Consider the following 144,179-nt stretch of genomic DNA (forward strand, 5'->3'; position numbering starts at 1 on the left):
TTCTGTAGAAGGCAAACTGTCGGTTTCTTTAGAATCCACTCGTTCGTGCCCAGCAGGAGACCATGCCCTAAATAGGGACAGAAAGCTTGCCTTAATAAACTCAATATTTCATAGAAGCCAAAGATGAGATTATTTCATTTAGCAGGAAACCAGCGTTACAAGAATATAGAAAAGTAAAGTAGCACAGCCTGCAATGTTGAGGGTGGCACCGCTCATCTTACTGAACAGAATTCTGGACCATGTCACACAGGTCAGCCTGAAACAACAGTGGCATAATTTTGAAACTGATACACCGCAGAAGATGCTACTGCATGGGGAGTCTTACCCAGGTTAATTTCATCTGTCCCTATGGGTTCTTATCTTTCTCTCTTATCTGCAAATGCAATAAGGATTGACAGAAGTTGATTTACTAGCATTTGTGAGTAATCTGTATAATACCAATCAAGTAAATAAATCCACCAAAGTTGCTGATTTGGGTAATTTAGGAAGAGAGATAGGAGCTGTAATATCAGGGTATCACGAGTATAGATGTGAATTCAACGCTACTCCATTTTGCCTGAAGAGTGAATAATGTATTTCTTATGATTATTAAGAAATAACCTATTTTTAAGTGACATTCTGCTTTAAAAGCCCACGTTTTGTAAAGTTGCAATATGAATTTAAAAATACGGGCACATAGGAATAGCCAGAAACAGAAAGTGTTTTTTCACATCTATAATTTCAGGAAAATGGACATACTTCAGTCTTTGTTAGTAAATTAGCATCAAGATTCTGCAAGGCAGAAGATAGTAGTAGAAAAACAATACTGCCAGGCAGAGGAGGGCAATGGTAACACATACAAGATGCTTTATAAAAACTCTCTCTAGGGGCGCCTGGGTGGCTCAGTCAGTTAGGCAACGGATGACCTATTCTTGATTTCGACTCAGGTCATGATCCCAGGGTCATGGGATCAAGCCCTACGTTAAAAAACAAAACAAAACAAAACACACACAAAAACCAAAAACCGTCTCCCAGAAGTCTTCCTGGATCAACTCTAACTTATGTTAATTTTTCTAGCATTCTCTCAACATTGATATATTTGTCTATAAAAGCTGTGATTATAGCAAAATGTTTAAATCTATGCTTTATTTCTTTCTGATGGAAAAGGCAAGATTTTGACATAAGAGACATCAGAGCTTGAACCCTGGTTTCCCTATCATAATCTGTGTGATACTGAATGACTGACTTTTCTGAGGTTCAGTTTTCCCATCTGTAAACAAGGATAATAATGCCTGTCTCAAGGCTCGTTGCATGGCTTATTTGTGATAACATGAAAATACTCTAGAGGTTGCTAGAAAATGAATACTCCGTAAATGATAGTTCCCTCCTGTTTCCCCTCAGGGTAGGGATCAAGGTTTCTGTAACTTCTCTGATTCCTCTGCAACGTAAAGAATTCTAGATATAATGGACACTCAGTAATTGCCCAATGATGACATCAAAATATCGCAGCAACACTGTGAATATGCAGGTTCTAATCAGCACTATCTCCATGTAAACTGGATTTCTACAACATGAGTATAACTATAGATCTACAAAAAGAATTAATGATCAAATTAAAGACCAATAGATATTTACGTTAAAGTAAATCTTAATGGTTCTAGAGAAAAATCTTTGAACTGGTTATATAAGATCAAGAGCTTCTCCTCCTCTTTTATCTAAGTTAAATAATGCCCAAATATACAAGCACACAAGTAGACTAACAATAGAATTCAATATTGATTTGTGTGTTCAGAACACACAAAAAACCAAATCTTATGGAGAGCTTTATGATATTAATAGTTTGCCTAATCACATCATTTGGAATACAACACTTTCTCTATTTTAAAATGAGTATAAAAAAATCAATACCCTCTCCCTGCACTATCTGCATGCTGCCACCACATGACACACTCATAATTTTCTAAGAGTAATTTCAAATCAAAATTGCATCAAAGCGCCACCTACATTGGCTTCATTCGGACCTGCCGTGAGATTGTTGTTCCAGTATGGACTACATTTGCATACATTAAAATACAGCAGAAAAAGTAGCCACTGTGCATGCTAAATAGTTGTTTTTCCAAAACTTAAACATCTCAGGTGGCTCTCTTGTATTCCCCAAGCCCCTAAGGGCATTTTTCTACATTAAAAATTGCCTGCATCCAGGCAATTATTTGCAAGAACTCGAATCAACAATACTTTTGCTTATTTGTCATATCGTCTCTATTTTTCTATGTCTATTTTCAAGCTGCAGGCCCGCCATGAAAGCTGAATCTTTAGGAGTTCGTATTCTCCTGCTGTTTCCCTCTCACCTCAAGTCAGCCTCCCCTGTTGCAAGGGGCATGTGCTAATGATCCGAGTCACAAGTGAGTATATGAAAGAAAAAATGAAAAGGCTATAATCACTTGAATGAAATGAACAAGGGAGGTTTTCGGTCGACAGTTTACAAGGCGTTGAGTAGTAGTAGCCCATTACCATTTGCACCACCTTTTCTGCTGCTTACCTATGCCAGCCTCCTACCTGCAGCCTGCTTGATCCAGGACCCTAAGCTTACAGATGCTGCTAGCATGAGATGTCACCAAAACCCACGTGTGGCAATTGTTATTCATTAAATACACAGTTCTATTTTAAACCACCCTTCTGACCTTCTGACTGCAGGCCGGTGTTTGCCCGAAGGAAGGTAGGTCATTGAGAGTCAATGCAAATGAAGGCAGTTCCCCGGCAGGGGAAAAAATTAACTTAGGCAACTTTGTGGGCATAGGTCTTTCTCAAAGCAACACCAATGGTGCTGTTTATGATGTAGCCCCATCACCCGGGTGCTGAGCCAAGGCCTCCAGACTGATTACTGAGAGTGAAGATTCTCCCAGCAGACTGCTCACATGGTGCCTTTCACTGACTCTGGGCTGCCATCATTGTAAATGAAAGTAACGAGGGTTGCAGTGAGAGACACAGGCTGTACTGAACAATATGGAATTTCATCACTAGTCCCTCACCCATCTGGAGTAACATTCACTAGAAACTGTCAAAAACAAATCACTACCCCTAACTACCCTACCTTATGAGCACTTGAAAGTCATGGAAAATACAGAGTTGAACGCTTGCGTCTCTGGGAAACCTGGGTCTTAAGTTCCATAAAGAATATAACCTCCTTTTTCTAGTCTCTGTGGCTTCCACCTAAATAGACTGCTCTTGCTCCCAAACTCCAACTTGAAATTGGAGATTGAAAAAAAGGAGGGTCCTTCTGGAGGAAGGCAGACCACTGCCTGGATGTTGACCACTGGTTCTCAAAGTTGACTGCACACTTGGAATCACGTGGAGCATTTTCAAAAATGCCGAGGCCTTGGGTTCCACCTTTAGATATCTGATTTACTTGGTATGAGCTGTTAGGACAAAGTCTTACTAGATGATTCCGGTGTACAGAAACGTTCAAACACCACTGCCCTAGACCCGTGGTTCTCAAAATGTAAGGTGCCTGTGAATCACCTGAGGGTCCTGTTAAAATGCAGATTTGAGTCATTGGGTCTTGGTAGGGGTCTGAAATTCCACTTTTCTGACAAGTTCCCAAACGTTGCCAGTGCTCTTGATCTGTAGACCAAGCTTTCAGTAGCAAGGCTTTACAACAAATTAGTAATGCAGGCAATGAGATAATAAATCCCCTTTATCGATAACCAGAATCCTTACTTTTAATCACAGTCGTAACCAGTTCTGGCAAATGTATAATGGTGTATGCAAATGACATATATTTACATTTGCATGTAGTTGAAAAAGCTACTGAATTATAATTGCCAGCCTCTAAGTCTAGCACTGGAGTATCATCTGACGCCACATACGATTCTGTTCGACATCCAACCTAACATACAAAAACATTTTTACATCAAGCAGATGTTTTACATTATAGGTCTACCGCACCAAAACCTTAGGCTGAATCTAAAAAAATGCTACTGTCCCATATTCAAAGGTATTAGTTAGGTGGTAGCTTATCTATCATAGTATCTTTTGGATTCATCCTATTGTGCTTACATCTATGACAAGTTCAGTAGAATTACCAAACCCATTTTATTTTTAATCCTCATTACTTTATCCCCACATTACAAGATTACAAGCAGGTTTTTTAATGACGTCTGCCTATGGGACTCTAATAGCCTCTCCTACCTTAATACTAAAATACATCCAGGATATTTTACATCTATTAAAATGTATTAAGTAATTTTTAAAACATAAAAATTCACACCACTACTAAGAGCTAAAAGTGGCAGTTTATTTTAGTAATTGGGGAGATTTTTCTGCTAACTAAAAGGTCAAAGGAGTTGGATTGAGAACAGTAGGTAGAGGGCTATCATGTTTCACCTGAATAATGATAGCTTACTATTCGCTATGCATTTGTTTTAAACCTTATATATCTGCTTATCTACATATCAATAGATACAGAGAGATAAACACACTAAACTCTGAAAGGAATCCTACAAGATAGATACCTTTATTTTCCCCCATTTTATATCTGAAAAGACTGAGATACAGAGAAGTTAAGTAACTTACACAAGATCAAAGAGTTAAAAGTATTGGAGCCAGGATTCAAATCCAGATTCTCAGGATCCAGATCTTTGCCTTTACCCGTTCTATTCTAATGCAAACCCCTTTGTCTGAAAGAAGATTGGAAGATACCCCAATCACTCCTCCACCCTTCACCCCTTGCTCAGTAAAGCAGATTCCGTAATTTCCAGAATGCCGAGAGGTTATCTCTCTAGGTACAAGGGATGCTTTTGGAGATGATCAAGTGGCTTACCTGCTTCTCCACCTCCAGTTTTTCTAATTCCCTTACAAAACTTCAGTTCTAAGTGGACAGGAATCAGAAAGCGTTCAGTTGGCCACAGGATTCCTAAAAATAGTGGAACCAGCAGGTCTAGATAGACTGGGAGTGGGCAGAGGAGTGTCCCTTGTCCCTGAGAAGCAGAAGACAGGAATGGTTGCTCTGAGGGACTCCTAATCCAAGAGAAGAGAATAAAAAGAGGAGTATTTGTTCCTCAGGAGTTCTGGCAAATGATGGAAATAGTAGAAGCATCTGATAACCAAGGGGCTTCGTTTTCTCTGGAGCTTCTGCTGAAAGTAGAGCTTTCAGAAGCTAAAGTCTGGATTGATTTTTATGGTCTGGATATACTGTGGAAGAGTGCAAAATTACCACAGAGAGATGCCAAGTTAATGGCTGCTGCCAGAAAGAATTCTAAGACATGCTTAGGAAGCTAAACTGATGGTTCAAAGCCCCATCCTGGTATGCAGGTGCTGAGAATGTCAAAGATCCATAGTATCCCACGGAAATCAGGAATCAGTCATTGCTGGGAATAACTCGTTGTAACCTAGATAGAGAAACCATCCTCACTGCTACAAGTTTATTTTAAGAGCTAGTGATAAAGATCATTCTAAATGGTAAAACACTAGACCCCCGATAATTAGAGACAAAAACAAGAGATGCTCACTATCACTGCTATCTTAACCAGTGTTCTGGAAATCTTACCCAGTGCAAAAAGACAAGAATAAGAAACAACATGTGCATACATATTATAAAGGTAAGGAATGGGAAAGAGAAAATTGTCCTTTTTTGAAGATAAGATGACCAGAAGGAATCTTTATAAATCAATAGAATAACTATTAAACCTATTAAAGTATTTCAGTGAATTAATATATTTCAATATATAATAATTTAAACCTCTGTATGCTGCAAACTACAATAAAACGACAAACTGGGGGAAACACAGAAAAAGTATTACAAGCCTTATTGCATGGAAAGCTTTTACAAACAACATAAACAAGAGCATGTCGATAGCATAGGCAAAGTCAACAAACATAAACAGTTCAATTGAGTACTTAAGAATCTCCTAAAAAGAGGGGCGCCTGGTGGCTCAGTCGATTAAGCAGCTGACTTCAGCTCAGGTCAAGATCTCAACATTCATGAGTTCAAGCCCTGTGTCAGGCTCTGGAGCTTGCTTTAGATTCTGTGTCTCCCTCTTTCTCTGCCCCTCCCCCCTCTTCGCGCGCGCGCGCGCGCGCGCTCTCTCTCTCTCTCTCAAAAATAAATAAACACTTAAAAAATTAAAAAAAAAAATCTCCTAAAAAGAAAATCTAAATTTTAAAATGGAAGACAGCAATACCAATTTGATAAAAGTATTTTAAAAGATAATAACATTTGCCAAAACCCATAGAACGTACAACACTAAGAATAAACCCTAATGTAATGGAATTAGGGTGATAATGTGTGTCAGTATACAGTCATCCAGTTTAACAGCTGTACCACTATGGTGCAGTCTGTTGATGGGGAGGAAGTTGTGCATGTGTGAGGACAAGAGGTACTATATGGAAACTCCGCTTTCTGTTCAGTTTTGGTGTGAATCCAAAACTGCTCTAAAAAACAGTTTATTAATTTTGAAAAAGAGAGAATGACCGAAACACTCTTGTACACGGCTATTTAAAAGTAATGTGGGGGGCACCTGGGTGGCTCAGTCGGTGAAGTGTGCAACTCTTGATTTTGGTTCAGGTCATGATCTCGCAGTTTGTGAGACTGAGCCCCCGTATCGGGCTCTGCACTGACAGCGGGCGCCTGCCTGGGATTCTCTCTCTCCTTCTCTCTCTCTGCCCCTCCCCTCCACTCGCTTTCATTCTCTCTCTCAAAATAAATAAATAAACATTAAAAAAAATAAAAGTAATTTAGGGGCGCTTGGGTGGCTCAGTCAGTTGAGCGACCGACTCTTGATTTCAGCTCAGGTCATGATCTTCCTGTTTGTGGGATTGAGCCCACATCTGGCTCTGTGTTGACAGCTTGGAGCCTGCTTGGGATTCTGTCTCTCCCCGTCTCTCTACCCCACCCCTACTCTCTCTGTTTCTCAAAATAAATAAATAAACATTTAAAAAAATTATTTTAAAAAATTTGGCATTAAGAATGTTAAAGACACTGGGGCGCCTGGGTGGCTCAGTCGGCTGAGCGTCCGACTTCAGCTCAGGTCACGATCTCATGGTCCGTGAGTTCGAGCCCCGCGTCGGGCTCTGTGCTGACAGCTCAGAGCCTGGAGCCTGTTTCAGATTCTGTGTCTCCCTCTCTCTCTGCCCCTCCCCCGTTCATGCTCTGTCTCTCTCTGTCTCAAAAATAAATAAACGTTAAAAAAATTAAAAAAAAAAAAAAAAGAATGTTAAAGATACTGACACACAAAGAGTCTATAATTTTGCTTCTAGAAATGAATTTAATTTGTTAAGAATTAGCAAAGATTTATATATGCAGACGTTTGGTCCTACTTCATAAGGATAACAAACAGCAAACAAGCAGAACGGAACCTAAGTGTCAATAAGGATTCCAGATTAAAGGAAGCACACAGTCGCTGAGGCAAAAGCAGGCCTGGAGCATTTAACAATTTTAAATGCTAAAGATAAAATGTCACATAAACAAAGGAAGATGTACATAGTATACTTACACGGTTTTACTGTTAACTCTGTAGAAATACAAATACATAAGTGCTTCTTCAAAGCTATATGGAAGCTTGATAATACATTAGCAATATTATCTGTGGGTGGTGAAATTTTGGGTAATTTTTATTTACTTTTTTCTTTTTCTATTTGCTGGATGTTCTTCAACAAGCATATCTTATATATAGAATTTAAATAAAATAAATATTATTTAAGAAAATAATTACTCAAGGCTAGCTCAATACTCAAAAACCAATCAATATAATTACAGCCTTTTAAAAAAGCACCTATGGGGGTGCCTGCGTGGCTCAGTCAAACATCCAACTCTTGATTTTGGCTCAGGTCAAGATCTCACAGTTCGTGAGTTCAAGCCCCACATCGGGCTCTGCGTTGACAGCATGGAGCCTGCTTGGGATTCTCTCTCACCCTCTCTGTCTGCCCCTCCCCTGTTTGTGCTCTCTCTCTCTCTCTCTCTCTCTCTCTCAATAACTAAACATTAAAAAATAACTATGTGCTAGTATCAATTCATGCAGAAAATGTATCTGCAGAAATTCAGGATCTCTTCACAATAAAAACTCTCAACAAACTATGTATAAAAGGGAACTTCCTCAATTTGATAGGACACATTTACAAAAAAAAAACAAAAAAGCAAAACAAACAAACAAAAACTGCAACAAACATCACATTCAGGGTGAAAGACTGAATTCTTTCCCCTCAATTCAGGAGGAAGGCAACTTAAGATTTCTACCGTATTTGTTAACAAGAGGAAGTCTCATACCTCGCTCCTCCACCTGTGGTCCAGGGACCACTAGCATGGGCAGCAGCCGGGAGCATGGTAGGAGTGCAGAGTTTCAGGCCATGTCTGAGACCCCTGTGCCCGAGCCTGCCGTTTCACAAGGTCTCGGTGCATATGCACACCACAGGTGGAGAGCCCTTGCTTTGGAACTAGACAGCCTTGAGTTTCAGTCTCATCTCCCCTACTATGTGGCTGTGGGCAAGTCAGTAGCCTTTCAAGGGTCTCTGATTCCTCATCTACAAAATATAAAAAATGATGCCTCCTTTGCCAAGTGCTCATAAACATAAAGACAAGGGACTTGGTAAAACCATGCTCCAAAATGTGCTAATGCTAAGAACTATTCTTCCAAGAAGCCTGAGACATATCTGCCCTTTTCTTTATAATAATCATAGCTTGCTAGTGAGTAACAAAGTAAATGCAAAGGCGTAAAGGTACAGAGAGAAAGCGAACATTCCCAAAAATTATAGAGGAAAAGCAAAAGCAAGACCTCAGGTCTCCTGCGTGCCAGACAATCACATACTGCGTTTCACTCTGCTGGGCCCGTATCACAAAGCTCGTATTCCTTCCCACCCTGAAACCGTTTCCTGAATTGCTGAGTTCTACATTCCTGGACACACTATCACAGCCATAGGTCACATTAGTCTATGCATATGTAGACACAGTATTGCTGTCATTCCTAAAGGCCAAAGTGAGACCTAGGTAGGACATCTCCCTCCTCCATCTACTTTATTTGTCTTTACAAACTTTAAAAAGGAGATTCTTTATTTCAGTCTCATAGATAGCTATTGGTTTGCAAATTGCTCCCCTTCTGGGCCCCCCTACACAGAGGGCAAGGAGAGACTGAAAAATGAGGCAGACCATTCTAGACTGGTAGGTGGTCGTTTACATGAGCAAGCGAACTTACCTTTGGGGCTTGTCTTGGGCGGCTGCAAGATGAGTAGATCTCCACACCCTCCTGCCAGAATCTTGAAAGTTTACATAGAGGCCTGAATGGGTCAGTCCCATTCAGAATGGGGTCATGTCACGTAAACAGTTCAGAAAGTCTCAACAACACCTTACTCTCTCGAGGCTGTCCTCAAAACAGCTCCTGGTGTGGAAACAGTGGGCGGGACATATATTCTAAGGATGGGGAGGAGGTGAGGAGCCTCCGATTGCCCCCTGTCCACCTCCAGGTCAACCTGTGGTCATGTCCTCTCAGTGACCTCCTCCAACAATAGCTCTGAAAAGAAATGTACAAATATTTCATCACAATGAAAAAGGCAAAGTGGCAAATGGGAAAGACCTGTCCTAGAACTCATTTCAGCTGTAAACAGAAATGAGAGGATCAAAAAAAAAAAAAAAAAAAAAAAGAATTCCATCGTTCATATTGATCAACAGCTAAGAATTAATGAGGCTAAGGAGTTGGAACAGGACTTCTTACTCTTAATTCCAGTATTTCAGGAACCTTGCAGTCATCATGTGCTCTGTATATCTGATTTATGACCTTCCTGCTGCTATTTTAGCCAATGTCCCTTTTTTGTCCTTAATGAGGACATAGGATATTTGGTCACCAGTCATCTCTGCACAAAGTTCTCACGTCCTTATTCAATAATACCTCACCTTTGTCCTCCACAGCTTTGCTAAATTTTTATCTCATGAATAAGCCATTTATCCTGTTGCCTTTCACTCAAATAAGACACTAAATGCATCCCTTTCTCTTTGTATTTGCCTTAAATCCCTTTCATCCTTTGTCAAGACTTTGCTCTGGGGTTTCTGAAAATGGTGTTTCTAGAAAGAGCCATATAGCTCTCAGCTGCCACTCTGATCTCTTGTCACTCTTCACAACATTGGGGGATGGCCTCCTGTAGGGCCTCCTACCAGATGCTGAGCACTGCCAACAGGTGCCAGGACCCTCGCCACCACTCAGTCCTCAGTGCTCCCCCACACCTATCCCCGACCCATGCCCTTCAGACACCATCTATAGTGACAGGGCACCACAGTGAGTTTTTATAGAACTGCATTTATTTCCATGGAAACAGTTGCTCTGTGTACTGAGATTACGTCTTTCTTACTTCCATTTTTTCAAATATTTTGTCTTTTTGTTGGAATAGTGTAATAACTTCTCCCCCACCTCCCTGCCACTAAACGGTCTTTGCAAAACTAAAATGCTGACAATTCTCAGTCCGTTTCTTTATCTTTGTTACTGTTTCCTTTTCACCGCTCTGTGAAATCTCAGCATCTAAGTGTAGCAGTTAAGAGCATACACCTTGACCTCCGTGGCCAGGGATGGACAGGGTAAGATTCCCTACTCTGCTGTCAACTGAGGAAGTAACAAGAGACAGGTTGTCAAACCTCTCTAAGCTTTTGGTATATTCATATCACAGTGGAGATGACAGAACCTACTTTGTCAAAAAAGAAATAAATAAGATAATATATGCCAAGTGCATCACATAGTACTTGGCACAGAGTAATGAATCAATAAATAGTAATTCTGATTATTATTATACTTCCTTGAGAGTTATTTGGCCAAACATTTAAGACAAGCTGCCATCTGTTGTCAAGGTCCCACTTTGTTTTCAGGAGAGGAAGGCCAGCATCCGGTCAATTTCAAGATTTCATCTTTAGTTGCAGGTCAGTCCTACAAGACAGGCTTTTCAGATTGAAGGAGGGCCAGTGCATTCATCATGTTTTTAATTTTCTATATTTTCTGATTCTTCGGCATTTTGGGGGCCCTGTGGACCAGGGGAGGGACTGCTCCTCCAGGGGTGGCTAATTCCTAGAGATAGCAAAACAATTTGCCTGGGAGTTTGCTTTCGATACGCAAAACAAAACCCATTACCCCAATCGCCTCCTTAAACAAACTCTCAAACGCCATGCCAGTATTTACCCTATCCTGTATCACCTCAGGGCCAGGTATCAGGCAATTAGAAACCACCCATTTAATCCAGAGCTCACTGAAATTATTCAAACTATTCAGTCCTAAACTGTTTACCCTGTCCTGCCTCGCCTTTCTTGCAGAAACTCAGTAAAGGCTGGTGGTCATGTTTCCCCATTGTCCCTTGTGCCTCCTGACCTACCGGGTATGGATTACTTCCCATAGGGCCTTCCCATATGGCCCTATGGGCCATGCCTATTTCTAGGGACCTATGAGTTAGTTCCTTGATGGCGGTTGCCTCCTGATCTGTTGGCATCACCATCACCTGATTAAAACGAATCTAGGGTACATTTTAATGCAGTCAGCAAAGCAAATCTGTCCCAGATAGGTTTTTTTTTTTTTTTTTTTGGCTGAATACCCCCTTAAGTTTCCATAAACCAAATGTCATCATCAGAGAACAAATGTATTCCTTAACAATAAACCCCTCCCCACTTCCACTCCAAATCTACTTGGTACGAGACACGAATGTCCAGAATTACTAGAGAATTGATTGGGCTTCCCAAAGATAACTTCCAGGATTGAATATCATCTACCTGGAGAGTTGGGCGAAGTTTACACCCACTTTTGAACTGCTGTGAGAGGGTATCCACTTCAGAGAATTTTTGAAACCCTGGCCTCAATTATCTTACAATTATCCCTTTATTTTCCTGCAGTTAGTCAATAACAATGCAGAACAAACAGCATACAAAGAGTTAAGAGGAAGCCTGGCCAGTGCTTTAAATATAGGCCACAATGGAGCAAAAAATCATGTTTTGTTTTGGTTTTTTTCTGGGAGGAAACTCTTTTCTTATTAATTTATTTTGTGTGTTTTGGTGATGTTCAAGGTTCCTTTCAGTTTTTAAGTTATATGATTTGATGTCTATTACCATCATTTTATTTTCTCACTACTTATCATAGTTTGGTGAATTACCATTAGGAGGTATGAACTTACAGATGGCACTCAGCAAAATACGTGTATTTGTTATGGACAAGAAATAACTTTGTGAAGTGCAAAAACTTAGGGCTTCGTTTCTTCCTATATCACTGGCTCCCCTAGAAGAGGTCTTCCTGACCAAAATAAAATTTCGTTGCAACCACCTAAGAAATTGGTTACCCTCCAGAGTCTCCCCATTGCCCCACAGCCATCGAGGATGGTAAAACGGAGAACACAACTCTAGTCACTCTGAATTCTTCTCTTTCTTGATTCATTCTGGACATTGACCAGAATAACCTGCTAGGAGACCCCAATAAAAAGACTGCCTTTACAAACACCTTGCCTTTCCCTTCATTTATAATTGAGGTTGCACTTGTCAATAAAGCTTTCCAAAGGCCATTCACCACAATACTCTCAGACAAGTATTTACATTCTTTCCTCCTCCCCTAGCAAAAGCAAGACGACTTTTGTTACCTTAAAAAATGAATAGGAGTGGAAGCAGACCTTAGCTTTTCGATCCTGCTATGGTTTTAAAAGATACCTGCTCTAACAGAAATACATCGTGGACAATGAGAACTTGTCCCATTTTTTTCCTCCTACTGTAGCTCTTGTGATGTGGTCTAAAAGAATTTCTAAATTGGGGTTCTGAAGTCCTTTTGCTCCTGGCTTCCCCTGCTGTGACTATTCTGTTGAGCATTTCATGTTTTTGTTTGTTTGTTTGTTTGTTTGTAACAAAATGAGAAATTCCTGGACTTGGGCTCGGTCCCCGTCCGCCCCCCCCGCACATCCATTGTTCTTCTTGGATTCCTGAGCTGAAGTTGGCATTTTATGAAAATGATCCTTTGTGGACTTACGTTTTAGAAGGTAGTGTGAGGCAACTACACTAGCGAACGCGTTCCTGGTCCTCATCTTGGTGGTCACCATCACTGTTTCCCACCGCGTGCACAATCGCCAAATACCGAAAGTAGCTCTTTTCCATACTGGCAATATTTACTTTATTTTTCCTCAGAACTTATGCAAATAAAGATTAATTGCACCCAGACTACGTAGATCATTTTTTAATTAGCAGAGTTCACTGTGCTTAGAGAATATGATGATTAAAGAGGACAGCAAAACGGCCAATCCGTCATAAAATTTATAAGTTCCTCACCCCCAAAATTTCAACTTCAGATGCCTTTATTCATTGGAACAATTCAGCCTTGCAGTAAAAGACAAGAAGGCAACTAATGTGAGCTAAAGCCCCCATATTTGCATTAGCATCAGTCAATGGAAGAAAACAACATAACCTATTTTTAATTACATTCAAGGTGTTCATCCTATTAATCTGAAAATTAAACATGCGAAAATGAATTCCACGGATGAAATATTACTTTCTAGCGTATTAGAAAAGGAAATAAAATCACTCTGGATATAAAGCAACGTGCGATGGGTGAACCTTCTTACAAACTTGCATGGTGGTTTCCCGGGAAACCAAAACTCTGCAGATGTACAAACTAAAATGCAGATGTGTGCATTTGAAAGAACTATATCCAGCTTTCATTCCTAATGAAGCCAATTCATTTTCAGAGTTATACATAGAATACCATGTCCCTCTTAATTGGAATGAAAATCTGATCTCCTAACCGTGAAGGTTGATGTTATTCAGAAATTAACATTTATTCAATCAAATTTGATTTTTAAACCCAAATAATATATGATGTTCATAGACTGGCAACTAGTGAACCACTAGGTAACCTTGTTCTCCGGTATCTCACCAGGGGCCCTGCTGAATCATCGCCTTACAGGTTGTGCGCCAACTCTGGAACAGACACAAATGTATATTTCCTTTCCAAATGCCCCACTTCTGCCAGGAAACTAACAGATGCACCAACAAATGTTGCAAGTCTGCCTATTAAACATGAAGCTCATTGAATTTCTATTGCATTTCTCCAGCACAAGTGCATTTGGAGCAAAGAAAGAAATTAAAATGAAGTCAGGTGTCATTCAAGAAAATTACAGTCCCACGGAGGACAGTTTTGAGTTGCAGCTTTGAGTTGCCATGCTGTGCCTTTCACAGCTGCCTACAGTTCTTGTCATTAATAATCAGTAAATAAGATCTGCAGGTGGGCCTGGAAGGCACCCCGAGCCAAGAAGATGGCAGTTAGGGCTTCTGTCTCTAAGATGGGTGGCCAGGCTCATTTGCACAACCCAGCTTATGTTTCCACACAAAAGTGCAACCCTACTTAGCATAGCTTCGGGGAAGCTGCCACAATATAGGGAATGCTAATTACTGTAACCAACTGGCAACGATGCATCCAAAATTAAATGGCCTGTGACTGAGCAGATGAACAATTTTTATGGCCCAAAGATCAGGGAACAGGGATAGTTTGTTAAATTAACTGACAGCCTCTTTGGTCTAAGTAGGTGAGTTGAAGTCATTTGAAAGCCATGTTTGCGTGCAGTTACATACCAGAGTCTCTCCTGCGTAAGTACAGTTCCCCCTGCAGTTTTATGTGGGAGTATGGCTACATTTAGTACATAAAATTCAAAAAGTTCCCCAGTTCAGTTCATAAATGACCAGGAGAAGCTATTCTGAATCCCCGTGGGATTGATTTTTCACACACAAAGATTCGATATTTAATATTCACCTGAAACTAATTCAAATAGTTGCGTAGAGAGTTTTTTAGTAAACCTACAGAACCCTGCATGAACAAAAGCTTTTAACTTCTAATTTCCAACATTGATCACACTTAGAAACCAAGCCATTTCACTAGCATATCACAAGTTGCTACTATTGTAAGTTCATTCCCATCTGTGAATGCAAATCTAAAAGTCTTCCTGAAAGACAAATAATATAGAGTTGAGAGCATAGCGTCTAAAATTTCCAAAGCATTGCTTTTAGCAAACATTTTTCATATCACAATATGAAAACCAGAATTTCTCAGCTTCTGCACTATATTGACATGCTGAACTGGATAATTCCTGGGGTTGGGGAAGGGTGTGGGGTGGGGGGGGTGAGGGGGGACAAGAGACTGTACCGTGCATTGTAAGATGTTTATCAGCATCCCCAGCCTCTACCGACTAGATGCCAGTAGCAACACTAACCACCCCCACATTGTGACAATCAAAAATATCTTCAGATGCTGCCAAATAAACTCTGGAGAATAAAATCACCCTCCCCCCAGTGGAGAATAACGGGCCAACAGTTCAACAAACATTTATGGCATGTCTATGATATTATACCAGACTCTGTATGAGGGGTGGGAGATGGGTAACAGGTTGAGAAATAACCTGTGTCAAAACATGACACAGTTATGACCTGGAGGGGTGGAGTTTAACCAGGGAGACCGCCACATGAACAGAATATTTCCACAGTATATGATAGGGTGAAAATAGAAGTGTGGACAGGTTGCTCTGGAAACGTAGCAGAAAAGCAACGTAACTCTTAAGGGTTCAGATCAGATTTCCTAGAGGAGACTCTGAGCTGAGGCCTGAAGAACATTATAAAGTTGGCCAAATAAAGATAAAGCGTTCCAGAGGGCACTCACTTTCTGAACAAAGACACAGAGGTGTGAAACAGTAGGGTATATGCAAGGTACTATATCCAATTCTAAGCAGTTCTATTCATTGATATTACAGTTTTAAAAGCACATAGGAAGGAAGGAAGGAAGGAAGGAAGGAAGGAAGGAAGGAAGGAAGGAAGGAAAACAGAAAGAAAGAAAAAGAATGCTGAGAGGTAAGAGTAGGGTATATCATGTTTTTTGGTGTCGTAAAAAGATCCATTCTAATCATCAATTCAACAAATATGAATTCACTGTCAACTATGAATTTAAAGATATACACAAGATTCCTTGCCACCTAGATGCTCACCATCTGGTGAGATAGGAGAAGTACAGGTATGATTCAGATATGTTCTAAATGGCAGATTAGAACATAGCTCTGTGTGTGTGTGTGTGTGTGTGTGTGTGTGTGTGTGTGTGTGTGTGTTACTCTAGCCTCTAGAATCTTCTCTTTGTATTGAATTTCACCAGGAAACATTAGAATTGCTAGATTTCTATGACAGTCTTATGGAGGAACATGAAGAAGCTGAAGACATATAGCCTACAAGAAACTTAAATTTGGTTGGAAAGATAAAACTCATGAAAAGATAATAAATCATACAAATCATGAAAAATGATACAGATACAGATCTGTACAGAGATAGAGATTCTTATAATAGCAGAGGAGGCAGAAATAATGATCGACTTCCATGGTCAAGCAAAAATTTGAGAAAGGTGTGGGATTTATTCTGATCAAAAATATGAGTTGTATTAAAAGAGCAGAGAGGGGGAAAAACATTTCAGACGTTGGGGAAAATACGGCAAGTGCACTGAAACAGATCCTGTGCCTGGCACTATAAGAACAGTGAGAAGACTTAATCTGGGCAAGGCAATGACCTCCTGTCAGAAGGAAGAGTTGAAAGTATATAGCAGCAAGATGTGGAGGATGGGGGGGGGGGGTGAGGGGGGGGGGGCGTGGGTAGGGCGGGACTACAGTCGGGTGGTACTTGGCATTTAAGTCTATCCTTGGAAAATGGATAGAATGTTGATAAGTGTTAAGAGAAAATACATACACAGTCATGAGGAAGTGGGAAAGTACAGTGTATATCCAATATATGGAAAGCTCTATTATTGGCTTTGGATGGTCTCACATCGTGGATAAATGGGATGTCATACTTGTCTGAAGCTTTTTGTATTTCATGATAAACACCATTTCTTTTTTAGCATTACAAGAAGGTTTGTATTTTGTTAGGAAAGAAAATAAAAAGCCATTCTTTGACATGTATTATACCTCTGCAGCCAAATGCCAAACCTCTAGGAAATGACTTCTGCCATTCTCCACTCCTTCTGACTTCAATAAAATGACATCCACTTTTCTCAGCCCCACAGAATAGGCAGTAAATAATGCCTCCCAACCACGGATGCCTCTGCCCCACACCCCTTAGGGACTCTGTTGCCTGCAGCCAATAGACTTAGGTGCATTCCTGCCTAGAGCAGGTAATAATCCAGTCCTGCTAGTTAGCATCCTGCAACTTAACCCCTTCTGCCCCAGGGGTCGGTGTGGGATTCTCATCCTGCTTTCCTACACCGTCTCTAGAAGTACACAATTTTGATTATAAAAAGCATGAAATTGGTTATAAAGTCTGCCTTCCTGTGATCCTTTTGCCCCAGCACAAAGGCCAGCATTCACATTGTATAACTGATCAAACACACAAGAAAAGCCATTTCTCCCTAATTTCTAAAGTGTGGATGTACAGAAGAATCACAGGGAGACCCGCAGACTAGATGTTCTGATTCAGTAAGTACGGGGCTGGAAACAACTATCTGTTCTGGTATAGGAACACATTTTTAGAAACAGTTTTTAGAGGATCATGAAATACAGTTTTTAAAGAATATTCCAGATATTTTTCCGGAAATTAAGACTAGCTGTTCTTAGCCTTGACTTTCTATCCCTCTAAATAAATAAATAAATTTATTAACAAGAAGCAACTTTGCCTCTGAAGGGTTTGGAGAATGACTCAAATATCAGGAGTAGTCAATACTTTGAAGTCACTTGAAGTGGCCTTCAAGGAAATCTACCACCCTAAGTCACAAGGCTCAGACTCAAATCTTCCCTTCCTACGTAAGTCACATTTTGCACCAGATCCAAATGTCCAAAAAGACAATTGTCAAGGAATCTGCTTTTAATGAATATAAGAGAAACTTCCTCAAAATCCTTTGGAATGGGTTGAGTGCTAATCTTGGGCAAACTGAAGATCTGATGAGAGTTCCCACAAAACCTTCACCTTCCATGGTCCTCTTTCACTCAATTCCTGTACTCTTTGCCACAAAAACTATGGAATCACAAACATATAAGGGGGAATGCCTGAACTAAACTCAGGTGCAACTTGACCCAGCATGGCCCTGTTCAAACATCAGCCACGGTGAGCCAACAGAATCTGCCTTGTTTTTGGATCGGAAAGAATCAGAGAGATGGGGGAAGGAGAAAGCAAAAACTTCATCAAAATTACAAAGCTTCTGCTCTTAAAAGATACTGTTAAGAAAATAAAAAGAGAAGCCAAAAACTGGGAAAAAATATTTGCAAAGTATAGGTCTGATCACAGACTTGTATCTAAAATATACGAGGAATCTTTAGAACTAAAAAGAAGGCAAGCATCCAATTTTTAAAACGGTAAAACGGGCAAAAGATTTGAGGAGACACCTCATCGAAGAAGGTATATGATGGCAAGTAAGCACATGAGAAGATCCTTTAGGGAAATGAGAATTAACACAATGATAGATACCACTATTAGAATGACTAACCCTTTAAAGCCTAACCAACCATACCAACCGTTGGAAAGGATGGTACCATACACTGCTGGTAGGAATGTAAAATGATGAATCAGCCCGACAACATCCTGGCAATTTCGTAAACACAAACACACTAACACATTAAAGTCTGTCAGTTGCAGGAGGCTTGCTGTGTAGACAACAATGACATATAAGACCTAAGAAACTCAAAATGGAGGTTCCTGGTCTCCTTTTGAAGCAAGAAAGATAATCTGCTGGCATTTTTCCTCCCTGGGCAAGTGAAATACAGTAAGTCAACCAGCAGAAAGAGGCCTCCTAATGTGTGTCTCAGGTTTGGCCTGGAAGGTCTGATGCCCAGTGCTTCGCGTTGCAGGTTTCATGTCACTTCTCCGGGTGCTGAGCACGCCTGTCGCTGGCAGTAGCTTGCCAGCAGGGGCTGTTGGCTGCAGCTGTTTCCCAGCTGTTCCTAGCAGAGCTACATTGCTTCAGGCTGAGCTTCTGAGTCTTGTCCAGCCACCTGGTCTAATCTTGTCCATCCATCCTCTATAAATCTAGTGATGACTGTTTAAGTTTTGATGCGATTGGGAATACCATAAAGCCTCACATTCTCCTTAAGAGTCAAATTCCTGTCTCGGGGCCTCAACTCGCCCCAGGATTAGGTCATGCAGCCCCAGAGGCATCTCTGGCCCCTGACTCTACTTCCTTGGTTGATTCCAGAGCTTTCTGAACCCTCAGATTCACTCTGGGGGGCCCTTCTGTTTATTCATTTTGCTCTTCAAAGGGCGTATGTCTTTTTATTCCTAAAACGACCACGGTCCTGATGAGAATGAATGCTAGAAGGATGAATGCTCATCCTCATCCACCAAGACCTCTCCCTAGCAGATCTGGCCATTCTTCGAAGTCCAGACCAAGTTATCCCTGCTCTAGCAAAATCCTTCAGTATTCCAGTCTATATAGATCCACCTCTCTTATTCCTGGCACCATGGAGCATGCACAACACTCTGCCTTTTTATTCCATAATCCAATCCATTTTATACACTGTTGATGGTTTGGATCTCCTGAAGCACAACTCTGATCATACACTCCCTTGCTCAAAATGTCCTTTGGCTCCTAAGAGCTTACAAAGCAAAGTCCAATTCCTGGGGACCTTCACCAGTGGCCTCAAGCCCGTCTCACCGGCCTTTCTACTGCTACCCTTACACAGCTTATGCTCCGGCTAAACTGAATTCTGAGTTGTTTCTTAATCCTTTCCTATTTCCATAACTTACCTTAGGCTATCACTTAGAATACCCCCCCCCCCACACACACACACACACTCCATATGTTCATATATGACAAGCTTAAATGGTGTTTTTCTATCTAATCTTTTTTTATGCCCACTTAAAATAATTTATCCTACCAACCAATTCGCATTGCCACATATTTTAATCTTCCTTAAGACTCTTACCATTTTATTCCTTTTTAGAAGTTTTTATGTATAAGTGTTTCCCCTACTGCTGAACTACAAGTGCTACAAAGTAGAGTCCGTATTCCATTTATCTTTGTTCACAGTATCTTGAATACACTAAAAGATTAATAATTCTTTCCAAGACAAGCTCAGTTTTACCTTCCAAATAGAGACAGAGCTGGGCCAGAATTTGTGAGAAGACAGGATTTTTTAAAGCTTATTCATTTATTTTGAGAGAGACAGAGAGAGAGAGAGAGAGAGAGAGAGAGAGAGAGAGAGAGCAGGGGAGGGGCAGACAGAGGAAGAGAGAATCCCAAGCAGGCTCTGCACTGAGAGCATGGAGCCTCATGTGGGGCTTGAACTCACAAACCATGAGATCATGACCTGAGCTGAAATCAAGAGTTGGATGCTTAACTTACTGAGCCACCCAGGCACCCCCAGGAAGAGAGGAACTTGAGTCTTTGTCCCAATGTTTGTCCCTTCTGTGTCCTAGGGCAAGCCACTTCACCTCAGTTTTCACAAATGTAAAACTGAAATAATAGCATCTTTCCAATCTTTCTAATTATTAATCCAAAGCTTAATAATAAACTTTCAAACTACATAATCCTACAGAAGGTTTACATTCCTCAAAGTCAGCATCTACAAATGTTTCTGGAGTACATATATTTTTATAGACTGTATCTAAAGGTTTTAGGCACAAAGAACCATTACAAAAGTAGAGTAACTCAGTGATACCTCATCTAGTACCCATACAGTCAGAGAAGCTTGGGAACTTGCCCAAAGACACATCGTGAGGATGTCTGACTCTCAGTCTTAGGCTGTTCCCACTGAGCATGCACAGTAGACACTCAGAAACCCTCGCTGAGCCAAATAGATTCTGTGACATTTTGGCTTAGAGTTCAAAAGGCACTCTAGCTTGAGGTTCCCAAGTTCTCAAAACCTTTTTGGAGGCTACAGCAAATGTAGACTCTAAGAAGGCGGGAACTCTGTGTCTATTTTACTCTTTGCTAGGCCCAAACCTAGACTGGTGCCTGGCAGATAGTATGTGTTACATATGCACTTGCTAAATGAACGAATGAACCACAGTTTTCTCAAAAGTAAAACAGTAACAATCTCACAGGGTTGTACTGTGAATTAAATGAGCAGAAGCACTTAAAGCTCTTAAGACTGACTGAAATCCAGTAAGTGGAATCCAGTAAGCAGCTGGCCATTATTACTATCCTGAAAACAAACCTCTTATCATTCCTTCAAATTGGAGCTAGTTTAGAGGAGAGGGCTCCAAAAGGATGGGTTCCCTGACTTGAACACCCTACCTTGGTTATTATGGTCTGCAAACTTAGAATTAGAAAGCACATTCTGCCAAATGTTGATTGTTCCGAGACGTGTCTTTGGTATTATCACCAAAGATCAAACTTGGAACTAAAGAGATAAACAGAGCTAAAGAGCATAAGCTAGAGAACAGAATAGTAAACCAGACAGTGACCAGGGCTCACTGATGCCATATGCTAACATTATATCTTGATTTTTTTGTAAACCAAAAAAAAAACCCCACCTTTTTCCTGCCAAATGCCTCAAAAAGGTAATGTAGAAGAAAATATATATATAAGACAGTAATAGTGCATCTAGGTTATATTCTTTTCATATTAGTGGGATGTTTTATCAAATGCCACATTTACACTCACAGCTGAAGATCAGTTATGAAATCAAATGTGCATGTTAATGTACTTTTTTCACAAAATTTACACACAGCAAATTAAAACATAGTTAATTAGCTATCAGGTCAAAGGAGGGTAACAATGTATAGCACAGAAGGATAACCAATGTTCAAATAATATAATAAAACATAATTAACACTAATATGGACCTTGACATAATTTAATAATACAGCCTTGAGGATCCCAGAGGCATGGCAAGATCCTTCAGAGTCACAGAATCATCATTAAGAATTCCAATTATATTTGTGTAGTATTGATACTGGTTATCTGAGATCTCTGGTCGTTTGAATTCTGCATAACAGATATTTGCTTTATAGTTGCATATGAAGGCAGTATGTGGAGAGGAAGTATGTCGATACACATACAGCAGGAACACAGTGTGTATACATTTCCTTCCTGCCTTGCTTTCCTTTTCTAAAATATTACCTCCATTTGTTCTCTAAAAAGCACAGCATACTCTATTTTCACCAGTTTACAAAAGGGCTTGGGGCACCTGGGTGGCTCAGTTGGTTAAATGCCCAACTCCTGATTTCAGCTCAGGTCATGATCTCACAGTTATGAGATTGAGCCGCATGTTGTGCTCTGCGCTGAGCGTGAAGCCTGCTTGGGATTCTCTCTCCTCCTCTCTCTCTGCCCAGTATGCTCTCTCTCTCTCTTTCTCTCTCTCTCTCTCTCTCTCAAAATAAATAAACATTAAAAATATAATAGAAAAATAATGAAAAGGGCTTTAGTCAGTAATTGAATTTTTTTTTCCCATTTAGCACATGTTTTGACTGCTACAGACTTATACTTTTATTTAACGTTTGTTTTTGAGAGAGAGAGAGAGAGAGAGAGAGAGAGTGCACGCGCGCGAGCATGCGGGGGAAGGGCAGAGACAGCGGGAATGAAGGATCCCAAGCGGGCCCTGCACTGACAGCAGAGAGTCCAATGCAGAGCTTGAACTCAGGAACCATGACATCATGACCTGAGTTGGTCGGACACCTAACCGACTGAGCCACCCAGGCGTCCTCCAGATTTATACTTTCATACTCATGAAAACTTATTTTTAGGTGAGCTTGGCTAGCTCAGTCGGTGGAGCATGTGAGTCTTAATCTCAGGGTTGTGAGTTCGAGCCCCACTTTGGATGTAGAGATTGCTTAAAAAGGAAATCTTTGAAGTAAATAAAAATTTATTTCTACATAATGGTGTTATATCCCTTGTAGATCCACCCAAATAATGACTAACATAACAAAGTAATGACAGAGCTATTCAAGCGTCATTGAATACAAATTTTATTTTCAACTGTATCCTGTTTTCATTCAACAAGACTGCATCTTCTGGTAATTACCTGTCCATTGTCCACCTATTGCATTGGTTTCTTATATTTATATAAACATTTTAAAACTGAGTTCTCTTATTTCCTCAATCTTTTAGCTATAGAATTTAAATCAAGAGACAAGAGCCCTCCATGGAAAAGTTTGCATATTGAAGTATCCCAAGATGTATTCTTCTTTTCCAAATAAATTCTGCAAAGCCAGTCACAACAAAAAAACCTGACTTTAACCAGCTTTTCCTACAACCTAGTCATTTATGACAAATACAAACCTAACAGTTTAGAACGTGCTAATTCTTCTGGACAGTGAATATCCATTTTAAGATCCCAACACTGAATCTTAAACAAACTTCTCAAGTTCAGTAATTGCCTCCATCCTACCTCCCACCTTGGTGTCCAAGTAGAAATTCTGGAATATTCCTGATTTCCTTTCCCTACTGCATAGCCAAAGTCGTGCATGCATCCTGGTAACAGAAGGCTCTCTGTCACCCAGCCATTTCCTCTGCACACACAGTTCCCACTGTTCTGAGGGCCCGTGCTGTCTCCTCTGGCTACTGGACATTCCAACTATCCTTTCCCAGGAATGCAAAAGCTTACCTGATCCCTACCCTGAAAGAGACTTTCTTCTCACGGTCTCCACAGCACTGTGTAGACGCCACACCTGCCCCCAGAATAAGTGCTCTATAAGTGGTAGCTGTTATGGCTATATTATCTTACTATATTTTGATTGAGTTTTAAAGGTACTTTTAGTACCAGAGTGATTAAGCTCCTTGAAGGCAGACACCATGTCTCTCTCAGTGCAATATCCTTCAGGCCTAACACATATTTTCCAGAACATAGCGCATCCTTGACAAATTATTGTTGAATAAACAGCCATTGGAATACAAGTCAGAAAATCTATTTATGGCATTTAATACCTATGTGGTTTTGTTACCTCTCTGAACGTCAATTTTCTAACTATACAACAGGAAGAATGGCAAGCTATTTACCAGTACGTCCACCAGAAAGATCTGCGGGACTGAACCACCATTCTCACTGAGTTACCGTTAGCCGCTCTGCTAGGGTTATGTGTCTGAGAAAGAAATTGCAATAAAAGACCCTTTCCTTTTGCTTCTCCGCAGTTTTTGTAAAGTCACAGCAATGAGGTTTAGACTATTCCTTGAAACCATATAACGTGTAACTTTATGCTTCGGTGAAGGAGTAAGAAGAACAGGCAACGGGGGCAAAGAAGCCTCTTTTGGAAGAGGACTAGAAGATTCTTTTGCCCCAAGTCTTACCTTTATCAGCTGACTCAAAATTTGACTTTTAACATCATCTCAAAAAGAATATAGGGGCGCCTGGGTGGCTCAGTCGGTTAAACATTGACTTCGGCTCAGGTCATGATCTCACAGTTTGTGACTTTGAGCCCCGTGTCGGGCTCTGTGCTGTCAGCTCAGAGCCTGGAGCCTACTTCGGATTCTGTGTCTCCTCCTCTCTGTGCCCTTCCCCCACTCGCACTCTCTCTCTGTCTCTCTCTCAAAAATAAATGAAACATTTTAAAAAATTAAAAAAAAAAGAATATGAATACTCCATCATAGAGGCACACAGATGATATTAAAAGGAGACATCCAACACTCAGCCCAAATATATACATTAAGATACTAGTTCTCAAACATTTTAATACATGCCTCGGTAAGAAATCTACTTTACATCACCACCCAGAACAAATAATACTTTAACCATTACCACATGCAATGTAGCATGTATTTATGTTCCATTGCGTGCAACTGGAAGGTTTTTAAAGTGTTGGTTGCAATCAGGACAGATGGAGGTGAAGGAGAAGGCCTGGGAAGAGTGGAGAAAGTCGGGATAAATTAGGAGACTGCATCAGCTAGAAGGGGACAGTCACAAATCCCACATAAAAATTTTCAGTTAGTTCACCTTGGCTGGAGGGACAGGGGGTGAAGGAGTTTTTTCCACTTTGGTTGCCCTGTTTTTCACCCACTAATTGATTTCATGGCCCGCTGAGGGGGATGTGACCCATGGATTGAAAACAAACAAAAACAAACCCAAACGTGTACAAGACAGTACTACCTGTAGTGCCAGGAGTTCATAGTCTATGATAAATCCTATAATTATTTTGGTCAATGTGAAAGTAATTACACTGCCTTGTATTTTGGGCTAAAGGAATGAATCTGTTAAATGTAAATATTCAGCATACGCCACACAATTTGTGACACTCGGCATTTTTTCAGTTTTTAATATACCGAAGAATCTAAAAATAAATAAAACACAAAAATTAAAGTGGCCCAGCCTCTTGACCTCTGAATGGTCCTTCTTATTCCCAACAACTTTAAACAAAGAAACGAGGTCACACTCTGCCAGTTTTACTCGCACATTTGTCATACCTGCTAGAGGAAGGTAGACAGTCTCCAAGGCCCACAGGAGCAGAGGTTGGCTGCAGCTAATTAGTAATAATGGCATATTTATGAACAAATGGGTCACCAAAGGAGGAAAGTGGGGGAGACAACGAGGCACAGAGACCCACTGGCAGCATATGTGTGTATACACACACACACACACACACACACACACACACACACTCACTTCTCTCATTTTCTTTAAAGGTAGGCATGTTGGGGGCAGACTGGGTTCTCTGGGAAGAAGACTCTGAAACAGCTGAATGTGCAAAAGGTTTGTTAGGAAGTGCCCTTGCGGTCGACACCTGTGGATGAGAAGCGAAGGAAGTAGGATTGGGCAAAGGAAGGATCCAGGCTGGGGTGCGGGCCCACCCACACCTGACAGATTTCACAGGGGGCTCTAGAGCTGAATGACCCCACAGAGCTATCCTTCATTGGCCGGACGTTTACACCCCTACCTCCCTCGGCTGCCAGATGTGGGCCAGCCTAGGAAGGATATGACGTTGGTAGAGATGGTTCTCTGCAGCTGAGGCAGACCCTGAAGGACTGAGAACTGAAGGACGTTTGCTGACAATACCCTCAACTGCTGCAGCACCAAGATTCCCCTAAAGGGAGAACAGAGTGCTTTATGTCTGTGTCTGTCACACATGTTGTCCCAAGGAAAAGCTAGCCTGTGCCATGTGTACAGACACAGACGACACACACCGAGTCTCACACAGCGTGCCCAACATTGTATAGGTGAGGATGGGCTAGGATGTGTAGCTGTTAAAAAAGAAACGCTCCAAAATCGCGGTGGCTTATAACAACAGACTTCCCAGCTCATGTTCCAAGCCTACTGGACTTGGCCTGAGGCTCTGCCCTCTGTTGTCTTCCCTGTGACCTAGGCATAGGGAGCGATTGCCAGTACCCAGAGCGAGGGGGAGAGGAGTGAGGAAGAAAGCACGGGCTCTTAGAGCTTTGGGTTGAAAGAGATCTATGTCGCTTCTGCTCACATTTCATTGGCCCCACTCTGGTGGAACTCTACAATCTAATCCTCGTCCAGGAAGTGGAGCGGAAGCCAATTTTGGTGAACGGTCATACGATTTATCACAGTTACCTCCATCTCAGGGAACACTCGAGGAAGACTGAGAACGATGCCACACCACAAATCACCGTTTCAGTTCGTGAAGTACAGAAATGGTTTGTGTTATCATTAAAAGTCTGTATCTGCAGAAAGAGAGGTAGGAGATTGGTGTGAGGCTCTTCGGGAGAGCGGCCACGAGAGCTGTGGCTTTCAACACATTTCTATGAAATTGAATTGAATTTTGGTTTTCCTTTGAATTTAGTTCATTGTAAAGATAACCTGGGTGGCACATCTACTAAAATACGTGGCATAACGATGCATGCTTTGAAGGAATTTTCTTTAAGTGTTAAATCTTTTATAATTATAAAACTAATATTTTTCATAGATTAGAAAAAGCACAAGAAAAAATTATGAGAGTCTAAATAAGTATAAGTAGGAAAACATACAAATCAATATAAGTAAGGAAAAAAAGTGACTTCGTCAGCTCAGGTTGCCCTAACAAAATACCACAGATGGGGTGGCTTAAGTGGCGGACATTTGTTTTCTCACAGTTCAGAGACTGAAAGTCCCAGATCAGAATGCCACAGGAGTGGTCGGGTTCTGAGGAGAGTTCTCCTCCTGGCTTGCAGACGGCCTTGGTCTTCATGTGTCCCTAAGTGGGGGAGGGGAGTGGGGAGAAAGAGAGAAATGAAAATTCAGAAAGAAATAAAAATAGGGAGATGGGAAAGAGAGAGAGAGAGAGAGAAAGAGAAGGAGAGATCTTTCTCTTATTACAAGGCCACAGTCCAATGGGATTATGGTCCCACCTTCATGATCTCTGTTAGCCTTAATTACCCACTGAAGACCCTATTTCCAGATACAGTCACATTGAGAGTGTAGGCTTCCTCATATAAATTCTGGGGAGACACAATTCAGCCCTTAGCAAAATACAAACAAATCATATTCCTCAAAGTTATTGTAACAGGAAAGACTAGGTTATGATATAGTAACACAACTTAGTCACTTATAATAATAAAGGTTCAGTTTTCTTTCAGGCTATTTGCAGATCAAGAGTCAAAGCTCGTTCCATGTTGCTTCCGGTATATGTTCCATCTTACATGCTATTGGTCACCACAGCAGAGGGAAAGAGAGCTCTCAGCAACCTCAAACAGACAACGAAATGCTCCAGCCAAGAAGTAACCACATTACCTCTACTTGTATCTTATTTGCTAAACTAGACCCAGGCTCCCACCACAGACAGGAGGGCAAGGCCTAGCAGACCAACCATGTGCCCTGAAGGTAGGGAGTTGGACATCATTTTAAATAGTGTTCACAGATACTGTTACAAGTTGAGTTGTGCACCCCCCCATTCATATTTTGAAGCCTTAAGCCCATTATGTCAGAATGTGACCCTCTTTGGAAAGAAGGTCATCACAGATATAACTAATTAAGCAAGATGAGGTGGTAATGAAGTAGGGCGGGCCCTTAATCCATGCTGCCAACCTTATAAAAAGGGGAAATTAGAACACAGACATGCACACAGGGAGAAAGCCACATAAAGATGAAGGTAGGCATCTTAGTGATGCTTCTACAAGCAAGGAACACCAAAGAATGCCAGAAAACCGCCAGAAGCTGGGAGCCAGGCATGGAACAGATTCGTCTTCATCGCCCTCGGAAGGCAGCAAGCCTGTGACACCTTGATCTCAGACTTCCAGCCAGACTTTCAGCTTTTTAGCTTTAGCGTTTGTCATTGTGCTTGAGCCATAGTAGGTGTTCAATAGGGGCTTGGAGAATACATTCATGAGGTACAAAATTGGTTGATATAGATTAGAAGTGATACAGAATTTGAAAGGCAAGAGGGTTATGAGGTGGCTCGGGCATGCAAGAAAAGCCTCATGAAAGAGACAAAAGTTGAGACTTGTCGTAGCGAGTGGTGTGGGGAGAAAAAGAAGTAAAAATCACAGATCAGAGAGGTGAAGATGGTGATATGGGGAAATAGAGCCATATCTTTTTTTTTTTTTTTTAATTTTTCTTTTTTCAACGTTTATTTATTTTTGGGACAGAGAGAGACAGAGCATGAACGGGGGAGGGGCAGAGAGAGAGGGAGACACAGAATCGGAAACAGGCTCCAGGCTCTGAGCCATCAGCCCAGAGCCCGACGCGGGGCTCGAACTCACGGACCGCGAGATCGTGACCTGGCTGAAGTCGGACGCTTAACCGACTGCGCCACCCAGGCGCCCCTAGAGCCATATCTTAAATAACACTTGTAATAAATGACTCAGCTGCTAAAATAATGACGGGGAGTGCTGAGTGTGTAAAGGAGGTGTTGATGCTTTACCTAAAGCAACTTGGCAAGGCTGCAGCCAGCCGCTGATGACTCCATGGCCAAGTGCAGGATGCCTTTGTAAGAGAGGTGTCCTCAGATGGAGTGCCATTATTTATAGGGCTTAAGTAAATAACTTGAAAACAAGGGCCTGGCTTTAAGTTCTTATGGGAGGATCTTACCTTGGAAGTTCTGCTAACTCCTAAACAAAGGGCAAAAAGAAAAAGAAGTGCTCTGCGGGCAATTTAAAGACAAAAGCAGTCAGGATCTCAGAACTGGGTTCCCGATTCTGCTACTGTGGCAAATCCCACTGCTTTTCTGTCTCCTGGTTCCTGTTAAAATCTGATACAATATTCCCAGAGATAACATTTCCTTTATTTATTCTCTAGCATTCAACAAACATTTGTGAAGTACCACTTAGCCTTAGGTGGAACTAAAATATTCTTTTAAAAATTACCTAATTTAAAACAATCACCCAATTTGCAACATTTTAAAATATTTAAAACGATAACTTGCTGTGTCACAATGCCAGAGGCTAACTGACAATAAGCACATCCGGAAGAGAAATTACTGTAGGAATAGGCATTTTTATGGTAGAATAGAAGAGCCGGGCTCAGTGGTTCCATTTATAAAGTGGCTCATTAATAGCACAGTGGCTGGCATGTCAATGGTAGTCAGTGAAGTGGTTGTTGAATGAATAAAAGTAGGCAGGCATTCACAGCTGTACACCCAGCTTTTAGACCAGTGCCTGGCATATAAAAAAAAAATTAGGGGTGCCTGGGTGGCTCAGTCGGTTAAGCGTCCGACTTCGGCTCAGGTCACGATCTCACAGCTTGTGGATTTGGGCCCCACATCGGGGTCTGTGCTGACGGCTCGGAGCCTGGAGCCTGCTTCTGATTCTGTTGTCTCCCTCTCTCTCTGACCCTCCCCCACTCACACACACACACACACACACTCTCTCTCTCTCTCTCTCTCTCTCTCTCTCAAAATTAAATAAACATTTTTAAAAAGCCATTTAAAATTTTTAAATATTGATGGAACAACAGATAACTAATTTTATTTATTTATTTATTCATTCATTCATTCATTCATTTATTTACTCATTTCGCAATCACTTATATTGTGATTTACATATAAACTTGATATGCAAATTCAGCATTAAAACCTCAACTGCTACTCAAGAGGCAAAGATTTGGCTCCAAGCCAATGCAGTAGAACCTTCCCCACTAGAATGAAAGCTCCATGAGGCAGAACATTGTCTGAATTAGTTGTTCCTTAATGTTTTTAATAGAAGTACATTAAATGAATGCAGGCTAACTTTTAGTAGTCTTTTCTTTACAAAAACAAAAACAAAAACAAAAACCTTGCAAGAAAAACCCAAGTTCTTTTGCTATAGTAGTAACAAGCATCTTTCATGCCACTATCTTGAGACATTTTAGTTCAGAATTTGCAGCCTGTGAGAAGGCAGTACCATTCTTGACGTCCATGAGGGTGGGCCAGCACCTATGCTTAAATTAATCTAACTTTTATGAGTTTCCTCAGTGTTAACCACAATCCAAGTGGGGGAGTATAAATTTAAAACAAACAACAACAAAAAAGATTGTCTTTCAGGAATGAAAAATAAATATAATCTGAAATCAATATTTATGAAGTTGTGATTAATTGACTGATGACCAAATGATTACAAAATGTCTGTCTGAAACATCTACTCAAATTTATTAGCTTTGACCAAAAAAAATTAAAAAACAATCTGAACTGGGTCAATGAAAGAATAATGCATGCCTAATCAATTTTTAATAGCACTTAAGATTTTATATTTTTTTAAACTTGCTTTTAAATAATTTATCATAAAAATGAATCTGATTTAAACAAGGGGTAAAAGGTGTTCCATAGCTATTTGATGGTTTTCTTAGCAAAGAAATTCAATTATAACTGACTTTTTATTACTGAACTACTTTATTAATAATAATACATCTTGCACTTACACTAAGGCATGGGGCCAACAATCTCAGAGAATCCAAGTGAGATCTAGGATTTAGTTCCAAATCTACCATTTCCTGGTGGTTTATCTCTCTAGGTCTCAATATCTTCATCTCTGAAAGGAGAAACCTGCTAAAAAAAAAAACACCCTAGATTCTTTCTAGTTGTAAAAGTTTATAATTCTAAGAATTTAGGGGGCTTTAGCCCATCTCAGATGTTCTATCTGACAGAATTCCTTGGGTCACAGGACTCTCCATAAGGCTACTAGGAAGTCCAGAAAGAGATTAAGCAGGAAGTCAATGAGCCAAGTTATCTTTGTTTTTCTATTAGAGTTATAGCATTAATTTAACAAAATTGGCCAAATAACATCTATTTAGAACATGATTTGTCAACAAAAGGAAATGCTGTTCATAGAGCAGAAGGAAAGGATAGTTCCTAGCCTTAAACCATTTGCATTATCAAAAGCAAAGCCTGGGAATTGGCATGCAATCAGTTTGGGCCTAGAGGGAGTCGTAATCAACCTGTATTGCTAACAGTATTATTTAGATATGTACGTGTGTGTACCTATCCACCAAACATTAATTAAAAAAAAAAAAGCAGGTACGTTATGGTATGATCCTATTTGTGGTTATACACATATACATGACTTAAAATGTTTGGATATGTTCTAGAATTTAACAGTGATTACCACACAGGATAGAAAAGTGAGGCGTTAGTACCAAAGAAATTTGGCTTATTATTTTATTTTATTATTATTTCAATATTTATTTATTTTTGAGAGAGAGAGAGTGAGCAGGGGAGGGGCAGAGAGAGAAAGAGAGAGAGAGAGAGAGAGAGAGAGAGAGAGAGAGACAGAGGATCTGAAGCAGGCTCTGCGCTGTCAGTACAGATCCCAATGTGGGGCTTGCACTCAGAAACCATGAAATCATGACCTGAGCTGAAGTCAGATGCTTAACTGACTGAGCCACCCAGGGCACCCCTGCTTATTATTTTATATATTTAAAAATGGCTTACTTTTCTTAAGATGAGCCTTATTATTTTTATAATTAGCAAAAAGCTAATTTTTTAAATTATAATTTAATTTTTAATTTTAAATTAAGTTTATAATTAGCAAAAATCAAATTTTTAAAAAGTCTTCCATTTTGAAGTGAAAAACAAGTAAAGGCAATTTTTACAGCAGCCTGTGTCTGTAGCTAAAGAAAATATTACCTTTTGTGGAACAGTCACCGAGTACCAGATACTAGATATCATACACAATCTCTGACCTCAAGAAACAGTCTATTGTGGGGGCAAACACATAACCAAATATAATACAACGTGATCAACACAGAAATAACTATGTGGACAAAGCACTAAGCACCAAGAAGCTGTGACAATGACAGTGAATGTGGAAAGAGATGTTGGGAAGAGTCTAGGTTTTGACATTTTACCTAAAAGGTAGGGTATGATTTTTTAAACTCAGCTTTGTGACTGAGTATTAACACCAATCATTGAGGTGATTAACAAGAAATGAATTTGCCCCAATAACTAAAAAAACAACCACAAAAAAATGTCTTCAACATGTCTCCCTGCTGCAGTTTCTAGGGATGGATGTGAAAGGCAAAACATTCTCAGTCCTACATCCCACTCAAAGGGTGGGAATGACAGGTCCTAACATACCATCTTAGCTATCAGTGAGGTGAGAATAGGAAGAACACAGCAGGCTGGGGACAAGGTGAAACTTGAATGACAGTGGGTATCGACCTGGAGCTGTCTCATTCTGAAGCCTAACATCTACACTCCTGGCCAGGAATGATGCATTAGGAAAATATGTGAATTCCAGACTCCATAAAAATATGACTTCAAAAAGCCAAAAAATAGCCAAACCAAGTGACTTTATGCCAGGCATTTTGAAAAAGTGGCCAATAACCAGGCAGTTTTCCCTAGTTCTCCAATTCCAAACGCATGATGGCCTCCAATTCCCAGGAAATGAAGTTATTGAGATGTTTCAAAGAATTTTCACTGTCACCTGTGAGCAGATTTTGAACTGGACTTAGGCTTCTTCAGGCTGGTCCAGTCTCATTATTGTCTGTTTCTTTGAGACATGATAGTAAACATACATTGACCTCTTTTAATGCACACGCACACACACATGCGCGCGCGCGCGCACACACACACACACACACACACACACACACACACACACACACACACTTTACCAAGAAGGAAGCTAAGAAGCAGAAAGGTCAAATACATTATCTGAAGCCAGTAGAGCCAGAAAGTTGTTGGGACAGTGATTTCTACCGTCCCGTACAGATCCAGAAACCCTTTCCTTTGACCACATGCTGCTTCTAATTATACTGTCTCTGTGTCATTTTCCCAAAGATCGGTAGAAGTAGTTCCATTGGTTTTGTTTTTAATCTCTCTACTCACAAATTGTATTTGTTTGCATAAATTAATCACATTGGCCCTCACTTAAAGTAAGTTGCAATTAAATTCCAAATCTGTTACATTCACGATTCATGAAGGAACTTTTAGAGTTTTTCTTTTTCACTAGTAGGAAATGCTAACTTAGAACCTCACACATTCTCCTTCCGAGTTCTACAGCCCAATGTTACCTAGCTTATCTAAACCACGCACCTGAAATGAAGGCTTCACAGGCATGTTCAAGTGCTTTCCAGAGGATGGACGGCTGGCACTGTTTGCAGCTTTCTCACTTGGACATGTAAATCAGAGTTCGTGGCTCTGAGCCTTTAGTCTCCGTTAGAAACCACAGAAGGGCCAACGAAAAGCAAGCCTTCAGGGAAACCTGCGATTAAATGTATCCAAATCGTCTCAGAGAGATCAAGAGACAATCACTGTTGTTTTTAAGGAACATCGCATCATTTCAGAATGGAAAAAGATCTGAGAGCGGCAGAAAGGTTTTTTTTTTTTTTTTTTTTTAAATTAAAATGTATACATAACATTTTATCTCTTCCTGTTTTGACTGCGCCGTGCGTTTGCAGACTGTGTGGGGTTTAATTTTTAGGCAGAAAACTTCCATCCACCCTCCGGGAAAGAGTAAGGCATTTAAAATCGCTTTCCCCATCTTCCTCTCTGCTCTGCACTGTTACTCTTTCATTTAAACTTTCAAGATCCTCCATCGATGCCTATAGTAAACCGCCTTCCTCCTCATTCTCAAGAATCTTGCAGCTTCCGAACCCGGGGCCTTTTTTTTTTTTTTTTTTTTTTTTTTTTTGAATGAAAGTAAGAAAGGGAGGAAAGGAAGGAAGCTCCGGAGGGAGGGAGGGAGGAAGGAAGGAAAGGAAAAGCCGTGGCGGCCGCACGTTTCAAAAGCGCGTTTTCGTTTCCTCTCCCGGCGGGCTGTGGCCCTGCCAGGCTGCCGTAGCCGGCCTCGCGCGGCCCCAGTCGTGGCTAGGAGCCGCCGTCGGCGGGACTTCCGTGTTGGCGGGATTCTGAACGCTGCCATGGCTCAGACCGTGCAGAACGTTACATTGTCGCTCACTCTGCCCATCACGTGCCACATTTGCTTGGGGAAGGTAATGGGTGATTCTGGGCACTTCTCGAAACAGGGTCGGGTATGAAGTCGCCCTCCGGAGCCGAGGGCGGTCTCCGTGTGTGGCGGGGACGGGGAGATGGGTGCAGACGCTTACCCGCGTTCTCCTCAGGCGCTGGGAGGCCGCGTCCTGGGGGACGAAGGGAACGCGTCGTGGTTGCTGGGTTCATCCTCTGCGCGTTTTGGAGGGGGATGACAGCGACCTGGGGTCTGAAGGAAGGGCGGCCAGGCGGCTCTGTTAGCTCCGCCGGCCTCACCCGGCCGGCCGACTCCGACGTCGAAGGAGGCCTCTTCAGTAAGGAATCGCAACAGTATTTTACGCCCCTTTGCCACCTGTGTGGCTTGTATGAAGCCCGTTAAAGCACGTTTCCTGGGAGTCTTGCCCAAGATTCCTTCGTCCTCTACACAAGTGGAATGTTCTTGTCCTTGGGCCTGCTCGCTGTGCTAATTGGAGAGTCTTTTCCATTTCCAACATCCTTTCCTTTGCTTAACCCTGCCTTTAGAATGTCCTTTGCTCTGGGTTCAAAATTTGAAAGGTAAATAGTACCCACCCCTGAGTAGTATTAAGAATGAGAGGCATGGTCTTTTGGAACCATTCAGCGATGAGATGGAATCCCCGCTCTTTGTGTTGCAAGAGGTGTCTAACGTGTTTGTGAAGCTAGATAAAGTAGTTCTGAATTAGAAACGGAATTTTGAAGAGTCTGATGCATTCGTCTCTTCTTTCATTTCCGTTTGTGCCTCCCATTTGGTTTTTAAAAGAGCGTTTCTTTAACGCATAGATCAAGAAAGAAGATCCTATGGATGAGCAGTCAGACATTTTTCCCACCCCGAATTGTTTTTACATTTGTGATGTGTCTGTTTACCCTCGAGTGCAGACTGAAACTACAGCCTCCTGCATGGAATTGAGACCTAGAAACTTCATAGAGCAAACATTGGAGTGCCAGCCAGTATGATCATCTGCCTTAGGTGTTTGGGGTTCTGTGTGAATTTAAGAGTTCAAGCAGTAGTAGGAAGTCAGGCTTGGAAGCAACTGATAACTCTTGGTATCAGTCAGAATGAAATGCCAAGGAAATAGCAAATGTGCTGTGAGATCATACAGGGGATGGCTTGATCAATTCTGACTGGAGAGATCAAGGATGGTGGCGTAGAGGGTGGTATTTGAGCTGGTATTTGCTGCCACTGCCTACATACAGAGCTGGGAGGAGGGGGAGATGATGTTTATATTTGCTAGTCTACATTTGGTTTCTGACATGAAGTTGCCACAAGTACGGGTTAAGTTCTGAGTGCATTTACTCTCAACAGTAGCATTAAAAGCTGATAAAAATACCTTGGGAAATAATTTTCCTTTGGTCTTAGTTGTACACATTATGTCTAGTTTCCATTAGTTAATAGGCTCTTTTGCAGTTGTGTTGACAATGTGTTCTGCCTGGTTGATTTTCCATACCTGTGCTTTTTGTGTTTAACAAAAAAGGATACCTAGTAGAATACAGTGATTTGCAGTTTACAGAATGCTCTTGTATGCATTTAATTACTTCATTTACTCATTTCACCAGTGCTATGAAATAGATAGGGCTGGTTGCCCCATTTTTTTGACAGAAGAAAGCTAAGGCTTAGAGTCTCTGGCTTGAACCTCTGTTATCATTTGTCTCTTCAGTAAATTACTTCCTAAAAACTCACGTGAGCTCATCTGTGATAGCAGACACTCTTGTAGTGTGCCTCCTCCCCTCATCCCTTTCTCTCTTTTTTTCCTGTATTGCTTAGCTGTGTTCTAAAATGAAATCTAATAAAAGATTAATGGTTTGTAAACAGGCATCTTCTTCTGTCTACTGTGGAAGGATAAATGTATTGAAGGCCTGAGTTCTGTGTTCAGACTATGAGTTTTAGCTTCTTCCATTTGCTAATTCTGTGACCTTACACAAGTTACTTAACCTGTCTCAGAACAGTTTCCTTATCTGTGAGATGGGAATGGTGATAGAAGCAACACTCTTTCTTGCATTCTGGGCACAATTAAATGAAGTAATTCAATTGTAGTGTTTAGCATAAGGTCTGGGGCATAATAATATTCAATAAATATTAAACTTTAGTGTGGGCACTGAGACAGGCCCTCAAATGAGGAAACCAGCCTTTCTAGTAACTGTTCTTCCCAGTTGCTTCCTGAGGAAGTGCACTCATTCTATGAGGATTTGCTTTCCCAATGGAGTGGGACCTGTTTGTTCTAGAAATTGCCACAGTACATCCAGGTTTTAACTGGTTCCATATAACTGCTGCCTTTTGTACAGTTAAAGGAAATCTGATCTGTTTGGGCCACTTAACCCTCACCACATAACGGTAATTGTGGAGTACTGGAGATAGCATGACCTGGGGTAGTACCATGTTTCCAATGCCGCATCCACCTCCCTGACACACACCTCTGGCCACCTCTGACATCTGCCTTAAGGTCCTTTTTGACTAGCCCTCTCTCAGATAACCATTCTTTTGCTGCCCTCATTATTTGTCCAAAAATCTCACCATTAGCAAGATTCTTTTCTTTTGATTGTTCAACAGAATTAGGAGCCATTATCCCTGAGAGGTCACTGTTAAAAAAAAAAAAGAAAAGGAAAGAAAAAAAAGTGCATATTACCTTAAAGGAAGAGTTGGGGGTGGGAGAGACCTTAAATATGAATAGATAATATAGATGCTGACAGGGATGGGGAAGAATAGAGACGTAAGAGTAGTGGAGATAGCCTAAGTATGCACACTGTCAATACTTTGTCTTTTGGATACAAATGTACTTAAAATTGGACAGTTTAGACATTTTGCATTTTCTGCCTTTCTCTGCCTTAGCCTTAAAGGTGGATTCTTTCTGCTTAATAATGTTTAGCAACCTTGCCAATATCTCAAGAGCTCTATGTGTTTGAAGAAGTTAGATACACATCCTGTGGGATGAGTTATGTGTAATATATTTTCTTGCCTATTCCTCCTTAATTTTTTCCTTTTGCCTAGAACTAGTGGGCCAGCAAGCAGAAATAAAGGTTCAGGATATCAGTTAAGTGACATTTAGGTCCTGGTACCAGATTGCTACAGACCAGTTTATCTCTAGATAATTCCAGTCATTTTTCTCATCAATTAGGATTCCAACTGCAAAATCAAATTATTGTTGCATGTTTTTGACTAAGTCTGCATTTTTCCGTGAGTAACATGTCTCCCAATGTAGACTATAGTTAGTTTAATGAAAGGTGAAGGAGGTTTTGAAGTGAAGCGACAAGCAACTAGACTTCTGGTGCTCTTCAACGTTAGTATATCATATTCAGTTATTCGTCACTTGAGTATAAGTCCAGTTTGAGACTTCAATATAAAAAAACTAGAGTATTTTGAAATTTAGAAAGGAGTTGAAATTGAGGTTCAAATATGTGGAATGGAATTGTGTTGGAATGAATGGACATAATAGCAAATCTTTAAATACAGACTATTTTTCATTTGGAAGGGAATCAAGCTTTGTGTAGCTCTACAGTATTAAGATTTGTACTTATGTAAGGGCAAGCCCTGTGGCTGAAATAATCCAAAATGAAATCACCTTCCTTAGGATATGGGGTATGTGTCTCTTGCAGTGTCCAAAGTAGGGTGGACTGTTTCAAGCTAAGAATGCTACAGGAAGAATCCCTTCTTTGAGGGAGGCCTTGCTTTCCACCCATATTGTTGATTAAAACTGTTGACAAGGTAAGGCTAGGTAAGAAGCCTTATGCAACTAAATAATTAATCAGTGTTCATCAGGGGCTGTTGATTGGCCAGCATGTTCTCGACCTCAGTACATTGAGCCCACGTTTGATTCCTGATTGACTCTTCAGTTCCCAAGAGTGGATTGTACATAATTGTCACAAGTAATTTACTTTGACAAAAGCCATATGGACTACATTTTTTTCCTTTCCAAATTAAGTTTGAAGAATGCAGACACTTTCAAAAAATACAGTATTATGTTTCTATGTACTTAGGGCATAATTTAAAAATTACTAAAAAAAAAAGTATTGATGTATCCTAATAATTTTAAGATTGGTATGTAAGAGCTGACATATTTACTAAAGAAATATGATTCTTGAAAGCATTCTAGGTAGTGATGAAGGTGGGGGAGGCAAGATATATTATTTTTTCTTTTACCCAGAAAGAAATGGAGACCTAAACCAATAGGTATTAAGCAACTTAGTTCTCAGGATCACATAGTTTTAAAGTTCTAGGACCTAAGTTTTGGCCCAGAGCCAAAGATTTCTTGAAACATAGCAAGAACAATCCAGAAATTTCATTTTGAAAAGTTTCCAAAATCCCCAAATTGAGGCAGAGGAGTTATTATTACCCATCATTTTTATACCTCAGCCTTCTTTTTCAGTCTTTCTAGGTCTTCCCTAGTGAAACCCATAAAATTTTGACATAGGTGCAAGAAAGAATATTATTTGAAGAAAAATGAACTCGAGTCTCTAGCAAAGATGATAAAAGGCACAGGAACTGACTTTAAGTGTAATTGCCAGGCCAGTTAAGTTGCTTTTCCTTCCCATCACTTCTCTCAGTGGCCTTTTTCTACAGCCCCTATTGACCCCAAAGTCTTGTTCCAAATTTCTTGCTTCTTTCAGGCATGTGCTCTCTATTTCTTACTCCCAGATTATTGTTCACTAACTCTGTACTAAGGAAGAAAAAACTATTTCTTAGTTGAAAGAGCACTCACTTTGCAGTTGGATCACATTGAATGATGGTTAAATACTGGTTCTGCCACTTATAACCTGTGTTATTTTTTCCTTGAGTCTCAGTTTCCACAGCTGATAATGAATTTGATACTACCAACCCCATTAGGTTGTTAGGGAAATATGTGAATAGTTTACACCAGTGGTTCTGAAAGGGTTGGGAGTGGATTTCATCCTGCAGGGACATTTGGCAGTGCCTAGAGACGCCTCTGTCTCCAGCGGTGTGCTACTTGCATCTACTGGGTAGAGCCCAGGGATGTTGCTAGCTAAACATCCTACAATATACAGGACAGATCCCTATATCAAAAAGTTCTTCAGTCCAGGGGCCCCTGGGTAGCTCAGTTGGTTGAGCGTCAGACTCTTGGTTTTGGCTTGGGTCATGATCTCATGGTTTGGTTTGTGGGTTTGAGCCCCTGGTCCGGCTGACAGTGTGGTGCCTGCTTGGCCCTCTCTCCCTCTCTCTCTGCCCCTCCCTCACTTGCATGCACACTCTCAAAATAAATAAACTTAAAAAAAAAAAAGTTCTTCAGTCCAGAATGTCAGTAGTGCTGAATTTGGGAAACCTTGTCCTAAACCAGTGTATAATAACTCCTAGTGGGTGAGTCCAGGATGATATGGATATTAATGAATAACTGATTTTGACATGACTTCTCTCAGGTACATCTATTTTTTAAGAAAGGAGCTTTGGTGGTAGAGTGGTCTCTTAAAATTGAAACATCTTCAAATAAAAGAAATGAAAACTGTGTAGTAGAATTACAGATTTAGGGTTAATCTTCTCTGCATCTAGGATTGCCCTCTCAGGCCCATTTTAGTGATAAGAGCCCACTTTTTTTTTTTTTAATTTTTTTAATGTTTATTTATTTTAGAGAGAGAGACAGACAGAGTGCAAGTAGGGGAGAAGCAGAGAGACGGAGACACAAAATCTGAAGCAGGCTCCATGCTCTGAACTGTCGGCACAGAGCCCGACGTGGGGCTCGAACTCACAAGCAGTGAGATCATGACCTGAGCTGAAGTCAGATGCTCAACCGACTGAGCCACCCAGGTGCCCTAAAGAGTCCACTTTTCATACCTTGCTTTCTCTTCCATTCCTCCTCCTCCTCACCACCCTCAGGGTGCATTATCCTAGACTATCATTTCAACATCCTTACTCTAGATGAGTTTGGAATTGTACATGTCACTTGCCATTGTTGACTTGCATTTTTATTTCATAAGAATACTGTTTTACTGCCACAGATCTCATTTGAGAGTAAATTGGATGGAAAGTTTAATAATATAGGCAAATTATGACTATTTCTTTATCTCAGAAAGTTTTTATTGAAGAAAATTATATGCATATTTTGATACTGTATATACCAGGATCTTGGTAGAGGAAGATGGGTGGACAGGAATTGTGGGAGGGCTAGATGCTTTGTATTTTGCTCTTATAGGTTACAGTCAAATAAATAACAAGTAATTTGTTTTAGTAGTTCTTTCTTATTTATAGGTTTCTATTCTCCTAAGGTAAAATTTAAACCATTGTTTAGAAATAATCATCTGATAAGTACTTAGTCCAAAGAAGTGAATTAGTCAATGTTTCAAAACTCCAACCCAATGAGAGTGACAATACCGGGTATCAAACAGTGAAAATAATTCTCCTGTGGTGGCATTGCCAGTGGCTCTTAGCAGACAGACTCAAGTCGTCTGCCTGTGGTTGTTCTTCTATATAATTTGGTGTATTAAATGGAAAGGTTAAACTTTTGCTGTTTCACAGTTTGGCAGTGGCCATTGACCTTTTGCTTCTTGAGACACTTAAAGGAACATTATCTCAGCCTTTCATTTTAATACATCAAAATTCACTTGTATTAATCTTAGAGTGTGCCAGGCATTATAGCAAGTGCTATAGGTGGATACAAAGATGAGCATGCCCCTCTCCTGCCCCCAAGGAGCCTGAAATCTAACAGGGAGAACAGAATGTAAACAATTTTCTAAGTAAAGCACAATGCAGATAGAAGTGAACATTAAATCAATGCATAAGGAGTACCCTTAGGAAAATCAGACAAAGACCCGGTTAATTCTAAAAAGGATTAATGAAGGGCTTGCAGAAGAGGTAGCAGTTGATCTTCATCTTAAAAGCTGGAAGGGAGTCTATTTTCATTGGGGAAGCTGGAGGCCAGCAGGATATATCAAGCTAAGAAATGAGAGCACAATAAACAGGGAGCTTCCAATGTGCCTATTAATTTGGTGAACATCAAGTAGATCTGTGTGCTTGAAGTGCAGGTTATATCAAGTATTGAAATAGAAGATCAGTATCGAAATAGACGAAATGGCTACTTAAGAACCAGATTATGTTGTTCTTTGAATGCTATACTTAAAACTGTGAACAGGGAAAAATCATTGCTGTTTTGCAGGAGAGCAGTGAAAGCTACTGATCCTTATTTTAGAAAGGTAGCTCTGGCATCAGTATGAAAGGTGGACAGAACTGAATATTTGGAAGCCAGGAAGCTTGTGAGGAGGTAGGTCATTGCAGTAGATCCAAGGGTAAAGGAATGAGAACCTGAACTCATTGAAGTGAAGATGGAAAAGAAGGGATACATGATAGGTAAAAATAAAACAAAACAAAAAACATTTGGAGGTGTTTGCCATATTTTGACATTCTGGGATAGACTTTTTTCACATTATAACTGAAAAAAAATTTTTGTAATGTTTATTTTGAGGGAGAGAGAGACAGAGTGCGAGCGGGGAGGGCAGAGAGAGAGGGAGACATAGAATCCGAAGCAGGCTCCAGGCTCTGAGCTGTCAGCACACAACTTGACGCGGGGCTCGAACCCACAAACCATGAGATTGTGACCTGAGCCGAAGTCGGACACTTAACCGACTGAGCCACCCACGCGCCCCTTCACATCATAACTTTTTGAAACCTGGCTGTATCTTACAAGTGATGGCATATTACAGTTGTATTTGGCAGCATTTTCCATTCTGTTTTCTTAGTGGCACATAAAATATTGGTGCATCTTAAAGTCTCTGGCTTCTTAGACTTGATACATGATACCAGAATTTGGTGAAAGATTGGATGGTGAGCGTAAGTGAGTCAGAGATAGCTCTGAGTGCTTTAGCCCAAGTAATGAGGCAGTACTGCCATGAACTTAGATGAGGAATGCAGCAGGAGGAGCAAATGTGCGGAGGAGGCCAAGTTCAGTTTTGAACATGCTGTGGTTGAGGCAGCTACAAGATCCTTCCATGGTGTTAGCTCCTAAGCATACGGAGATAGTAATGTTATTACCTTTTCTTTTCTTTTCTTTTTTCTTTCTTTCTCTCTTTTTTTTTAGGATTGTTTTGTGGTATTCTCTGTATTTACATCTTTACATTTCTAAATCTTAATGCCTGAATGAAAAGTACACTGAGTTAAACCACTGTTTTCAGAGGCAGAAGCTCATTGTCACTAAAGGGCTTGCCCAAGATCGAACAGCTCAAATGGCAGAGCTGGAGTTGGCCCCAGGTTTATCTCTCAAAGCCTAAGCTCTGCCACTTACTGAGGTCCAGTTACAGAGGGTTCTCAGGAGTTGTCATAGGAAAGATGTTAACATCATGTGATACATGAGATTAAGAGAGGAAATAGAACTATGCCAGATAAGATGGCCCAGGAAAAAACATTAGAGAAAGCAGCTCTACCACCTCCGGTATTTTGATTAGAAGCAACTTACCCTCTGATCCTCTTTTCATTGTGACTCCTCTCCAGCATTACTTCAGCCTTATCAAGACCAGTTCATTGGCTCTATGAACATCGCTTTTTCACCGTCATCATTACCATTCATACACTCATGTCCCTTGTTAGCTGTGGACATTTATGGTCATCATTCCCTTGTCTCTCTCTTTCTCCTTGGCAAAAATCCAACTCTGAGTAAACTGTACTACTCATTTGCTTCCTGCCTGAAACTGAACAGGTAAAAATCGGTAAGAAAAATACACATCTATGTTCAATTGGTCTTAGTTTATAGTCAAAACCACAGATCTCAAATAGGAACTCAACAATGTTTGGCAATCCTGCCAAAATTACTAGTAAGTTTACTTTTTCACTTTTTAAAATAACTGCTTTTATACTATTTTCTCAAGTTGATATCCCTACCCAGCTTCTCACTCTCAATTGGTAACCTCACCTTGTATTTAATGATAAAATATAGGCATTTGGAACAGTTAGATATGAGTTCTCTCATTTCCATCAGCAGATCTTCCAACCTTTGCATTTGTTCTCACACCCTGAGTCTTCCCTTTTGTTACAATGAAAGACAGATCCTCAATCCCATAAAAGCCAAACCTCTGCTTTGTGCTTTGGATTTCATTACCTCTTGACTTCTTAGGGACTTTGCTGCCTATGGCTCTGATCCCTGCTTTTCTTTCTTCATCATTAATATTCCCTCCTTACCATAACATTCCCATTGGCATTTCTTATCATGGTCTTATTTTTATGCTCACTCCTTTACAGCAAAACATGAAAGAATTGTCTATATTCTGTCATCACTTCACCTTCTCTGTCTCTCAGACTTCAATTAAGTTTCCACCCCTATCATTCACTGAAACAGTGCTTGTCAGTGACACATCACAATGACTTCCATGTAATTAAATCCCATAGTCATTTCTCTGTCCATATCAAGCTCATTTTCTTCTTATTTGACATGCTTGGCTACTGTCTTCCTCTTGAAAAACTTTTCTTGGCTTCTGTAAGACTAGTTCCCTTTGCTGTTGCTCCTTTTTTTCCTTCCTCTGCTTCCTGGAATGCCTTGTCTCCAGCTACTCTGCCCATGGAAGGGATCTCCTCCAGTCCTGTAGCTTTAATTTTTTATGCCAGTGATTCTCAGATTCTGCGTTGTCCATTTAAAAGTCACCCTGGCATCACAGATTTAATATAGCCAAAACAGAGTTCTTGATTTCCACCACCTATAAGACTCCTCTTCCTCCACTTTTCTCACCTTAGTTAATGATAGTACCAACCATTGTGATGTCCAAAACCTTTTTTTAGATTGGAGAGGTATTTAACCTTAGTTGTGGGAGCAGTTACAGAGAAAATACTGATTGCTTTTATGGGGTGCCTGGGTGGCACAGTCGGTTGAGCGTTTGACTCTTGATTTGGGCTTAGGTTATGATCCCAGGATTGTGGGATGGAGCCCCGCATCAGGCTGCGCACTGAGTGTGGCATCTGCTTAAAATTCTCTTTCCCTCTCTCCCCACCCCTCCTCTTTCTCTCTCTCTCTCTCTGTCCCCCTCCCTCCCTGTACCCCTCTCCCCTGCTCATGTTCTATCTCTACAATAAAAAAAAAAAAATACTGATGGCCTTTAAATGAGCTTCTAATGAGGGAAGCCTGTAGTGAGTAGGAGACCATCTTGAATCTCCTTAAATGTGCACAGTTTTATGTTTTGACCATTGGCTTTCATCCATTTTATATGAGTTCATGACTTAAAAAAAAAAAAAAAAAGACATTAAATCGCTGCTTTAAAAGCCCAAGAAGATAAGTTTTCTTTCATTAGCTGAGTTTCTTAATTTAGGGGTATATGTACTTCTAGGAGTATTGCAGGAATGTGGTGTGTGTGTATGTGTGTGTGTGTTGCAGGAAGCTACAGGCTAGATAAGGCAATATCTTTTTGGTATGTAGTTTGAGAAATTTTTTCTTCTTAAAACATTTCATGACTTAAAGATGAAATTAAAACACCCAAAAATATATAATGGTCTGGACTCGGATGCATCACTTGACTTTTTAGGAAAAAACAGAACCTGCAAAGGAAGTTCCAACTTGTCTGCCTCTTGAGACTCTGACCAAGAATACGTCCTAGATAAACATTCACTCCTTGCTCTGTAGGTAGGCTCACTTTAGAAGAAGAGTTTGAGAAGCTGTCCTTCATGGTCTCATTCATTCATTCAGATCAGTCCTGTCCAATCATTTGAACTGAATGAATTAGAATTGGTTTCTCTAAAAGGAAGTCTAAATGCATGCTGAATTATCTTCTCTTATTTAGTTTTCGTATGTTAGTGTTCATAATCCAGGGAGCATCTAAACGTTTGGAAAGCCAGACAAAGACCAGAGAGTGAGTGAGTGAGTCCGTCCTTCCTTCCTTCCTTCCTTCCTTCCTTCCTTCCTTCCTTCCTTCCTTCCTTCCTTCCTTCTTTCCTTCTTTCAGGTTTATTTTTTTTATTTTGAGAGAGAGTGTGTGTGAGCTGGGGAGGGGCAGAGAGAAAAGGAAAGAGAGAATCCCAAGTAGGCTTCATGCTGTCAGCGCAAAGCCCGATGTGGGGCTTGAGCTCAAGAATTGTGAGATCATGGCCTGAGCCGAAACCAAGAGTCTGACACTTAACCAGCTGAGCCACCCAGGCACCCCAACCAGAGAGTTCTTCACAGTGAGACTGAAAATGATTAGCTGCCTATCTTGAACTGCCGTACACCTGTGATTTCTCTGAGGGCGGAGACCCCTTTCAAATGAACGAATACTCATAGTGTCTTTCTGAGGCAGATATAGGACAGCACAAGCGTTTCCTCTGCAGAAAGTGTTTTGTGGTGGTTCTGTCTCTTCCTTATCTCTCTACTTCCTCTGCTTTCTCTTGATCTTCTGGTCTCTAGTGCAGGACTCTCAAATGGTATTTTTATGATTAGAACAGGAAAATATTGAAAATGCTGTAAAGTGTTTTGAGTCCCACAGTAACATTTCTTTGTAAATCAAGTGAAAGCCTAAGCATTTCGGTGTTATTTTGGTTTCTATTTTAAAATTTTTGCTGGTTGAAGAATATTAAGTCATTATTCCCTCCGGCAAGTTCCCTACCTAATTAATGTTAAATACTGTCTTAATAGCAGTTACTTAATCTGACACATTTTTTTGAGTACCTACTGTGTATTAGGCTGCCTTCTAGGCATCAGGGATTTAGGCATGAATGAGACGAAGGAAGTTCTTGCTCTCATGCAGCTTCCTTTCTAATGGAAGAGATAGACAATAAATACATAAACAAACTAGTATCAGGTAGAAAACTGAAGTAATTTCTCTCTTCTATTTTCTGTCTTATAAAACAACTACACACAGTCAAAACACATAGTTAATCCTGACTGAGCCACCTAATTGCTTCACACTTTGGTTACCTTATTTGTGATGTATGTTTCCTGTGTTTACTTCACAGGATTATTTAAAACAAAACAAAAACAGAGAAAGTGCATGTGAAAGCCCTTTGTAAAATATAAGACGACATAAATGTAAAGTATTAGTATTTGTGCTTGTTTAAATGGAGTCAGAGATTTGTGTGTTTAGTGTATGTCCGTATTTCCATCAGCACTGTTTGCTGTTTAAATTATAAACCAATGTTTTTTATAAATGCTAGATAATTTCCTTTTAAAACACCTACTCTACTGTATTCTAGAGAAGCAATTTTTTTTGCCCTAAACTAAACCTATTGGGATTCTAGTTATGACTGTTGCCCTGTACTAAAAGTAATGTTTCTGTTTTCAAAGGTACGCCAGCCTGTCATATGCATCAACAACCATGTATTTTGTTCAATTTGTATCGATTTGTGGTTGAAGAATAATAGCCAGTGTCCAGCTTGCAGAGTCCCCATCACTCCTGAAAATCCTTGCAAAGAGATTATCGGTAAGGGCCTATTTTATAAACATATAGAAACAGATTTGAAACAATCTCTAAATAGTGTATATTTGGAGGAAGACGAAAATAGACAGTTTTCACTGATGTCATTTTGCCATTATCGAAGTACTAGTAGGACTTGGAACTAAGAAATCTGAAGAAGAATCAGAGATTGTTCCAAGGTTACTTTCTTGGGTACCTGGGTAAAATCTAGTAGAGGAGTATTTTTCTGCTGTGAACTTTGTTGATGAAAATAATTTGAATGTATTTCCCCAGCTTCTCTTCACGTCCCTCTCCTGCCTTTGTTCATTCTTATATAAGTGATACTTCATAAATTCTCTCAAGTAAAATAGTTCAGGCATCCTTGTATTTGGATAGAATGTCCTGAAAAACAACATCTGTAAGATGCCTTTGCTATCATGATACTAAGAAGTACAAAGAAAATAACCATAGCATAAGTAAAGAGCTCTCAGGAAGAATTCATTTTGAGTGTACTTGTATTGAGTTATGCGCATACAGTTAATGCTGTTATTCATAATCCATTGTAACTGGGTTATTAGATTCAGTAAAAAGACACATTAATCTTTTTATTTGTGTTACCAGTAACTAGGTATGTTTGAATACATTGGTTATAATAATATTTATATCCTATATGATTATATATGATGTATATAGGTAAACATTTGATAATTGTATGAAATTTAAATTGGTAATATGGATAATATATTAATATAATCATTGGTTATATTGTATCATTGATAATTGTATGAAATTTAAATTGGTAATATGGATAATATATTAATATAATCATTGGTTAAATATAAATATAACCATTGGATTTATATTATTTAACATTTGTCTTGTATTCAAATTTTGCAGTAGTACAAATGTGACAACAAAATATAGCCTTTGCTTTCATTGAATTTAATAAGATACACAGGTAAGTAAACACACATGATATTTTATTGAAGGTATTTCTTGTGGCATTATTTGATATTTATCTTTTCTCAAGATCAAGATAGAGAAAAGGCCTAAGTGACAGCCCCAAGTATGAAGAAATTAAGCTGGAGAACCATATAAAACAATAAGAAAAAAGTTTATCTTTGTTTTCATACTGTTTAAATCACAAAGAAAGTTACTTTTTTTTTTTTTGTCCTGTAGGAGGGACAAGTGAAAGTGAACCTATGCTAAGCCATACAGTCAGGAAGCACCTTCGGAAAACTAGACTTGAGTTACTCCACAAAGAATATGAGGTAAATAATACTTACAATTTAAAATGAGGACAGCATTGAATTCAAGGTAAAACTGAGCTGTCTCAGTCTCTGGACTTCTTAGAGTAAACATCCAATGAAATCTTATTTTATCTTATTTTTTAATGTTTATTTCTGAGAGAGAGAGAGAGAGAGAGAGACAGAGCATGAGCAGGGGAGGGGCAGAGAGAGAGGAAGACACAGAATCTGAAGCAGGCTCTAGGCTCCGAGCTGTCAGCACAGAGCCCAACGTGGAGCTAGAACCCACAAACTGTGAGATTATGACCTGAGCTGAAGTCAGACACTTAACTAACTGAGCCACCCAGGTGCCTGAAATCTTATTTTAGATGCCAATTTAAATATATATTATTTGAGGGGCGCCTGACTGCCTCAGTCAGTAAGGCATGCGACTCTTGATCTCAGGGTTGTAAGTTCAAGCCCCATGTTGGGTAGGGAGCCTACCAAAAAAAAAATACCTTATTTGATGAACTTTTTTTCTTTTTTCCTTTTCTATTTCAAATAGAAGACAGCAACAAATACAAGCATTTCTTTTTTCCTTTCTTTAATTTCAAATTTGTCAACAGACATCATTTTATAAGTATTTGCTCCCTCAAGAAGTTGGGAAACAAAGGAAACTCACTTGTTAAAGTCAGTCTTCCAGCCCCCACAAGGCATTATGAATGCTCTGGTAAACAGTGACTATAACCTTCATTCCATTTGGTTTGTCTATTAACTCACTGATAATTTATGCTCGTTAGTTTTGGTAAAGTAAATATACTTATGTCAGCTACCAGCAAAGAGATTTTGGTGTGAAATATGCTATTTTCTATTTTTTTTTTTTTTTTTTGCACGTTAACCGTGATTTTTTTTTAATAAAAATTGCATGTATTTAAGGGGCACAACATGATGTTTTGATATACATATCCATTGTGAATGATTGCATTAGTCAAGTTAATAAACATAGCCATCTCATCATATGCTTTTTTATTTTTGTGCTGTGAACATCTGAAATATGCCCTGCTAGCAAATTTCTAGTATTCAGTACTACAATATTCTGATATTCAGCCTACAGTATTAACTGTAGTTCTCATGCTGTACATTAGATCTCTAGACTTACTCATCCTACAACTTTGTATATATTGACCCATCTTGTTTCTTCCACCTCCCCATCTGCCCTACCTCCCTACCCTAGATAACCACTGTTTAACTGTCTGCTTGTATGTATTCAGCATTTTTAGATACCACATATAAGTAGCATCATGCGGTAGTTTTCTTTCTTGTGAAGGTGATTTGACATGGGAATGGAAATTTTCCAAATTAGTTTCATGCTTATGGCATATGTATGTTTTTGAATAGTAACCATTAAGCCCAGTTGTTATTTTATGTTGACTAAGGAGGGGATATTATTAATCTCTTATTTTGACACAGAATATTTTTTTAAATTATTGTTATTTTTTTTAATGTTTATTTAAAAAATTTTTTTTTAACATTTATTTATTTTTGAGAGACAGAGCACGAGCAGGAGAGGGGCAGAGAGAGAGAGGGAGACACAGAATCCGAAGCAGGCTCTAGGCTCTGCGCTGTCAGCACAGAGCCCGATGCAGGGCTCAAACCCGTGAACCATGAGATCATGACCTGAGCCGAAGTCGGATGCTTAACCTACTGGGCCACCCAGGCGCCCCTTGACACAAAATATTTTGAAGTATATGCATGGAAACTGCTTCAGTTGCCTCAAAAACGTTTGAAATAAAGTGGGGCATAAATAAATGACTGTATAAATGTTGATTCATATATGTTTTCCTATTCTTATTTGTTTATTCATTAATATATTAATTCCAACAAATAAAGTGATTTTCTTATAATGCAATAGTACTATCTATATTAATTCTAAAATGTATTCTTAAATACTTAATATTTATCATACTTAGGTCCTAATCAGATTAATCCTTTAAGAGTTCTGGCTTATTGAGCTACTTGCCAGTTTATTTTCTAACAACAGAATTTCTAACAGTCTTAGTTTAAGATGAAATATCTATTATAGATTAATAAATGGTATCACAAAAAAGAGTTCTAGATCAAATGTTTAGTAAGTGGGTTTAAGATAATAAGCAGTTCCAGATGGGGAAAACTAATACTTGAAATAGTCATAGTGGTAATGGAAGAACCAGAATGTAGAAAAGTTAAAAGTAAAACTAAAAATGACACAAATTATTCTGAAATGGAAAGTGGAAGGAAATGGGTTCCTTGTTGAATTCATGTGACTTGTCTTGTTTTCTGGATATCTTCAATAAAATCAAAGATTTGACATTTTTATTTTTTTAACCACAAACTATCACTGAATTAAAATGAAAGCAGTGGAAATGCCAGTTTTATTTTGAGAATTTCAACTGTACGTGACTTTCTGCCTACAGAACTATTCTGATGCGTAACTAATCTGTGTATCTACAGAATTTTGAGTATAAAATTTAAAAACACATTGATCTCTGTTTAGCATACATATGTGTTCAGTATCTGTGTCTATCTAATGGATGCGCACTTCTTTATCAGGATGAAATAGATTGTCTGCAGAAAGAGGTAGAAGACCTTAAGAGTAAAAATCTCAGCTTGGAGTCACAAATCAAGACTATTCTGGATCCTTTAACCTTGATGCAAAGCAGCCAAACTGAAGACAAACATCCAATTGCAGACAATCCAAGTAAAATTGACCCAGAAACTGTAGCAGAGTGGAAGAAAAAACTTAGAACAGCAAATGAAATCTATGAAAAAGTGAAAGATGACGTGGATAAGTTAAAGGAAGTAAGTTGTGGTTTTAAAAAATTCTATTACAGTTGTTTTTAAAATTATTATAAGTACCTTCAAAAGTATGAATAGGCATATTATCTTGACTCATTAGAAGATGGTGGGAGAAGGACAAAAATGTCTGGATGAGCATTTATAAGCAACAGGAAAACTCTTTCCTCCTTAAATGTCATTAGCTGCCAAGAAATATCAGGCGGTTCCATTTGTGACTATAATTGGAGACTCTGTAGTGCTTCTATATGAGTTTGCATCTTCTTGTAGACAAGTGACATCAGTTTAAAGGATGTGTTTCTATTTCCCCTCTTCGTGGTTTGGCTTAATTTTTCTTAAGCTTATGTCAGTGACTGGCCTGTATGCATAAAAACAAACATGTATCCATTTCCCTACCTATAAAAAGAAAAGTTTGGACTATATATTTTCTAGTACTACCATCCTCTGATTTTCAAGATTGTTAGTAGTTAGGCTTAATGACTAATTCCAAGGAAGCTGTGAGTAGCTGCTTTAGAATACTCCATGCAGAGGAGTATTAAAGCTTATGATGTGGGTTCATTTTTCTTCAGTTATTCTTCCGTTCATCCAACGAGATAAAGAACAGGTGAAAAAGGCAAACCTCTAGGAAAGGAGATGAGATCCATGCCATTAGTACAAGAGGTTATAATTGAGTGCTGTAGAGTTGTTGGCCAAAGGGACCAGCCTTTGACTTTGATTTCAAGTATATCCACAGTGGAGTTTTGTTGGGCTGAATGGAGATGGTTTTGTGGTATCCATGTCTACAACCACCCATTTAACCTATCTGCATTCCCTTAAAATATTGTTACTGTGCCGAATTACTGAATCCTGCCTCCTTGAAATCATTAATGAGCTCCATATGATATTTTTAAAAAGTACCATCACCTACTACCCTCAGATCCTCAGCGAAGTTAAGTAGCATTGAAGTCTGCAACTTAGTGTAAATACTAAACCATCTTCACATACCCATGTATAAAATAAATGTTGTTTGGGCTCAACAAAGGCCAAAATGAGAGAAAAAAGGGAACTTAGTGCTTTTAGAGAAAAAATAAACTACAGATACAATGGTACTGAGTTTGTTACAAATTTAGGGAAAGTGTGTAGTTTCTTTAGATATTGAAGGGCAACATTAGCCTGTTGGTTTGTGTAAGAAGAGGATATGAAAAGGAAAGACAGCTGGAAAGTTATAGTATTTATCAATCTACCATGTCCCTTTTAACTTCCCTTTATCTTCTTGAGCCATAATTAGGTTCTACATGGTCTCCTTTATAGTTATTAAGTTTCATTTAAATTTTCATTTCAATAAATGCTTCTTTGAAGATGAAGATCTATATGAAAACATTACTCATAAGAGTGGTGTAGGGAGTCTATATGAAAAAAAGAGTTCCATAAAACACAGTTTTTCTTTGTTCTTTTAAAGGTCACATGTTGGGGCGCCTGGGTGGCGCAGTCGGTTAAGCGTCCGACTTCAGCCAGGTCACGATCTCATGGTCCGTGAGTTCGAGCCCCGCGTCAGGCTCTGGGCTGATGGCTCGGAGCCTGGAGCCTGTTTCCGATTCTGTGTCTCCCTCTCTCTCTGCCCCTCCCCTGTTCATGCTCTGTCTCTCTCTGTCCCAAAAAAAATAAATAAAACGTTGAAAAAAAAAAAAAGTTTAAAGGTCACATGTTAAATTCAATACCCAAAGCTACATTGAAACCTCAGAATTATTTGGGATATTTAATAAGCTAATTTTGGATGCCTAGTGGTGGTATTAGAGAGTATGAGGCAATAAACTGGGACACAAATGAATTAAAACACATGGAAGCAAAATTTGGATGTGAAGTACAAAATAAAAACATACTATAAATCAAATATAGGAGTAAATTTTGGATGTGAAACACAAAATAATAACATACTATAAATCAAATATAGGAGTACAGAAGATTCAGTCTACTTAGAATGAGTGACATGGACTTGTTTTCTGATGTTTCCAGGACTAAGTGAGTTTTGAAACCATTATGAGGCCAGTATCATTACCCGGTCAGTGTTGCAAATGTAAAATAGTTAGCCAAAGTCCTCATTACTCTTCTGGTGCAACAAATAGGCAGAACTTTGCCCTTTGTAATCTTCACTCACCTGAACCTCCTGAACTTGAAAATACCTCTGATAGTTGAAGAACCAGCCAGCCCATAATGAGAATATTAGCCACAAGACTGGGGAAAGACCTTGAAATGTAGCGATACAGATGAAGGAATGGGGGAAAGAAATCAAATGAGCTTCAGTTTTAAGCTTGTCATCATCATCAAAAAGCATTCACTAGGTGCCTCCTCTTATGGTGCTATCCTTGAGAGCTTCATTCTCTGTGTTTGAGGAAGTAAATGACTTTCCTTATATCTTCAGAGGGGGCAGTAGTGTTTGTCAGTCACTTAAAGAATTAACCCTCCACAGTTCTGGTTGGTTTGTGACAGTGAAGGGAAGGAGCTGCTCAGAGTCCAGAGAGAACCTCAGTGAACCTAAGTAAAAGAGCTAGGCTTTGTACCTAGAAGAATGTTTTTTGCCCTTCTTACCTCGTCATCCTCTTGGGGCATTTGTGTGTGGATGGACAAGTAAATATAGTCAGAAGTTCTAGAAATTATCCAAAAGCATGGGTCAAATTTTTGAAATCTGGTTTAAACCTTTTTGTTGACAGTAGTTTTTATGATCCATTTACCTTAAAATGTTTTAAATGTTAATGTTCTGGTCAAAGATTTTTCTCCTACCAAGTTAGTGAGATTAGTTTCTAGGCTAGGGAGTATTATTCTTCTTTGGAATTAAAAAATGCTGTAACTGAGGAATTTAAATAGCTTTGAAAAAGACTCTAAAATTGAGGCACACTAGTTTTTCGCCTGTCCAAAATCAATATTCAACTTCTAAATTTTCTAGCAATTGATGTTTTGTCAGACAATTTTTAGGTAGTAGACAATTCAAAAAAAGAAAATAATAGTGGGATTTTTTTAATCAAGAGAAGCCATAGAATTTATTAGAAAATATTGACCCAATTTTGAGAGTCCCAGAAGTTGTGAGTCAGGGCATTCGGGAAAGCCTTTAGAAGAAAGAAAGCAAGTGGTTTAATTATATTAGATTTGTTATCACTAAAAAGCTATTTTTAAAGAGCAACCAAAAATCAATCTCATAGCTCATAATTCATGAGAATTAACTCTTTTTTTTTTTTTAAACTTTTTTTTTTTTTAATTTTTTTTCAACGTTTATTTATTTTTGGGACAGAGAGACACAGAGCATGAACGGGGGAGGGGCAGAGAGAGAGGGAGACACAGAATCAGAAACAGGCTCCAGGCTCTGAGCCATCAGCCCAGAGCCTGACGCGGGGCTCGAGCTCACGGACTGCGAGATCGTGACCTGGCTGAAGTCGGATGCTTAACCGACTGCGCCACCCAGGCGCCCCCATGAGAATTAACTCTAATAATTGCATGTGGTATAGTGTTACCATGCTTAGAGTATTCAGTTATGTGAAAAAGGGGAAAAAAAAAACCCATATTTGCCATTAGTATAGTCCCTTAATGACGCTAAGCTAACTAACATAGCTCTGTTTATTTCCCTGGATAGGAGAATTGGAGAGTGCTTGGGGAATATGGATTAAAAATGCTTGGTTGTGTTCACAGATTCACAAGTCATTCCCAGTGGTGATTTTAAGTTTCTGAAGGCCATGTTCTAGTATTCAGTTTTCTGATATCACTCTAAAAAATACAGATGGCTCATGACATAATTTTTACAAAGCAGTTGTCTTAGCTCATGCTTAATTATTTTCAACTTTTTTTAAAGGCAAATAAAAAATTGAAATTGGAAAATGGTGGCCTGGTGAGGGAGAATTTACGACTGAAGGCTGAAGTTGATAATAGATCACCCCAGAAGTAAGTATTTTGCTTATAGAGCAGTGTTTCAGATTGTGTCAGTATTTTAGGTGCTATGATTGTATGTGCTTTTCATTTGACTCTTTTCAACGAAACCTGTAGGTTTGAATAGAATGTCTTGCCTCTGAAAGTCAAGTGTATGCTTATGTTATTGGTGAAATCTTTGTATCAGTTAGGGCGAATTTTGGAGAAGGGATTTCATTCTTACCTGATCAGCAAGAAGATTGTTTTATGTGACCTAAGACTGGAGAACTTTCACTTGGTTTTACATATAACTTTAATAGTACTAACAGAGAATAGGGGGATTAACATAATGCCCTTTAGATGTTCTCTAAAGCAATCTTTTTTTAAATTTTTTTTTTTTTTTTCAACGTTTATTTATTTTTGGGACAGAGAGAGACAGAGCATGAACGGGGGAGGGGCAGAGAGAGAGGGAGACACAGAATAGGAAACAGGCTCCAGGCTCTGAGCCATCAGCCCAGAGCCCGACGCGGGGCTCGAACTCACGGACCGCGAGATCGTGACCTGGCTGAAGTCGGACGCTTAACCGACTGCGCCACCCAGGCGCCCCTCTAAAGCAATCTTAATAGTAGTTAACATGTGTATAATGCTTTCGGTTTGCCAGGTACAACAACCTGCGATATCCTATTAGTGTTCTCCATTTACAGATGAGGAAACAGAGGCTTAGAGAGATGAAATTAATTTATCTAAATCTGCACAGCTATAGCTAGTAAGTGGTGGAAATAGGATTTGAACCCAGGTAGTCCAACCCTGGAGTACATCCTCTATTACATTACACTGAGAACCATTACACTATTACATTAACCATTATAGTGAAAAGCCTACCTGAAATAGAATTTAAGGCATCATTTGTTGAATTTTAGACTAATTTTAATTATAAAGTTAAGTAAATTTATTCTTTCTTTATGATGGGATAGTATTCATTCTATTCCGAGTAAGAGAGTACAAATAGTGACCCGCTTAACAGTTTGTTTAAAATTATAAGATACAATTGAGAGTTGAGAATTAAAGATGGAGAAAGGATGGAAGGTAGTACTTGAAGTTTTTCTTCTTCAGGGGAAAAAAAAAAAAAACACAGTATGCAGGGAGTATGGCCCTCCATCCCTCCCTGAGGAGTGGCATATCAGAACTCCACACTTTTCTGTTTTAACCACTAGACTTCATTTCTTCCCAGTGGAAAAGGCAAGGCAGACATAAGCCGGCAGTGGAAATTTATCCTACTAGAAGTTGCTGTCTGCTTATCATATGAAAAGGAGAAAACATTGCCTTTAGTCAAACCAAGTGTGGTATCAGAAAATGGTAGAAGTAAACGATGATTACTCAAAGCAGAGATAACTAACTGATAGAGAAAGAAGCATAGCTTTTACTTTTAAATAGTTCCTTCCCCTGTGCATTCCAACCTCATTTTTCTTTCACTTCAGATAATGTTCTGCTTTGACAAATTAGTGAAATAAGCTTAGGAAATGTTGCTGTTATGTGGTGGTTTGAAACTCTGCTCCTCTCATTTGTTGGCACCTCGCCTTGCCAGTCATAGTAATGCTTGTCCATTAGCTGTATTTCCCACAGCATGCTGAATGGAACTAAAGCTGTTTTGTTTGTAGCTTTTATTTCTTGAAAAGTTGCCCACCAGATTTCAGATTTAATGCCAGCCACCAGGATGTGTTTTTAAATATCCATGGCTCCAGCCTGATAAACCACGGAAGAATCTCGCCTGACGAAACCTGGCCTCTGTCTGTGCTAACAAGCAACCACACTTCTAAATCCCATATAACTTCAGGATTTGCTCTAACTTCCACTCTTTCCCTTCAGGGGAAGGGAACAGTTTCACTTAAAAAACAATTTGAACTGACCCCTATTCTAGATCAATTTGCAACGCATTGAGGTATTAAATGCATTGCACTTGATTTATAGCCTTGTTTACTCTGCATCACCAAACCCTAGTGGGATTCAGAGAGAAGCTGACCACAGCTGAAAATACCCAGATCTGGTTCACCTGAGGAGAGCTCCTATTTGTATTGAAAAAATATGAAATTTCAAGAGTTTAAAAGTAAGTGCAAACAAATAAAACCATCTGTTCCATTTTGTTCCCTTGACTAGAAGTGCTTTGACCAATTATTTTTCTTTGGTCTACTTGGTTAGGTGTCAAGGTATGCTTTTTAAACACATAGCTTTAGTTTCTGGTGTATCCTTCAAGTTGCACAGACATATTCTACAAATCATGCAGAAGAGAGAGCTTTAAAATTTAGACCCTAGAGAGGAAAGAATTTAGGAAAGTGAATTTGTCAGCTTGGGTGGTCATATCAAAATACTATAGATGGGGTGGCTTAAACATTGAATATTTTCTCACAGTTTTGGAGGCTAGAAACCCCAGATCAAGGGGTTTTAATCAACCCCAGTTTTAATTTCTGGCAAGAGCTCTCTTCTTAACTTGCAGACAACCACTTTCTATGTCTTCACATATCTGAAAGAAAGAGAGTTTTGGTCTCTCTTCCTCTTCTTGTAAGGACACCAAGTCTAATAAGGTATCCTTAGTCTGATACCTTGTCAGACTAAGGCCTCATCCTTATGATCTCATTTAACCTTAATTTCCTCCTAAAGACTCTATCCCTATATATCACCACATTGAGGGTTAGGGCTTCAGTATATGAATTTATTTGACTGTGGGTAGAGAATACAGTTCAATCCATGGCAGAAAGTATTTCTTTTTAAGACACTCAAATCATGTTATTGCCCCCAAATTAGACTGACATCTGGTGTGAACAAGGGGGACTTAAACATTTACATTGGTCTCAAGTAGATAGTGCCATATAAAAGTGATGCATTTTATAATACTTTAAAGTGCTATATAGCCTTCTAAAATGAAAATCTGGATTATCGTTTATCTCCTGTGTTACTGTTTTTCTGTTCTGTCTGTTACCATCCAGTGTATCCACTCTTAAAGTGTACCTGGATATTTTTCTTTTCTCTTCTTTAACCTCCAAGCCTTTTTGAGCAGTATGGTAGATATTCTACTAAGCGTGATCTTCCAGGTTTCAATAATACCCATGCTGTTACTTGTCAAAAATTCATTGCCCTAATATCTAAACTGATGGTCCAGAAAAATGTGATCTTTTTCTTCGACTTTATATGGCCACTTCCTAAATTTTTCTTATCTTCTGAAATAGTTTGGAGAATTCACCTGGGGAAAACCTTTTATTTTCCCTTTCAGCTTTCTTTAACATGGACTTCTAAGAGAATCAGATTTGATGTTCAGAACTCCAGAGGTGGTGATGTGTCCCTTTAGTTTACAAGGCTGATAATCTGAAGAAAACTTGCTCTCCCAGCCAACCCATAAGTACTGAGTGTTTATGTACTTAACACTGTACAAGGTGCTTTAACTACACAAAATAAATACTTTTCCTGACCCCTAAATTAGGTAAGGCTCCCATGTCGTAATTTCTCTTAAGACTTCGTACTTTCCCTTTGTAGCACATATCATAATTGCTAATAATTAATATTTTGTATAACTATTTGTTTCATGGCTTTCTTTTGTTTGAGGCAGGACTGTAGATGTGTTCGCTATTGTAGCCACTACATTTTATAGAGTTCTTACTCATATTCTGCTCCTAATACATATTTGTTGAGTCAGTAGATGAAAAACATAACTCTTAAGACTATGAGGAAACGATGAATCCAGAATGTGGTACATTCAGGAGGAAAAACGGTTAGGTTTCTTCATTAAATCATTGGCAATATGGGGGTGGTGCTTGGGGGACTCAGTTGGTTAAGCGTCCTACTTCAGCTTAGGTCATGGTGTCATAGTTTATGAGTTCTAGCCCTGTGTCGGTCTCTCTGCTCTCAGCATGGAGTCTGCTTCAGATCTTCTGTCCCCCTGTCTCAGTGCCCCTCCCCCACTCACACGTTCTCTCTTTCTCTCTCAAAAACAAATAAACTTAAAAAAAAAATCATTGGCAAAATAAGAAGGGGAGATCTGCCTCACATAACAATTAGATGCGGTATATGGATCTTGTTTGGATATTGATTAATAACAAGACATTTTTGAGGCAGTTGGGTAAATTTGAGTATGAACTAGATATTCAGTAATACCAAGGGGTTGCTGTTAATTTTGTTTAGGTATTGTGGTTACTTAAGAAAATGTCCGTATTTTCTTTTAGAAAAGCATACTAGGAGTGCCTTGGTGGCTCAGTTGGTTAAGCAGCCTACACTTGATCTCAGCTCAGGTCTTGAACTTAGGGGTCGTGACTTCAAGCCCCGTGTTGGGCTCCATGCTGGGCATGGAGCTTTCTTAAATTAAAAAAAAAAGGAAGAAAAGCACACTAAAATACGGACTATAGAATATTTTAATAGCAGAAAAAAGGGACGTACAAATAAGGGGAGGGAGGCAAAATCTTGATAACTGTTGAATGTAAGTGATGAGTATGTGGGGATTGGTTATATTATTCTGTCTACTTCTGTGAATGCCTGAACATTGTTACAATAAAAAAAATAAGTAAATAAAACCAATGAAACCTGGTCCCTGCCTCTAGGAAGCTCATAATCTAATAAAGGCAAGAAACAAAAATACGTGAAATGAATAAAGACTGAACATACTAAACCAAATAGCAAAGACAGCAATATGAGTTCAAAAAATATGAGACAGCAGTGGGTGAGTCTTTATCAGAGAGACAGGACTTGAGCCTAGCTTTGAAGGATGGAGAGTTCTGTGAGGAGGAAGGCATCCTGAGCTAGAGGAAACAGCTTGAGCTGTTAGGAATATTAAGTAGTCCCTTTAGCTCCAGTCCCTTGTCTCCAGTAGTGGCTGCAATTACGCTCAAGAAGCATGGTGGCTTCGTTCTCAAACTTACCAGAGCAGAAGGTGTAGAGGTATGTAATTTGCACATCTTGTCATTGCGACTGTCATCACCCCCACTTAAATAGCTGGTTAGCATGACTCCACTATATCCATCACTCTCTGCTTTAAACAGAAAGTCCTGTTCTTAGTCTCCTAATTAGTGGGGAACACCAAGAGTGTCACACCTCTATGTGGTAAGAAATAACAAGAATGAGAAGAAGCTGAAGGGAAAACCTTAGTGTTACATTTCTCATGTTCCTAAATTCCTTGGCTTCAGTTACTGTCCCTAAACTGTGCCCAGAAATGGAGAGTTGTCCTTGATAGAGTTAGGAGTTCCTTAGTGTTTTTTGGTTTTTTTTTTTTTTTAGCTTGAAGAGATATGAAAAATTGACTTGTAAAGCATTTGAAAGTTTCATGCCCTCTCTCTGAGATCTCTCTGTTCAGTTGTGCCTTCTCCCCCCCCCCCCCCCCCCGCCCCAGGCACACTAGGCAGAGGTTGTGCCCACTAGTATGAGGCTTTAGTGGAGCACTAGTTCTTGTCCTCAGCTCCTAACTTACTTTAAAACTCCATAGGTCATTAATATAAAACTTGGTTATAATTGGATTAATGGCTTTCCTTTCTATAAATATGTATTCAGGAATGTTATGTGTTCTTGTCATTGTGTCTTTAGTGAGATCTATGGATTTGATAAAGTTTCCCTGCATGCAGCTCTTTTACTGCATAGCAACCCCAAGGCTTGTCATTATGGACCAATCTTCCCCCATGCCCCTGCTTCTCCTGAGGGAAGATAAAGGCTCCAGACACTCTCTGGATAGTGAGCAGTATTTCCTGTTATTAGTATAAGAAAAAAAATGCTCTGAAGAGGAAAGAATAGATTTCACAGATGATGACCTGGGCTTTCTTCCCATTTTGCTGTATTTGTGTTCCTTGAGTCATCTCATTTACACCCATGGCTTTAATAATCATCTACCTGTATGTCAGAGATTATAAAATAAAATCTAGGGGCGCCTGGGTGGCGCAGTCGGTTAAGCGTCCGACTTCAGCCAGGTCACGATCTCGAGGTCCGTGAGTTCGAGCCCCGCGTCAGGCTCTGGGCTGATGGCTCAGAGCCTGGAGCCTGTTTTGGATTCTGTGTCTCCCTCTCTCTCTGCCCCTCCCCCGTTCATGCTTTGTCTCTCTCTGTCCCAAAAATAAATAAACGTTGAAAAAAAAATTTTTTTTTTAAATAAAATAAAATCTAATCTTTGTTTGGCCTCAACTTTTTTCCTTAGCTGTACATTCGTATTCCCATCTGTCTATTTTGTACCTTCACCCAAGATCCTATACCTTAAATTCACCAGAAAGCATAGTGTTTAAATAAAGGCTTAGTTCTGGAGACAGATTACGTGGCTTCAGATTTCCCTGTTTCCACTCTGCCCCTCCTTTCCCTACCCAATTCATTTTCACCATACTTGAAATTGTCTTTTTATAAAATATAAATCAAATTATATAAGTCTCCTACCTAAAACTGTCCAGTTTTTTCCTGAAATACAATCCGTTTCTTCACAAACTAGTCAATGTTTGCCTGTTCCGCTTCTCATTCTCATTCCCATTCCCCCAGCTCATCCTGCTCCAGCCATTTTGGCCTTTTTGTGTTTCTGAAACATGCTGGACTTTTTCTCTCTGCTTAGAATGTTCTGTTTTCACATCTTTATATGGCTGACTCATTCCATCATCAGATTCAGAGAGGCCTTTCCTGATCATTCATTCTAAAGAAGTATTCTGCTTTCGTACCTTCTACTTCCTTACCCTGTCTTATTGGGATACCATAGTAATACAGTCATGGCATGGTGAAGCAGGATAGCATGTGATTATGAGCACAGGCTCCAGAACCAGACTCCCTAGGATTGAACTCTGGTTTTGTCTACTTACTAGCTTTGTGATTTGGGGGAAGATAATTAACCTTTTTGTAGTTCCGTTTTTTGTCTTCTGTGAAATGAGGCCAATAGTAGTACTGATCTTATAGGTTGTAGTAAGGGTTAAATGAATTAAAACTTGAAATGCCCTTGTAACAGAGCCCACAGCTAATGCTGAACCAAGGTTATAGAATTGTTGTCTTCCTAGCCCTTATCAGTCTGAATTTATCTTGTTTGTTTACTTGCTTGGTCTGTTTGTTGTCTGTCTCCTCCATTCTAAACTCTAAGCTCTGCTGCCTATTTCCTTCACTTGCAAACGCCAGCACCTAAAAGGTGCCTGATAAATATTTGTTGAATAATTAAATGAATAGATAAATAACGTTCAATAAATTACTTAATCCCTTGGAGCCATCATTTTCTTTATGTAAAATGTGGGTGATGTGTTCTTGGGAGGATTAACAGAAATAATTTTATGGCCTTGAAACAATATGTAGCACCAAGAACTGATAGAGGTATGTGTCTAGATAATTGTATCCATTATCCATTCACTCAAAAGATTGTTTATCCTCTTACTTTCTTCCTATCCTCCTTAACGGCTTTACTACTTATCTGGTAGCCTAAGATAAAAACTTCAGCCCTCTATGTTTCTCTACCCTGTCTGCTCATCCTACGCCTAATTGTTCAGTATATTCTTTCTAGCCTACCTCTTAAATGTCTATGTAATCCATCTCCTCATCCTGCTAGTTTAGATCCACCTGATTTCTTGCTTAGCCTATTTTAAACAACATTCCAACTGATTGCTCTTCTTTCCACTCTCAACTCTCAATCATCTGCCTTTTTGTTGCCAGAATTCGAGAATATAAATTTGATCACCTCACTCCCTTGCGTAATAACCTTTGATGATTCCCCATTGTCCTCAAATTTCTTAGTAAGTATGTGAGGCTCTTTACAATATGACTTGAGCTTTGGCCTTTTTCTGTCCTCTCCAGCCTTTGTCCATGCTGAATTACTCACGGGGCCCAGATTCACCATGGTGTGACATAGCCTTGCAGCTTTGCTCATGCCTTTTCCTTTACCTTCACTGGTCCTCCCCTTTAGTCTCTCCTTTTTCATTCTGCCTGGTTAATTCCTCCCCAGTTGTCACTCTGTCTCTGAAGCCCTCCATGATTTCCTAACATAGGGGAAATACTTTCCTCTTATTTCCATTCTTCTTATATTATTAGGGATCACATGGTATACTGAGCAGTTCCATGACTGGAATGCTGTTAATCTACCACCTAGCTTCTTTTTTTTTTTTTTTTTTAATGTTTATTTATTTTGGGGAGACAGAGTGGGAGAGGGACAGAGAAAGAGGGAGACACAGAATCTGAAGCAGACTCCAGGCTCTGAGCTGTAGGCACAGAGCCCGACGTAGGGGTAGAGCCCACGAAGTGTGGGATCATGACCTGGGCCAAAGTCGGACACTCAACCGACTGAGTCACCCAGGCGCCCCTCTACCGCCTAGCTTCTTAAAGCTAAAACATATTTTTAAAAATGCACGCATATATATATCTGTGTAAAATACATGTATGTGAAGATGTGTCTGTGTGTGTGTGTGTCTGTGTGTGTGTGTGTGTGTGTGTGTGTGTGTGTGTGTCCTGTGGAGCCTGGCAGATGGAAGGAGTCCTTATACTGTAATATTCCATCTGCATCTTGGAGGGAACTAACCAGGGAATTAAGATTTTGAGCTTTCTTGAAGCTTAAAGTACAAAGAGTTTATAAGGATAGGAAATCCAAGATTCTTGGCATCTTCTCCAAATGAGGAGAGTGGAAGGATTTCCTGAAGTTCTCCAAAGTTGTACTAGAGATTGGGAGTAAGAAAGGGGAAAGGAGGAGGCCATGTTGCTGGGCTCCTGGACAAGATTTGTTTGAGTCTCTGTACTTGAACTGAGCATATCCAACCTGTCTCCATGCTGACTCTGAGCTGAGGCTCCTTTTTGGTTCACAGTTCTGCTCTTCCTAAACTGTCTCCAGACATGCCAGTACCACTCAGATTTCTCCTGCCTTTCGGCTTCCTCAGCAACACCTCTGGTCTTATTGGCCTTGGCTATTGTCCCTTCTTGACCTATTCTGGCCTTTTTTGCTTCTCATGATTCTGCTCTGACAAACACCATGATTCCTGGTATTTGACCCTAGCCTGATCTGATGACTGATTCTGCTATGCCCTTTGGTTTTCCCGGAAGGGGAGCTTGTAGACTGTCATGGGAGCCTGATGATACCCTGGGGCCAGACTGTGACAGCCAGGTGTGCTCAGGCCCCTCAGCCGCCTGAGGGGCCCTTCTCTGGGTACTCAGCTAATTGGGGATGGACAGTTACTGCAGTTTTCTGTCAACTTGTCTTTATTGTATTGATAAGATATTTTAGGAGCCTGCAATGCATGCTAATGACTAAGCAGTACGGTTGTCAGGAAGATTGTGAAATGCTTGAGAACAAGGAGAACGTCTTCTGCTCCTTTTGTTTTCCTTTCTCATGGCCCTTCAGCATACTTTAGTCCTCAGTATCTGTCGTCAGAATGAATAATAATTACAAGGCGGCTGGATCACAGTTTTTTGTGTTGTTTTGTTTTAGATTGTTCCTCCTGGTGAGAGAATGATTTAACTATTTAACTGTAGTGAAAAATGTATAGGTAGTTACTAGTCCAGAGATTTTTAATTATGCTTTTTTCATGTAACAATAGTTGTTCTCTTATACTATTGAAATTTTGCTGTTGTTAAGGTTATTATATTTTAAGAAAAGATACAAGTCCTTTATTCCTTTTAGAACTGTAACAAGCTAGGAAATAGCATGTCATAGGTTGTTTCCTTCCACAAAAGATTGGGATCCCCATTGATGTCCCGTAAACTTCAAGGCTGATCTTTTCCTTTGGGGCAGAAAATTGGGGCATTTCTGTGTGGAATTGAAATGAAATATATTTGCTAAATAAAATGGAATTTACTCCACAGTAAAAAGAGTAGTTTTATCCAACACAGGCAGTTAAATATATATGGGTCAGCCCTTTCTAAAGACTACAAAAGGGACTCTGTTCCTCTTCAATTTACGTATGCAGCCCAACACTAGGATTGTTTGTGTTAAGAATTTCTAGGTATCTCAGCAAGAATTTTCAGCATCACGATTTTTAACTACAAATGCATGGTTAGTTTAATAAACATGCACACACGAAACTTCCTTTAAAATTGTGTTAATAATATGAGCTGTTATTTCAAAACTCTGCTCTCTGTTTGAAAGCTTACAAAGCAGACTGTGCCTTCATCTTTAAACAGTACTTTTGGGAGGTAAAGGGAAGAAGGATGGCTGCACAGGCTTTATTTCTTTATCTGGTTCCACTTTCCATGTCACCTCTTTAAGGGGGAAATTGTGACTTCTTTATTCTTGCAAATGTTGAAGCACTTTCTATTCTGTGCTAAAACTAAGATGCAGCATAATATAGTTTGTACTTTTTTTTTTTTTTTTAATGCCGCGATATTAGACCCTGAGACCAGTACCTATGTGATGTTTGGGCCCTAAAATTTTGCATTTAAAATTTTGCTCATTTCACATAAGTAGCATTGTTTCCTTACAGTTGAAGATGCCTGCTGATTATGCATGAGGTAGAAAGATGATCATGTATACTTTCTGTAGTTAGCACACTTAAAGATGGAGCTTTCAAATTTGTGGTTCTGGTTCAGACTTAGTCTTCATTATCTCAGGTTAAAATAGCCACCCTCTTTTGGGAACCTGAGTAGCTCAGTCGGTTAAGTGTCCGACTCTTGGTTTCGCCTCAGATCATGATCTCAAGGTTCGTGAAATTGAGCCCTGCATTGGGCTCTGCGCTGACAGCGCAGAGCCTGTTTGGGGTTCTTTGTCTCCGTCTCTCTTTTTGTCTCTCAAAATAAATAAATAAACTTAAAAAAAAAAATAGCCACTGTCTTTGGGTTGGCATTTGCCAGGGTGATGTCTGTGCTATAGTTTCCTGAAAGGCCACTTTAACGAATGATCTTTGGAAGTTACAAAATATTCTTGAGCTTGTATCTAGAACATAGTCGGTGTTTGATAAATATTTATAAATTTTGTGCATACATATCTGCATGACTTCCTATATCTTTCTGTATTTCCTCACCATGTTTTATTAGAAAATGCATGTATTAATAAATATTACAGCAATGTTCTTAACTGTACGTACAAACTGTGTGCTCAGCAAACCTAGCTTGTGTTTTACATTACTTTATAACATAAACAGGTGCTTATATTACTTAAGAAGGAATCTCATGTTCAAGCACTTCATGTGATTTCAGACATGGTATTTGGACTCAGACTTGAATTCAAATCCTATCCTTGAACAAGAGACAGTCTTTTTAAGCTTCTCATTTCTTATCTTTAAAATCAAAATAACATCATTTTTCACAAGGTTGACATAACAATTCAATTAAAAAGATAGGGGCTTCTGGGTGGCTCAGTTGGTTAAGTGCCAGACTCTTGATTTTGACTCAGGTCATGATCTCACAATTCATGAGATCGAGCCCCACATCAGGCTCTGCACCGAGAGCAGAGAACCTGCTTGGGATTCTCTCTCTCTCTCTCTCTCTCTCTCTCTCTCTCTCTCTCTCTTTCTCTTTCTCTTTCTCTTTCTCTTTCTCTCTGCCCCTCTACTTCATGTTCTCTCTACCTCTCTTTTTTTCTCAAAATAAATAAATAAACATTAAAAAAAAAGATCTTCTATAACAAGCATATAGCAATGTGCTTGATGCAAGTAAACATTTAATAAATAGTGGCTGCTGCTGTTATTTTTGTCGCCATCATTGTCAGTAGTCATCAGGCTACTGTTAAAGAATTACTATAATTACATTTACTCTTGGTAAATTCCATCATAAAAGTTCACTTCATTTATTTATTTATTTGATGATGGGCTGTTTCTTTCTTTCTTTCTTTGATGATGGTCCAGAAAACAGAAATGTTGTCTTGAGTCTTCTGGAGGGAAGACTTCCTGTTCTCTCAGTCTGCCTCATATTTTTAATGTATTTTTTGTGGGACCAACTTGTGTGTCTAGGATTGGCCATAGACCATACTTTTATGATGAATAAATTCTCTAAGAATATAGCATTTTCATAACGGAGTATTTAACTTTAAAAAGAAAACTCTTGAAGAAATACTGGCAAGTCACACAGCTCAGCAGCAGATAAAAATGCATAGGCCACTTCCCAGAGCTTCCCTAGTAGTTTATTGTATTTAAAAAAATTTTTTTTAATGTTTATTTATTTTTGAGAGACAGAGACAGAGTACGAGTGGGGGAGGGACAGAGAGAGAGGGAGACACAGAATCCAAAGCAGGCTCCAGGCTCTGAGCTGTTAGCACAGAGCCCGGCACAGGGCTCGAACCACAAACCATGAAATCATGATCTGAGCTGAAGTCAGACACAACCAACTGAGCCACCCAGGCGCCCCTTCCCTAGTAGTTTAAATTTTTTTTTTTAATGTTTATTTATTATTGAGAGAGACAGAGACAGAGTGTGAGCATGGGAGGGGCAGAGAGAAAGGGAGACAGAATCCAGAGCAGCCTCCAGGCTCTGAGCTTGCTGTCAGTACAGAGCCTGACACGGGGCTTGAACTCACAAACTGCCAGATCATGACCTGAGCTGAAGTCGGACATTTAACCAACTGAGCCACCCAGGCGCCCCCCACCATCCCTAGTAGTTTAAAGACAGAATGCTCCCCACCGTCCTCCTGACACATACACAAGAGTTAGATAGATATGGGTGAACACAGAGATGACCCTTTGGAAGCAGGTGAGAGAAAGGCCCCTACCACCATATACAGTTTTGAGCTTCTTACAGTCCTGGTCCTCTCTGCCCTCTTTCCTTGAAATATGCCCCTTTACCCACCCTGCACACATAAGCACAAGGCAGAACACAGTACTTGGGCCTCTCCCTGTTCTTCCCACTCCTGTCAAAACTCATGTTCCTGAAGAGCTCATGTTACAAGCTACTCACTTAAGTTATGTGTAATCAAAGACAGGAGTTTGCAAATTTAAGGAATCTCTCACTGGTGAATTTTGCTTTAGAAGAAAATACTTAGGAATGGGAAAGAAATAATGGGATGTTCTTCCCTTCCAAGCCCTACCTCTCCTCTGTTTAAAATAAGATATTTTTCTAATATCTAAAACTCAAAATGAGAAGATATGCAATTGGCAGTTATATAGGCAGGCAACTCTACAATAAAATTCCCCCTGTGAATGGGTTATTCTTTTTTAGGGTAAGTAAGTGGTAGTTATTTAAAAAAAATTTCGAGACTGGGGCGCCTGGGTGGCTCAGTCGGTTGAGTGTTCGACTTCAGCTCAGGTCATGATCTCACAGTTTGTGAGTTCGAGCCCCACATCAGGCTCTGTGCTGACAGCTCGGAGCCTGGAGCCTGCTTCAGATTCTGTGTCTCCTTCTGTCTCTGCCCCTCCCTCACTTGTGCTCTGTCTCTCTCTATCAAAAATAAATAAATCAAAAAAAAAAATTTCAAGACTCATAAGTTTACTTGGTTTTCTTACCTATCAACTGTTCCTTTAGTATAGGTGATCCTCACTTTGCACAGTTGTGTATGACCACAAAAAGGCTATTCAGGTTAAAACCATGAAAAGCAATCTTAATCATCAATGAGTAAACCAAGTTGCTTTATAAACTTTGATAATTTTTGTCAAAACATTAAATCTCTTGTTATCAGTTATAAATGTATATGGAGATAAATAGTAAAACTAATTAGTGTGTTAATATTTACACAGTACAATTTAAGACATTAGAAACATTGCAAATTAAGGTATCTCTTTGTAAAAAAAACCTGTGGAGAATAATCTGAATAGTGCTTGTCTTTGTATCATAACTTACGATATGAAGCCAGTATCTTTTCTGATGCCTTGACGAATTGCCATACTCCTAAGTTTGCATCAGCTCCCAACATTTTATCCTTAATGCTTTCAATGTCGTGAAATATCTCCATATTGCCTTAATGTGAAGTTTTTTACCAGCCTGTCACTTCCTCTAGACATCTTTATTCTTTTCATCACAACTACTTTTCTTATTTATGTCGATAAGTTTGCCGCTCCCAAGTTCCTCTGGCATTGCTAGGGTCTCTCAAATAGTGACAGTTTCAACATTTCTGTGGTCAGATCTTCAGTAACTACATTTACAAATGGATCCAGTTTTACTTCTAGCATTGATCACTTTACATTTCTTTGGTCCACCGTTTTTGTTGGCCAGTTCTGTCTTTTGATTATTCATCCTTGTAAAATGTATGTGGCAGCACTACATGTTTTACTGTCTGTCTGTGAACTGAATAACAGATGCAGACTGACCAATCACTTTCAGACTTTGAAAGAAGTGACCTGATTGGTCACTGATGCACATCTGTTATTTATGTAGTGTTTTGTGAACTGAAAAGCGAGTAGTGAGATTTTTATTTTATGCAGTTTCATGCAGTTAGTCACAGCTAATATAATGTGGTAAGTGTGAACCACATTGTTAAGTGACTGGGGTTACTTAACTGAACTGTGGCAACTGAAATTTACGCATATAAGAACCATGTACAGCAAGGATATCTATGCTGGAAAACTGTCACGTAGGCCAGATTATAAAAGCTGATCCAGATCCAAAGATTGCTTTCACTTTCTTTTACAGTTACTACCTCAGCGAGCAAGTAAGGGAAAGATGTGAAATCAAAGATACATGGGAGGCAGGTAGATTCACCTCCCTGGTGTCGCCCTGTGTCCTGAAGATGTTTCTGAAGTTTAGTGGTCTCAGCAACCCACTGGGCTTGATGCGTTTATCCTTTTTGTGGAGATGCCATTGAGAACTAGAGATGCAAAGTTAATTGCTCAAGTTTTCACAAATAGTTAATGGCAGCATAGCACTAGAGGTTAGGTCTTTTGGTACTTTGAGCACATCTTACTACTCCTGTGTGATGGGCTATGAGAAAATGCGGACTGAGGAACTTTTCATTGTTAAAGACGCTCTACTCTATAATACCTCAGAGGTCAAACCAATAGGACTTTCATCTCTCTTACTGCTAATAGGGACAGGAACAATCTTGTACCTCTGTAGCTTTTTGGACAAGGAGCCCTAATCCAGAATGTATATATCAGTTAGCATTGCAAGCTGAAAAATCCTTTAAGCTTCTCCTAGATTCTAGCAGAACATACTTCTGGTATATCAGTTGCAGCTCCCACACTGCTTTACGAGGTTTTCTCTGACATAATGAAGCCTTTGGCCATCACTGCTACTTTGAAAATCAAAGCCTTTTGGTCTCTAATGGAATGTTTATAAAAATACTCCATTTTGAAATTTGCTCAGGAAAAGGAAGTATGGTAAATGATGTTAGAATTCCCTCCGGCTTGCCTTGGCATTGATTCATTTAATGTTATGTACTCTGGAAATATCTGGAATTAGTGTGAATCAGAGTATTAAAACCCAAAGTTAAATAAGCCATTATCTTCATTGTCTTCTTTTATGGAAGTATCGCATCAGATATGCAGTCCTAATTGTTATTTCTATATGACTTGATTAATTTCTCTTTGCCAAATTTAATATAGATACCTTTGTAAGCTAAAAATTCCTAATAACTATGTCAAAGTCTTATATGTTTCCATTCTTTTGCTAAGGTTGAAGTGCAAGTTTTTTTTTTTGTTTTTTTTGTTTTTGTTTTTGGAAGCAGTATAAGATGGCAAACCTGTAGTAAAAAACAAAACAAAAAACCCACAAAACTGTACTGTGTATATGTTGTCCTCTGTTGCTTTCTTTGGTGTCAGTGAAAAAAAAAAAAGAAAGAAAAACAGTCCAAAGTATGAAACATTCAATTTAGTAATATAACAACTCATAATACTTACATGTAATAGAGGCCCATGGACCTTTGGCCCATCCTGTCCTGCGGTGTTGGCTCTGTCTTGCTGTGTCAGGCATTGATGCATCTTAAAGTAAGAAAATAACATTTATTCAAGAAGTATTTAATGAGGACTACCGTATACCAGGAGTTGTTCTAGGGGGCTAGCAGTAAACATAAGATGGCCAAACTCCCTGCTTTCCTGGAGCTTATACTTTAATTGGAGAGAGAGAGAGAGACAAAAACAGATTACATTGATTGATTAATTAATTGATCAGTTCCATGGCTTTCACTGTACATTTCTGTTAGTTTGCCCACCAGTACAAGCCTCTTATTAGCATGGTAAAAAGGTCTGATCACTCAGAGTATTATAGACTTGTAAAGTATTGAAATGGAACTTTGGGGAATTGAGGGCAGTGACCTTTTAGAAAACCGCCAGCTCCATCAGTGACTTCTGCTTGCTTGTCCCTGTCATATGTGCTCCATTGCTGGCCTTTGTTGTTAGTTCTCATGGCACTTCAGCTTTCTCTCTGAAGTAACACAATACATGGTTAGGGCTGTCCTTTTGACTTCAACTCAGAACCATTTATTAACTTGCTTCTTTTCAAAACATAATTTAAAAATAAACATAGGGGCAAATGTAGCATCTTAAAGTGACATTATATTTGAAATTCCAGGCTGAAACCTAGAATAAGAAACTATAAATATTTTGGGAAACATTTCTTATTTGTCACTTGTCTTTCCTTATGTAAGCCTCTGAGTTCCCAAGGACATCCTTTGGTAGTAGCTGACTTACTATCTAGTAACATTATTCGATTTTAAATCGTTTGATTTTTTTCATTTGAGTTTACCTTTATTGTAAAAATTGCACTTAAGAAAAAAATTTTTGATAAGCTAATTTTAAGGCTGTCACTTTTGCCGTTCGCATTAAAAAAACATGATACACAATTTTTCCATTTAAAAATATGTGGGTTATTTGATTATGCCACAGTGGTTACAGTCAAGAACTCACTACCATTTTTGCTGATGTCCTTAAGATCTTTGTTCACTCTTTAAAATTCTCTCACAGAAACTACAGCTCTTTCAACTATAGCATTTACAAACCAAACATTTGTCTCTAACAAAGAAAGAAAAACTACTAGCATTCATTTAACCAGATATTCATAGTAGTAAACTTTGTCTTTAAAATAGGGAGGCTTATTATTGTATTTGGTTTTGTTTTTGTTATACCTGTGGTTTTTGCTTTGTTTTTTAGAACGGAGTGTGCTCTTTCCGGGAGTTCAGTTAGTTGCAATGAGTAGATCAATATTCAGTACCGTGTCTTTTAAGGCCCTTTCTAACTCTGAGATTTTATGAATCTATAGTTACCTTTGCCCCACTTTTTACTCTTAGTGACCAGCCAGAGCAGGGATTGTGTCGGAGTGAACTACAGCATGAATTGGGCTGTATGTAGGAGAAGGTGTTGAGCATTGAGTGAGAGGCATACAACATGTAGTGGTTGACTCTAAAAGGTAGTTGCTGTGGATTTCCTCTCCTTTATGTTTTTTTTTTTTTTTAAATGCCTAGTACATTTTCTTACTTGTAATACTTTTATAATTAGGGGGAAATGGAAGAAAAAGATAAACCCATAGGTAGAAACAATTTTTAGAAGTTACCTTGTTGGGGCACCTGGGTGGCTCAGTTGGTTAAGTGTCTGACTCGATTTTGGCTCAGGTTATGATCTCACAGTTCGTGGATTCAAGCCCCCACATAGGAGTCTGTGCTAACAGCCTGGAGCCTGCTTGGGATTCTCTCTCCCTCTCTCTCTGGCCTTCCCCAACTTGCTCGCATGCAGATGCACTCTCTGTCGCTCACTCAAAATAAGTAAGTAAACTGAAGAAGAAGAAGAAGAAGAAGAAGAAGAAGAAGAAGAAGAAGAAGAAGAAGAAGAAGTAGTTACCTTCTCAAATACTTCCCTCCAGACAATCCGTGAATTCTTCAAGATGGATCAATATTTAAGTCATCAAAAAGATGATTAAAAGGAGGCTTTTTAAAAGAACTTCTGTGGCAAGAAATATTTTTCACGGGGTTAGGATGTAAGGCTTACGTTTATTGGCTTGTAAGAAGCAGTTTTCTTGAAAGATGGAATTTTCTTTGGTGTTCAGATGGAATTTAAGGTAGACATTTTATATCCATTGGAGCTGGGACAGTCTTATTGATCTTTGTATCCCCCACTCTGGATAATACCATGAGCCTATACTAGGTGCTCAGAAGTGTTTTCTGAGCTGAACCCAGTACCCATTCTTAAGGGAATAATGAAAACAAGATAATGCTGAGTAAAAGAAGTGAATTTTTGATGTGTTCTTTTTCATTTACTCTCCAAAATGTTCCTTTCCAGGAAATGTAAAAATGTTTTTATGCGTAATATATTGGAACCACAGGTACTGACTTTGTATTTCAAAGTTGGAAGAAATGAGATTGATGTCCCACACAGTTGTAAAATGCCAAAAATAAGTAGAAATGAAATGAATTAAAGCCCAGTGTTCAGAAGGCCAAGTAAAAGCTTCAGATCAAGGGTGGCTATAATTGAAAGGGTCCAAATAAGTATTTAAAACCACCCCTGCTGGGACTGCTAAGATTTCTGAATTTCAAATTGGCATTTTATGTTTGACAAGGTGACATTGTACAAGAAATGTATTGTAAAACACTGCTGTACGATAGGAAAATGATTGAATGTAAATATTTCAAGATGTGGACCACTGTTCAAATGTTATCATAAATCTTTGCCATTGTTTTAGGGGATAACCCTGCATGCATATATGAGCTGAATTGATAGAGCTAGCTCTTGGAAGGGAAGTCAGCAGTGAGTTTCTGCCTCTCTGCCATTACTAGTCTTATTTGACCACAAAAGTATCCTACGAGATCTTTGCCAGTATTATCATATGCATATTATTACATACAGTGCAGAAACTCTTTTTTGAAGATACTACATCTGTCTGGTATTGCTTTTGAACTGTTCCATCGACTGGTCTGAAAGGTCACTGGTATGTGAGATTAGAATGGGCTGACATAGTTTGCACCCTTAACTTTGAAAAAGAAAGAAAAAAGCTTGAACTGTAAAGTTAACTGTCCTTCCATTCCTTGCAGGTTTGGAAGGTTTACAGTAGCTGCTCTTCAGTCCAAAGTAGAACAGCATGAACGTGAAACCAATCGCCTCAAGAAAGCCCTGGAACGAAGTGATAAATATATAGAGGAACTAGAATCTCAGATTGCACAGCTAAAAAATTCAAGCGAAGAGAAGGAAGCTATAAATTCCATTTGCCAGAGAGCACTTTCTACAGATTGCAAGGGGAGCCTAGGCGGTGAGGAGGATATGGCATCAAAGAATCAAGGTGATGGTGCCAGAAAGCAGCTTGGCTCATCCACCTCAAGTTCTCACCTGCCAAAGCCTTCCAGCAGTTCTGCCAGGCAGGAAAGCACCAGCAAAACAGAACCAAATTGTTCTAAGAACAAAGACCTGTATCAGAAACGGGTGGAAATAATGTTAGATGTGACAGATACAAGTATGGATACTTACTTGGAAAGAGAATGGGGTAATAAGCCAAGTGATTGTATACCCTACAAAGATGAAGAACTTTATGATCTTCCAGCTCCTTGTACTCCTTTGTCCCTTAGTTGCCTTCAGCTCAGTACTCCAGAAAATAGAGAGAGCTCTGTGGTCAAAGCAGTGGGTTCCAAAAAGCACTCAAACCATCTCAGAAAATTGGTGTTTGATGATTTTTGTGATTCTTCGAATGTTTGTACTAAAGATTCATCAGAAGATGATAGAAGTGAAAATGAAAAGAAATCAGAATGTTTTACTTCCTCAAAGACAGGGTTTTGGGATTGTTGTTCCACGAGCTATGCCCAGAGCTTGGATTTTGAAAGCTCAGAGGGAGACACAATAGCAAATTCTGTTGGAGAAATTTCTTTAAAATTAAGTGAGAAATCAGGCTCATGCATATCCAAGAGGTTGAATTCTATTCGCTGTTTTGAAATGAATCGGACAAGAACATCCAGTGAAGCATCAATGGACGCAGCTTACCTTGACAAAATATCGGAGTTGGATTCAATGATGTCGGAGTCAGACAACAGCAAGAGCCCTTGTAATAACGGTTTTAAGTCAGTAGATTTGGATGGGTTATCAAAGTCCTCTCAAGGCAGTGAATTTCTTGAGGAACCAGATAAGTTGGATGAAAGAACTAAGCCAAACCTTTCCAAAGGTTCTCTAACTACTGATCAGTTAGAAAATGGAAATGAATGGAAACCCACTTCTTTTTTTCTCCTCTCTCCATCTGACCAAGAAATGAATGAAGATTTTTCACTCCATACCAGTTCTAACCCAGGAACTAATGAAATCAAACCACCGAGCTGTTTGTTTCAGACTGAGTTTTCCCAGGGTGTTTTGTTAAGCAGTTCACACCGGCTATTTGAAGATCAGAGGTTTGGATCATCTTTGTTTAAGATGACCTCAGAGATGCATGGTCTTCATAACCACCTTCAGTCTCCTTGGTCTACTTCTTTTGTGCCTGAAAAGAGGAATAAAAATATCAATCAGTCAACGAAAAGAAAAATCCAGAGCAGTCTTTCCAATGCCAGCCCATCAAAAGCAACGAAAAGTTGACTCATTAGAAAGGTGTCATTTGTGTTTTCGTCCTGAGAGGAATATAAGTTTTTAAAGTTACTTTTTCCCTCATAAAAGTTCTGTACAATTTTGAATTGATAATCTGTAGTCAAGTGTCAAGTCAGAATGGTGAATTAGCCTGTACCCAGCATACTTTTAAAGAATTTGTCCTTTTTCATTTTCATTTGGGGATCTTTTTAATCAGAAAAGGTAGGGAGAGGGTTTCTTTTAATGAATATTGTATGTGTCTGGTTTGGGTGTATTTTGTTTTCTTGAGTCTTGATTTAGCTGTTAGATACAGTGGCCTGTAAATGAGCCTCAGTTGTCTTCAGAATGTGGATTTCTTAAATAAAACTTTTCATATTGTCTATACACTGCTTATAAGACACTTGAGTTTCTTTAAAGCTTTCCTTGGGTGGAAATTATTTTGCCTGCCCCTTTTTATTTATGTTTAGTGATGGCCCAACTTTTAGGCAAGGCCATGGTGGAAAAATAGCACTCTAAGCTTAGTCCAGTATTCATTTGCTTTTTTTTTTTTTTTTTTTTTTTTTTTAGGTTTTATATATGTTTGCGTTTTTAACATTGTGTTTTGTCCAGTTTTTGTGAAAACATTTTGCTAGTATGAAAGAATACGTTTTGTATATGAAAATATTTGTTTTATATCGGGTAGCTTTCATTTGCTCATCTTTTTGTGTGCATCGAAAATCAGAAATTGAGCCTACTTTGGAAAGAAGGCACAGAACGGTTGGGTTTGGAGGATCCTAAACATGGTAGCTTTATTGTTCCAGATACACAGGTGCAGAACTGCCCTTTGCCAAGTTCTTGATCCACTTTTATCCTGGTGGGGCTTTTTTGGGAGTGATCAAGTTCTTGTTTGCATGTTACCATTCTTTGTGGAAACTGTATGCATGGTAGCGTTCTTGCTTGCACTGTTTTCCTTACTTAAGAAAAAAAAGTTTTAGTTGGCTAATAGAATATCTTTTATGTAGGATAAAAATTTTTTTCATGAAGAATGTTAAGGAGATGAGAATAGGTGAGCTAAGCACAATTTTTAATTTGGGCTCCGAAAAAGTATATTCTAAACATGTTTGGTATGCCTATATAGGCCTTTCAAAATGGTTTGTATGCTAATGACTTGTTTATCTAATGTGCACTGAACATTTTACATTAATACTGTACTGTTTTACATTAATACTGCATGCTTTTCTATGTGAATTGAATAAAGGATGTCATAAGCACTGTAATCCTTGATGGTGTCTCAGATATTGAATTAGCCTATAAAGACCAGTAAAACTTGTAATTTTTAATTGGTCATGATTATATAGGGGTTGACAAACTATGGAGCATGCACCAAATCTGGCCTATACCTGTTTTTTGTGGAAGGAAGTTCTGTGAACTATAAAAATGGTTTTTGCGCTTTTTGATGGTCTTTGAAAATCCAAAATACTTCCTAATACAGAAAAACGATATAAAATTCAAATTTCAGTGTTTCTAAATAAAGTCTTTATTAGAACATAGCTACACTCATTTGTTTACGTAACATCTGTAACTGCTTTTGCATTGCAGTGGCAGAGTTGAATAGTTGCCGCTGAGACCGTATGGCCCACAAAGCCTAAAATATTTACTGTTTGGCCTTTTACAGAAAAATTTGCTGACCCCTGTTATAATAGATTCTAAGGATTCAATAAAACCATAAAAGTATAACAAATCAGTTTTATGATTTGAAGAATCATGCCCTCCACTTTTGGAAATAATAAGGGCCCGAAAGAAAAGCTAATGTAAAGCATCATTTTTATTTTATCATGTATGTTTTCCAATAAGTATTTGTGTGGCATTTTTTCTTTTGATATGTTAATGGATACTCTTAGAGATATTAATAGTTTAGGTGTCTTTGACAATGTGGTAAATATATTTGAAATTTCACTAAATATAAAAACCTACGATGTTTCTCAGTAATCACAGAGTAAACTTGGGGGTAAGCCTCACTCTAATTCTGTCTGTAACTCTTCTTTACTATGAATGTGTCAGTTTTAAATTCATTAATCCAGTATAAACTGACAGTGTGCCATGGCAATCCAGAATGTGTAACCTGATTTACTAATGCCTAATCAGGGTTAGTGTCTATATTGGACCAGAGTATTTCCCAGCTGCTTCAGAAACCTTGCTCCATCCTTCCTAAAACAATATTTCATGTATTAAATTAAACCTGTGACTTTTTCAGTTGAAGGTAATAACCTCCAGGATTTTATTTTTTTAATGTTTATTTTTGAGAGAGAGAGGGAGAGAGAATGAGGGGAGGGGGGAGAGGGAGAGAGAATGAAGGGAGGGGGGAGGGTGGAGAGAGAGGGAGACAGAGGATCTGAAGCAGGCTTTGAGCTCTGTCAGCACAGAGCCCAATGTGGGGCTCAGACTCACAAACCACAAGATCATGACCTAAGCTGAAGTCAGAAACTTAACCAACTGGGCCACTCAGCCACCCCTGCAGGATTTTATTTTAATCACGTATTCTCATTTGTATTCTTTTACCATAATCTGATATATCATAATAAGTACAGTGGTTTCGTATTTTCAAGTACATCTATTATATGCACACTGTAAACACAAAACAAAAACTTCTATTGAAACCAAGTACTTTGCTAAATTTTATTTCCTAATAATCCTCTTTTCAAACTCTGTGAGTTAAGAACTCATCCCCACCTTACAAATAAGTGAATTGAAGATTAGTGATTACATGGCTGGAATGGGACAGAACCATGTCTTAGAGCTGGGCCTCTGACTCCAGACCTTGTACTCTTCCTCCCCCATGCATGAGAGTTCGCATTTGTAGGCCAAAGGATGAATGGAATTGAAATTTCCAAGGATTCTTTTTAAAGTACTACTTTAGAAGTATTAACATGTTTCTTTTCAAGTAGCATTTAATTCCTGCCAGTGTTCCAGGGTCTAACTCCACTACTAAGGTAGAAGCTCAAGGATGGGAGTTGTGTGCCACTTTTTAGTGTATGTGCTGCCGAAGCGAGCACGAGTGTGCCACTTTTAAGTGTAGAAAGATTCACATTAACTCTGACATGTAGCCTCTCCCTACTGAGAGGCTATGTTAGAAAAAGATGCACTCTTGATAAGAGAAGCAGACACTAACAGTTCATGTCTATAAAAACAGCATCTTTTGATTGCTCATCTAAAATGTAATGGCTAAGGAAATGTGACGTGATGCTAGATTTTGTTCTGACATGACCTTTAGTGTTCATCTTTTAATTTTCAAAATCTTAATTCTATCCATAATGACATGTCTTTTTCCTGTTTTAATGGATCAGTTGAGACTAAAACTGAAAATGGGAGACTTTAAGATTTATAGTCCCTTAAATTTCAAATGTACTTTGTATTTCTATAATCTCTTTTGTATCTACATTTGGTTCAAAACTAAAGGTACCACTGAACAAGGGAAGAACTTTGGTCTTACACCCTAAGCTGTTTCAGAAACTTGTTTCTAATACTTGAATGGTTTTCAGTTATTCAAAGTTAATACATACACTAGATTTTGTACCTGTGAATGACACTTGTAGAACATCAAACTGAGATAACAGTTTAACTTTTATGGAATGTGGCTTATAGATTAAAAGTATTTCCCAAAGCCTCATAAGGTCTTTCATTCCTATTTGTGCGAGTCCTACAACACTGTCTTTGCCTGTGATGATGTAACCCTACCCTTTTAATAATACTTGGCAGAGAGAAAACCTTTTAAGCAATGATCTCAGAGTGCATAGTGAACATTTTATTGCCTAATTCTCGGAACCCCACTCTGAGCGAGGAAACATCTATTAAGATGCAGATTTCTTTTAAGAAGAACCCTTCTGGAGCTCAAGCTAGGGTGATCTTCAGTTTTATGTGACAGATGCAGCCTAGAAATACCTTGAAGTTCCACTTCATGAAACGGTAGGTTTTTAGGCTTGCTCTGTCTTATCAGGGAGCAGACCCCCCTCTAAGAAATGGTCCTTGGATCAACCAACTGTGGAGAAAGAAGTGTGTGCCTTGTGTGACACTTGTAATTTGGGGGTGTAAAGATCCAGTTCCCAAGGGCAATGATTTAGGCATGTAAATGAGACTTTCTATGAGGACAGGAGCTAGTTGTGGCCCTTTTTGATTCTAATAACGTGGTGAGTAGAAAAAGTCGGTGTTGGGGGTAGGTTGGAGCAGAGAGGAAATCAGGCATCTTACCGGAAGTGCTGTTAGCTTTGGGTCTTTAAGGATGAATAAGAGCTCGGTGCGGAAAAGAACGTCCCTTGCTCCTCCGCTATTCTTGAAGGAGCACCTGTTTAGCAGACGTCTCAGAAGAGATGCTGAAGGACCCATTCTCTGATGTCAAGGCTCCTGATTGAGAAAGGTTTCTAGATTGCTCCAGCCTGAGCTTGCAAGTTTGGCTTTGCTCCGCCTCCTCTTTCCAAGCGTCTCCTGAGGCTCTAAGCTCGCCCTCGCCGCCAGGGCCGGCGGCCTGATGGCGAGACAGTGACTCCCTGGGCGCTGGAAGTCTCAGGAGGTGGCAGGGCTGGCCCATCATCTGTCCATTAAGCCGACGCTTTGCGCTTCGAGGGCCGGAAGGCGCGACCTCGCTTCACTCACAGGGTCATCTTTGTGCTGAAGGTGGGGAGGTGAGGTCTAGCCCGCTAGCCTCGTCTCTGAGCCCCCTTTCCTCTCTCTGATTCCAAGGAACCCAGCCTTCCGGGATTTTCGCAGCCAGTGCTGCTCTTCCCCCAACCCCCGGCCCCCCAGTGCCCCTGGGGGGACCCACCCGCCCAGGCCCCTCGGGCCGGAATATCCCGCGCTCTCGAGGGCGCTGTCAGCTGGTCCCGCCCAGACCCCACCCGAAGAAACGACTTGCTTTGAGGTTTCCTTTCATTTTATTACCACTCCCGAAACCTGGCGATTAAGACGCGAAACCAACAAAGAGTTTTCTTTCCACCTTAACCTTGCACACAATCCTTTAACAAATTAATTAATCCTAATGAATTAACACTTCATTTATTTAAACGCGCTACAGTCCATGAATTAAATTTTCATGCAGTGATTAAAGGCTGTTAAAATATGCATGATTTCGTTAAAATTTTATAATAAATCAGGGCAATGTGTTACATGACAAGGCAACTATTTCCCAGTCCCTCGCAAGGGGCTTTGATTTGTGCGGGCGGCGAGGAGGAGGGGCGGCTGGCGGCGGCGCCGGCGAGCGCTGGAGCCCGGCGACAGGACCCAACTCCGCACTTCTGGCGCTTGGACTCGCGGCTTCGCGCTTTCCTCGGCGGCTCCCGGCTCTCCTAGGGATCCTGCTCCAGCAGGCAGAGCTGAGCCTGCGGAGGGCGATGGGCGCCAGCCTCCGGGTCCCCGGAACCGCACTCGTGGAGGGCCGGGGGTCCTCTGCTGTCCACTTGCGCCAGCGGAGCTCCCTCCACCTGGGGCCTGCGTGCGTCCAAGTCGCAGCGGTGGGCAGGCGGCTGAGCCGAGGGAAGGCGACAGAATTTCCATCTCGTCGCATAGGGTCACTGGCGGGAGTGCCTGCTGTAGAGTTGGTTCGTTCGTTGTTGTTTTTAACCCGGGGACCTCGAACCCCTTCTCTGACCAGCGCGCTCTTCCAGTTTTGAAAGAGCCCGGGTGGGGCGGGGGCGACTTGCCTCCTTTTGGGATCTAGACCACACGGGCGCGTGGCCACGTTTAGTGATACAACATTGTTCACACGGACAGCGTAAGTGGTTCTGGCAGCTAGCGGGCGGGGGAGGCCATGCCCCTGTTAGGATGAAGATGTAGTTGTCCGGCCTCACCCGCAGATCTTTCACAAGGTAGGTTGGTTTTAAGTCCACAGAGAGATTAAGATTAAGGTGGAGCTGATGGATGGATAGATAGATACAGAGAAACACAGATAATCTCCACGTGTAACGCCAAGAGTGATAGTGACCGGCAGTGAACTTTACTGGGGGCGCATCATCTCGGGGTGGGGTGGTCGACATCCAGGAAAATGTTCCCAACGGAAGTTGCACTTGAATTAAACGGCCAGAAGAAAGAAAACAGTAGGTTTTCGACCGGCTCCCTCAAGAACCTTCTCCTCAGGTCCCATCTGGAATCCGGTCTGAACGCGGGATCCTTACGGGAGATCACCGTGGGCCTCTATAACTCACCCCCTTCAGCTTTGGGGGCAAGACAAGCAGCCCGGGCGCGGGCCGGGCGCGAAAGGGAGGACAGGGCCTTCAGGAAATCTCCGAGCTCCCGCCAGCAAGGACGTGACTCTGAACTCGCTGCTGGGGCAGAGCTGGGCCCTGGAGCTGGCTAGAGGGTAGGGCCACCGCCAAGCGCCGGCCCCGGTGGGTGCTGCGGCCTTGCGGTCTGCGTGGAGGAGGTCTGAGGACCCCGGCAGGACCCGCGAGGATCCCGGGCCCCTGCCAGCAGGAGAGACGCGACCGGCGTGCGCTAGGGAAGCGCTGAGAGGCAGCCCAGGCTTGGCCCGGGAAGGCGGCCGGGAGAGGAAGCGAAAGTACAGTCACCAGCAGCTCCTCCATTCCACCCTTCAGACAGAAAGTGTCGGAGCAAGAGGGTGTAGGGCCCACCCAAGTGCTGCTCCTCTTCGGAGAACCGACCTCCGCCCCTACTCTGGGCCTGCCCCTTCACACTGCTTAAAAACAACCCAAGCGGCCTCTGCAACCGGCCAGCTTTGGGCTCTGGGGGCTTTCTCTGCGCGCAGAGTGCTGACTGCGCTGTGCAATGTGCCTAGTTTCAAAACTGGGCAAGTGCCCGCGGGAAACGTGGCTCCCCGAATCTGGCAGGTGCAGAGCTCCTGCTCCAGGCGCCAGAACCCGAGGTGGCCGGCCTGCAGGTAGCGCCGGATCTCTGGGTTCACGCTAGAACCCGGGACCCGATCCTCTCCTCCCTATACACACACAATCTCCACGCACTTAAGCAGACATTCTTCAGGGCCAAAACCCTGTCCCTGAATCCGAACAAATAACTCGGGTTCAATCCATAGGTGTGTGTATGCGTGCAGGTAGTGGCTGCGGAGTCCAGTGCTAATTTTCCCCGTACCCCTTTGGAAGGAGAAATGTAGCCCCAGCGGGCAGCAGCTGTCAGGCGTTCTCTCCAGAGCTGGAAAGGTGGGTGGGTGGGTGCATGGGTGTCCAAGGCTAGGAGAGTTCACTCCCAGCAGTGCTGGCCCTCACTCCAACCAAGGAATCTCTGCTCTCTGAGCTGGGGGGGGGGGGGGGCGGGGAGGAAGGAGCTGCCAAAGGAGATGTGAAGTGGGGCCTGCCAAAGGAGGAGGAGAAAATTAATTAATGAGGGAAAGAAATGTGTCTCTGATCCAGATGATAGACTCCCTATCCCTGGGGGCGGAAATTCCTTGGAAATCAATAGCTGTGCATTCATTATCCCCCTCTTGATAAAATGCAAAGCTATGAGCTAGGGGGAGGGGAGAATCTGTGGTGGTCATTAAACAAGGAGAAGGAAGGTGGGGGGAATCTTTCCAGGAATCTATGCCAAGGCTCAGACCCCATGTGGGCATCATTAGCACAGGCAGGGGCCAGCTAGTTACTGAGCTTGCCAATCCAGGAAAACAAAGCAGTAACATATTGGTGAGCCCCAGTCCATCACCCTTTTCTTTCAGCCTTGGGGTAAGTAGAGAAGGACCAAGGAACTGCCTGCAGACCTGCCACTATGCCCCATTCTCTAGCCTGGAGCTGAGGCCCGGCAGGGATGTGGCAAGATAAGTATCCCAGCATCATCTCCCAACCTGTCCCGTATTTCTGTACAACGCCCTCTCGTTGTACCTGTCACACCTATACCACAAACGCCTCTTCACCTAGGGCTGCCCCACTCTCCTAGACTGCCACCTCCTGGAGGGCAGATACCCATATTTTATACCTCATTTTCTCTCCAGTGTCTTGCCCTGGACCCGACTGGTGATTACCAAGCATTTGAGGAAGGAAAGGAAAGTAAAAAGTAAATGAGGGAGAGATGAAATAATTGAACTCCAAAAAAAGAACAAGCTGCTATCCAGATTTACAGCTCTGTGTGGGGACAACACACCCCTCTGGCCCAGTCTTCATCTCCTTTTTAGGAGGAGAGGAGACCCTTCAGTGATCTTCCTCTAGCTCTCCCCCCACCCCATTAACCTTGGCTTGTTGAATTCTCTGGCTTTTACTCCTGCCCCTCCATCTGCCTTCTCTTCCTTCCCAGACACACATTATTTCATGGGGCATTTTTACTCTGTGACAAACACCTTGCTAAGTACCATGGTGGACACAGATGTGCCCTAAATGGGCTTCCAGTCCATTGGTTGGGGGGTGGATTGGGAATTGAACCCATAGCCCTCCTATTTCTAACCCCAGGAAAAGCTGAGATATTCTGGGCAGAGGTCTGGCCCCACCCCTAGGTGTTGTCTTAAGAAAGGTGTCCAAAGAAATGTGAACTAGGAGATGAGTGGGGGGTGGGAGCGGTGAACTTCTGATCTCTGTCAGGGGGTCTCCCCGCTGGATTTCCTGGTGCCCTCCCAGGGTGGTAGTGTGAGCAGAGATGAGCTTCCGGTACTCAGGGGCTGGCCTCGCTCTCTGGAGGTCCACCCAGCCCTAACCTGCGCTGTTTGAAATCCTGTCTCCTGTGCACGCTTCAGGGTCCCTAAAGGCCAGCGTTTCCGGGGGGGGGGGGGGGGGCAGACAGGATCTAGGCGCTCGCCCTCTGTGGGACCCTTCCTTCCCCTAGTGAGAGAGCTCGGGGACCCGCTGCGAGGGGTGTCAAGAAGGATTAGGTTAAGCCTGGCCCCCCGGGGCGGCGACTACCTTAGGACTCACTCGCTCCCTCCAGCGAAGTCCTGCTCCTCTCCATTCCCTGCAGAGATAAAGTTGCATTTAGCACTCCCCAGGGACTACGTAATGGATGGAAACGCGGCTCCTCACACCAGCAAGTGAACATCTTTCTTACTCCCCTCTCTGGCTGCAAAGGGCGTGGAGGGTAGAAGAAAAGAATAGAAAGAAAGAAAAAGCCATGGTGACGCCTGTGGGCTCTTCTTGGAATTTGAGTATTGAGTGCTAATATATGATAAATACGGACGCGTTTATTGGAAGAAAAGATCCACGCGAACTCAAATTAAGGTTTATAGAAATAAGATCGGCTCTGCGGTAGAAATACAGACCTCTTTGATGTGAGAAGGACCAGAAAGATTATTTATCTGATCTCTGCCTCCCATAAGTAGCCTCTTGCCGCTCTCCAGCTCTCTTGCCACAGATGTGATAGCATCTGGGCTGTTATTATCACCCGGGGCAAGTGCTGTATCCCTGGGGACTCGGCACCTGAACTGTGGCTCTCACGGGAGGCCCTTGATCTGCCTGCCACACAAGGGCCATATAACAGGTTGGCTAATTGATTCATTCTTCTTAGGTTTTGATTTCACAATAAGAGCATACATAAAAAATAAAGTCCGGATCAGAGCTTAGGTTTCTTTCTTTCAAGTTGGTTTGAATTAATATTTTAATCACATTTTCCTATAAACTGGCTTGATCCTATCTCCTATTGGAAAAGAGAAACACACACACACACACACACACACACACACACACACACACACACGGAGGGAGGGAGAGAGAGAGGCAGAGATAAGAGGCAAAGAAGCCAAAACGATGGAAGGGAAAAGAAAGTTCTCTTTTCAACATCTTATTCTTTTTTCTCTAAAGCAATTTCCTTTTCTGGAGTTTCCAGCATAAAGTGTGTGTGTGTGTGTGTGTGTGTGTGTGTGTGTGTGTGTGTGTGTGTACACGCTGAGGAGAGGAAAGGATCCCAACAACACCCTGTTAACTATTTTTCCTTTTGATTACTAGAAGCCTCAGATCACCCGGAGCTCGTTTGAAATGTGGGTTTGTACACGGTTAAAGGAGACAAACAATAAGAGAAATGCACAATTTCATTTCAACAGCGGTTCCCTGGTAGAACGCACACGCTCCTTGTGGCTCCTAAGTGGCTGTCACTGTCGGTGCCTGACACAGTTATATTCACAACAACAACAACAACAACAACAACAAAGTATGCGGAGGAAATTAAATTATATGGAAATCAATAGCGTCTGACTGCTTCAAACAAATGTCTGTCACCGCGATTATCCTCCAGGAACCTATTTATAAACCTTGAAAGAAACGGGTTCTTGCAGCAAAAGACAGCATCTTCTGCATTTCTGTGTTGTTATTTATACTGTATACAGAGGAATGCGCGGGCATAATTTAACATACAAATATCCAGCTGTATACATTATATAACAGCTTGTTAGACATCCCGGAGTGGAGGTGTGCCTAAGTAATGCGCATATATTCAGGGCTTGCGGTGGGGATGGGGGAGAGTTTGAGAGAGGGAAAACACCACCGGGCTTGTGAGCATCTTGTCTTCCTCCCCCTAAAAGGTGTGTACCCTCAGACAATAGCTAGCCCTTTTGATCTTTCCAGAGCAGCGGTGGGAAAGGTGAGGCGTGCAAGTGCGCATGCCCGGGTAGCTACAGGTGCATCACCTGCGCTGTCCTTGCTGGTGGTCACTATAAGAGCGGCTCCCAAGCGCCCGTCGCGGCCGGGAGAGCGCGCGCGCGCGCGCAGACGCACGGCGCCGCGGAGAGAGAGAGCGCGCGCCAGACAGACAGAGACAGCTGATGCCTGTCAGCGCTTCGGGGCCGGGAGCTCTCGCGAGAGCTCCCCGAACCGGCCGCGAGAAGTGGGGCTCAGGTGTAAGAGGAGTGCATCCCGTCGGCGCGCGGGGCTAGAGCTGTAGGAGAAGTGGGATCGCGAGGCCGGTGCGCGGCGCTCTGCACGGTCAAAGGGAGCGCCGGGCGGCAGCGGCGGCAGCAGAGGAGCAGCAGCAGCCCCCGGCGCGGCCGCCGCCTCCGCGCCGCCAGCCGCCGCGGCTGCAGCCTCCGAAGGGAGGCCGGGGGAGCCGGCGTGCGCACTTTCCGGCAGACTTTCGGAGTGTTTGTGGATTTACATGCCAAGCCATCAAGATGATGTCTATGAACAGCAAGCAGCCTCACTTTGCCATGCATCCCACCCTCCCTGAGCACAAGTACCCGTCGCTGCACTCCAGCTCTGAGGCCATCCGGCGGGCCTGCCTACCCACGCCGCCGGTAAGCGCCCCACGCCCGCGGCCCCGGCCCGCGCGCCTGCCCCCTCCCCGTCTCCGAGACACTGCATGTCGGGTGCTGGTGTGCGCACAGGTCCAGGTGCGGGGATTTGCGGGCAGGGATTTTTAGAGGAATCCCGCTGCGAGGGACGTTTTGTCCACTGGCGCTTAATGTCGTGTTCCCGTCGCCTCTGCCTCTGTGTCGGGCGCCTGCCATCAGAGTGGGGAGCGCCGGGGCCGTGACTCTCGACTTCCCTCCACTTTCTCTGTTAATTTCACGCCTCGGAAAGGCGGTCTCTGTGCGTGTTCGGGTGCGTGACACGGGTCCCCAGCTGCGAGTTACATCTCCATTTCTTCTTCTTTTCCCCCTCCTTTTTGGTCTCCCACGCCGGTTCCCGGAATGTGTTCTTGTGTTCCCCTCTCCCCTGCATCTGTCCCCCTCCCCACACATACGTCCCTACTCATCTATCCCCCCTGTCTCGTCCCCAATGTGCCCCCCATTCCGTCTTTCCTGTTCTCCACTATCCCCACCCCCGTTATTGTTATTTTGGTTGCTTTGTGTTTGGTTTGCCCTTTGCTTGTGCTTTCCGGCTTGTGTGTGGTTTTGTTTTGTGTTTCTGTTTTTGTTGTTGTTTTGTTTTTGTTTTGTGTGTGCGTGTGTGTTTTGTTTTGGTTTGGTTTGTGTCGCCTGCAGCTGCAGAGCAACCTCTTCGCCAGCCTAGACGAAACGCTGCTGGCGCGGGCAGAGGCGCTGGCGGCCGTGGACATCGCCGTGTCCCAGGGCAAGAGCCACCCATTCAAGCCAGACGCCACGTACCACACGATGAACAGCGTGCCATGCACGTCCACGTCCACCGTGCCGCTGGCGCACCACCACCATCACCACCACCACCACCAGGCGCTCGAGCCTGGCGACCTGCTGGACCATATTTCGTCGCCCTCGCTCGCGCTCATGGCCGGCGCGGGTGGTGCGGGCGCGGCGGGCGGCGGCGGCGGCGCCCACGATGGCCCGGGGGGCGGCGGCGGCCCGGGGGGCGGCGGCGGCCCAGGCGGCGGCGGCCCCGGGGGCGGCGGCGGCGGCGGTGGCCCGGGGGGCGGCGGCGGCGGCCCGGGCGGCGGGCTGCTCGGCGGCTCGGCGCACCCGCATCCGCACATGCACGGCCTAGGCCACCTGTCGCACCCGGCGGCGGCGGCCGCCATGAACATGCCGTCGGGTCTGCCGCACCCCGGGCTGGTGGCGGCGGCGGCGCACCACGGCGCGGCGGCGGCGGCGGCGGCGGCGGCGGCCGGGCAGGTGGCGGCGGCGTCGGCGGCAGCGGCCGTGGTGGGCGCGGCGGGCCTGGCGTCCATCTGCGACTCGGACACGGACCCGCGCGAGCTCGAGGCGTTTGCCGAGCGCTTCAAGCAGAGGCGCATCAAGCTGGGCGTGACGCAGGCCGACGTGGGCTCGGCGCTGGCCAACCTCAAGATCCCGGGTGTGGGCTCGCTCAGCCAGAGCACCATCTGCAGGTTCGAGTCGCTCACGCTCTCGCACAACAACATGATCGCGCTCAAGCCCATCCTGCAGGCGTGGCTCGAGGAGGCCGAGGGCGCGCAGCGCGAGAAAATGAACAAGCCCGAGCTCTTCAACGGCGGCGAGAAGAAGCGCAAGCGGACTTCCATCGCAGCGCCGGAGAAGCGCTCCCTCGAGGCCTACTTCGCCGTACAACCCCGGCCCTCCTCCGAGAAGATCGCCGCCATCGCCGAGAAACTGGACCTCAAAAAGAACGTGGTGCGGGTGTGGTTTTGCAACCAGAGACAGAAGCAGAAGCGGATGAAATTCTCCGCCACTTACTGAGGGGGTGGGAGGTGCGGGGCGGGGCAGAGCGGGGAGCTGAAGGGGCTTTTCGGGAGCTTTCTTTGGGCCTGCTTCCCCCTAGACTTGGAGTGTCCGTTATCCTGCTTGCATTTGGGGAGTCCCTCCTCGAGCACTCTTTTCCACCCTCTCTGTGCTCCCTCTGCCCTTGAACCTCCACAGCAAAGAGGACTGGGTGCTGGGTGTGGACACCCAAGAGCCAGGTGGGGGAAAAAGAGGGACCTTTTGGGTGAGCGGGGAGTTGAGGGGAAGGAAAGCGGAGACTGGAGGAGGGGTTTTGAGGAGCAGGTTGGTTCTGGGGGTTGGGGTGGGGGGAGAGTGGGGAAGAGTAGGGAAATGGACTGTTTTTGACCAGAGACACTTGTCAAAATCTCCTGGGGACCAAGGAACTACGTACAAAAACAAACCTACCAACCACCAAAAAACAAAAAAACCTAGACAAATAAAGACAAACTAAAACAAAACAGAACAAAAGCAAAGAAAAAATGCTTTAGTAACTTAAGTCTGGGGAGCCGTATTCTGCAGCTTCATTACCCCCTAAGGAAGAGAAAAAAGAGCACCACCATTATTACCACCAACCCCAACCCTACATACATGAACTGAGTTAAAAACCGAAAACCAAACGAACCAGAGGGTGAAATTCTGGGTAGCGAAGCTAGTTGTTCTGTCTCAGTGTTTACTTTTTCCCTCCAAGTGTCACCTCCACCCCAGCCCTGTCCTCTTTGATTTATTTTTCTCGCTTCCAATGAGAATCCAATAGCTGCTCTCCATTTGCTGGAAAGTGAGTGGGAGCACAGGTGAAAGGGGGAGGGTGGCTGTTCAGGGGTCCCAAGTTTTCTGGTGACCTGGCCTCTACTGTGGCCTGGTCACTGTCATGTGGGGACGGTTAGGGAGAGAGAGACACACACAGTCTTTGAGCTGGCTAAAAGGCAGAATTTAGGGGCCCCGAAGTATTTTATTCTAGTGAAGTAAAACTATTCTGGCAAGGTTTTTCTCTTTTCATGTTTGCTTTTGTATCTAAGATCTGGAAAACATTATTTCAAAATAAGCTTCCTCCCCTCCCTGGCCCCCTCTCCCCATGGACCGTGCTTGCCCCTTCATTTATTTTTTAGTGTGGTTTATTTTAAACTACCTACTGATTCCCGCCCCCCATTGATTCAGTTAGACTGATGGGGTGGAAGACACTAGGAGAGATACTCTGTCCCATTTTCTCCCCAGAACAAGACCCGTCTTGCTCTTCTAGGTACCCTTTCTTTCTCTTTTAGAGAACATGAAATCGTTGAAATCCGAGAAGTTTCTGCTTTCAGTTGGAGCAGGACTTGGCTGGGAGAAAAATCAACTAAATCCCAGAAGAGAGGAAGACAGGTTTAAAGCCCTCCGTTTGTTTCAAAGGGGTCTGCATGTTGGGGTGGAAAGCAGAACAACTGTGTTTCATTATTATTATTATTATTACTATTATTATTATTATTCAAAAGTAATTTATTGCTGGGGATAAATGTTGGGTAGCAAGAACTTTAATTTGCACTATCAGTCTCCCAAATAGAAAATCATGTATAGTATTTCATAGTAATAATCAAGATACTTTATGAACTGATGGATTAAAAAAAAAGAGAAAGACAGTTGAAGGTGGTTAGGTAAAATGCGTGCTTGGTGCACAAGATACGCTTTCGATCTCATGTGGAGATGGTTTATTACCATCCTTTAATAAGAACTAAAAAATTAAAAACCGGACAAATGAGAAAAGGAAAACTCTGCCATTTAACAAGACTGAAATCATGCATGATCTGAAAGGTGCAGAAAGAAACACAATTAGGTCTCACTCTGGTTAGGCATTATTTATTTAATTACGTTGTATATCATTGTTTGCAGCGCAAACATTCTATGCATTTGAAACTGAGCACTAAACTGGGCTAGCTTTCTGATAGACCGTTTTGTGGATAGTGTGATTTCACAGTCTACTGCCTGTTTTCACCGAAAACACAACATTCTTGTCATATTCTTGTATTTAGAGGAAGAGGGGAAAAAAAGGAAGATTACTGTAAATATTTTCTTTAATGCACACACTCACACAGTGGTTACAAACTGCCAGTGTTAATCCTGAAATGTCTCACGGATTGATCTACCTGTCCATGTTATGTCTGCTGAGCTTTCTCCTTGGTTATGTCTTTGCTCTATTACCTTTTCCCCCCTCCCCACTTCTATTAGAACCATTTCTGTGCGCCAAAATACAACAGGGGGATGTGTCCCAGTATGCTTACAAATAAAACATAACTGAAAGAAGAGCAGTTTTATGATTTGGGTGCATTTTTGTTTATACTGGGCCAAATCCTGGTAGAGCCGGTCAGAAAACAAGACTCAATTCAACCACAAATATAGGGGAGGATATTGAAAGGGGGATAAAAAGTGAGGAAGGGGTGAGAATGATGTATTTTTCTGCTGAATCAGAATTCACTTTCAGATAACTCATGTGAAAAGCGGTGCTCTGAATAAAATGAATTCTATATTAGTTGCCTGTGTTTATCAATTTTTTTTTGAACTGCAGAAACTCTTAAACCACAGCCCTCATTTCAGAGTGCTGGGAGGTAATAAATAACCAGGTACCCCCCCCCCCCAAATTAAATTGAGGTTCAGGGAAAGAGGCATTTGAAGGTTTGTGTATGTTATCCTAGCCTATAAACATTTCTTAAAAAGTAAATGACTTTCCTTTGGAAGTTAATAAATATTAAAAAAAAATCATCCACTGATCTGCCCAGCCACCATGTCAAATGCTTCTGTTCGTTTGGAACATTTAGTGTGCCACCTACTGCTCCAGAAAGACCAGAGATACTTTATTTCCTGGTGACCCAAGACTAAATCAGATGCCAAATGTACAAAGTTTCTTAATAGCTGGGATTATATCTTCTGACATCATCCTATTTTAGCCAAATCTTTTTAATTTCACCGGCAAATCTGTGAAACAAAACACTTGATGTTCAAAACAGAATAGTACATTTAAAAAGCTGTGATTTTAAACAGTTGTTAATGTTTAAAAAAAAAAGCACTAGAGGTATTTTTAAAAATAGATCTCTTCCATCAAAATTGATTTGTTTCTGTTGTTGTTGACTTGAAATGTCATCAAAGTTTTTAATAAAATGCATTTGTAAAAAAAGAAGCAAACAAACCATTATTTTGTAGGAAAGTATGACCGGATTTCATTGTTGGAGAACCAGGAATGAACAAATGAAAAGATTTAACAAAGGCTGTTTTTTTTTTTTTTTAATCTGCTCCAAACAGGAATGTTGCAGGCAAATACATTTGTATTATATAATGATGACCAATGTATGTAATAAGAACTTAAGCATTTGTTTTGTATTAAGTAAAATCCTTACCAAATAAAAAGACAATATTATGTTAATAAAACATAACGAAAACACATGCTTTGCAGAGTTTCCTATTTTATGTAGTAGGAAACTGTGCAAAACAAGAAATGCTTTGCTATCTAGTGAGTGAATCTGTGTATTGCGGGAAGGAATAATAAGACTATTCTATGACACCTTTGTCAATTTACGACGAAGCAAGCAAACGTCCTCCTTAAGCAAGTGCAAAGGCTGGTCACTCAGCGGTAGCTGTCCTTTCAAAGTTTTCTGGTTGTGAAGAAAAACTCCACTCTAAGCAGATTCTGAAACCAGACGGTGAGTGGAAATAGTAAAATGTGTGGTTCCCATACATTAAAAAAATAATCTTAAAGTAAGTTGGAGACAGTGGGGGACTTGTGCTCCGTTTATATTTCAGCTTCGCAGGAAATCCAGGCGGTAGAAGAGTAGAAAGGGCAAAAGAAAAGCAAGCATGAAATGCACCTGCCAACGTTTATGTCATCCATTCATTTTAAATTTCTTCTTTTCCCCAGCCCTAGCTCAGGGTCCTGCTCTTCTATAGGTCTAAGAAATGATGTCCTCAAGACACATCAACTAACTTCTGAATAGATTGTTTTAATGCGTGTTCTGAAATTGCTCTCAACTTCGATTACACTCTCATAAATAAACCGTAGGCACCCACTGCCGTGACTGTATCGATTTTTACTTTCTTGTGATATTAAGACTACTTCGGTCCCGTTACCACACGTAGCCACGCCAAGAGAAACCAGGGCGCCCTAGCCCCAGGACTCACCTGGCCAGCTCGCGCCCACCGCCCTCTGCCCTGTCGCCCGGGCCCCTCGCGTCAACCCTGCATGAAGCACCCCTGCTCCATCTTTAACAGGGATGAGCTTTCATAGTCGAGTCCTTGAAGTTGGAATTGCGAGTTCTGACTCTGGCTAAAAAGCAGTATTCCCCACCCCATTCGAGCTGCCTTGGTGGCCAGCGGGATGATACGGGTGATGACCACATCTATTATCTGGTACGGTTCTGCTTATCGGTGTTACTGGCGCCTGGGTCTTAGCCCCACGATGAGAGAGCCACGTAGAGCTCGCCGGCGGTTTCAAAGGAGACCGCAAGCTTAATTGATTTTTTAAAAAATAGCAGCCGAATTCTAATTCTCGCGGGGAGGCTCTTTTCCACCTGCGAGATAAGCCTTGTCGCAATAATTACGTTATTTAATATTTGATCAAACCTTCGCGCCACCGCGGCTGGCGGCGCCGGGCCGGCTCACGCCCTCTGGGGCGGCAGTCGAGCGGCGCTGCCGGAGCCGGGCCGGGAACGTGCGGCGGGGGCGCGCGACCGCCCCGCTCCGGTTGCCTTGCCCTTTGAATAATTCATGGCTTGAGAGTTCTGGAAATTAATAAAATGAATGATAACAAGAAGCTAATTAAAACTTTCATAATTGTTGTCAAGTCAGCTTGATGGGAGACGGGGAGCCCTCCCTCTCCCTCGGCCCGAATCTGGAGGATCTGTAGGGCTGGGCTCCGGCGGGGAAGGGCCTCGAAACTGGAGCGGACAAGCGCTCCTTGGACTCAGGGAGTTATTTCGGCGTCCTCCTCGTGGGGCTGCTCCCTCCCCTCCAGCTGCCGCGGTCCGCAGCTCACTTGTCATCCGGGGTAGACTTCGGACTTCCGAGCGGGTGGATTGGCGGGTGCCGTTTCAAACCACAGGCAGAGCTGATTGGGTCATAATTTGCAGCCAGGAGAGACCCGCCCTCCCCCGACCCGTGTAGGGTTCTCCCTCTGCCATGGAAACACCCGCCCACCCGGGGCCGTCCGCGCGGGGAATCCCAGCGCCCCAAGCGTGTGAGCCTCCGCCAAGCGACCGCAGGGCGCCGGGTCTGCACCTTTCCACCGCTTGCCGGGAGACTCGCGGCCTGGAAGCTTCCAGCCACCCGAGGCCGCAGTTTCTCTCGGACGGCGGCACAGCCGCTGGCCGGCAGGCCCAGGCAGGGACTTGGCCTGGCCGCAAAACGCCCCGACCGACCAGCGGTCCGAGGCCCAGTCGCCCGGCGCGCCTGCGCAGCGGTGGCAGGTGGCGCGCGGGGCGCGGACCGCGGGGAGAGCGCGGGGCGGACGCGGCGCGCACGGTGTGCGCTGGGAGCGCGCCGAGCTCGCACATGCGCGCTGCGTGCTCTAGTTCCTGTCGCGAGCTGAGCTGGAGTTCCGCAGCTGGTAATTAGGCGCTCTCGGGTCCTCTCCCGCCATGTAAGTGCCTTTGAAGATGTCCCGAGAGAAAAGGGAAGGGACTAGTGTCTTACCGAGGTTAAAAATACTCTCCTCCCCCCAGTTTGCCTAAGTCAACTGGACGCCTTAAAACACCAAGAAACTTCCAAAACTGGTTTACATTTAAATAATAATTGGGAGGAGTAAGACCTTAGATTTTGGTTGTTGTTGTTAAGGTGCACACCATCAAAGCCCTGTTATGGATTTGAGTTTATTAGGCAACGATTTGTACCCAGGGTGCGAGGAAGCCTGGCCACTCTGCTTCCGTCCGGGAGAATTAAGTAGAATCCTGGATCGCAAAACGGAGGTTGAAAAATCTCGGTCCAAGAGAAGCTGGCAAAGCACAAATTCGTGCGTCCAGCGTCCTGCCCCTGCAAAAAGCGCCCAGTCCCCTTCCCAGCCCCAAGCTGGAATGCCCCGGAGGTCGCTTCTCTCTGATTTACAAAGACAAGAGGATTGGAAGACCAGAAGGGAAACTAAGGATGCTAAGAGAGAGCTAGGACAGAGAAGTGGCAAATGGAAGGAGGGAGGAGGAAGACAGACTGCCCGCATTGGTTAGGTAAAATGAATTACAAACAAAAGTTTGGTAACTCTGACTCCTGGTTTTAGTGCAGCGTAATGTACACAAACTTTTGTAGGCATGGATCAGAATTAAAGTGTTGACGATTTCCAGCCGAGGAAATACACTTTCACCAGTCTCTTCCCACCCTGTACCCCCTCCGCCCCCGCCAAGTGTTGACAATAAACATTTAATGAAGGCAGGGACCTGGCTGTCTCCAGTCAGTGTCAGAATACTTTAAGCAGACCATTAGCAAGGCTTCTTCCACTTCAAACATTGCGCGCTACACTCTAACAGTATATTTAAAACAAAACAAAACAAAGTGTGAGACAAATAATATGCTTATACGGATATTTTAAGCGGTCTGCAGTAGTTCTGATACCCCCGTACCGATTAACAGAAACCAACTCATTGTAGATTACTCGTGCTTAAAAAATGTTAAATACAGTTAATGCAATATTAATCGCCCTTTGGTGATATAAAATGCAATATTTTCAGACAGCTATCGAGCTTTTCTAGAGGAAGAGCTGATGAAAAGAGTCACAGCTGAATAGTGGAGAGAAAAAGCCCGGTATTTATTGCTTTTGTTTGGCTTTTGGCTACAGAGACAGGAACCTTCTAATGGGGTAAGGACATTTATTTTATCTGCAATCTATTGCTGCGAGAGCAGGGGCGGCAGATGGGGCTGGTGCGATATTCACAGTGTAATTTAGAGCAAATCCTAATAACTAATAATGATTTATGTTAATTTTGATCATTTATGCGACTTTACGAAAGCGTTGTCATGAACGAAAGAGAAAGAAAGAGAAGCAGAATGTAACAAGGGGCTCTGAGGCTGAGATTGGACCTCAACTATCTTGCTTAAAATACGTTTTATGAGTTAGCAATGGAAATGCAGGCATTTTAAAAAGCAGGTAGGACTAACTTGGGCAGAGAGTTATCTCCCGGGGGCGTGCATTTCCTCTGAAAATGTACCTAAATGAGAGGAAATGAAACGCCTTTGAGCGAGAGTCTCTTTCTTCCCAGTTTTAAAGAAAACAGATATGTTTCGATTGTTTCATTTGCTTATGTTCAACTAAGGGATTGTGTGTGTGTGTGTGTGCGCGCGCGCGCGCGCGTCCGTGTGTGTGTGTGTGTGTGTGTGTGTGTGTGTGCGCGCGTGCCTCCGAGAATCAAGTGTGTGCGAGGCATGAACGCGCGCGGGGGTCTTCCCTCCAAAGTGTAAACTGAGCCCCGTGTTTGAGAGCGGGCTGAGCCCCTGTGAGCAGACTATTGCGCATCGCCGCCACGCCTCATGCAAAAAGTTTTATTACTAGCTGCTTAAACAAGTTGTTGTATCTTAATCTTCACTCCCATCTGATATTTGTTTGCCTAGAATCAACTTTTGAGAAGCTTTCCAGTCCCTACCTCCTCTGCTTTTCTCTTCCCCCAAGGGATCCTAGGGCTTTTAAACTTAAAAGTGCATCCCCCTCTCCTCATCCCCCTGGTAACGTGGCGCGGGTTCAGAACCCCAGGGGCTGCCGACGGGACGTAGTTCTGCCCAGGAACAGGCGATTTTCGGCTGCCACTCAGTGCACTGCACAGGGTCGGAGCGATTTTGAAAGGGAGGGTGCGCCTTGCTCGTGGCAATTTACTTTTTCGGTTACCTTTTGCGCGTTTCAACGCCTCGAGGCTATAGTTTAAAAGTAAAACAACATCAAAGCATCTCCTTATTAGCTCTGTATTTGAGAAATCAGAAGATGAAACTACCTAAAAGGTTTAATAGGGCGGAACAGCATTTATTTGCCAAGCAAACAGCCAGAGTACAGTTCAAAAGGGGTACAGTGGTTTATCAGCAGGAGGCTGGAATAAGAACGTTGGGTAAAGCGAATTTCTAGCTTCAGTTATGCCGTTAAACCGTTAAAGTGAAATAAGCTTCAAGTGGGATGCCTTCTTTGACTTTGTATATCATCTCCCTCACCAGATGTATATGTGTGTGTGTGTGTGTATGTGCGCGCGCGCGCGCGCACACACACACACATATATATATATATATATATATATATATATATATATATATATATATATATATATCTCCTAGAGGCTTTCCCCACCTTCAGAGTTATTGTCAAGACTTTTGTTTGTAAACTTCCAGGTTTTGTAGAGCAAGAATAGTTACCTTTCCAAGAGCTTTGATCTGCAAATGTATCTAAAATATTATCACATCTTTTAAAGTTAAAATTTTCATTATCTTCCTCCTCTTTTTCTTATTTCAAAGCTACAGATGTAAAAATGCACTTAAGTTCTTCTACGAGGGAAAAGCATCAAGCTACATGATTCAGAGAAGTTTATTTCTTAAACATTCTACTGTATTTTATTTTTGCTTTATCATCCCTATCAGTAACTGTTCTGTAATCACATTGTTAGTATTTTTGGCATAAAGAGGACTTTAAACAAAATAAATCTTTAAACAAAATAAATCCAGGCAGACGACGCTGCCTGTTTACTGATAATACTCAGGAGCTGACATGTGTTTGTGAGCTTGAAGCTGTATCTCCATGTGCATATCCATGTACAAACAGATGTAGGCACAATTTTACTGTTGTTGTTGAATGTAACTGAGTCTCATTTCTAAACTTTATTCTGGTTTTGTCCCAGTGTTTCAGCACTAGAAGCAATGCTTAAAATTGAAGAATGGTGCATTATTGAAACTCTCTATCAAACAGCTCTGGGGTGCAGCCTTTCTGAAAACACCGGCTCTCGATGAGGTCTGACTGTCTGACTGCACATAAGCCCCTAATATGTTAATGGCCGTAGGGGATGCCTAAGGTACTATCTCAAGCTGCTTCGCACACCATATGTCAGGCCGTTAGCCACATGGATCTATTAATCAAAAAGAGCTGGAGAGGGAGGAGAGGGTCTTCGAAAGGGGGAGAATGAGAGCAATGGGGGAGGGGAAGAGGGGTAGAGAAAGCGTTTTAAACCCCCATCATTCCCATTTCTTTTATAAAAAATGAATAAAAATAGCTAAAGATTCAACCAATGCAAATTTTTTTCTGTCGAGTTAAAGACTGTTCATAAATCTCTGCTAGAAGACATGAAAGAGTATCTGGCTCTATTAGAAAGGAATTTCATCTGAAAGATCTTGTTTAGGGTTCCTTTATCGCAAAACTTTTATAAGAAAGACTTGATACAAAAAAATGCTGTTTTGTTATATAGGTTGTTTTGTAGATGAGCTTTATTAAAAGTAGAGGGGGAGAGGGAATGGGGCAAATATGTGTTTAGGGGACGGCAGGGGGTGTGGAGGGAGGCACCTGGAGCATTTGTAATGAATATGTAATTTATTAATATAGATCTATGTATACAGTAGAGTTTTCACCACCGTAGTTTTTCTGAGAGTAAATATAAAGTGTTTACATTTTTATCCTTTTCTTCAGGCTGGCTTTATGATCAATGAAACTTCAGAGTCTACAGGGTACAAAAAGTATTTAATTCTTTTAAGGGGAGAGGAAATGAGAAAGTATTTAAAACTCCCATCTTTCTCATTTCTGCTTTGTTTAGAACTATCTCTTGTCCTTGAATGTTAAAAACAAATTTCGGTTAGATAAATAGTTTAGAAAGTTTGCACAACCTTAGAAGTAATTATGTCCTCAACGTGGAGACGGTATAGATGAGTAAGTCTGCTACAGGTGAATGAAACATTGAGTCTATAAGCAAAAAATTACATTCTTTCTTGAAATGGTGAATATATTTTTCATGTGCCATAAACTAACATGAAAGTGCTGATGTTAAAATCACAAACAGAGCAATGAAAGGAAAACATATAGACACTTAGATTTAAAAGTTGCATTGTTTTCATGTGTGATGCTACCTGGGGATACAGAAAATATAAAATCAAATATCAATTAAGGTATTGTTATTGTTTTAATTGGTAGTCAATGATGATGAACCATATGAGGACTTAATTCTGGATTATCAATTTTAAGTTTCAAAGTGTATAATTATAAAATTTAGGAAAGGATACCCTTGAAAATGATTTTTAATGTCATGATTAGTAGGCATTATTTACAGTGTTGATTTATAGTATAATGGAATGACCAAAAAGTTTATTGATCGTAGGTTTTAAAATATATATGCAAATGATTGACTACTTACATATATATTTGAAAGCATAGATTATACATCCGTATCACAAAACATCTGTCATTAACGTAGATTCATAGGACTCTATTATATTGGACTTGCAAAAAAGAGAGCAGAATGCTCTTATTTATGATTAAAAAATATATTGAAAAAGATACTTGTGAGATTGTGCTCAGTGATTATAACAAAAATTATATAAATGTCATCTATTACATTATTTATAGAATATTAATGGAACACTTTATGCTGTATATTAGATTGGATATGTTAAATATTCTTAATTTTTACACAGGCACCTATTTGTGTTTATGTAGAAGTAAGGTTCTCAGTTACAAGGAAAGGTTAACGTTGGAAGTGCCAAAACACCAGCACATTGTATTATTTGGTTTGGCTGGAAAATCATCTGTAACTCTTTTGGAAAAACAAAGCCAAAAAAACCATTAAAAAATGGAGAATGGTATTGTATAGAACTGCAGTGAATCTGTAAATATGAGAGGTTCTAAAGCACTATATTTCATCCAGAAGATGATGAATACATAAAAACAAGATCATCCTGAATTTCAAGAGTAGCTGGGTAGACAGAAACACTTATTATCTTTAAATTTTGGTGCATGCACACTGGCCTTCATTTCTTTCCCTGTAGTTAAAAGGTAGCCCATATATCTGTCGCTTTGGGTTTCCAAAGACTCGTAACTTAATTCCTTCAGGCTATTCATCAGCACAGTAATTAAACTAGCAAATGGATGTAAATAAAGTGAAATTGGTTTCATGACAGATGAGGCGAAGAGGCCTCTGACATGAAACAAGGCAGGACAATAATGATTTCAACAGCATCGGGCTATGGAAGGAACCCCAGCTGGATTTATTAGATGCTGCAAGTGATTTGCTGGAAGCGGGCAAGACATGAGCACTCTTTAATTTGACAGGAATTTTGCATCCTAAGGAGCATATTGAAATATAAATCCAGAAACAAGTTCAGGCAAACTGTAAACAGATGCATTATTGGACTGAAGATACTATTCAATATTAAAAAAGGAAGAAGAATAGAGAAGTAGTAGAAGGGCTTCAATTGCACAACTTATTAATCCCGAGGAACGGCAAATAATTATGAAACATTTCTTTCTACTTATGAATTCTACTACTATTGTAGGGTTAGCAATTTTTGTATTTTCAGGTTTTTTTTTTGAGAAAACAACTAATACAATAGATGATTTTAAAAACCAGCATATGAAAACATCTGTAGAAATTATGGGTATATGCATACGTGGGAGGAGAATATGGCAGACTGGGAGAGGAGACTGGATGGGCAACTTATTTTACAGAATACAATTATTACTGCATTTAAATAAAATCTGGGATAAAGATCTGGTACCAGTTTGTTGCCTCTAGCAGTCTGTGCCTTGATACCCAGAAAGCAAATTTCTAGCTACAGAGAAAAATTGTGTCAAGCCCTTGATCAAATGTAGCCTTAAAATCAAATGTAGATTTATCCTTGCAAAATAAGCAGTTCCATAGAATAGGGGGAACAAACTATGGCCAAAAATTGATGAGTAAGAGAAAGAGAGGGTAGAAGGAATGAGTTCTTGGCTGGCTCAAGAAGACTTAAATGGAAATTAAGTCACCAATTCCACTGCAATCAGGAAGTCCCACATAGAATAAATAAAAGACATTTTCACACTAGGAGCAGATTAGCCCCTTTCTCCATGAAAAGATGAGAAATGAACTGTTTCATGCTTAAATGTAATCTCAATTATTTAAGCCCCCTTTTATGACGAGCTAAAGCCTTCATGAATAGTGCCCTTCCTTCCCACAAGATTCACGCAGGATTTTCAGCACCATGGCCAGTCCCCCTCCCCAGTCCCCGGAAGGGGGGTCGGGGTCTGCCGCTTTGGGGAGAAACTCAGCCATTGACCCAAGAAAGGTGAAATCTAAATACTCCTGAAAGTCTAAGGTCGGCTTAATTATTTAGCAGTGGATTCAGATCCGCGAGTGGGATACTAACATGGCCCAAGCCCTCAATTCTTTTAGAAAGCAGTTTAAGAGAAAGGGGGGAAAGGGTAGGAGAGTAGGTTATCAAAATTCTTAATGAAAATAAGATCTTTACAAAACAAAACTCAGCACCCACTGCATGCTCCCTCCCTCCTAATTGTGGGTGACTTTCAGGCCATGAGGGAATTTATAATGAAACTCAATTGGCTTTCTCTCTGAGCCTGTTTCTTTTGTTGTTGTTGTTGCTTTTAACAGAAAAATATGCCTAATTATTTTAAAGTTATTTTCCAATCACAAGGCACAGGCAAGTCCTTTAATTATAATACAGTCTGGAGAGGGGAAGCATATGGAGGAGAATGTCAAGAAGAGGGTGCCAGGGGCAGATCCTCAGAAATCTGTATTCATTTCTGGCTCTTATTTGTTCAGTAATCTCTACCATCATAACTAAATCTTGAAGCACTGATGTAGTTCGAGTTGTTGTTGACTTAACGTCAAAATTCAATCACTGGGGGTTTTGCATCAGCCGGGCTACTTATTTGTCTAATAAATCCGTCATTTTGTAAGAAAAATATTTGAGCAGCCGTACTTGACCTCTTGGTATCCACAAGTCACATTTATTTCTCCCAGTTTACAAATGCAAAATCGAGATGATCATCTAATGCCTGGAGGAACTGTGTTGATTTCTGATTGGATTTTAGATGGAAATGTCTATTTTAAATACCTTGTGATTAAATTGTACATATAATAGAATCCATGCATTTTAAGCTGATTCCTGCTTGGAAACTTAACAACCCGCACTGCTAGTCACACATACCGATACCAAAAAAAACCAAAACCCAAAAATGGAAACCCACCCTAAACCTCACAAAATACGAAACCTTCTTTTTCCAAACACTTAACATTCAGCCTCAGTTGTATGACTTTATTAAAACCAGAGTCTTGTTTTTTAAATCTTAAATCTTCTATGGATGGAATCCCCCCCCCCCCAAATGTTCTAATTCCTGGAGGGTAGGGCTTCATCATCACCATCCCAGGGACAATGCACACAGGAGAATTAATGGCTGGCATTTCAAGCTCAGGGTTGAATCTGAGTGTTGAGTCTACTGCCAAGTTGTAACTCAAGTTCAAGGAAATCTGTATTTCCATTTCTGAGTATTTGGAGTTAAGGAAAATAACGTGTTGACTGAATTAATTTTACTCTTCGATATAGCAATGTGTATGGAGATTGCTTGAAAATACTTGTTCCGCCCCACTCCTACCCCTTCTCCGTCCAGCACCTTTTAATGCAAAGATCCCTTCACAACTCAAGATTCTTTCTGAAATCTTAGACTAGGGAACAAGGGTCCATTGGAGTTTTTCCGTGTAGTGTTGGGGAGAATGAGACACCACCGGGAACCCCTCTGTTATGCTTGACTCAAAAGACAAGTCTTCAGAAATCAGGCTGGAGAACTGATTTTGCCAGTTGGTGACGAGACTGGGCTGAGGCCTCAGAAACCTAGAACAACCGATCGCTTGCATTTGTCCACGTGGCGTGTCCTATGGATGCAGTCCCGCCTACTTGGCAAGGTGGCTGCGGGGTAGACTGGGTTGCACCTCGGCTAAGGGAAGAACTGGGCCTGGCAACCCAGTCAAGTTTTGGACCCCCTTTGCTTTTGCTTTCTTGCCCGGGGGTGGGGGGGGGGGAGTGGGAGGGAGGTAGGGGGGTGGGAGAAGGGGGGCGTGTGTGTGTGTGTGTGTGTGTGTGTGTGTGTGTGTACGTACTTTTCAATAACTAGGGGATGTGTAGAGAAAGTATTGCTCAAGCTTGTTTTTATCTGAAACCATCGCGGTAGTTCGACCCCACACGTTAGAGTTCAAGCCTAAGGTGGCCAGTACAGGGGAGGAGCCCCTTGGACCCTCTGCTTCCACCTTCGCTCTTCGCTGGGCTTCCCTTCCTCGGAGCCCCGCGTCGGTTCCACCTGAGTTGGATGTTCGCATGTTTTCCTCTCCTGCTCAGTTTACTCTCAGGGTCCCCGAGACATCAGCTTCTGTCTCGCGGTGATGAAAGGGGTGCTCTTCTCGTAAGTGTCCGAGTTCCCTTGCCGGGGCTGCCCTGGAACTCGATCCCAGCGCGCGGCTCCGGAGCCGCTCGCACGCAGGGCAGGGCTGGCGGGGGGCTTGCGGCGCTCCGGTATGGGACTGTCCTGCTGGGACGACCCTCGGAAAGGCGCTGGGCGCCGCGCCCGGGACCAGTGTCGGGGTGCTCTCGGGCATCGGCTTGTTTCCCCCTGAGAGCTGGAGGGGTCGCTAGTGAGCAGCAAGCCTCGCGCTCCGCCAAGACCACCAGGGGACTTAGGGGACTTCCGGCCTCAACTTGCTATGACCGTGCACTCCTGACGCTTAGTAGGTGCCTGTTACTGACCCGTCTTAGAGAGGAGCGCTGGGATGAGGAAACTCTACCCGTAATATTCACTTCTGAGCCTTTCTCATAGACATTTCACTTCCATTTCCAACCCCCACCTCGCCCCCCAGTCTGATTGCTTCATTTCCCCCTCATAGAATATTAAGACATTTTATACACTTAGAGAAGGACACTAAAATATCCCCTTCAACTCTCGGCCCACCCTTCCGCATGAAAGCGACCATCTACCCTCCCCCAGTTGCCAGGCTTGTGGAAGGTGGATAGAGGAGATTATGTCTCTCTGTGGTTTATGCCATGGGTCTAGCTGGATTTACAGTTTCAGTTTTAGGAGGTGAAGGAATACTTTTTTAGAATGTGACAAAACAGGTCAGACCGAATTGGCAAATTTGCTCAATATTTGTTCCTGTTACAAAAACATACTTCTGGGGGCTTTTCGAGTCATTAACCCATCCCACTCTTTTCTTACTCTTCTCCTTGTCCCATCTTCCCTGTCGGTTCTTGAGAAAAACAGGGGGAGGAGGTGCTCCTGGTTTTCCCTGGACTGCCATCTACTAGAACAGATGTCTACTAGGACTTTGTCTTCAGGTGTGGAGATTTCTGAGGGAATTTTATTCCCTGAATGTGGTGACTATGAGGAGACCAGGGAAGTCTCTAGGAAGGCCCACCTCCCTGGGTTTTGTTGCTGGCTAAAGTTTGCTTGAGCCTCCTAGTGGCGTCCAGATTCTTCTCCACCCCCTGTAATACTGAAGAAAGGACTTCTGCATTTCCATTGGTTTTGGGGAGTCAGTCAATCAGAAGCTGGTATGATGTGCAAAGACTTACTAGCCAGCCAAGAAGGCAGCTGTGGTGGGCTGGATAGGCAGGGGATGGGGGAGCACAAGGGTGTTTCAAAGACATGTATACTTCTAAATGTAGAAGACCCTCAAGCTACAAATGCGTTAGAAATCATTTCTTGGAGAAACCTTATTTAAATACTCAGACTTCTACTTGTAAGGTTTTGAAGTTAGCTTTCCCTGCCGTAAAGTAGTGACAAGTTTGTGAACTTTTTTTTTAATATGAAATTTATCGTCAAATTGGTTTCCATACAACACCCAGTATGTTTGTGAACTTTTTAATGAGAACAAAATTGGAGGAAAAAAGGAGGAAGTGCCTTGGCATTTGAAAATATTAATGTCAGCTCATGGAAATAGATGTACTACACTGTAGTTATTAACAACTTATAAAATCTTAAATCAATACAAATTAATTTAATTATGATTTGTAATTGCATTATGCATGATCAATTTGAAACACTACATTAAAGATAATTAGAGCTGAGCGCCATCACTCGTCACTCCCCTAATAGCTTAATGAAAAGGAATGTCATGTACCACCTTTGGGTTAAACCTGTAAATTAGGATAAATGCTTGTTTTCCAATAAAAATGTGGTAAAATAATTGTACATTTAATAGACGTTTTTATGACTCAATTGTGAATATGTAATGGATTTTTGGGGGGAATTGTATTATTATTTTTTCCATGGACCTAGTTAAGTATTTATTAGGGTTGATTGAGCTGTCAGTGTTTTTTCAGGATCAGACCTCGAGGATTTGAATGAAGACTAACTTTTATGTAAAAATATCATGCTGTCCTCGAAGCTTGTGCCAAGAGGTCACTGCAGATGGAGGTCCTAACTTAGCATAATGGGTTTAACATTTCCATGACATCATCAGGGAATCTGAAAGGAGTCGAAGGATAATCAGAGTGGTCATTCAGAAGAACAGTAAATATTTTATGAGGATATATAGAAGACAGGAAAGATGGTCAGAAAGGTGATTCTAAGCTCCTTAGAGTTCTGTGAAAGAGGCTTCTCAGTTACTTGCAGTTAAAAGAGCCACTGCATATTCTCATATTAGTGAGACACATTCCAGAATAGGACCCAGATTAGGTATTAGTTTGTATATGATTAGTTTTGTTTCATGAACTCTTCATATTTTGTCAAACCACCTGTATTTATCCTTTATATGCTGGCAAACAGGAATACACATTTATTATTCCTGAGACTGTTCTGGTTTGTCGATTTCCCAATATTGTCCAATACTGCAAGACAGCTTTCTTACTTTTAAGATGATGATTTAAATGAACAGAAGCACGTCAGAGGTGCTTGTGAATTAGATGGATTCAGTAAGCTCTATTCATTATTTGCTTTATTTTCTGCTCTTTATTAAATAATATTTGGATTCTATATTACTACAGGTGTTTTGATGAGATCCACTTTTATATGTTAGCAAATTTCCACCTCCAACCTCAGGCATGCAGGTATCCCCTGAGTTTCAAAAGTCCACGTTATGCTACTTTGCTTTTATGAAAGACCTACATTAGTACTTGTTTTGCTAACCAAAAGAAATCTGAAGATTTTTGTTTTATGAAAAAAGGTGAGAAGCAAAAATGGCATTCAGAGTTTGTTTTGCATGTGCCCTTATAGAGGCAGCATGCATCCCAAGCAACGAGAACGGCACCCCCAATCCCCTTCCCTGGGAACCACCCTCAGCATCTCAGCATCAAGCAGCCATAGCCTTTGAGCTGTGCCTGTGAACATCTGTGCTTTATCTCAGTTTATTGTGTGTGTCCATTAACAAGACGTGGCCTAAGGTATAAGAAAAATCTAAGAGAGGTAATTTTTGGGGTCTGGGGACTCTCAAAAAATTTTCCATATAGGTTAATGGTAATTGAGTCTTTCCTTTACACCAGTTTGGCTTATGAAAACTTTCATAGGAATGCTCTGCTTTCAGTGAGGGGAATGCACACACACACACACACACGTATATGTATGTATATTTTGAGACAGAAAGAGGGAAGGAGGCTGGGAGGGAAGAAACAATAAAAGAATCCATGAAATTACATAATTTACAGTTTTAAACATTTTCTCTAAATTATAATTTTTATTTCCAGCCAGATTTTACATGAATAAAATAATTTTCTTTTTGTTATTTGAAAAGTAGATGCATCTGTTTTTCGAAACATGTTTAAGTACACTTGCTCAGGTTTACTGGTTTTTGTTTTAATCTCTTTGTATTAATTGGATTAACTGCCTAACATGAACCATTAAACTGGATATTTTAGGCTCATTTTTAGAAATATCAACTGGAATGAGCATTGAGTCTTTCTAAGTTTATTTGTATATTGTTACAAAAAATCATTTTGATGCTTGTGAAGTTAAGAGAACTTTTATCATTCTCTGCAGATATGCATTAGATGTTGGGAAGGGTAGATAGAATATTTTAAACTCTAAGATGTAATCTTCTCTTTCCCTGTCTTGACCCTTTAACATCTTACCCATCCTTAGAACCCCAGATGTTGTCATTCCATGAAGCCTTCCTTGATCTTTCAGCCAGGAAACCTACTTATGAATTCCTAGGCATGTTTTTCTTCTCCTTAGGTACTTACCTCACATTGCCTTCTGTTACAAAGATATGTTTGTGTTCCTGTTTTTCTACCAGAGTTAAGGTATCTCAAGAGAACAGGGTTTATCTTTCTTATCTGTATATTTGGCTGAATGTTTAACACAACATGAGTTAAGAATGCACAAAGCTCTTTCTCCTGATCATCATATTGTAATATATGTACATATGTAGATAACGTACACATTTGTAAATAATGCAATTTCTTGCTCCTCTTTCATATACAGGTAATCTGCTAACAACACAGGAATTAGGGGCGCCAGCCCCCTGCTCAGTCAAAAATCTGCATATAATTTTTGACTCAGCCAAAACAGAGCTACTAATAGAGGGCTATTGACCAGAAGCCTTACTGTTAACACAAACAGATGAGTAACATATTTTGTATGTTATATGTATCATACACTGTATCCTTACAATAAAGTAAGCTAGACAAAAGAAATTGTTATGAAGAAAATCATAAGGAAGAGAAAACACATTTACAGAACAGTACTCTATTTATTGAAAAAAAAATCTGCATGTAAGTGGATCCATGCAGTTCAAACTCGTGTTGTTCAAAGGCCAAATGTAGTTGCATTTTATCCTGGTGACTTCACCTGTGGCTGGACAAATGGCAACACTGGCTTTTTCAAGCTGGGGTTATTCTGATCTTTATAATTTATCTTAAAATTATGTCCTATCAGTTAGAATTTAGTTCCACAAAAACTCATTATAGTTTTTATTTTAAAGCAGTTTAAAAGAAGTTAGTACTTTAAATACAGTAATCGTCTATATGTCATTTGTGGAAACAAAATTTGTATAATTGCTGCAGATCATTGCGTGCTTCTGAACTGTTTTCATGACCAAAAGCCCTAATCCTTTGCCTTTACCCACAGCATTCTTATCCCATCTATTATTTGCCCCATCATCTGCAGATCTTGCCTTAAAAATTTGGCATCATATGGTCCCCAGATATTAACTTGAGAATGTCTTTGCATGATTTATGCTTTCCTTCTCCTTTGCACAGTCACTGAATATTGCAATGCAATGATTTCTGCAAGTGGACCAGCCAGGAGTCAAATAAATCATTTCCTGATGCAGAGTTTAAAGCAGCAGTTAGTAAGTTTTGATTCTTGGTAATGGGGCTCAGCAAATTTTACTTTCTGACACATCTTATAACACTTCAAAGTAGGTACAGTAATTACAAATAACTCAACCGCCACACCCCTGTTGGTGCCAGGCTCTGCTCTAAGTCTCTGAGAATGCTTTTGATTGCATTGGTAATTTTTAAATGATTGATACTGTGATTTGATCAACGCATCAATTATTACAGTGTTATTTTATGGGACTCTGATGCTTATTGGTTTCCAATAGGGGAAGAAATTATTAATGCTCTTAACAAAGGAAAGGATGCTAAAAGTGGTTTTAGTAATGAAACATAAGTGAGGTTGACCATTTCTGTTTTTAAATATAAAATCCATCTTGCATTTTAAAACACTAAATAAATTTTATTTGCGATGTCTCTTTTAACTGGAGTTCCTGAATGGAAGGAATGTCTCTCATGTTCAAGTTTTTCTTTGTAAGAGACAAGAAAACATGACACTTCTAGGTCCGGCCCTTTTCACACTAAACAAACCCCAAAAGGGAAAATGTGCCAGTTTGGGGCCTGCCACATTACATTTCTTGAATTGAAGCCCCAGCAACCAAATATTTTGTCAATCACAATCCATATTTTCCTCACGTTTTGGGCTGTTTGCCAAACAAAGAGAAGACAAAAACTCCACACTTGCACATTTCTACATTAAATGTAGAAACATTAAAAAAATTAGATTAGGAAATAGATGAATATAATGACCTTACTCTCAATCATAAGCTGCCAGCTAAGTGTTTGAGACTGAAAAATTGCACTAATGAAGCTATTTGAAGGCTTTTGTGGACAACTGCTTCCTCTTTGAAGATTAAATGAATGATGTTGATGTGATTAATCTTAGTACAGGGAGTGATGCAGCAGCTAGAAAATACCTTGGTGATTTTCATAATTAAACTGAATCAACATTTCAAAGAAATGCCAGTGTTATCACTTGTATATTAGAATTACATTCATTAGACAGAAGAAACAAATAATTTGAGCAAACAAGATTTTCCTTTTGGTGTACTGAGACTTCTGTCATGTCTCAGAGTATCTTACTATAAATCATCATTACTGTTTAATTTTGTCCTTGCCTTTTTAGCTGTTTTTGTATCTCTGTGTGCCTGCGTTGTGCTGTTAATGACTCAAAGCATCTTGCTTCTCCTTTACTTATTTTCAAACCTTTGAATTTTATCTTCTCTTAGCCCCACTTTCAAGGTAGCTGTCTGCTCACTGTGAACTTAGATAATATTTAAGAAATCAAATTTCTAATAAAGTAACACTTCTTGGAATTGCTTTGGTTACGTTGCAAAGAATTGAGGAAATCATAGCTCTGATATATCCATCTATCTTTGATGTATTTAGATCTCACAGCGCGGTATTAATCTTGATCCATTTACTAGTTTCTCTGTTTTTTATTATCATAGAATAATAATTCCAGCAAAGAGTCGCATTTTTTTAAGTGCTTTGTGGACAATTTAAATGAGAAAATGAGCACCATTCCCAATCAATTAAACTATGGGGAATTGCCTTGGTACAGCAACTGGAAACCATTCTACTGACTTCTTGGTGCAAGTACAAGTTAAGTTCAAGGGTTAAGGATTACTGCATCAATAGAAACACACTGTGTTACTTGTTCTATCACCACTTTAAATTATTTTAAAGGTTTCTGGGTGACTCCTGGTAACCCTGATATTTGCAGTGCTCTTCCCGCGGTTGCATGATCTTTCCTTTCCTGATTGTTTAATAGAAACAAGAAATGCTTCCTTTAATGCACTGGATAAAGGATCCCATCTTTCTCTTCAGGGACCCCAATTTGAGTTCACCCTGCAGTCTTAAGTGGAATGAGTTTGGTACCTGTCACTGAGTCACTGGTGATTGAGAATACTCAGCCCAAACTTGTTTCTCCTTCAACTTTGTAATGCAGGAAACACTGGAATGATCAGGTGCCCAACAGTTCTGGGACAAAGCTTCTGAAATAAACAATGTGCCACAATTGATCTAAGATGCTGGCACACATTCCCTGCTAGAAGACGTCCGCTAAAACACGACCTGATGGTCTGTAATCTGTTGGCATTCTCTATGTAATTGTCTGCGTGTAATTGTGTGCTTGAGGTGCCAGACAGTCACCCCATGCCTGGAAGTTGCCAGTTAACCATGACAGCAGATGAAAAACGAGACCAGCTCACCACATTTAGGACTGTAGGATGTTTAGTTGAAACAGACTTTTCAGCACTTTAAGGCTACCCAAATCAAACCTGAGTAATTACTGAACCTAAAGCACAATTTCCCCTGAGATCCTGCTCCACCCAACCCCCCCCCCCCCCCCCCCCCCCCCCGCCGTGTGCTTGTCAGCAGTATCCACAGCAGTTCTATGAAGCCAGGATGGACAGGAGTAAGTGGAGACTTGAGATTCTGGGGTGTGAAGAGCTCTACTAGTGGAGAGAAACCCAGGAAGACTCCTTTTGTAGGGTATTTGCCCAGAGACGGAAGGGAAAACCCAGAGAGCATGGCTGGAGGAGGAGGGAGGGCAGAGGGGGTGGCGCCAGGCATCCCCGTTTGCTTGTGGAGCAGGCAGTCCAGACGGAGTGGGAACAGCATATAGCAACGGTGGGAGAAGCAAAAAGGGAGCAAGTGCTTTGGATAAGCATGCAGGGGCGGGGGGGGGGGGGGAGCAATGATTATAATGGCGGGTGCAGTAAACAATCCTAAATCAGTGGGTAATGAGCAAGGACCAAGAAAGGGACAGAGAAGGGGAAGTTAAAATGACAGAAACGTGCAGAAAGGAGAGCTGCCTTGTGACTAACTGGAAAGTTGTGCATCCTTGAGAGGAAGCTCTTCCGGAGAACTCCACAAATATAAGTCACCAGACTTGTCTGCTGTCCAGTTCCAGAGAGCTGAGGGCGGAAAGAGATAATTGCTCGATAAATCATTCTTATCAAGCACACTTTCTCTTTTCTAGAACACTGTGAGAAGTTGGAAAGATTGAGAGGTTATGAAACTGTTCCCGCTTCTCCTTCCAGTAGTCTGGCCGTGTTCCTGAGCCAGCCTACTCCACCCTCTTGCTTAACTTTTCTGGTGACCCACTGAGACCCCCTGCTTTCTTAAGCTTCACTCTTATTTTTGGCAAACTTGTCCATAGTATCCATTTTCCCCCAGAGTTGGTTTGGATGTATTTCTATTTCTCCTCCCTCACCTCCCTTTCTGCTTTTGGCAGGGAGGCCACAATTTCTCTTTGCCTCTCGGCTGATTTCCCTTTAGGAGTGAGCTTTCAAAAGAAAGGCGGCATTGAGAAAATTTCCTCCTGTAAGCCTTCCTTCAGGCAGGCCTCATGGCTTTAACCCAATTCAGTTTAAATACAAGTCTGATATATCTCTAGTGGTCAGAGAGCACAAAGATGGAATCCAGATCAAAATGCACTGTGGGTCAGTACTGAAAAATCCAGCTCCTTGGATGCCATTCTCCCATGCTACCTAAAAATAAACATGCATTCAGTATGCAAACAGTATTTTCCCCTGTTCAACTCTGTCAATTGTGAAATGATCATTTAGAGATCTCTATACCTGAACAGAAGCTTTGTTTGCGTTGGAATAAAACAAAATACATTTTTGAGGTAATGTCTTTTAACCCAATTATAACTTTACCCTCTTAGGAATTTAGTTTTCACTTGAAATGTTCACTGGAAATTTCCATAATATTCTCCATCCTAATGATCTCATCTGAGTTTTCCTCATTCCCACCCGCTCTGGTCAGATCGGCTTCTCTACTCCCCCGGGAACACTCCACGCTTATCATTCATCCTCTTGCCAGAATTCCTTGCTCCTTGCCTGACCATGGTCTCTTCATTTGCCAAGTTCTAAGTCCATTCCATTTTATCCATGAACCTCTCCAGGTCATTTATCTTCTTTTCCTGTAAATTCATGTAACACGTGACTGTTTCAAAATAGAACATGCTAAATGAGAGCATAGATTGGGGAATCAGAATGCCTGGGTTTATATCCTGGATCCACAACTGATTAGCTATATAACTTTGGGCAAGTTATATAAATTCTCCATGTTTCACCTTTCACATCAGTACAGTGGAGGTAATAACATGCAGTTGACCCTTGAACAACACAAGTTTGAGCTGCATGGGTCTACTTACATGTAGATTTTTTGAATAAATACAGTACAGTACTGTATTTTTTCCTATGGTTTTCTTAAGAAAATTTTCTTTCCTCTAGCTTATTTTATTGTTAGAATACAGTGTATGATACATATAACGTACACAATCTGTGCTAATTGACTATTTATCTTATTGGTAAGACTTCCGGTCAACAAGTAGGCTGGTTATGGGTAGTTAATTTTGGGGGTAGCAAAAAATTATACAGCACCCCTATCCCCCACATTGCTCAAGAGTTAGCTGTATTTTACTTTATTGGGTGGTAGGAGAATTTAGGAGATTAATACAATCAAATCAGTGCAGTGCATATTTAGAATAAGTACTATGTGTTTGTCATAATTTGTGTTTTGTATTTGTGTTCAGTCATATGTTAAACAATAGAAAGCAGAGGTCATTCTTTATTCCCAAAAAATGCCAAGAGAGAACTAAGAATAAAGAGACATTTAACCACTTGCATGTGGATTGATTGTGTCAATTAAATTAAAATGTCTCTTCTAATGTGCTAAATGGCAAGAAAAATTCACCATGAAGATTACTCCAAGAGTTAGTCAGTTAGAAGTAGTATGTTACTGAATCTTATGAACATCCCTAACCTCTAAGCAGAAGTTAACAGGAGACTGGGCATCCGCACAACTCATTGGTTCAGAGACTTGTAGCTCTTGTCCATGGCCCACACTGCTGCCACCAGATGAAGTGCCACCACCCACTTATCTCTGATTTTGTCTTTGGCCTTTCTTCTTATTACCAAAGAAAAGAAAGCAACTGGTAAACTAGGTCAACAGAATGTGTAAACTAGGACTGCAAAAGGGAATTGCACAGGGTGCCTGGCTGGCTCAGTTGATACAGCATGAGACTCTTGATCTCGGGTCATAAGTTCAAGCCTCATGTTGGGTGTAGAGCTTACTTTAAAAAAAAGCGAGGGTCAGGGAGGGAACTGCACTAAATGGTAGCAAAAGCTCAGCTTTGATGTTTGATAGGAGCCATTTCTTTTTCTTTCACTTTTCCTTAAATGTTCAAGGATTTTGTAGCCCTTAGCTTCATAACTGAATTACAAAAATTTCATATTTTAGTTTGATATGGTATGATGTATTCTTGGTTGTCACTCTTTTCCAAAAATTTCAAATGAAAACTAAGTTCTTATCCCCATTACAACAAAGAGGTATAAACAGCCCTTATTTTTTAAGTCACATTTTACTGTTTCCTCATCTTCCTGAATTCCATGACTCCAAACACAGGAGTAGAAATATAGTGCACATGTATAAACATATTTTTATTATTCTCACAATAGGTCACTTTGGGCATGGCAGTAATATTTTGATATTTCAATGCTACTCTTTGGTGTACTTTTCAGAAACAGGAATAATCTAACCTGAGACCACTACATGGGTTCCGTTTTATAGGAGGTCCAATCTTGTGGAGTTAGTAGCCTAGCATCAGCAAACTATCCTTCATCCGGACCACCCAAAAATGGATGAGAGAATGAGTGGGAATATGATTTGATGAGCCTTGTCTATACTGAGAAGTTGCGTGGACCTTTTCCTATGTGGGGACAACTTATGTCATTTTCTCATTCTCTTCATGATAAGGGTGGATAGGATTAGAGGGTAGGGGTGATGAAGATTCTAGAAATACCAATATTTTAGTTCTAGAAGAAGTTTTAGAAACCAAGCACAGTCTAGGGAGCCGATCTGGCCTGGAGTGAGTCATAAGTGTGTCTGAGACAGAGGTTAGGAGAGCCAAGTAGTGGGGACAAGGGAACGATAAGTTGGGGTAAAGGAAAAAGATGGAAATTTGGTAACGTAGTTATTAGAATAATTGTTTGAATAATCTATTATCTGAGCTATTAATATTATTACCTATTACAACAGTTTCCTATACAGAAGTAGCAAGACTACTAGGATCCTATGAGATTATATAGGATTCTATTCCTATGTTTCTTAATTCTCACTGGAGAATCAAACATAATTTTGATTTTATATACACACACATATATTTAATAGAAAAAATATGTATAAAATAGATAAAAATAGAATTAACTACAAATATTTACGTATATCATAAATCAATAAATAATTATATCTATAACATTATATATATAATGGAAAAAAAAATCCCAGTCATACCAGTGTGACTCATGCTTTTATTGGCTACATCAATTTATTTATCTTTGCATAGATATTAGAAAGAAGAAGGGTATGTAGAAGAATTAAAATGACTTTTCTTAGGAAGTTTAATTTAACTGAACAACTGATATAAAAGCAAGCCTCATTTAAGAAAACCACACTGCTGTTTGGTTCTGTTGGCAATGAATTCTGTTTAAAAAAATTTCTTTTCTGTGGACCCTGTCATAGAACTCTCAAACACTACAACATTTTCAATGTGATTTCATTTAGATCCATATTTTTAATGTTAGCTTAACTGTAGTCCAGAACTAATCTCATTTCTCTTTTAGAAAGCACATATCAAGACAATTTTCTGTTGAAACAGCTTCTAGAGGTCACACAACAAATTCTGTTTCTGCTCTTTCTCTCCTTGTTCAACCTTATTCCTTGACCTAAATACACTTCTGTTGGACTCTAAGATTCAGAACATCTGTCTACAACCCTTTGCAGATTCCCTCTGGAGGCCCATTTTTGCTGTTTATTGTATATTGCTAACCACGGTAGAAGCCATGAACACGTCTGGTTTCCCTACAGGTCCCAGACTGCCTGATTGTCAGTGACAGCAATTTATGCTCTTATGACCACTCACTGCTATAACACATTTAGATTTTATGTTATTAACCCATGGATCCAGTGGTGTTTATATAATTCAGTTGGGTGAACAACTATCTTTGTTTTGTAATCCTTTTTTCCAAAAATGTTTTTCTCTTTAAGTTTTTCAGAGTTCCAGATACCTGAAAGTCATAATGCTTATTCTTACGAATTAGACCAGCAATGTTACAAGCTTAGGCAGATGTGGTGTCAAACACCAGAAAAGCGTCTTGTATGGCATTTTATATTGCTGTGAAGATGTTGAATATCAATGGAGTAGACTCTTTAACTATTTGCTCTGTAACCTTTACCCTGTTACACTAAAATAGATAGAAAAATAACTGAAATAATTCACTTTTATGTGGGTGGACTATTAGCATGCCATATTATTATCATTCCCCTTAAATTATTTTAAGGAGCCAACTCGGTCTAAGGACTCCTGTATCTTGCTTCACAGACTGTTACTTTGTATGAAGACTCTCCCATTATCTGATTTCAGACTGGGAGAAAACTCTGAAGGTAGTGCAAATCCTAATACGAATGGTTGAAATAGGCATGACTTGGTTTTGTGCATGGAGGTGAAGCTCAAATTCTCTTCTTTGGAAAGACGCTGTTGTCAACTAAGGTTTAATAAAAGCCAACCTGATCACAATACCACTAAAGAACAAGAATCCTCAAGAGCAAAAGCACACGTGACATGGATTTTTGAAGGTGGTCTCAAGGATTTAGTGTAAAGCACAGTGTGTTTGGAATGAAAGAGAGATAAGGAACAACTGTATGATGCAAAAATTAAATGCTTTAATGCAAAGATCAGAGCAGGGAAAAGGTGAAAGGGGTACATTACAGTAAGTCAAGGGATAAAGAGGCAAAAGAGTAAAAATGAACTACATGAATAGTTTTGTGAAATTAATGATGATTCTAACTGGCTTGTTGAGCTCAGAGAAAGCCAGTAATCCCTGGTGAATAAGGAAGTGGATAGCCACTAAGGTTAAGACAGATTCTTTTATTCCATTATCTTTCTTACCTTTGTGGCACAGGACAGGCAACCTAATTCTTTTATGTGTTAGTTTGTGTAACTGTAAACTGCATCTCTATTTATTTAGGGAATCTAAGATCCAGAGAGATATTGACACTTCAAGAGCTTTGAAGCTCTTTGGAAGGGCACAATTAATTCCATATTTATTTAGAAGGGTAATCATTTCTTGTTTCAACAAAACAAAACAAAATCCAAATAACCAAAATATTTAAAAAGATTTTCAAAGATCTGGAAATAAACAACAAAGTTCAAAATTAAAAGGTGCTTGAAGGCAGAGGCTGTCTGTTTCTTTGTACAGTCGGCACCAAGCCCAGTGCCTAGCACAGCTTAGGTACTCTATTGTTTAGGGGTTTGATCAGAAACAATTTTGAAATGAATAAATCAGGTTCTTTTGGGAAAAAAAATTGGATTCGTCAAAAGCATTTTACGAGTGGAGTTAGTCACGCTGAGTATGTTAATTTTGTTTCTTAGGAAATAAACTCATCTGTCACTGTTTTGCATTTTATAGAGTGATCTAAGAATGATATGCAATGCTATATAAGCCCCTTGAGTGGGGCTGGACCCTTCTAATGACTAGACTATGGCAAGAATGCTGGGATGTTATTTCTGAGGTTAGGTTATAAAGAGACTGTGGCCTCCTTTGTGGTGCTCTCTTGCACACTCCCCGGGATCACTTGCCATGTTGTGAGCAGTCCTATGGAGATGCCCATAGGGCATATGGAGGAGCTGAGGCCAAAGGGGAATGCAGATCTTCAGCCTGGCTACAATAGTTGAGAGAGAAATTAATACCTTCAGTCCCAGTTGGGGATTGTGGTGATCATATTCCCTCTGACAGCTTGACTGTAAGCTCGTGAGAGACCTGGAGTCTGAGGGACCCAGCTAAACCATACCTAGATGCCTGACCCATGGAAACTATGAAAGGATAAATGTTTGTTATATTAAGAAGCTGAGTATTGGAGTGATTTGTTATGCATCAAATCACTGTTAGGTAAATAGAGAAAAATGCACTGAAAGCACCGTTAGATAAATAGAGAAAAAATCCTTGGGTAAAATGTTTGAAAAATAGACTTGCTTTTTTCTAACACTTTAATTGTTGTTCCAGAGGGCCCTAAAGACAGAGAGAGGGGGAAAGGAGTGGGGTGGGAGAAAGAGAGAAGGGAAGAGAGAGAGAGATCGATTCTGTTCTACTCACGCCATCAAGGACATAACGTTGTATCTCCCCTGTCTCTTAAGAGAGCAGATTGGGGAAGCAAAATAGAGTGCATGCTTGTCTCCAAACATGTCTCCCAAGATATGAAGGCTGGTTATATAGAGAACTATAAAAAATTAGTCTGTATCTTCTCTGCGGAAGAGAATAGAGGCTTATAAAACAAAAAATTGTAGTATTGTAAATCAATAACAGATGGCACATGAATATTTTCAAAAGTATTTAGGAAAATGTGAAAAAATAATTTTTAAGAAGAAAATGAACCAAGGACTAAATTTACATTGTTATAAGGTTTGTTGTATATCATTTTATTTTATGTCATTTTACTATTTCATAATAATTTATTTATACTAATACATGTAGATATTTGCTAACATATGTAAACTTGTTCGATGACTGTTTTAGAAATCCGTATTGCATTTCACCTGCCTATTTACCCATTTACTATATTTTGTCCTGTATCTCATCACAGTTAAGTAGCAGTGGTCCACAGGTTTTGGTGACACCAGGGAGTTAGATTCTCTTAAAAATGATATTCTGTTTGTGGGTCTATACCGTCTGAGAGAGTACTGAATTTCATTAATCTGAAACTTCTGAGACTCTTTGGGGGTAGAGAGAAGTATTTGGTTTTTTCTTTGTTCTTGCCACATATGGTAATTTTTCTGAATCCATTATTTTTATGGTATGCCATTTAAATATGAATGTTTTAGAAGTTAATTGTAAAGGTCATAAATGTGATAGCTGTGAAAAGTACACTGAAGCCAGTTATATCTTTTTAATCAAAGGCATAATCTGAAGAAAATATTATTTTCTTATTATTCTATGCATGATAATCCACACTTATTTATTACTATCTACAGGCACCGTACTAATATCTGTGTGCCCTTTTTATTCATTTAATGAGGGGTTTCCAAATTCACCTGTTCCGTGAAGATTTAATAGAAGTAATCATAATCACCATCCTTTAAACTCAGAGTGCTTTATAGCTTACAAAATGTTTTTACATACATCATTCCATTAGTGCCTCCCAATGGCCCTGGTTTAGGAAGGGCATTTATTATTATTCTTATTTCATCAAGGTGGAATTTCAAGCTAAGAGAGTGTGAGTGATTCCCCAAATCACAGTGTTAGAATGTGTTGTGCTTGGGTTCCAAATCTATCTACTAACTACCAGAGGTGGTTGTATTTTATCAACCCGTAACAGGTATAGCCACAACAACTTTGTAATTAATAATAGGTGTTGAAATAGCGAATGACTCATGTAAGCACAGTAGCTCTTGAATGGCTCAGATTAAGTCTGAAAGAAAATATAACCACTTCAATGAAGACTCTATGTTTTATTCTACCTGCAACTATTAATGGAACTTAGTAAATGTATGTATGCAACTTCCCCTAAGGGGATATATTCCTGACGTTTATTTCTAGTTGGGTTTCTGACTCAAGTTACCTCTGGTTTCAGCTCGAAGGGAAGCACCTCTGGTTTCAGTTCAAAGAGTATTTAGTGTCAGAGGATTTGGCATGTTTCTTTTCCTAGATTGGGGAGTGTCCACTTAAAATTCAATCCAGGGTCACATGGGTGGCTCAGTCAGTTGAGCGTCTGACTCTTGATTTCAGCTCAGGTCATGATCCCAGGGTCGTGGGATTGAGCCCTGTGTCAGATTCTGTGCTAAAAGTGGAAAGGGATTCTCTCTTTCCTCTCTGCTCCTCTCTCCTCCTCATGCTCTCTCTCTCTCAAAAAAATTTAAAAAAGAGTCCAATCCAGGACTGGATTGCTTGCTTTTTTGGTAAATGAAGAGTCATTTTTACAAAGATGTGCTTGACACTAAGTGCTTTGAGCGACGTGAGGACCAGGCCACGTCAGGCACCCGGTGGAGACTTGCTGTTTGCGCAACCTACCCTGCCTACAACCCAGCCCTGGCTATGAGACTGTTCTTTACTTTGCTACCAACGACCACTGGCCCATTGATCTTATTGCTACAGAATTCCTACTGGCTGAGCTATAAAAGAATTTCATTCTAACGTGCACATTTTAAGTATTCAGTGAATATTTGTTAAAAATAAATTAATAATTACATACTTTCATAACTGAAAACCTTCACAAACCCAGAGAAAATATAGTTTACACCTCCCTGGGGTTGGGCTTGTTACTTTCTTTATCATAATTTCCTTGGAGTTGAAGTGTCTGTTAAGTACGAGTTTGAATACTCTTCAAATACATTGGGGTTCCTGTGTCCTGATCAGTGGTAGAAAAGCACCTGCGGTGTGGTGACAGGGGCAGAAAAGGACTTCTAATGGATCTCTGGAGGAGCCATGTTTTGTGTATGGGGTGAATTCCGGACTAGAAGTGTCTGAGTCAGCCAACATTTTTGATCGTTTACCCAGGAGGGAGTGATTGAGTGGGAAGCACCAAGGTTAATTTGTTGATTAAAATTATAATTCAGCATTTACATTTTCAAAGTACTTTGTGATTGCTAATGAGCTGTTCCTCAAAGTGGGCATGAGGGAAAGGTCAGCATCTCTGTCCCCATTGTACAAATGAGGAAACATAGTCAAGAGATATTAAGTGACTCACTCAAGGTCATACAACAAGTTCACTGCTGAGGAACCTAATTGAACTTTAGAAACTGGCTGTCTACAGCTGGCTCAGGATATTCGGGGTGGGGCTTCTTCCCAAGGGGAGTTCGCTCATCCCTGGGCTCTGTGGTCTAAATGTGAGTTGATGTGGGTCTGTGATCTTCTAATGAAATGAGCGCAAACATCCCCATGACTGAAGGATGTCAAAATGGCGCTGACGGCTGGAAGAACAATTCTGGGAACACACCATTCTGGCCTTCCTGACTGAGCTGAGGCTGTGCAAATTCTGCTCATGAAAATAATTTCTGGGGTCCTAGCGTCTTCACTCTCACTTTTCAACAAATCTCACAGGAAACCTTTTCCTGCAAGTCTACTCTTTGAGATCAGTTCAGGTTCACATTAACCTTCCTTTTAGATTCTTCTTTAATTAAAACTAACAAAATCCCATAACCTTTCTTTGTTGTTACAAGGAAATGAAGCAACTGTTCCTCCCTAATCAGTGCTTACGAGACACGCCGGGCTTCAAGAACTCACAGAGTCACAGTGCTGAGGATGTTTCTTCCTCTGAGCTCCCCAAACAGTGTGCAGACCTTTATTTTTGCATTTACATTGTAACGGATATTTGCTCTGCACTTTCTGGGGGAAATTTTTCACATTTTTTGGTCTCTAAGATCTTTTACCACACCTATTTAATCATAGGCACTTAGTATTTCTTTTAAGTTTATTCATTTATTTTGAGAGAGAGAGAACAAGGATGAGTGGGGGAAGGATAGAGAGAGGGAGAGAGAGAATTCCAAGTAGGCTCTGTGCTGTCAGCCCAGAGCCCGACACGGGGCTCGATCTCATGAACGGTGAGATCATGACCTGAACTGAAATCAAGACTCGGACACTTAACCAACTAAGCTACCCAAGCCATCCTCATAGGCACTTAGTATTAAATGTTTTTCCTAGAAGAATTAATTTAGGTCACCTAACCACCTTTTCTTTGTACCAGTGGCTAAACTTTGCTTCTTTCCAGGAAGGAATAATAGGAGAATGAGAAAGAGGAAAAAAGGAAAAAGGAAAACTGGAATTGAAATAAAGAGGGGTAGTGCCAGATGCTATTTGGAAACTATATGCTATCTTCCATAACTCATGTGCTCTTATTAATAATTCTATTTTGTACATGAAGGAAAGAAGAGTAGAGGGGGAGGAAATAGGTAGATGGAAACTGTACTGGCTGCCCAGGTGCATATATGCCCAACATTTGTAGTTCTAAATAATTATAATAGAACAAAATTAGCTTTATGTTGAACAACTCATCTTTCCCCAGCCAAATTCTGAGACACGGCCAATGCCAATAAGAGAATCACCTGGAAATTGTGCAACTGGTGGTTTCAAGGGATTTGGTCTACAAACTCTTGATGGGTCAATATCCCATTTGCCCCCTTTCTAAGAGCATCCCAGATTTTTCAATGTCATCTTTAGTTACTAGAGTGTGGAGTGAGGAATGTCATCCCATTACTGGCCAGCACATCACCTATTTTTATTTTTCATTTATCAGAGCCCAGACCCTAGAGCCTGTACTGGGAGCATTTAGATGTTGGTTCTTGAACTTTTCTAACGGGAAGCTTAGTCATGGTTCCACAGCAGAAGTATTTGAAGAGAAAGACCTTTGGTAATTAAGGGGTTGAACAGATGCCTTATATCAAGTGAGCCTGTATATTATGAGGTAACCGTGATATAATCAGCCATGGTATAAGAATATGGGTGACAGCTGAATTCCATGTCTGTATCTGCGATTTACTAGCTAGCTGAGCAAGTTACTAATTATGCTTCAGTTTCTCCACTCATAAAATAGGGGTGATATTATTTACACTAGAGAAGTTATGAGGACTAAAAGATAAAATATTAAAAATAACTGTCCCATGTGAGGGGAAACAAAACAAAGCAAGAAAAAGAGGATAATTCTTTAGAGAAAACTGTCAATAATAAATGTGGAATAAAGGATACAATTAGAAAGTCACCATTTTATAGTCCTTAATATCATAATCAACTCATGTGAGTACGGTCGGTAGATGCTAAGTCATTGGGTGTTGAGGAAGGGGATATTCATGGTTTAGACTGAAACAGGACAAAATGTAAGTTTACAATGGAGAGGTCAAGTGGTCACTGCCTTTACCAAATAGTCAAGTTTGTACTTCCAGAGGGACAAGAAGGCCTTATATGTTACTAGATAATCAAACATGAGGTATCAAGTACCATCCATGAACTATTCTGGCCAAAAATGTTTAAATCCAATTGAGTCTCTCAGCTAACTTCCAGTTTAAAGAAATACAGGGGAAGGGGGTACAAGTGAAAGTGCATCTTGAAGAAGTGACCAGTTTTATCCAGAAAGTGGGATAGTCTATGTAAGACAATTGGACCTGAATGCTTAAAAAAGTTCAATATCATGGGGAAAAAAAGGCAGGCAGGGGGACTGTTCTGAATTAAAAGAGAATAAGGAACTATAACAACTCCGTGAAATATGTAAAATAACAACAACAACGTCAATGGCAAATGAGCGATGGGATGACTTCTTTTTTTGGCAAGGACTATTAGGAAAATGTGAGTGCGACTGGATCTAGGTGATATTTATGCAACAATTTTTATTCCATAAAAATTCAATAGTAATTAAAAATTTTTAGTTATAAGATACTATTGTGGTATATTTGAGAATGTCCTTATGCATACATGTACACAGAGAAAGAGAAAGCAAACATGGAAAATATTAATAATTGTTAAGTCTAAAAGGAAGGTATCTAAATGTTATTTTTTTCAAGTTATTGTGTTTGGAATTTTTCATGAGTTAGAAAAACCAAAAAGAAAAACACCCAGGAAATATATGGAAGATACTTAATTATAAATCTATGAAGAATATAAGCTACTTTTAATGTATCAATAGTATGTATAATGTATCCATAATGAAAGTTGTTGACTAATTGGTTGACAAAGACAGGAAAAAACTTATTCCAAAAGGAAGTAAGAATCACATAGAAAAAAAAAAAACAGTTCAAAGACTGTCAAACACATAGGAAATATATAAAAACGTTTCTTTCTGAATGTAAGTTTTATTAGATTTACGAATTGATCTGTCATCCTCCTGGTCTGAACACAAATCTAGATAATGATGTTTTAGGGTGCATTCAGGAACTTATATTATCAGTATCATGTGTATTTGTAAAGCATTCCTTATTTTCTTAATTTGAATGCATTCACAGTTGCATAGATATCCACACCAAAGGCATCCAATCATCTGACTATATTCATACATTATTCTGGGAGGTAAATAAGCCAAGAATTTCTGCTTCAATGTATCATTGAAGAAACTTGGTCTTTGATGGTACCTGGGTTACAGATGTGGAAGTAGGACCGACTATTAATTACTCCCTGTTTAATTAGGGTGAATGGCGAACATTTCATATCAGATTTACCTGACAAAAATACGCTGGATTAGTAATCCAATCTTCTGTATTATAACTCAGATATTTTGAAATTGCTTATGCCTGCAGTTGTGAAAAAAGCAACTTGGATTTAAAAGTCATTAGCTATGGTGTCCTACTAGACCATGTTCTTACGACATCACTCCATTAAAGCTGCCATATTGCCTCTATAAGAACAAATGCAATACAGCATACATTTCTAGCACAACGCTAGATATTTTCTCCAGTGAAAATAAAGAAAAGGAGAAGTTGAAAAGATTTGTGTTGCAAATACTTAAGTGGAAATCCAGACATTTATTATCTTTTGCTACTATTTATTGAAAAATATTCAAGGGTTGGCAATATTTCAAAAAAAATGAATTAGATAGTTCCACCTTGGGGTTTTGCTAAATTTTGATTTTACTCATCTACATTTCTTTTGTTCCTCTCCTCTCATGTGTTGCTTTCTTTTCCATTAATTTTGTGTAATGCAGGAAAAAATGTGTTGTGGCTGTGTCTATGAAATCAGGTTTTCTATATTACATTTTTAAAAATAATTTTTTAATGTTTATTTTTGAGAGAGACAGAGAGAGAGAAAGGGGGGGGAGAATGAGTGGGGGAGGGGCAGAGAGAGAGAGAGGGAGACATAGAATCTGAAGCAGGCTCCAGGCTCTGAGCCGTCAGCACAGAGCCCAATGTGGGGTTCGAACTCATGGACTGCAAGAGCGTAACCTGAGCCAAAGTTAGACGCGTAACTGACTGAGCCACCCAGGCGCCCCTCTGTATTAAATTGTTAAAGTGAAAAAGAAATATAAATATATTAACAATGAACAATTCAACAAATCTAAAATACATCACTATTTGCACAAATGTCTTGTTTTTTTCTGCATCTATCAGCCAAAATAATAAATTCTATTTTTCACTGGAACTTGCTAATTGGTTATTACTACACTTTTAAAAAACCAGAAATCTAAAGGTCAGAATTGCCTATGGCAAAAAGCTTTCAAATAATTACCATCAGAAATACCATCTTAAAAACTGAAGGGTGACCACATTTATCAGTATCATCAGGCGTGAGTTGCCACGACCTACATGACTTTTCCAAATAAACTTTTAGGTGACCTGAATTAAAAAAAATTTTTTTTTAATGTTTATTTATTTTTGAGAGAGAGAGAGAGACAGAGAGACAGAGAGACAGAGAGACAGAGAGACAAAGTTTGAATGGGGAAGGTGCAGGAAGAGAGGGAGACACAGAATTCGAAGCAGGCTCCAGGCTCTGAGTTGTCAGCACAGAGCCCGACCCGGGGCTCGCGTTCACAGACCGGACCATGAGATCATGACCTGAGCAGAAGTTGGACGCTCAACCGACCGAGCCACCCAAGCGCTCCTAGGTGACCTGATTTTTTAAAGGAGATTATTAACTTGAATGGAATGCCTTAAAAAAATCTTTTGTGTATGCCCTTTCATATAAGATTTAATGTGCAGAATACATGCTAATGTTTACTTAATGATTCAAGGTTATCATTATTAACAGGATACCTTTAATGTACACAACATTTTATGGGCTCGTGATCATTTTCACACACATACCTCCTATTCTGATCTTCGCCTCAGCTTTATGGCATAGGTGGGGTGGGTATCAATATCCCTGTTTTATAGAAGAGGAAACTGAGGCTCAGGATGGCGAAACGACTTTCCCAAGGATCTCTCATGAGTGCCAGAACAAGAAAGCAAACTGAAGTCTTCTGGCTCCAAGCCTAGTGCTCCTTCCCACGAACAGCCCTGCCTCTCTGGGCCAGTGATTACACAGTGGTGTTTTGCAAAGATAATGAAGTGGTAACATGGACCATTTTTCCTTACTCTAAAAGCCCTCAGACTCCTAAGGTTTTATGTTCTTGCATTTGCTTTTTATAGTTTTTACTGCACAGTGCCTGGCATATAATAAGCATTTAGTCATTGTTCCTGTGAATCTGTCAGCTGTCTGTTGTGGTGTGCCCGGCACCAGAGGCTTATCACCTTCTTAATATTCATTCATTCAGTCATGCAGGCATGCATTCATTCATTCATATATACATTCGACAAATACTTATTAAGAATCTGTGTGTGCCAGGCCACCAGACTAACTGTGGAAATAAATGCTGAACCCATGAAAAGACTTAAAGTTTAGATGCTTATGTCAACACATTGTCACTCAAATGTCAGACTTCTTGTCCCCCTCAAAGTTACTTTGAAGAATACATGAGCTGCTGTAACAAAATAACACCTAGCCGAGTGGCTCAAACAACAGAAACGTATTTTCTCACAGTTCTAGAAGCTAGAAGTCTGATAGCAGGGTGTGGGCGCGTTGGATTGTTTTGGGGGCCTCTCTCCTTGGCTCAAAGATGGCTGCCTTCCTGTGGCTTCTTTGCATGGTTGCTCTTTTTGCAGGCATGCCCCTGGTGTTTCTCTGTGCATCCAAGGTTCCTCTTTTATAAGGACTCCAGTCAAATTGGATTAGGTCCCGCCCATATGACATCACATTACCTTAATTACTTCTTTAAAAGGCCCTATCTCTAAACACAGTCACATTCTGTGGTATTGGGAGTCAGGGCTTTGGCATATGAATTTTAGGCGTGTGGTGGGAGCATATGAATTTTGGTACAACAGCTTATAACACTATTCTAATCACTTTCCATGGAGAGCTTATCATGTGTCAGCAATTTCTAGGTACTTGTATTAACACTAGTCCCAATCATAGCCCCTGAAGTTAGGGTGCAGTTGAAGACATGCTCAAGAGGACTAAGTAGCTCGTGTGAAAAATAGCTTCTGAGTGGCAGTGCCTGGACTAGAGCCCTTCCAGTCTGACTTGGCATTTTTGATGTTTATGTGTTGGTGTAGAAGTCTTTTCGTATCGTGGTGCTTTCCCTTCTGGATAACTGAGCTTCCAGGATGCAGGACTGCCAGGTGTGAGGCTGCACAATAGCATGAGATTAGCGTACATTTACTTGAGCTGTCGATCACACTTTGTTAAAAAAAAAATTTCTGGCAGAGCCTTGTTTTTTCAATCTACAATTATTTATTGTGTGCATTCCATGTGCCCAACAAGGTATATGAACTTTTATAGGCAATGACAGCTGTAGATTTGCTTATTTCCGGCACGAAGGATTGCTTAGTTAATTGGCCATCTGGCTTTAGTTTTCGTTGCTGTTGTTGTTGCAATGAGCCTTGAAACAATCCTTTAAAATCCGTATTTTTATCCACATCCCTGTGGTCCAGGAAAAGCAAAGTGTGGAAAGGATCAATAAATGTTTGTGGAATGAATTATGATCATGTTAAGCAGATTATCCAGTTAATTTTTAGCAACATTTATGAATGTGCTTTTTTTTTATATGACGTATTTGTGGAATTGTCTAGAACCTCAGTATGCATTATAATAGTCACTAGAAATGCGGTTTTAAAGCCAGGAGATGGAGGTTTTGTTGCGATGTGCGTGAGGAAAATAAATTTAGCTAAATTAATAAATATTATTTGAGCACATTCTGTGTACCAGGAACTATACCAGGCACCGGGGATGCAAAGATGAATATCCCCTGGCTTCACCTAGTTCAGTCCCTCCTCAGGTTTCCACCAGACCATTGCCTTCCTCTCTTGACTAGACTCTCTCCAGTCTCGCCCCCCTCTAAGCCAGCGGCCACCCTGCAGCACAGCAGCCTATCCGAAATGTAAATCTTACCGCCAGAAAGCCCAGTCTTCAGCATCACAGCTAAGCCCATCAGACACTGCCTCTCTCTTCTCGTCTCCTGTCATTTTTCACCTTGACATTTATGCAGAACATTTTTCTTGTTTCTTTTACATAACACCGGCCTCATCTTAGTTATTAGATGGCACAGAATCATTCATGCATTTCTCTCAATTTTATATTACTATCAGACACACTCTCATTTTAAAAATTATTTTGGGCTCTGTGAATAACTGTAGTATTTAACACACCTAAATATTTGATGACTAACTTTGGTTGACTTGTACCATCTCAGTTTATACCATAAATTCAGGCAATGCAGAAATATTTTAGACAAAATACTCAGCGCATGATAGGAGCAGAAATAAATGGAAATGTTTATTTTATAGTGCATAATGCAAATATAACCTAGTTAAATTACCTAAGATTTAAAGTGATCAATACATATTTTCAATTCAGGGAGAATGTTAATACATCATTTTATGTTGTTGGATAATGTGAAATCTGATACGCTTTGCCATTTCCAGGAATTCCTCCCCGGTCTCCTCCGAAGGAGCTGGGTTATTCTAGTCTGATGTGTGGACCGGAAGCAGTATCGTAGCTGGCTCATGGCCAGCTGTATTTCCTCAAACATCCTCCACTCCTCAAAAGCATTTCTCCAATGAGCTGCATAGTAAATAGACACCACTTGTCCATCAGCCTAAGAGAAGCCGTCTTCTCAAGGCACACTTTAGATTTTCCTCTCTTCCCTCTTCCTATCTTGATATTGATTTGTATGTTACTGGATTTTAATAATTAGAGGCTTAGAGATGGTTGCACTTCCCTGATAGCTAGTTAGACATTTTCTTAGTTGTTATTAGCGAATCATCTAAGTACACATCAAACCCTATAGTGAAACCTCAATAAGCGATAATGTTTAGAGAATGGTAATTGATTTGATTTGTGGATAAAACAGAAATTTGTGGATAAAAAAAAAATCTGGTTTAGCATTGTGTTTAAAATATTTTGTATAACTTTCCTATTTATTGTTAATAAATTTATGGTATATATATATATATATATATATATATATATATATATAAAACACACACATAGCATATACAACATACAATAGACTTGTCTATTCAGGATCTTTGTTCAGTCTAAACATAAATTCCTATGGACTGAATGAATGAATGAGCAAGACGCTGAGGTAATACAACTGACCCCGTGCTGCCCTGAGAACACAGGTTAGATGCATTTTATTTTGTTTTTAAAGTTAAATCCCTGTTATCTTTGGATTTGGTTTGCTCTTCCTAAGTCCATATCAGGGAAAAGAAATTCGGTTGACTGAGTAGTCAGTTATTTGGATTTAGATGTTAGTACCTGAAAATTAGAGACTTGAATCACTTTGCCACATGTGGCATAAGCCTGGGTAAATTACTTAACCTCTCTGATCTTTTTCTTTTCTCTTTTCTTTTCTTTCTTTCTTTTTTTTTTTTTAACTTCCTGTTAAGTGGGGGTAAAAATGGCACCTGTCTATAGGGTTTTTGTAAAGATTAGGTGAGGTGATGTCATTAGAGTCTTAACTGGATGCCGTCAGTACACGGCAGCCATTGTTATTATCCTGCACGATGACATGTCCAATAGAGTTTGGTGGGTTTAGTTTATCCCGGTCTTGTGTCCCTCTTTGTTGAATGTTGCCTGGGACCCCGGTAAAGGCTGCAAGCCAGCTGGTGCTCCTTCTTGCTGGGCATCCCATACTCCCTTCAGGAAGTGGGCTTTGGTTGGAGAGACCAGCTTGGTTTAAACCGCTCTTGTAGCTCAGGAACTTGACACATAAGTACTCTTCCAGGTGGCAAGGGGGCATACGTATGCAGTTACTTGCATTCCTCCCACTGTAACTTGATCTCACACTGTTAGTTTGACTGAATAAAAAAAATGGAGAAAAGGTTTGATAGATACTCTTCCTTATACTTCATTCTAAAGGATCCAGAAATGACTTTTTACAGTCTTATTTTTTTCCCCTCCACATTAAATTTTCCAATTTTTCAGCAACCCTAGTTTTGATTTCCCACTTGTGCTGCCACTGCCTCCCTCAACTTTCCTCTCCAGCTAAAGATACTGGAATCCTAAATATCTAAGCCACTTCTACCGTAAGGGAGGTTCTCTCGTACTGTCCGGAAACCGAATGCTTTCAATGAGCTTAAGACTAAAATAGACTAAATCAAGAGTAAGGGGGGAAAAAAATGAAAGAAGTTGAACAAATAACCACCATTACAAGTACCTTATTTCCTTAGGCTGTTCTTATTACACCGTAGCGAGCTAAGATGCAGAGGACAACTGGGAGTGCTTTGTGACTTTCTGGTGATCAGAGAGGCTAAGCCTTTTACTGACCTCCTATCCTTACTCTTCAGTGCAACTGGGGTCAGATTCGGGCCCGTTAGGGTTTTGCTTGTTCCACTTTTCTGGTGTAGGTGAGGAATGGGAGTAGAGTAAGCATGACACCTACTAAAAAAAGATTTTGGAATAAAAAAGACTGGGATGTGACTATTAACTCATTTGTATTAGTTTCCGTTTTCTCATCTATGAAGCATGGTTACAACAGCACTTGCCTCCTAGGATTGTGAGAATTAAATAGAGCAATGCCTAGACCGTCCAGTCAGTCCATTCCTTCTCCCTCCCTCCCGCCTCCCTCCCCCCTCCATCCCTCTCCACACCTCCCTCCATTTTTCCATTCCTCCCTTCTTCCCTTCAGTCCCTCCCTCCCTTCATTTTTCCATTCTTCCCTCCTTCCTAGCCTCCATCCATCCCTCTATTTATTCAGTTAATATTTCTGACAGTTTCCTTTCACGTGCCCTTGTAATTCTGTAGTTAAAATCCCAAACTCCAGCCAGAGAAATGAAGTTTTTGACCCTGGAATAAGGAGCAGTATTTTAACCAGAATCACTGCCCATCTGCCTTGCCCGACTCCTCTGACAGCTCTGGGAGGTGTTGACAAGTCTTCCAGGTTTTAGTCACAGGAACTGAAAGTTTCCTGTGTTGTCAACAATCCTCCCTCCTCCCAAACCATCATCCACAAGAGGCCAAAGGACGGAAGCGTCGCTGGACGGCACATCAGCAGGTTTTGTGATGTGGACCTGGAGGGCTGACCCTGGGGAGACAAGCATGCTCACCCTGGGTGCGCTGGGGATCCTGGGGGAAGGGCTGTGCAGAAGCGTGAAGCTTTTAGGCAAATCTGGCCCCGGGCAAAAATGTGAATCTGACCGAGATTGACTTCCACCTGCGGGCCCGAGCCTGGGATCCTGCCTCTTCCAGCAGTGTCCACTCTTCCTGCCAGCTCGCAGGAAGTGCTGCTTGTCATTCTTTGTGGGGCCCAGAAGAAACTAAAAGCGCTTCCCACTCGAGGCGCTGTGCATTTTAAAATAGGCGTGAAAGCCATCCGTTAAGGGAAATTTCAGCTTGGAAACTGTCGCCAGGGTCGGGCAACGTCCGCTCTGGACCTGCCTGGAATCCAAGCTTCAGATATAGAGAGGAAGGCTAAGTCATCAAGAAAGCTAAGAAAAGTAGGGTTGGGGGGATGGCAGGCTCCTGTTTCCCCACCCCCCCCCTCTTCTAGCCTGTGTGGCATGGCACAGTTTTTTTGTTTTTTAATGTTTATTTATTTTTGAGAGAGAGAGAGAGAGAGAGAGAGAGACAGAGAGAAAGAGCAGGAGTGGAGGAGGGGCAGAGAGAGAGAGAGAGACACAGAATCCCAAGCAGGCTCCAGGCTCTGAGCTGTCAGCACGGAGCCCCACGTGGGGCTTGAACCCACAGACCTGGAGATCACAACCTGAGCTGAAGTTGTGATGCTCAACCCACTGAGCCCCCCAGGGGTCCCTGGCATGGCGCAATTTTTATTCTGAGCTAGAATTTATGTGGCTGTTCCCTTCCTTTGGGACGCGTTCACCAGTTTGCAAAGAGCTACGCCCCCCTGGCCCTATAGAGCCTGGACCTGGACTGTTTTGGAAGCACGGAAGCAGCAGACCAGAGGGACCGCTGCCTGTGCTAGCTCTGAAGGCTCCTCTGTGCAAAATACTAACTGCATTGCCTTTAAATAAGTCACCCTGGGGAAGGCTGACTCTTTCGTCCTCGTCTGAAACAAATCATCTCATGAAATTCTATCAGAAGAACGTTGAACAAGATATACTAAATTCCAATGAGTTCATCCAAGAACTTGCACTTCTACTCACAGACCATCCCTCCTGCATGTTAGGAAGAAGGGCAAGACTGCATTTGACTCTCTGCTTCTGATGAAAGGACACACCCCAAGAGCAATGGCTGTAGGTTTTATGTTCCTGTCACTGTGCCGGATACTGTCAATGTGTGATGGTGACTTCCCCTTAAACAAATTTGATTAAAGCAGATTATGAGTAAAAAAAAAATGTCTGAGAAAAGACATCTTTTTTACGATAACTCACTTGTGGTTTTGAAGTGTGCTTTAAATGGTAAGATCACAGTAAGTAATTTAGCTGAAGTGTAATAATTGGGTTCCAAGTGTTAGGATTGATACATTTCATTGAAAATAGCACCCTGAGGTTTTTCCAAATTAAAGATGAAATCTAAATAAAACCTTAAATAACCCATGTGGAAATACTTTATTGTAGTTAATAACCAAGCAAAAATATGCTCATTCTGTCTGTAGACTCATTCCAACAGATTATACCTATTGTTGCTTCCATTTGAAAGACATCTCGCTTGGTTTATGTAAAAATAATAGCATTCCTAACTATTAATAGCAAATAAGAGAGACTTTTATGGACATTCATACATCATTTATAAATGACCCTTATGAATAAAGTGTTACAATGATTTCCATTAGCATAAGTTCCACAATTACCGGCTGCATAAGAGATACATTTTTCTTTCTTGAATGCACATATAAAAAGCTGTCGTTTACTTTGTTGAAATTTTATCCATAATGCTTCATTGCATCTCTATGCTATTAAATGACTATAAGCCTAAATATATAGACCCGGATGTATCGTGTTGAGTATGTCGAGATCCATGGGGTCTCATCTGGACCCAGGATACAGGTGTGTGTCTACTCCTTGAATGGTGCAGTTTAGAATGAGTTCAGGCTTCTGGGACTGGCTTGGACAAATGACTAGAAATCTAAAGCCCCTAATGGGAATCTTGATCTTGTTTTCCCTTACTCTGGCAACTCTCAACCCAGGATTTTGGGTACTAGCTTCCCACTCTGTAAGGATGTCCAACTTTGGAGTAAATGACTTACTCCAGCTTCTGATGGAAAGGGCAAACCAAGAGACAATTAACTGTGGGTTTTGTATTCCTCGTCACTATACCGGGTACCATCAGTGTGGGATGGTGGTAACTTCCCCTTAAACAAATTTGATGAAAGCAGATTATTAGGGAAAAAAAAGTTTATGACAACTCACCTGTGGTTTTGAAGTGTGCTTTAAATTTTTTTTTTCAACGTTTATTTATTTGTGGGACAGAGAGAGACAGAGCATGAACGGGGGAGGGGCAGAGAGAGAGGGAGACACAGAATCGGAAACAGGCTCCAGGCTCCGAGCCATCAGCCCAGAGCCTGACGCAGGGCTCGAACTCACGGACCGCGAGATCGTGACCTGGCTGAAGTCGGACGCTTAACCGACTGCGCCAGCCAGGCGCCCCGAAGTGTGCTTTAAATAGTAACAACACAGTTAGTATTCGAGCGGATGAGTATTAATTGGGTTCCAAGTCTTGGGACTGATGTACTGAAAATAGTACCCCGAGGTTTTCCAAATTAAAGGTGGAATCCAAATAATACTTAAGTACTTCAACTTCGGAGCAAGTAAGGTAGTATCTTCCCTGATGACCTAGTGAGAGAGGCATCTCTGTGATGGGAACGCAAAAAGGCGAAACACAAGAACCGATCGCTATTGAGCTTCTGTTTTGTGACAGGCACTGTATGCCCATTATCTCCTCACAACCATCTTATGGTGATGTACATATTGATGATGTTCTTATGAGGTGTTGTACTTTTTTCTAGATGAGAAAACCAGAGCTCAAAGAGGTGACATAAATTTCCCAAGACTACATAAACCATGGCAGAAAGGGTTTGACCCAAACCCATGCTTGTCACACCACATATACCCTGACCTCACTAACACGTTGCCTGAGCTTGTAGGTACCAGGGCTCTGGAGCCCTCCCTATTAACTTTCTGAAGATGTGGAACTACTCTGAACAGAGATGTTCTTTATATGAGATATCATTAAATCGGTCTCATGTTGCCAGGAGACAGCCTGGGCTGTGAGTTAGAAAGTTTCGGCCACGGACATTGCCAGCAAAGAAGTTACAGTGAAGCACGTCCCCCAGCTATTGATATACCACATACTCTTATCCCTTGTCATAGCCCTGCATCTCTTTTGTGAGGCCACTTAACATGGGTTAACCATGGGTTAACCATGGGTTAAGCCACTTAACACCCAGCTGTGGCAGGTGTCATTATCATCAGCTGTTGCCATGGTCCCCTCGCTCTACTTGCCGAGATTCCTGAGGAGAAGGCAATGAGCCGGCTGTTGTGACCCTCCCTCATTTCTCTCAGTGACTTTCCTATGTGCCTTCCTTCATAATGGCCAGGAGCATTTGGCCAACAAAAAAGTAGCTCCTCCATTAAAAAACAAACAAACAAACAAACAAACAAAAAAAGTCGGGGAATCCTCTGCTTGGAGTACATATAAAAATGTGGAATGAGGACAGGGAATATAGTCAATGGGATAGTAATCGGTGTCATGTGGTGACAGATGGTAGCTGCACTTGTGATGACCTCACACAATGTATACACTTGTTGAATCACTGTGTTGTGCACCTGACAGTAATGTAACATTGTACACTGACTATACTTCAATTAAAAAATATTAAGTAACTAATAGAGATGTAAGAGAGCTTTTAAAAGAAAGAGGAATGAGGGATTTTAGAAGTGGAAGGTGACAATTTGCTCCACCCTCAATGTTCGTACAGAGGACACATGTTTATCATGGCGAAGGGGACTCTGCCACTTACTAGAGGTGTGACTTCAGGCAAATTGTTTACCTCTCTGTCCCCGGTTCCTCCTCTGCAAGGCGGGAATAATAATCGCACCTGCCTCATAAGGTTCTGCTGTAAGTTGAATGAGATGATCTGTGGTTCAAAACAAACTCCCAATAAATGGTAGCTGCCTTTATTATTGTTATTACCACGTTCAACTTAGATCACATAGCTAGGTTGGAACACTTCTGGCGCTCATGCTAGAACCCACACCTCCTTCCTCAGGCCAATTCTTTTTCTTCGCTGTTTCAACCTGAGACAGATCTAGACTTTTGATATCAACATTGATACCAACTTTCAATATCAACCTATAAAACATTTATAGCTGACCAAGAAAGAGAGGCTAACAGCATTATACTACTAACTTTGGCTTTCTTGAATAACTCTGTTACTTTAGAATAGGCTGTGTTTGGGGCGCCTGGGTGGCTCAGTCGGTTAAGCGTCCAACTTCGGATCAGGTCACGATCTCACAGTTCGTGGGTTCGAGCCCCACGTCGGGCTCTGTGCCGACAGCTCAGAGTCTGGAGCCTGCTTCGGATTCTGTGTCTCCCTCTCTCTCTGCCCCTCCCCTGTTCACACGCTGTCTCTGTCTCAAGAATAAATAAACATTAAAAAAAAATTATAATAGGCTGTATTTGCTAGTTTACTATTGATTGTCTCAGCAATCAACTCTGGGAAGTATCTGCTGCTCTTAGGTGACACCAACCATTTACCACACACACACACACACACAAAACAGTTTTTTCCTTCTATTCTCCATTTTTATGCAACAGGTCAGCTTGATCCACCGCATAATTCTTTCAGACTTTGTCACTGCCACATTGTAACTTCTCCCTTTGAGAACAAGAGCAGATAATGACCTGTTCTGGGGGAAGCCATGTGAGCAGATGAGTACTGATGTTGTCATTTGCAGGAGGAAAACATTGCTGACATATGCAAAATAAATCCTAATTTTACAAATAATTTATCCCTGAATATTGTTTACTTTTCTTTTTGAGATTATCAGCCTTAGCCCTAAAATTAATCCAAGGAAATTGTAGTTTTTAATGAGGATAATTTTTTTCTCTGTGAAGTTTATTGATGAATAAAGTAAGGTCGTGAACAAAGAATCGTTATTTTTTCCCATAAAATGTAGTGGCAACATACTTCTTTAATGTCTCCAAAAAACCTTTAAGACTAATGACTCCTAAAGCCAAAATACCTCTTTTGTAAAGAAACGGGAATCAGAATAACATTTTAAGGTTAACCGTGTTTGTATGCATGAGCGATTATTGTATAAGGATATTAATAATAAATTACAGAGATTTATAAATAAGTTATCTATGGTAAACTAGACCAGGACTTCTAATTTCTTCTTTTACTTTGCATACATTGAGGTAGTATTTAACTATAAGCCATTTAGCAATTAACTACAGATGTTTTCGTAATTTTATGGATCTCCTCTGGAAAAATATTAACCCCATAGCCTTTATTTTATAAGCAAAAATCCTTTAGGGATTGCTTGGTTGTTTGCTAAAAATTACTTTAGGAGTATCTGTTTACAACAAGCAGGCATATCATAATTTACTCTCAAATATTTGAACTGAGTAGTGTGAAAGCCCTTATTTTTTAAAAAATCAAGGCAAACTGCATGTAAATCACACCAGACCTTCAAACAGTTTTCAAAAACCATCAGACCCGAAAAAGACCATTTACTTCACATAATTGAAATTGAACTGCTCGCATTAACCTGGGCCCCCCTCTTTTCCTCACTTGTTCTGATCTCAACATCCCTAAGAGCCTGCCTGCCTCTAGCATATCCTGTCAAATCAGGATTTTATGAAAATGTCTTAAGAGATTGAAAACCGAATACTATAATTATTAACTCCAATGATCTGATACTTATTAGGTCTCCTCTGACTCACATTAGTCATATTGTGCAGAGGGACCAATATTTATTGTTACACTTGGATTCCTTTATGAGATAGAAGGTTGCCAATTTTGTAGTAAATTGAGTGTGTCAAAGACTTGGATGGGGGCCAACATCAAAACAGGCACGGGAAGTGTTTTCTTCCTGCAGGTGAGAGGCAGCTAGACAAACTTGCATTGTTTCTGTCAGCTCTATGATAATTAATTTCAACCATATTATCTGAATTAAAAAGTGACATTTATTCCCTAGACTGATTTCCTGGAACCTTTCCAGTTTCCCTACCCTATTTTGGAATAGGCTTGGCTAAAATATGAACAGATCATTAAGAATTGATGCATCAATGATGCACGTATTCCTCTAAAAGATGACACCTTTAGAACATGATTTTTAGACATTAGTAGAAAAGAAAATGTATATGAGAATGGGCCATGGGTCTCCCTGGCACAGCTGGAGTGCCGTGTGATGAAAAGTAAAAAGAGAGACTATTAGCAGACCTTTTGGGCCAGCAGTATGGATCTCCATTCTTCACATAAACCCATGTTGGCTCATTTGCTGATCGCTGTGATTGACTGTTGGGTCATATTATCCCCTGCTGTTCCCCCTCCCTCACTTCTGGGGATATCAACAGCAGGAGTCGTCCGTCAGGGCTCCATTGATTATCTTCAAAATTTGCTCCTGCTATTGACCATAATGGGGAAAAAATCATGCCTCTGAATTATTCAGAATGAAAATATACACAGAAGAAATCGATAAGGCACCTCTGATATTAAAGACAAATTAAAACAGGCAGTAGCATGAGGCTCGAGGCAGCCACTACATACAAAGGAGAAGGCATTTTGGAGATGAAGGAAGAGTGATTTGATTTCTTAAGAAAAGATGTTAAAGCTGTCAAAGCTTTTCAAAATTAATAGCTTTATTAATGGAGGCATTAGGACTTCCTGGCCAGAGAGTTCCTTATGGCTGCTGGAATTGTACCTGGGATGACAGCTCCAAAACTTCTTCCTAATATCCCCACGGACTTTTTAATTATAGCATGCTGCACCGCCCTGGAGGGACCAAATTACTACTGAACCAAACTGAACAAAAGTTCAGCTCGAAACCAGGATACTTTTTTTTTTTCCTTCCCCTCCCCCATGGTCTTCTGTTAAGTTTCTCAGGATCCACATAAGAGTGAAAACGTATGGTATCTGTCTCTCTCTGTATGACATTGAGGAGGGCACCTGTTGGGATGAGCACTGAGTGTAGTATGGAAACCAATTTGACAATAAATTTTGCATTAAAAAAAATAAATAAAATAAACATTAAAAACAAAACAAAACAAAAAACAAACAAAAAAAACAAAACCAGGATACTAACAAAGAGTGAAGGCCTCGCACAAAGTACAGACAGAATTTGGTGGAAATTAAATGGTGAGGAAAAAAAAAAAGTACCCTCTCACTGTCTCTTACAGTTGTGAGAAACACACTTACTCTGAATCTTTGACAGAAAGAACCAGGCTCCAGGAGGCTGTTCTGAGCAGGTGGGGATGGGGGTTGAGATCTCTGGGGTAGAAACTTCGCTGAACCTGGATTTCTGAGGAGAGAGGACTCGATTCAGAGCTATTTCGATGTCGTTGAAGTGGACAACTTGCAGTTCCCTGGAAATCCGATTCCCTTGGTTCGCTCCATAGAACTTCTGACCCGCTTTCCCCTTCATGAACAGGTGTGTTTAGTCCAAATTATAAACAATAATTATTTAGCTTTTTCATTTCATCCTATCTGTGAGGTTTTTGTCTTGGTTATGTAATCTCTGCGGGAGACATTCAGTCAGTAGCCCAGGAAACTTGAGGACCCTCACACCCCCAAGGGTCAGGAACCAGCTTGAAGATCAAGGGACTTTATTAGGTAGGCAGTGACAATCCTTCTTGACCATTGGTTGAAATGTCACTCAATTAGGAGTCTTCCCTTGGACTGCTGTGTGGAGACAGACGATTCTCCTGGGATGCTTCTCTTTTTTAACCCTACTTCTGAGGCGAGGCCTGCTAGATGGGGAAGCATGCCCTTCCTGTGAAATTAACAGGGGCACTTAATATCACAGGGCAGCCAGTTGGTCAACTGAAGATAGAACTTCTTCCATTTTTTTTTCCAGCTCTTCTCTTGGTTTTTCTATCCTTAAAGCCACTACTTAAACAAGTTATATATTTGAAAAGTATATAATTCAATGCATACCTCTGTGATATGTAGCATGGTCGGCTCCAACAGGGGAATGTTGGAGCAACATAATCTGACTTCTGCTTCATGGCAGCGAAGAGAATTCTGAAGGGAGGTTGTTCAACATGAGGTGTGTGAAGATTTTGGTAAGCGTTAGCAGCGATACTAAAACTACAGACTCGGGCTGTGTCCAGGCCCCAGAAACTTTCCTTGGCATGGCCTGTCTGTCAATTGGAGTTACTGCTATTGCTACTGGTCAGAAGAGAGATGAGTAGACTATCAGCCGGTTCACCCCAGCACCCCCAGGTCCCAGGCTTTCTTCCTTATATGTACTCACTTTCCAGAGTCTCAGATGCTATCATCCATCCTCCCCCCCACCACCACCCCCCGCTCTCTCTAGGTGACCAGCTCACTCTTTTCCCCTCTCTCCAAAACTCCAACGCTTCTGCACCTCTGCCGCCATCCTCTCCCTCATCTGTGACCCTGCTTCTTTCCTCAGTGAGATGTCTGAAGCAATCAGACAGCATTGCTCATCTACCTCAATGCAGGTGGGACAGGAAGCAAGGTTGCATCCCATTTTTCCTCCTCAAGGACAGACAGTGCTGCAGAAATAACTCTTGCCAGCGTGGTCAGTTTTTATCTTTCTATCAGATGATTCCCACGGGGCTACAGGCATGGTGTTGTTTCTCTTTGCTTAAAAGAAACAGAAACCAAACTCAACAAACCAGAAAGCTTTTTTGACCCCGTTTCCTCCTTAAGCTACCATTTGTTTTTTTCTCACCTTTTCAGGAAAATTCCATGAAAGAGTTGCCTCCACTACTGCCTCCAATTACTCTCTTCCTATGTACTTTTCCCAACTTACTATTCTGAAACAATTTTGAACATACAGGGAAGCTACAAAAATAGTGCAGAGAATTCCCATCACACTCTCCACGTAGCCTCCCTTGATGTTAACCTCTTACATAATCATAGCATAATATCAAAACCAGGAATTTCCATTTACTCTTGAATCCACAGTAATTGCGGCCTGCCTCCAGATAAAGTCACAGTGCCCTCCACGACTAAATCCAGAGTCAATTCTCAGGCCTTACCTTATTTGACCTATCAACAGCTTTTGTACTGCAGATAATTCTCTCCTCCTCCATATGCTTTCTTCCCTCAGATGTTAAGTCACTCACACCATACTCTTCATCTTTTGCTTCATTTTCAACGCTTGCCTCTTCCAGGGGAGCTCTTGGCCAGTTCCCTTTTCTTCTTTTTACCCCTTAAGGAGCTGAATCCTTGGAGGACCTCTTCTCTTTCCTTAGTGTTCCAACTCACTTGGTGACCCAGGCACTCTCATTGCTTTAAGTACCAACACACTCGGGGGACTGACGCATTTTCTGTCTTCAATTTTAACTTTCCCTTTACACTGTGGACTTGTAGGCCCAGTTGTCTACTTTTAACATTCATTTAGGTGTTTAACGGGCACATCAAATGTAGCATTTCCAGTGCTGAGCTTCTGTCCTTGCCCTCCCCCCAACCCAGGTCGTTTCTCACACTGTATTCCCAGCGCCAGTAACTGGCAACTTAGTCCTTCCAGTTGTTCAAGACGAACATTTTGGAAAGAGATGCTTCTCTTTCTCTCATATCTCACATCCAATATCACAATTCTATTGGCTATACCTTCAACATATATCGAGAATCCAGCCACTTGTCAATACCTCCTCTGCCAGGATCCTGGCCCAAGCCACCACAATCACTTCCGTTGGTTATTTCAATAGCTAACTCACTGGTCTTCCTTATGCCTTTGACCCGCATCTATTCTTTACCTGTAGTAATCTAATTAAAGCATAAAACAGATCACATAATTTTCTTATTCAAAATGGCTCTCCATCTTAAAAAAAAAAAAGAAAAGGGGCGCCTGGGTGGCTCAGTCGGTTGAGCATCCGGCTTCAGCTCAGGTCATGATCTCACAGTCTGTGAGTTTGAGCCCCGCCTCGGGCTCCGTGCTGACAGCTCAGAGCCTGGAGCCTGTTTCGGATTCTGTGTCTCCCTCTCTCTCTGACCCTCCCCCGTTCATGCTCTGTCTCTCTCTGTCTCAAAAATAAATAAACGTTAAAAAAAAAAAATGGCTCTCCGTCATCCATGTCTCTCCATCTCAAAGGAAAACAAAAGTCTTGACAATGGCAGATGAGGGTCTATGAGACCTGATCGTCCTCTCGGTTACCTGTCTGACCTCATCTCTAACTACCTCCCACTACTCCCCTCTGTTCCAACGCACTGGCCTTTTTGCTGTACTTTGAACATTGCAGCCTGTTCCTGCCTCAGGGCCTTTACATGTGCTGTTTCCCTGTCCTGAAATTCTCTTTCTTCTGATATCCCTCATGAATGGCTCACCTTCAATCAGATGTCGCTGATCAAATGTCCTTTCTCAGTGAGGCCTGTTTTGGTCAGCGTATTTAAAATTACTTCTCCTTCCAGGAGTCCTTGTCCTCTTTCCTGTTTATTTTTTTTAAAAATTACACTTATAACCATCACAATACTATATATTTTCTTTTATTATTCTCTTTTTCTACTAGAATCCGAGTTTCACAAGAGCAGCAATTTTTGTGCTTTTCCCCCTTGACTTTTCCATTCCTAGTTCTTATACATTGCCTGCAATGTAGTAGGTCCTCAAGAAATATTTGTTGAATGAATGCATGATTCTCCCATGTCTCTATGAGACAGGCCAGCCAAGTATTATTGTTTCCATTTAATGTGGGGTGGTGGGCAGAATAAAGCATTAAGAGGTTAAATAACTTGCCCAGAGCAAATGAGAAGTCTGAAATGAGAGCCCATGTCTGGCCTCCAAGTGCTTGCGCATTTCATCACTAGATTTCAGGAGAGGCCGTCTATTTGAGATCTTGGTGAACTTTGGCAGGAGGGTTATAAGAACAGAACCAAGGGCAGAGGAGTGCACTAAAGCTGTTGGTGGTCAGCTGGTTAAATACATTGGATCCAAACTTCTTTTTACAAGAGAAGAATCCCAAGTAAGCTTCACTGCAGGGTGACAAGAAGGAACATTAATCTGCCAGAGCAGCTGTTTGCTCTTATAAAATACATCAGTCTTCATAATAATGGAAAATCCAAGAGGCAGCTTTGCTGATTGAATTGAAAGTCAATGGGAATCAAGGAATTGTCCATGTTGAATAATTGAGTAACTATTTCTAAATTAAGCCTTTTGGATGAGCAGCACGCCGGACTGTAGCGTGCACAAATGTATGTTTTCCTCACTCCCCTATTCGGAGAAGTTACATTAGATGCCAGCACATCCATCAAAGACCCCAAAACAGGTGTGTGAAATGACCATCCATCAAATGGGATCCTTGGCCACTCCACAGCAGAGTGATTTGGAACTTGTTCAATGGATAATGCACAGGAAAAGGGAGAGGCTATGCAGAGCTATTAGCTGAATTCAAAAGAGCATGGAAATTATTCTGGTGCTGGAACGAAATCAGAAGATAGACTCAGCAGTTTGCTTGTTCTGATTTAGACTGCCAGTGTGAGAAATGGAAGAAATAATTCAGGCTTATATACAAAGAGCTTTTTTTTTTTTAATAAATCTTTGATTTTGGAATACTGTTAGATCAACAGAAAAATTTCAAAGATACTACAGAGAGTTCTCTTATACCTCTCACCTATCTCCCCTCTTAGTAGCATCCTACCTTAGTAGGGTACATTTGTTACAATCACCGGACCGATGTTGACACATTATTATTTACTGTAGTCCATGTTTTTTTTTTTTTTTTTTTGGTTTCCTTAGTTTTAAGATAATGCCCCTTTTTTTCCCCCAGGGTCCCATCCAGGATACAACATTACATTTAGTTATCATGTCTCGTTAGCCTCCTCTTGGCTGTGACAGACAGATTCTCAGATTTTCCTTGTTGATGACCTTGACAGTTTTGAGGACGACTGGTCAGGTGTTTTATAGAATGTCCCTCAACTGGGATTAGACTGGAGACATATGATTTGGGGAGGAAGACCACAGAGGCAAAGTGCCATTCTCATCGCATACCATGCGTGCATACTATCAATATGAGTTACTCCTGTTCATCACCTAGCTGAGGGAATGTTTATCACATTTCTCTGCTGTAAGATGCTTCCTTTTTCCCCTTTTCAAACTGTACTCTTAGGAAGGAAGTTTTTAGTGTAGCCTCCATTTAAAGAATGGGAAATTATACTCTGCCTCCTTGAAGGTGGAGTATCTACATAAATTATTTGGAATTCTTCTGCATGGGAGATTTGTCTTTTCTCCCTTATTTATTTACTTATTCAGTATGGACTGATAGCTACTTATTTTATAAATAAAATAAGACATTTTGGCTTAAAATATATAATATATATATATATACATACATATATATGTGTGTGTATATATATATATATATATATATATATATATATATATATATATACTTGTTTTTAAATACATGTATATAATAAATATATACCATTTCCTCACTTCCTGGCACTGCAGGAGGCACTGGTCTCATCTTCTGTATTTCCTGTGTTATTTCTGTTTTCTTTCACTGGAAAATAATATTAGAAACTGAGATCTGGGTTCTAGGTATGCTCATTGCTAGTGGGGTGTAGTTGATTCTAGTAGTTCTCAGTTGAGAGAGTGAAGAAATACATATGTGCATGCTAACCTGTGTGTATGTATGTGTGTGTATGTGTATGTTCATATATATATATATATATATATATATATATATATATATATATATAAAATACATGCTGTCTGTGTCTGTATTTAAGCTAAATGTACATTTATACTGGTTATCTAACTCTAATTTGTTCCCACATGGATCATTCTAGTCTCTGCTTATCTGTAATTTTCTATTACAACAGTGAGAATTTGGCTCTCGCTATCCATCATTTACCTAACTATTCAGCTTCTGTATACATGCACAGTGAGTCCAGAGTTGTTAACTTATACCTTTGTGGGAGACAACTTTATCAATTACAGTACAATGCTTATATATAGGGCTTTGCATTTAGTCTTACGGACTCTACTCATTTTGAAAGTTACTGGGTTTAGCAGTTTTCCCCCAACCACCTTCAGTGAAGTTATTTCATGCATTGGTGTGTACACTTAGATTCCTTTTTCACATTTGCATCTCATCCTGACATCTTCCAACCTCCTAAGTGATTTTTTAAGTTGTATAATTAAGTGCTCTCTCTTTATCTCTCTCTCTATACATTATATATAATATAACTTAGTGTTCTAAATTCTAAAAATGCATGGTGTCATGCATTCATCATTATAGTATCATACAGAATAGTTTCACTGTCCTAATAGCTGGATAACTTCACCACTTCAATCCTCACACTCTCCCACCCCCAAATCCCTGGTAACCATTCATCTTTTTACAGTATTTTTATGTTTTGCCTTGTTCCAGGATGTCCTATAACTAGAATCATACAATATGTAGCCTGAAAGACTGCTTAGTTCACTTCATAATATGTAGTTAACATTCACTGATGTCTTTGTGGGGCTTGACAGCTCATTACCTTTCTTACTGATGAAGAGTATTCCATTGTGTGGATGTATAATTTACCTATTTATCTATTGTAAGTCATATTGGTTGCTTCCAGTTTTCGATGAATATGGCAATAGCTAATATAAACATTGTGTGCAGGTTTTTATGTGGACACAATTTTTTAAATCAATTCAGTAAATACCCAAGGGTATTTGTATGCTAGATCATAGGTTAAGACCAAGCTTAGCATTGTAAGGAACTGCCACACTATCTTCCAAAGTGGCTGTATTTCCACCAGCAGTGAATGAGAATTCCTGTTGTACAGTATTCTTGCCAGCAATTGATGTCAGTTGGCTGGATGTGAGTCATCCCAAAAGGTGTGCGGTGGTATCTCCGTGTCATTTGAAGTTGCATTTCCTTGGTGACAACACATGTTGAATGACTTTCCACATGCTTATTAAGAAAAGTCCTCTTCTTTTTTTTTTTTTTTTAATTTTTTTTTTTCAATGTTTATTTTTTTTTTGGGACAGAGAGAGACAGAGCATGAACGGGGGAGGGGCAGAGAGAGAGGGAGACACAGAATCGGAAACAGGCTCCAGGCTCTGAGCCATCAGCCCAGAGCCTGATGTGGAGCTCGAACTCCCGGACCGCGAGATCGTGACCTGGCTGAAGTCGGACGCTCAACCGACTGCGCCACCCAGGCGCCCCGAAAAGTCCTCTTCTTAAGGCTCTCCAAGCTCCTGACTGGATGTGGACTGGTTTTGTTGTGTTGGTTCAGTCTAAATGTCTAGAAGTTGAGAGAAGAGGGTTTTCAAATGGAGGTTTCCTTCTTTAAAATTTCAAAATGGCTGAAACCAGTTCTGACATTTTAACAAAATGGATAACTGGGAGATGCCAATACCCTCGCTGACAATGAGCCAACTCCCTGCAAATTATTTAAAATGAAGCCGCTTTGTGTTCCAGCTGATACCGTTTAAACGTTTTTCCGTAAAGAGCATGGCTTTTCAACGACTTCTGCCAAATGTCTTAAAAAACTCTGCCTCATCTCTGACTGTCCTTTATCCTCTGATTAAAGAGCACCGGACAATTGCAAGGACCACCTCATAGACTTCAAATGCTTCTGGCTTTAATATTCTGTGCTAGACTCACAGAACTCTCTTACAGATGCTAAGCATTCAATCCTGGAGGCTCCACTCCATCATCAGGTAATTAGTATTTTCATTAACTTGCTTATTGTCAAGGAAAATGAGCCTTGATCATCTAATTTTTCCTCAATGAGTTGAATATTGTAATATATCTATAATTAATGTGCTTTATGCCACAAACGTGTAATGGAGTGGAAATCTGAGGCTGCTCCCAGCAGTCACTGTCAGTAAATGTTTGATGAATAAACAGAGACTTTCTAATGGGAAATGGTGGCGACTTTTATAAGCAGACACAATAAAGACTTTATTAACATACTTAAGAAGCATTCTGGGAAATAGAATTGAATGCATTATTACTGTAGGCTCCTTTTGTGAAAAGTAAATTTTACTGTCCCCATAACAAATGTTTACTTGTTTGATGCAAGTTGTAGTATCAGTATTTTATGGTGTGTTCTACAATTTAATACAATGAAGCTTAAATTAGCTACATATTCCTTATGGACTTGAGATTGTTGAAGAAAGTACCAATCCCATTTCTGGCTGTTAATCATTTGCAAACCTGGTTTACCTAGAAAGGAAACAGTGCGCCTATTTCAGGATTTTTAGGAGCCCAAAGACAGATTTCAAGGTATTTTTGGTAGATA

General features: G+C 40.8%; 2 protein-coding genes, 2 long non-coding RNA genes and 2 pseudogenes across 5 annotated transcripts; 4 read left to right on the top strand and 2 right to left on the bottom strand.

Annotated features, from left to right (window-relative positions):
* Positions 1–24,506: 24,506 nt before the first annotated feature.
* LOC147584682 (uncharacterized) lies at positions 24,507–26,845 on the bottom strand. The gene is made up of 2 exons (XR_015252380.1): positions 26,362–26,845; positions 24,507–24,690 (listed from the first exon to the last, which is right to left on the bottom strand). It is a non-coding gene; the product is annotated as an uncharacterized LOC147584682 (long non-coding RNA).
* A 7,137-nt stretch (positions 26,846–33,982) lies between these two features.
* Positions 33,983–75,885, top strand: OBI1 (ORC ubiquitin ligase 1). The gene is made up of 6 exons (XM_025924883.2): positions 33,983–34,128; positions 46,312–46,447; positions 47,600–47,691; positions 50,236–50,484; positions 54,296–54,384; positions 73,126–75,885. The coding sequence occupies exons 1-6, from the start codon at positions 34,057–34,059 to the stop codon at positions 74,639–74,641; spliced, it is 2,154 nt and encodes a 717-aa protein (XP_025780668.1). The 5' UTR covers positions 33,983–34,056; the 3' UTR covers positions 74,642–75,885.
* A 1,064-nt stretch (positions 75,886–76,949) lies between these two features.
* LOC147584683 (uncharacterized) lies at positions 76,950–78,278 on the top strand. Its single transcript, XR_015252381.1, has 2 exons — positions 76,950–77,642; positions 77,685–78,278. It is a non-coding gene; the product is annotated as an uncharacterized LOC147584683 (long non-coding RNA).
* Positions 78,279–79,514: 1,236 nt separating this feature from the next.
* Positions 79,515–85,633, bottom strand: LOC147584684 (uncharacterized; annotated as a pseudogene).
* On the top strand, positions 85,266–87,874 carry POU4F1 (POU class 4 homeobox 1). The gene is made up of 2 exons (XM_086709807.1): positions 85,266–85,760; positions 86,451–87,874. The coding sequence occupies exons 1-2, from the start codon at positions 85,638–85,640 to the stop codon at positions 87,591–87,593; spliced, it is 1,266 nt and encodes a 421-aa protein (XP_086565933.1). The 5' UTR covers positions 85,266–85,637; the 3' UTR covers positions 87,594–87,874.
* Positions 87,875–91,953: 4,079 nt separating this feature from the next.
* Positions 91,954–106,105, top strand: LOC147584685 (uncharacterized; annotated as a pseudogene). Its single transcript, XR_015254811.1, has 4 exons — positions 91,954–91,985; positions 92,739–92,973; positions 93,015–93,213; positions 105,970–106,105. The product of XR_015254811.1 is annotated as an uncharacterized LOC147584685 (transcript).
* Positions 106,106–144,179: the final 38,074 nt, after the last annotated feature.

This window comes from Puma concolor, chromosome A1, assembly GCF_028749965.1.
Source record: "Puma concolor isolate L17-30 chromosome A1, mPumCon1.1.hap2, whole genome shotgun sequence".
Lineage (NCBI taxonomy): Eukaryota > Metazoa > Chordata > Mammalia > Carnivora > Felidae > Puma > Puma concolor.

Coding starts and splice junctions, on each gene's coding strand:
- POU4F1 (XM_086709807.1), top strand. CDS start 85,638: ATGATGTCTATGAACAGCAAGCAGCCTCACTTTGCCATGCATCCCACC. Junction 85,761..86,450: donor CCTGCCTACCCACGCCGCCG/GTAAGCGCCCCA, acceptor TGTCGCCTGCAG/CTGCAGAGCAACCTCTTCGC.
- OBI1 (XM_025924883.2), top strand. CDS start 34,057: ATGGCTCAGACCGTGCAGAACGTTACATTGTCGCTCACTCTGCCCATC. Junction 34,129..46,311: donor GCCACATTTGCTTGGGGAAG/GTAATGGGTGAT, acceptor CTGTTTTCAAAG/GTACGCCAGCCTGTCATATG. Junction 46,448..47,599: donor TCCTTGCAAAGAGATTATCG/GTAAGGGCCTAT, acceptor TTTGTCCTGTAG/GAGGGACAAGTGAAAGTGAA.